The following is a 139,517-nucleotide window of genomic DNA, read 5'->3' as shown; positions in this document are numbered from 1 at the left end:
AGACTTTTTAAAAGTGGGGGTGAAAAGAAAGGAAAAAAAAAAAAGGGGGGGGGAATGGAGGGGGGACTCTGTGGCTCGGTCGCTGGAGGCGGTGCTGAAATTACCGGCTTTGAAGAACCTGTCTGCAAAGTTTCGTCCAATCGTTTCAGGCTTTCCGCTTATTCCCTGTTGTAACTAAATACCGCTGTAAGAACAGCTGAAGTCCTTTGTTGGAAATGTGTGATCGCAGTCTCTACAGATCTGGCTACGTTGGTTCTCTCTTGAATTTGCAATCTCCAGATTCCTTTTATTTTCCTAATTTGCGGGCTAATGGCAGTCAATTGGCGGCTCTGCCCACCATTTCCTACCCCCGGAGCTCGATCCCCTGGACTTGCTCAAGTTCGTGCGCAGCCCAGCCGCAGAGCCACGCGTTCGGCGGCGCGGCGCAGCCTTACCTCCCCGGCTCCGTTCCAATCAACATCAGCTCCAACGGCAACAAGGAATGCCTGGAAGACAACAATAAATATTACGCCCACGATACGAGCTCCAAACAAGAGGAGAGATGCAGGCAGAGGCAATCTTTTGCAAATGACCCAACTGTTACTCACACAGCCAACTTAAAGCCCGTAAAGTATGACCACTCGAGCCTGCAGAGAAGTTTGCATGGCTCGGCTACTCTTTTTGAAGTGAATTCCTGCAATTCAAGCTTAAAGGAGGACATCAAGAATCCCGTCAACTTGAACCTGACAGTTCAGCCCGCAGCAGTCCAGTCATGCCTCAGACCTTCAGTGCAGGATGGTATGCCTTAAATATCTCGCTTTAGTTAGAAGCGACCCAGCTATATGTTCTTTGTAAAAGATGCCTGTAATTACTTTGAACCCTCCCTGTAACTCTTTCGGAGCAAAAACCGCTTAATCTGACTCCGAGATTAGATAGAAATTGTGCTGTCAGTTGTGCTTTATCCAGTTTTCTGACCTAGTTTCGCTCTGATAGCTTGCGGGGATTTTTGGGTTGGTTTGGGGTTTGGGTTTTTGTATTTTATTTTTCTACATATTTCAATATTTGTATACTCAGACATGATCCACTAAATTATCGACGTGTTTGTTGTAGGTTTGCCTTGGTGTCCCACCCAGGGGAGATCAAGGAAGAAACGGAAACCATACACAAAACAACAAATTGCTGAATTGGAAAACGAGTTTCTCCTCAATGAGTTTATTAACCGACAGAAGAGGAAAGAACTATCGAACAGACTGAATTTAAGCGATCAGCAAGTTAAAATTTGGTTTCAGAACCGGAGGATGAAAAAGAAAAGAGTAGTAATGCGAGAGCAGGCTCTTTCTATGTACTAGAGCAGAGTCCGCCCGTTCCTGCATGAACTTGTGCCCGGAGTGTTCACCCCTAGAGTAGAGTGTACGCGGGGAGTGCGTCTTTTTACCATTTAAACCAAGTTCTCGAAACGCGTAGGATCCCTGCGTAAATAGGCAACGCTGAGTTCTTAGCCAAGATGAAGAAGACGAGCCGGACCAGCACGGAAACATGTATTATCAGCTTTTTACCTTTCTTTGTCCATTTATATAGATTTTCTCCTGCATCCTACCCTCTCTTTCCCCGGAGAACAAGCGGTGCTAAACTAAGATCGATTTCTTTTATCTGTATGTAAACACCATTTTGCAGCAAAATAAAGGAATAACTCCTAGTAAAGACGTCAGCTCTGTGAGTCCCGGCCGCTCCCTTCATCTGCTGCCCTGCACGCCAGGGCGAGCCTGCGGCGCCGGCTTGTTTTGTGGTTTGGAGTAACCTGCTCGAGCAGCCATGGGGAAAGTGGTTAGCAAATAAACCTTTTTCTTTAGTCTTTTTTTTTTTTTTTTTTTTTTTTCCCCTTTCCACCCTCCCCCCGCCAGTCCCCGGAGCCGCAGACCCGACCGCAGCCCGGCGGAGAGCGCACGTGACACCCGCGCAAGGCCCGCGCGTAACCTGAGCGCGGCTCCGCGGCCCGCCCCGACGGCACAGCGCGCCCGGGAGGCCCCGAGTGCCCGGGGCACGGCGGAGAGGTTCCTGTCCCGGGAAACGCGCCCCTCTGCCCCTCTGTCCCTCTGTCCCTCTGCCCCTCGCCTTGCACCAGCCGCCCCCGGGGAGTCCCGCGGCGGCGCAAAGGCCGCGGAGCCGGGCGCCGGTGCCTCCCCAGGTGGCCGGGCCGGGCCCTGCCCTTCCTGCGCTCCTGACTTTGGCCTTGTCCGAGCGCTGCCCCAGCAGGCGAAAGGCGGCGGGCGGTGCCGGGGCAGAGGCCCAGGCTCGGGGCGGCTGGGGGAGGCTGGGCCCCACGTCTCACCCCGAGGTGCTGCAGGCACAGGAGTCGGAACAACATGGAGGGTTTGCTGGGACTGGTTGTTTCACCAGTCAGTCTCCATGGCCGTTTCTGCATAGAATTGTATGAGGGAAAAGTGAGAACCGGTTCGGGGTTTTGCCCAGATATGAACCTCAGAGGATAACCCAACCAGAGGGGCTGGTGACAGTGTCTTGGCCGTTTGAGCACTGTTTTGGGGCGAGAATGAGATCGATTTTTCCCGCATCTTGATGAGAGGCTTTCTCTGCCGAGAGCTGCTGGCCTCTGCAACATCAGAGCAGTCAGACCGGCCTGAGGAAACTAAGCACTGCCCTTAGTCTGATACCTCAGAATATGAATTCTAAAAGAAAAATCTCACTGATTTTTAGGTCCGCATTAAAATGCCTTTTGGCTGCAATTTCCACCTAAGTCTTCGTTTCTCAACGAAGCGCATTTCCACGCCTCCCAACAGTAATAATAACTAGGCTGGCAGAGGCTGCCTTCTTTCTGGCATGTAAAATAGGCTCAGATATGGTTGTTCGTGGTGAATCCATAAAGTCTAAACAACCGCAAGGAACGGCACAAAGCTGCTACCTACTTACACAGCACTATAGCCTTCCCGAAGGCAAAAAACTCATTATTTCATAAAGAATCATATTTGAACTTCGCTCCTACTCACTCCTGTGCTTGCAAGTACTGCTCGAGCGGGCACGATAGTCCAGATGAATTTGTAGATAATTCCCGGATTCCTAGGCGGGCAGAGATGTAGCCATTTTCCCGAAAGCTTTCCAGAAAGCCCCAAAGGTAACGCTTGGGTGGTGTTTCGGGGGGAGAAGGAAAACCAGCCCAAAGCATTTGTCGCCACTCTTACCGCCCGCATTGCCCAATGCAGACAAAACCCTACCTCGTTCATGGCGGGGTGGCTGCCAGTAGGAAAGCAGGGACGAAGCCTCGCCGGGTGACAGCTCCCCGGGGCCAAGGGATGCACACCTAGCCATTCACAGCCTCAGGAACCACTCCTGGGTCCCTCCAAATCTTCGATACGTTCAGCCTCTGTGCTGGGAGTTGACGCATTGCGGACAATGGGGGTCTCTTCATCCAGTGGCATTCCCTAATTAAAAAAACTAGGAGCAACCCCAATGATGCAAGTCAGGAGAAAAGCAAAAACCAGATAAAGTCCCTTTTCTTACCCTGTCCTGGAATACTGCTCAGACGGTTCCAACCCATGGGAAATTGACCCATTGCGCTGCTCTTCCCTATCCTAGTCCTCCCCAGTGCAACCCGTCCCTTTATTGCATGGGTGATGTGAAATCCGAAGAGGAACCTCGGGTGAAAATATGTGAAAGGCAATATATTATTTATTAAACGCATCTGATCCACGATGATGGCTTATTGTGAAGCTCCTAGTCTAAATCGCCTACGGAAAGAGAAAAGACAGAGGAGGTAGGATATAAATTGCGATTTGTTGAGAGAGTCTGTGTATGATGTATCTTTATGTATCGCTGTATGTGCCTGTGTATCTATAGATGCACTCATTTCAGCAGTGCCCGTTGTGTCTGACCGTGTGTGCACACTCGGACGTACGTGTTTGTGGGCTCATGCTGCGCACAGACACATCGGCGGTAGAAAATGGTGCATGATTTCACGCGTGCCCATACCCCAGGTTTCATCCCTTCCTCTGAAGCAGTGGGCGAGGACAGTGGTTCTGGCGTGGGGGGGTCACACACGCGTGGCAGAGCTGCAGGCGCGGGGCGCGCCCTGCCTGTGCGCCTCTGCCTGTGCACACCCACCCGAGCTGTCCCCTGGGCACATGTGTGCACAAGCGTGTGCCACACGCCGGCTGGGTGCGCAGGAGATGCACCCGAGTGAGGTGGATGTGCTCCACGCCCTTGGACTGGATTATTTCGGGTGTTTTATCGGGTGCCCCCTGTACCAGCTTTGCGGGTGCATGCGGGGCGGGATGGAGCAGCGGGCACACGCCTGCTGCGCCCACGCCCGCGTCCCTCCGCAGCGTGCAGGGGACGGTTCATCCCTTTATTTACTCAAACACAAACATCTTTGCATTTCCACCGCAGCCTAAACGTGATAAAGCCCTTCGAGGAGGCTCTCCATTCCTCCTCTTTTGATAAGGCTGAAAACGCAACTTGGTTTGTTGGGAATGGCTCTGGATGCCTTTGTGCTTCCTAAAAGAGCATAAATAATTAAAGTTTGGCAGAGAGGAAAAGCTTTCTTGCAGAACTGTAGTGGCAATAAATGAAATGACTCAGAATCTCTTCTCCAGTCGGTTTTTACGAGAGCTGCCAGACAGTGTCTGTTCACGTTCTCCAGATACTAGGGGCGCCATAACAAAGTTAAGGTCAAGTTAGTGTCTTATCTTGGGTGGCACAAAAATACCGCATCTTCTCCAGCCGGACCGGGTATATTTTTAAGCCCAAACGTTACGCAAGTCGCTTTAATTTCCACGGAGAGCATTTGGAAATGTCTCTTGGACCTGAATACTTGGTGATTCCAGGCAACGATTGCAGATGTTTCAAGACGCCTAACGGTAAAGTATTCGCCTGACTGTGTACATGATGTGCATTTATGTTTCGATGCTATTTAATCTGCGTAAGGGAAAAAGAAAAGAAAGGGGGGAGTGCGTGTTGGGGGGTGTTATTGTAATGTTCAGAGCTGGGCTGGGACCGACCCCAGGGTGAAAAAGCTCTGGCAGGCGGGGACCCCCAGCTCTGCCTTATTCCAGCGGGGTCTCTGCTGTGATGTTGGTCTCACATTTTCCAATTTAGACGGTTTCTTAAAGGACTAAGAGGGCTTTCGTACTAACAAATCGTCGCCATGTCTTTGAACTTGAATTAGTGGAAACCGGTTGGCTCCTGCGCCAAAATTTAATCGATGCTAGTCTTGTTGCATCGAAAAGAAGGCGAAAGATTCTGGCTAAGGCGCTATTAGTTGTTCGAACGGTAAAGAAAATGAAGCTCCATAGGTTTCCAGAACCATCTCTCTTGACGAGATAGGCGATCAGAAACCTTGGGGGGAGCAAAATCCAAACGGAGCCCTGCCCTGCTTTGCTGCAAGGTCCAGGGTAATTAGTGACACAGGAGCCATTTTAACTGCGCAGACATCATTTTTGGGAGGTTGTTTTTCTGTTGCAGCAGAACCGAGAGGGCTCGAAAGCCGATGAAGGGAGGGAATGCTGGTTTGTGCTTTGATTTCTAGTGATAACTTGCAACTTGCAAGAGTCTATGTGCTGGGAGAAATACGTGGCGTTTGAGGTGTTTTGCGAGTGAGGCACCAAAGCAAAAAAAGACCCCAACTGTACAAAGAAAGGAGAAAAGGAGAGAAAGAAGCAGCGGTGGGAGGGTGTTAAGAATGAGCACCATAATATCTGCCTGGTTTTGGTCTTTTTATTTTTAGAAGGGGCTAGCTGGGCTGCGGCATGGAAGCCCGTTGGGTAGCCCTCGACTGCTCTGGGGAGCCAGGGGATGCAGGAGGGGCCGTGCCGGTGGCGGTGGTGGCGGCGGGGCGGGGGGCAGGGTGCGGGGCGCAGCCCGGGCTGCGGGGCTCCCGCCCCCGGAGCCTCTCCGCATCGCGTAGCCGGGGGCGAGCAGGAGGCTCCTGTAGCAGCGCAGCCGAGTCCTCGAGCGGGCACGGCCGCCTCGAGGAGCCGGGGAGCCCACGGGCCTTCTCCCCGCTTGCCCGGATCGCTGTGGGGCCGGTTCCCCACCTGCCGGGCTCTCCGCTTGCTATGAGACCTGGGGCTGCCTTTGTGGAGGTGATACGGGGCCTGGCCGGAGCCTCCGCCCGGGGATTGCTGGGCTGTCCGGAGGCGGCCGTGCTCGGCCTGGGGAGCTCGCCCAGATATCGGGTTTATTTGGAGAGCGACATGTGGTGGAGTTAACCTGGCTATGCTGTACGGTGGCAGAAAAAAACCCATTCCCATAGAGAGCTGGCAAATGTTTCTGGAATGAGGAATTGGTCGAGTATAGGGCTATTGCTGGCATGTATTCGTTATTCTCCTCTCTTTTCAGCCTTTGCGGCCCTGTTTGTGCTTGTCTGTATAAAATCATATTTCAAGGAAAAAAGGAAAATTGGCAAAAATGAGCCCTCGAAGGCAGGGCGGGAGCGGGGCTGGCGGCTGCTGTGCGTGTCGCCTGCTCCTGAGTCTTGCTTTTCCCTTCCAATGAAAATGAACATTTTGGTGGGAGTTGGAGGCAGGGGAACAGAGGTCACTTTGTCTGCTGTTCTGCTTCCCAAGGAAACCGTGCTTGGTGGACTTATTTTCCTGCCATAGCCCTCTGCCTTAGAGAGAGCCCGAAAGTATCTGCCTTTCGTAAATCCGGCTGCTGAGAGATGTTCTGTTTGCGTATTTCTCATTTCAGTTTGGCGCCCTGACACAAGTGCGCAGTGTTGGGGCTTATAAGCGAGGGAAAAAGAGGTGATCGAAACTCAGGCTTTGAATTTCGTGACCGGTTTTGATGCCAACTGTGGATTGCAGGAGCCGGGCGGGCAGATCCGGTCGTACACTCCAATGTGTGAATGGGACTTGGCTTTACTGAGTGAACCATCACCCACCCGCTCATCATCTGCTTGAGCGGCGGCCGGAGAGTATCGCTCCCTCTAAGGAGGAAGCGATCACGTTTCCGAGCCGGGGGTGCCCGTCCGTGAGCCCCCAACCCTCGCTCCGGGGGCTGCCTTTCCCCGCCGGTGGCAGCGCTCCCCCCTGGCTGCCCGGGGAGGCCGGGCGGAGATGCGGGCGGGGGGCAGCGCGCCGTGGGGCTCCGCGCCGGGCTCCGGCGGTGGGCAGGCGTCTGCCCGGGCGGCGCGGCCCCAGGTGATCCGCACCACCTACGTGCATCTCACATCGCCTGCTGAAAGGATGAGACTTAAAACCGGCTATATTTGTACAAACGGCGCGCTCGCCTCCCCGTGCTGGGAGGGCTCTTTGGAGAGATCTTAGGAGCCTTTCCGAGGGGCTGATATAGATATAAGGACATTTCTACATCGCGTCACGTGACATAATTACCACTAGAATCAATCAAGATGAATTGCACGTCAGCACACGGTGGGGATTTTTTCTTAGTTGATCCTGTCCAAACCCTCTTGTGCAATAGATGGATCTTGTTCAATGCATTGAAGCCTCCTGGTTGCTTGCAATCGCAAAAAGGAAGACATGACTGAGTTTGACGATTGCAGTCACGGCACATCCAATATGTATCTGCCAGGGTGCGCCTATTACGTCTCACCCTCAGATTTCTCGACGAAACCCTCTTTTTTGTCTCAATCGTCGTCCTGTCAAATGACTTTTCCTTATTCTTCTAATTTACCTCATGTTCAACCTGTGCGCGAAGTAGCATTCAGGGAATACGGATTAGAGCGCAGCAAATGGCAGTATAGGGGCAGTTATGCTCCTTATTACTCAGCTGAAGAGGTGATGCACAGAGACTTTCTGCAGCCTGCGAACAGGAGGACGGAAATGTTGTTCAAAACGGACCCTGTCTGCGGCCACCACGGACCGTCTCCCGCCGCCTCCAACTTCTACAGCTCGGTGGGGAGGAACGGCATCCTGCCGCAAGGCTTCGACCAGTTTTACGAGACAGCCCCCGGACCCCCGTACCAGCAGCACTCCGAGAGCGAGGGGGACGCGGAGAAGGGCGACTTGAAAGCCCAGAACAGCACTTGTAGTAAAACACCTTCCAACCAGGAGAAGAAAGTGACACCAGCAAACAGCGCCGATTCCCCTTCTGGTGAGGCTGTTGCAGAGAAGAGCAACAGTTCAGGTAGGTATCAGTAGTAAATTGGGGGCAAGAGTACAAGGCCAACACTTTGTCAAGCCGCATTTTATGTGCAATTTTATAAGCATCCAAAGGATTTTATATATCCTATAAGATTTCCTTTACCGTTGTAAAGCGTGTTTACGATAGGAAACCAATTTAGGTGGGCTTAAGGTATTCTTGGAAGAGGATATTAATTGTTATTAAATTGTTGATTCATCGGGGGGAGATGGAGAGATTTCACAGGTAGTGCTCAGAGCTGCCTTCGGTTTAGAGCTCAAGATCCTCGTTTGTTTGGGGCGGGGGGTGTGTGTGAGAGGAGTTTGAGAAACTTGGAATTTTTCCAGCCCATTTAAATATGTCTCTGTATTGCTCGAAGAGCTCTCTTTTAAGGAGAAGTTGGGAAATATTAGCTTTTTTTGCTAAGTCACCCGGAGATTATAAGCGTCAGGAATATTTTTTGAAGTGCTAGAGGGCTGCTTTCCAGGCAAGGGGATATTATCAAAGTCTCTGATCAAATCCTAGCTGAGCATGTTGGTAGCAACAGCGTAAACTAGTTTCTTCTCTCTTGAATTTCAGCAATTCCCCAGCGATCAAGGAAAAAGAGGTGCCCCTATACCAAATATCAGATCAGAGAACTGGAACGGGAATTTTTCTTCAACGTGTACATAAACAAAGAGAAGAGACTGCAGCTGTCCAGAATGCTCAACCTCACTGACCGGCAAGTTAAAATCTGGTTCCAGAATCGAAGGATGAAAGAAAAGAAACTGAACAGAGATCGACTCCAATATTTCACAGGGAATCCTTTGTTTTGAAAAAAAAAAAAAAAGGAAAAAAAAGAAAAGGAAAAAAAGAAAAGAAAAATAGAAAAAAATAAAAAAGAAAGAAAAAATAAAAATAAAAAGAAAGCAAGAGAACAAGAAGAAGGAAGAAAAACAAAGAATATATTGGTCTCTCTGACCTACCATCTGAATGCAAAAGTTAATTTGTTTACTTGACACATCCACCCTGCGGAACTCAAAGTTTCATTTTCATGTGCAACTCCCCACACTGAATGGCCACTGGAGATTTCGGGGCTTGGCGCAGCAGATTCCTGATAAGGGGAAACTAGGGTAAATCCAACTGTCCACTCTCGAGTGTTTTTCGCCAAAGGTGCTTTTTTTTCCTCTCCCACAGTACCAGCAATGGACCTGCAGTGTGTCTGGTAGTTGTTGCTTACAATTCATTGAGTTCGGGGGGGGCTCTGTCGTTGCTTTTGAGCTAGGGTAACACTTTCCTCCCTTTAAGTGAATGCGGTTTATTTAAGAGATGGTAAATGTACGCTCGCTATATATAAAGTATATATATATATGTTTCTATTGTCATCCAAAAGCATGGGCCACTGTCTTTTTCATGTGAATAAATGGTTTCTAGTAAAGTTAAGGTTATAACTTCCGTGCACTGTATGGATTTCCATCTCCGAAGGATCCTAGCGTTTTCCGGGTTAGAGCCAAGTTCAGTTAAATAATAACGTGAGGAAGCCTAGTCGGGTTATTTTAGAAGCATTTTAATGAAGTAATAGTTCAGATGCCTGGTGCTCCCTTTGTAGGTATGCGTACCTTCCCCGCTCGCTGTGAGACAGAGCCAACATGGCTGTCTGCAGACCATCACCTCTGATGGTGCTTCCATTACTGTAAACAACGAAAAAGGCTTTTCCTTTAACTGCTCAGGCTCCAAATGAGCCCAGAATCCCCAACGTCAATGAGTGTTTACTCGTTAGTGAAGAGCAAGGCAGAAAGACCGAGGGCTCCGAGCGAGTCAGACAAGAGGGAGCTATTAACAATTGGCACTAGCTGGGGGAAAAAAAAAAAAAAAAAAAAAAAAAAAAAAAAAAAAAAAAAAAAAAAAAAAAAAAAAGAAAAAAACCACCCCAAACCAAAACCACCCCCAACACTTTTGGGAGCAGAGGGGTGGTTCTCTGAAATGTGATTGCCGGGCAGGGCGAGCGGCGCGCGGCGCAGGCGGGAGCTGAGCTCAGCGCTGCCGGCCGAGGCGGGCCCCGCCGGGGGCCGGCACCCGGAGGAGATCCGCTCCGCTCCTCGCCGCTTTATCTTGCGTGACCTGGCTGGGCTGTTTACAAAACCTTGAACTGTCTAGACAACACCATAAAACCCGAGGTTCTAAACAGCTTAATTGGGTTATATTATACACCTTCTGGTGGGCGAAAAAGAGATTTCCGCAATGTGCAATAAAGGCGACGAGTGAGAAAAGAATTTGCCTTTTTTGAATAGGATGAGGTGGCTCTCGCTACGCTCGCAGGCAGGGAAGGCAAAAGTGCCAACTAAGTCAGGAAAAGACGGAGAATTCAAAAAATAGAGAAATAGAAGAGCAGGGAGGCATGACTAAAAAAAAATTTTTTTAAAACACTTTAGCAAGAAAAACATAAGTGTATGCCTTTGAACTTCCAAAATGTCAAGGTCATCACCTTTAACCTTTCTGAATAATTAGGCGCCTTAAGGTTCCTCTGTTATTTTCAACCACCACCCACTCTCTCTCTGTCTCACTCCCTCCCTCCCTCGCTCTCTCTCACACACACGCACAGCCACACACACACATTTTACCGCATAGCTGGCCATATTAGCAAATGCATCATAACGCAAAGAAAATCCCGGCTGGGTCGAGGTGAGCTCTCGGCGTCGTGCAGTGAGCGTGCCCTGCTCCAGTCCCTGCCAGCTGGGGCACAAGGGGCTCCTCACTTCCCTCTCTTTCTCTTCCGCGCCCTGGGAATTCGACCCGAAAATATTTTTCCTTTTTGTCTTTTTTTTTTCTTTCTTTCTTTACTTCATAAGAAAAAGAGGGGTTTGCTTAGAAAAACATTTTAAAATACTAGGAAATGTCTCGTAATTTAGGGAGAAAGACGATGTTTCTATGCGGTTTCCCCACAAAGCCCATTAATTAGAAATGCGCGAACTCTCGGGGAGCTCCTCACGGCATTTTGCCTGACCTTATAGCAAAATTCTCACGTGTCTCCCGATCCTTAATCCGCAGGGCGAGAAGGACTCGTTAGGTTTTCTGCTCCCTGCAGTGCTTTAACAGTGTGGCTCAGCGCATTAATACGCCTTCAAAATGCCGAAACACCGCAAAAGCGGCCGCGGAAACCGAAACACCGTGGCACTAATCTTGCATAAATGCTCAGTGATAGCGGGGTTAAGTTTCTATTTAAAAAGAAGGGAAGAAACCCATGACTGAGAGCAAATTGAGCTGAGGAGAAGGACCTGGAGAGGAGAAAATTCCCGGTGTTTGGCGGGCAGCGGCCACAGGAGGGCGCGCCCAGGCGCTGCAATGCCGCAGCCTCTGGTGCTCCAGTCTCTTTTCCCCCTAATAATAATTCCACTGCTAATAAAATATCTAATATATAAGTAACGATAAGATTTCAGGGCCTTCCAAATGAGAAAATAAAGCATCAAAAAGATTTATTAAACAAATAACCCATAACCGTGACGTGCTGGAGAAATATGCCACTTTAAAAGAATTTTTTTTTTTTTGGTCGTAATCTTTTATAATGCATCCGAGCTTTAAAAAAAATCCCATAATTTTAAGAAAGGAAAAAAATCAAACCCCAAAGATATTCAGAATTCGTTCCCTAGAACGAAAATCTATCTACTTCTTTAAGGACAGCCTTAACGCGAGTGGAACAAAAGTAATATAAAAAACATGCATTTCCACAATTTATCTTTGATTCGTACTCGAGAATTTTCTTAAATAAACCTCTAGGTACAGAAAACATAATGTTAAAAACGTACTTTATTTAAAGGAAAGATTAACATTAGCTCCTGAGACTGCTTATTTTTTTAAAAGAAAGAGGGAGAGATTAAAGAGAAAAGGAGATATTTTTAATATCCTAACATCACCTTGCCAAGGCATTGCTGAATGAAGTCCCTCTCTTTAAAAGTGCTATGGAGATCTATTAAAATGAAAGTAGAGCTTACAGAATTAAAGTGAATCTTATGAAATTTTTGGACGTTCTCCAGCAACCGAGTATGTTCTGTCTTTCTGAAATTTTTTGAAATTTTATCTATTTTTTCCTTCCAGTGCGCCCTTCTGGTCAGAACCTGGGGAAAAAAAGGGTTTCGCTGCTTTCTGCATATTTGCAGAATTCATCGAAATCTAGCTCATGTTGGTTTAGCCATATTCCGCATTTTTAAAAGCCCAATCTCTTGCGAACGCATTTGTTGGCACTTTGTCTGCTGGATTGTTGGTGTGTGGTTTATTTTTTTTTTCCCCCTCTTTTTTTTTTTTTTTCTTTCCAGAAGTTCATTGTTAACACTTTCCTAGAAATAGCCTTTCCGTCGGTAATAAAATGTCATTGTACAATCCAAAATCCTTAAGATCCCTGACGCCTGCCTGCCCTTGCAGGCAGAGCCGTATCCCGGAGGAAAATGTGGACATACACTTTCCTAGGGGAAAATGTTTAGCGAAGATTTTGTGTATGTTTATCTTGGCATGAGAGGGCTCCTTGCGAGAGCCCACACTAACCCCGAGCCCATTAGGCTTCATACGAGGTGCTTTAGCCCCTCGCAATTACAGTGAGGCCGAACTCAGAGAATGTGATCGGGTGATGGGAACCAGAGTGCGCTGTTAATTTTGGAAAATTGTATCTATACACCAGAACATGGAAATGCCGCTTTCTTCTCTTTTTTTGAACCATTGTGTAAATGTGATGATTCTGTGCGAGTCTGTAACCTCTTCTATTTTTCTTTTTTACCCCTTTCTCAGTGAAATTCCTCTAGATAGAAAAGATTGTGAGCTATTTCCAAATGACTTTGGGCTTGTCCTTCACGTAGAACTAAAAGGGCGTTTGTTTATTTTCTGATTAAAATATAAATGCGGCAGGAAAATGCCGAAAGATAAATGTGTAGCACAAATACCGAGGTTGAAGGCTGCCAATATACACGCTAAAAACTCATCACACTCAGTCACTTTTGTGTCCACAAAAATATGGAAATACAATAGGAGAAGGGTTGGGGCTTAGGGCGAAGCTGAGCGTATGGTCAGTGCTACTGTGCGATCCTTACGCTCAGAAATAAGACCTTGGAAGAAAAGACCAGTGTGCTATTTTGTTTATTTTATAGTCTTTGATATTTAGGAAAAAAGCATAATGTCATCAGTATGCCGTGTCTATCCCCTAACCTCGGTCAAAAAAATCTAGAGAATCTGAGCCCTCAGCCCAGACGCCGACTCTTTCTATGAAAATACGGCACATAGAAATCTGGGCAACGTGACAGTTGCTTTAATAAAAGAAGAAAGGGCATAATATCGTAGCCAAATTTTTTTCTTAAATAAAATTTTCTTCAATGTCCCTTCAATATAACAGCGTGGCAGAAAATATACACTCCGCGCGTTTAAGGACACCCTAAATAAAATGGTGAAATCAAATAAATCAAAGGAAATTTGCTAAAAGCTTCCTGGGTTCCGGTCTATTTTAAAAATAAGACATTTCTTGCAATATGTTTGTTACTGAAGGCATCTGCAAAATACCTAGCTTCTTTCGTACCCCTCTCCCATCCCCCTCACATAACGAGACACAAACACAGCAAATTGCAACTATGAGAATGCTCGGCACAGCCGAGACAAAAACATAATCATATCACCAGTAATAAGGTTCAGGGAGATAAGGCAGTGAAAATTAAGCCCTGCTGCCACGTCTGGTAACCTCCAGTTTTTAGTCCTGACATTTGCTAGAGGAGAAAACTGTAATGTCCACCTATGCTTTATTACAAACAGTAATTTACATCTGCATGGACCCATTGGTTGGGGCATTTTTTCACCCTCGTTCGGAAAAATATGGGGCTCTGAGAGCAAAACCTTTATATTAATGTAGATTGTATATCTCATTTATTGCACAATATTGATTTATTTATTAATGTTAATTACTTTATTCCATTTTAATATGATTTAAAACAATAGTGACATTAAATGCCCAGAGCCTAAGTCCCCAGTTCCCCAATGGCTCTCGCATGTTTATTCAACTTCTATTTACATCAAGCTTAAACTTTCTACTGTTCATTTTCAGTAAAAAATTGCTGCCCGTTTTTAAACCCCTCATGATTTACCGTGAGCGAAGGGTCTTACGGAGCCGTTTGCCAGTCCTGAACGCAATATTTAAATTATTATAATCACAACAGTCATCTGAGTTTCCGTGTAGTGACATGCATGAAATTAATATTTTCAATTACAAAAAATCAAAGAGCCCTCATGTCTAATCAGGCGCCCAGAATTCAGCTCCTCCAGCAGCAGCAGCAACAGCAGCAGCAGCAGCAGCAGCGAGGCCGGCGTGGAAAGCAGCTCAGCATTTGCTTATTGTTTTAACTTTACTGTTGGGCGAAACCCGCCGCAAACCTCTGGGCTGATACTTTCAGCTGGGATATTTCTGGGACCCCTTTTCTTACAGTGTAAATAAAGATTATGAAAGAACCATTTGATGGGCATAAAATTCCTGATTAGATTTAATAGTCAAGTCTTAAACTGCGTCAAGAAAAATAGTATTTTGTTTCTTTAAACTCCGTGGGTTGTCCAGGCTGTTGTTGAAGAGGAGGAAATTGCTAGAAGGCGAGGGGGGGGGGACGCGGCGCTCGGAGGGAGCGTCGTGGGCTCCGCCGCGGCTTCTTCCCCGGCGCAGGCGAGTCTTAGCCATGGCTCTGATCATGATCTTACGTGGCCACCGCGCCGCAGCGCCCGGCGCTCGGCTCAGCCCGCGGCGCCGGCCAAGCGTGCCCGGGGAGGGCAGGGGCTGCGCCAGGCGCAGGGGATGCTGCCGAAAGAGCCTGCGAGCTGCGAATATTACGAAGGTAATATTTAAACTCTCCGGCAACCCAGGAGCTGGAGACTGCGGCTATAAAAGACACTGGCTCTTAACCTGACAATGATGTTGTATTTGAACAGCTGCGATAAGGTTTTAAAAGGTCTGTCTCATTGCCACCGCGAAATTTTAAATAGGCTTATTGTTTCCAGCAGTCTAAAGTGTACGGTAAAGTACAAAAACATCCAAATACCAGGAAACAGAGGAAAATTCAAACCCACGCTGGTGGAAAACGCATGTTTGTCAGTGTGCGAAAGGCGCATTTAAATTTTTTAAAATCCTTTCACGTGCTGCCTGCTCTTGGGGATCTGAAAGGGTGTTTTGATGGTGGAAAGGCCCAAAATAAACAGGCGAATGAGTCCCAAACAAAAATTATCAACAAGTTCACTTTGTGTGGATGAGGGTCCTTGACAACATTAGTCCCACATAAGAAATACTCTAGTTAAAAAAAAAAAAAAAAAAAAAAAAAAAAAGAAAGAGAGAGAGAAAGGAAAGTAAACCGATAAAGAGTAATAAACAGTTTCTACCGCCACTATTTAAAATGTAGTAGCTGCGGGTGCAAATACGGGTAAGGAGTGGGAGGAAAAACAATAAAACACGTTTAAAATGTTGGGACGGAAAACTGTGATCTGCCATGTAGACAGTTACTGTTGCCTTCTGTTGGTTGCTTTCTTTGCTGTTTGTTTGTTTTACAATACAGATGCATTCATCATTCTTATAAAAAATAGACTGAAAAAGTTGCTTAAAGGAGTTAAAGGAGTTGCAGTGAGGATATGAGTTTCTGAGGTTATGAGTTTCATTTTTGATGAGCAATGCTACAGAAGGAGAAATTACCCTTTTGATGCTTTCGGTTTGCAGGGCAAGTGAAAAACCCACTTTTTTTTTTTTTTTTTTTTTTTTCCCCCTTCCCCAGGCGGTCGGGAGAGAGCATTGTAAAATAATTTTAGGAATGTAGCTTCCCTATAAAATTCGAGTTATGACAAAAGTCCACCTTTTAATATTTGACGATTTGTGTTAAAACAAAAATTGACCTTCTCGGTTAGCAGCTAGGAAAAAAATCAATAGTATAATTTTCAATAATTCATAACGCGAACGCCATTATGCTAAATCTTAACTATTAATCTTATCCTTTACAAAGTCTCGATTGATTTGTTAATAAAATATCTTCCCGTGCGCGGCAACAGAGGGTATAACTCTTGAAAAAGCTTCAGAAGCAAGAAAATTACCGAGTAGCCCGAGAATGTAGATGAGGGTTTTATTGATCGCCCCTGATTCTCCTTAATACGCATTAATAAATCCCGCAACCTTTTGTCCCCGCACTTGTCAGCGGCGGGGCCCTTACAGGAGCCATGGCGGGCGGGCGCGGTTTCGCGCCGCGCCGGGGGCTGCGCGGGCGGGCGCGGAGGTTGCGCGGGCGGGCGGGGGGCGCGGGCCGGGCCGGTGCCGCAGCGCGGGCGGCGGGCGCGGCGCGGTGCGGTGCCGGCGCGGCGGCGCAGGGGGCGCTGTTGACCGCGGCGGGGCGCGGCGGGGCGGCGCGGCGGGGCGCGTCAGCGGCGGGGCGGCGGCGCGCGGGGCGGCGGGCGCTGCCATTGGCCCGCCTGTCATGTGGTCGCGCGGAGGCATCCGCAATTACACGGGAATGTTTTCCTAGAGATGTCAGCCTACAAAGGACACAATCTCTCTTCCTCAAATTCCGCCCCAAAATGTCCTTTCCCAACAGCTCTCCTGCCGCTAATACTTTTTTAGTAGATTCTCTCATCAGTGCGTGCAGGAGTGACAGTTTCTACTCCAACAGCGCCAGCATGTATATGCCACCTAGCACAGACATTGGGACGTATGGGATGCAAACCTGTGGACTCCTTCCGTCTCTGGCTAAGAGAGAAGTTAATCACCAAAATATGGGTATGAATGTACATCCTTATATACCTCAAGTAGACACTTGGACAGACCCGAACAGATCTTGTCGAATAGAGCAACCTGTTACACAGCAGGTCCCCACTTGTTCCTTCACTACAAATATTAAAGAAGAAAGCAATTGCTGCATGTATTCCGATAAGAGATCCAAACTCATTTCTGCAGACGTCCCTTCATACCAGAGGCTGGTGTCTGAATCATGCCCCATTGAGAACCCCGAGGTTCCTGTCCCAGGATATTTTAGACTGAGCCAGACCTACGCCACTGGGAAAACCCAAGAGTACAATAATAGCCCTGAAACGAGTTCAACTGTAATGTTACAGTTAAACCCTCGCGGCAGCTCCAAACCGCAGATATCTGCTCAACTTCAGCTGGAAAAGAAAATGAATGAAAACCCGAACAACCAAGACAGCACCGCTAAAGTCTCTCAAGTGGAAAGTCCCGAGCCCAAGTCCACGTTGCAAGAGGAGCGGAGCTGTCTGCCCGAAGGCTCCGTGTCCAGCCCAGAAGTCCAGGAGAAGGAGAGTAAAGGTCTGTATTACCGAGTTTAAGCCGTGCCGTGGTGTAACTCCAACACGCCAGCACCATAAAGCACGCTCGAATATACTAACGAGCATCACAGCCATCACATTTAATGCTAAGGAGTATCGGGCTGCAGGTGCTGTCTCTCTGAAGATTTTGGCAGGCAAAAATGCTACACAAAACGGTCCAAAGATTTTCCGTAGAGATCTGCCTCTCCCGTGCACGCAGACAGCCTCTGTGATGCGGGGAATATAGCCGTGTGCTCCGTAATGCGCTGCAGCAGCCAAAAGCAGCCCCATACCTCTAAAAAAAAGCAGGTCTGGAGGTTGTAAAATACGAGCAGCTCAACTTTTCTCTCGTAGTATTTCGCTTTTTTTTTTTTTTTTTCCACTGAGCCTTACTGCGGTTTGATTGCATTTAAAGTTAATTACGATCCTCTTAAAATAGGTGAGGAATAGGTGCTAGCAGGCTGGGTAAAGTTGGAAAGAAATGCACAATGAAAGCAGCAGCCCGCTATCTGCCTGGTCCAAGGGTGGAATATTTCAATGTGGTGCTTTAGATAACCTTGGGTTGGTCTCCAAAAGTGCACCAGTATTTTGAAATGTTTTTGAAAGCTGAAAGTGGTGGCACTTTGATTTTATTTTCCCTTTTAAAGTGCACTAACGCCTTTCTTTCGAACGGCGTGTATCGAAGAATGCGAAAACGAGAAATTTTCTGCTATCAAAATGTACTTTGCAACCTCTAGGTCGATTTTTACCCTCTGTGTGCATTGAGAATTTCTTTATCTGAATTATATTTAGTAGCCCAAATCTAGCTTCATGTGGGGTAGATTTATTTCTCGTGGGGAAAAGAAAACCTAAAAGGGGAAAAAAAAAATCCAGCACAGGGGGTTAATTTCTTGTATATAATTTTGTCTGGGAAATGTCTATATCTGTTTATAGGTGTGCTTGCGTGTTTCAACTGATGTGTGTGGGGATGCTGCTTCAAAATACAGTGCGAAATTATTTTGTAATTGGAATATTTCCGTGGCAATTGTCGTGGGAGCCCGAGTCGGCCATGGCGAGGCTAGACCCGTTAGGATGTGTCCATGGGGCGGATGGCAGGTTAAATATTGTTGAAATGTTAAACGCCGGCCGAAAACTTGAGAGACCTTTACTGGCAGGAGTAGGAGAGCGGGGTGGCCGCAGGGCAGGGTGCCGTGCTGGGGACAGGCGAGCCCAGCCTGGCAGCAGGTCCCCTCACTGAGCCCACACCTCACCCGAGCGGTGTTTAATGCCCACATCCACCATATCTGCCAGACACTGCAGAGGAGGGGTCATGGCCAAGGGTACACTCTAACAGTCTGAGGAATTTTTGATTTTTTTTTTCTTCTTCTTTGATTTTGATAGAGGAAATCAAGTCTGATACTCCAACAAGCAATTGGCTAACTGCAAAGAGTGGCAGAAAGAAGAGGTGTCCTTATACTAAACACCAAACACTGGAATTAGAGAAAGAGTTCTTATTCAATATGTATCTCACTCGAGAGCGCCGTCTAGAGATCAGTAAGAGCGTAAACCTCACTGACAGGCAGGTCAAGATTTGGTTTCAAAACCGCAGAATGAAGCTCAAGAAGATGAGCAGGGAGAACCGAATCCGGGAACTGACCGCTAATCTGACCTTCTCTTAAACCCTAACCCCGGGGGGGGGCACCAGTGAGGAATGGGCACAGCACCACCACTTGATAAAGGCAGGAGAGACTCTGGCAAAACCCGGCATTTTCCAGTTTTGTTTTGTTTTGTTTTGTTTTCTGATAGAATGTGACTCTTCGTCCTTCTTTTAGCGCTGCAAGTGAATATGTATTACTATGATGAGTATATATAAAACCTAGCACGTGTAATTTATTTTTGTTCTCATCGTAATGCAGGGTAACTATTATTGAATATTATCATTTGGTCTTAACTTATTGGAACTGTCGAACATCCAAGCAATGTGACTTTTTCATGTTTTTACTAACAAAATGGTATTTATGTGGGGCTGTTACACGGGCCATAACATTTTGAGTACATTCAATACTTTCAGAAAAAGAGCGGGGGGAAACTGTGGGGGCGGGGGGAAAGAGAAGCACATTATAATGTAACTATCCTCTCAAATGAACTTAGAGATTGTCCTTCGTAAAATGGAATATCTCCTTCTTCTCCATTGTAGACATTTCCTTGTGGTGCATATGTGGAATAGTAGTCGTTCAGCAGCAAATTGTCCTTCTTGTGCATGTTCTGTTTGCATGTATAATGCAATAAACTCTGTAAACTACTGCGGTTCCTTTGGTTTTCTGCAAATGTTTAAAGCACAGATGCAGGTTGGTCTCCTGATCATTCTCTATCAACAACTTCTTGGACTGGTGTACCTTTTTTACCATATTCTGGTCTTTGTGTGTGTCTGCCTGGCATTCTTTCTTTCTTTTCCTCCATTTTTTCCCCTTCCTTTTTTTTTTTTTTTTTTTTTTTTTCCTAAGAGGTGGGGTGGAGACTGGGCCGGGAAATGATGTAAACCTAATTAATTTATAAATGTCTCTGTAAACAACTGATTAATTGATAAAATGTTGTGTGATGTTCGCAGTCTGACAAACTGAATGCAAAAAAAAAAAAAAAACCCAAACAAAAAACCAACAAAAAACCCAAACAAACAAAAAAGGGAAAAAAAGAAAAAAAAAGAAAAAAAAGGGTGTAACGGATTAAAAAAAAGAAAAAAATGCTGTAAAATATTATGACCTAAACTGGACATCCTCATCCAATCAACTCGTACAACTCGTAAATGGTAAGTGATAAAAATATCTTTCTACTACAAGCTGTCAGGAATATGTGTGTCATTTTATTTGATGTTCGTATGTTGATTTAAAAAATATCACTCACTGCGTGCTTTCAACGTGCAGACTTTGATTTCGTGTCTTTGCTCGAAAAAAAGGAAGGAAAGAACAACAAAACCCCTCCATAATAAATGCAAAGCTGAGCGTAACTAAATGTTAAGGAGCTCGGTTTTCGGTCGACTCAACAGCTTTCAGAAGACCGTGGATGGAAAAAAATATTCCCTCAAAATATTCCCAGCATCTGGCGAGGTTGGCTTTTTTTTGAGCAGAAACCCTCCTAGGCGTGCTTACAAAAGTACACCAGCCTCTTCAGACCCACTTTTGTCACCCTGCACCGTTTCTGTTTGCTCAGAGATCGTTTTATTTCGCGCAATTCCATTTTAGTAGCACACATCCAGCTAATGACGTTCACGACTCTTAACCCTTTCTGTACATAGCTGAAAAATGGCATTAGCGGGGCTCTGCTGAGGAAGGGCGTGTGTGCTGAGAGCGGATGAGTGCCCGTGCGAGCAGATATACTAAGTAGAACTGCAAATAACTTGCAAATGAACATGACTTCAAATTGAAGTGCAAATACTTGGGCATACTTTCACCTTCAAACGGGTACTGAAAAAGTAGCATGGCTACTGTTCGCGCTGGGAATCCAGCTTGCTCACAATCAACGCCCATTTCTCCCCTAAGCTGTTTCTAAATCAAGAAATTAAACTCAAGATAGTGCCAATATTGTGCGACTTGGTGACAGATACTGCTCATAATGCTGTTGGTGGCGTTCTGTTTGGTCTTTCGTCGCTGATATTTAATTTAAGCCAGTACTTCCTCATGTGCACATTTACTCATAGGGAAGAGGTTATATATTCCTCAAACCAAGGCATCATCATTTTGAAGCTGCGAGAGCCGCAAGCACCTAGGTACTTTGTGCTTGTTCCCATTTCAAAAACAAACAGCAAATTGTGCTTAAAAAAAAATAAACACCAAACCCCCAAACCAACAAAACAACCCCAACTCCTTAAATATTGAATACATTCACACGGCCTTTTATTTTCCTTTAAAGATACTCACTACACCACCAGAGAAGTTTCGGCAGTGGGAAGTAAATATCTTTTTAATCCATATCAAGAGTTTAACGTATGTAAAAAAGAGGTTCACCCTAACCTGCCTGCTTTACCAATTTATATCTGTTTGAAGTGAGGGGCAATTCTTCGCCATACCACAAACCCTGCTCCTAGAGAACAATGCAATAGAAATTATAAAATCGCAGAAGAAAATGCTTAAGTCAAATGACCTAAAAAAAAATTTAAAAGGTAAAAAAATGGTTAAAGGAAAAGGGAAAAAAAGAGGGGAAAAAGGAAGAAAACAACCTAGGAGAGCAATAAATCATTAAATAAACAGGAATTTCAGTCCCTTCCTCATAACGGCCCGCGAGTAGGAAGTGTTTTCCCAGCGCTGCTGTCCGTGCCCCCGGCGGGCTGTGCTGCGGGCTCGCCACTAACTCTCTGCGTTTCCTCCAGATCCCGACACAGCCACCGTCCCTCGCCCGGGGAAGCAGGCGTGGGCAGAAGACCATGGGTAATCCACTTTTCAATACTAACGGGGCATCGTTACGCTCGGGCAAGAAAAAACCAGGCCGGGAGGGAAGGGTGGGGAGGGAAGGCATGGAAAAGAAAGCAAAGCGGGCAAAAAAGATCTCACGTAGGCATTGAACGTGGCTCCCCCTGAACTAGGGGCGGAGGAGACAGCTCTGCTGGCGAGCTGGGGTCAGCGACAGCCCCGCGCCCTCGGCGGGCCGGAACCTGTGCGGGGACTGCGGGGCCAGGCCAGCTCCTCCGGCTGCCTTTGGCCGCGTCCCTCCCGGCCGCGCTGGGCACCTTCAGGGGGGCTGTGTTCAGGCTGTGGAGCCCCAAAGTCCCGCAGATAGAGGAGCGTGTGTTCAGCCACACGTCAGTTGTGCTCGGAGACACAGGCTTTGCTGTTTCCATCCGTCCATTTTATTAGGGACACATTAATCTATAATCAAATACACCTCATAAAATTTTTATTGAAAGGCATAAAATCATTACAGAGGTCTTCCACCTGTTTTAAAACAACACAATGGGCATCTCTTTTTAAAAGTGTATCCTTTCCATGGAAACTTTCTGTCCGGGGGTGTGGGGAGTGGATAATAATACCCGCACATGCTCTGAAATATGGAAGTACCGCAATGTGCTTTTACTGTAACATTTTCCTGTTTTATGAGAAGTCGTTACAGTCCCAGCTTGCGATGGTTTGTTTTTACAGGCAAGAATCCCCCTTTCCCAGCGGGTTCCCTCAGCAGCTTGGAGTGTGATTAGCAAGCCAAGGCTGTTGGATTTATTTAAACACCCTGCCTCTCATTGATTAAGAAATGAATGGCAGAAATCGCTCAAAGAAGGTGAAGAAATAGTCCGCACCCGCCGCGGAACGTGGGCTGCCAGCGCGGCCACGCCCGCCGCGCCCCGGGCAGGCAGGGCACACAGGCGGGCAGGGTGGCGGGCAAGTAGGGCAGGAAGGCAAGCGGGGAGGGTAGGACAGGACAGGGCAGGGCAGGGCAGGGCAGGGAGGGCAGGGCAGGGCAGGGCAGAGCGGGCAGGACGGGCAGCCGGGCACGCAGGGCAGGCAGGGCAGGCGGGCGGGCGGCCCCGGTGCGGTGCGGGGCGCAGGCGGTGCGGTGCCCTGTGCGGGGCCGTTGTTGATGATGATTTTTTTTTTAATCACAGCAGCCCCAGTTTAGCGGATTGATTTACTCGCAGTATTGGTAAATATGATCACGTGGGCTCCGCAACCAATGGTTGAGGGTTGCAGTCTGCAAAATACTACGATTGTTCTCCGGGAGGGTATCATATACAGTTAACAGTGTAACCTTTTATATGACTAAGAGGGGAGCCTAAAATGTCGTCTAGTGGCACCATAAGTAACTATTATGTCGATTCTCTCATAGGCCATGAAAGCGAAGAAGTTTATGGGAGTAGATTCGTCCAGGGAGGTCACAGTGCGACCTCCAGGCCATCAGGTGTTGCAGAGGGTTCAGATTTTTCCTCTTGTAGCTTTGCACCAAAATCCACCGTGTTTTCCACCTCCTGGTCCACTGTTCACCATCAGCCGTCTGCGGCAATGACCGGGATCTACCACCCCTACATGCACCAGCCCCACTTAGGGGCAGCCGACGCTGGCCGCTACGTGCGCTCCTGGATCGAGCCCTTCCCGGGCTTCCCGGGCGGCGGCGGCGGCAGCGGAGGCAGCGGAGGCAGCGGAGGCAGCAGCAGCGGCGGCTCCGCGTCCAGCTCCGGCTCCTCCAACGGGCGCCACTACGGGATAAAGCCGGAGACGGGAGCAGCCGCCTCCTCGTCTTCCTCCTCCTCTTCCTCCTCCTCCAAAAGGACTGAGTGCTCCTCGTCCCGGGAGTCCCAGGGGATCGGTGTGCCCGAGTACACGTGCAGCTCCTTCCTCCAGGAGTCCCGGGAGAAAGCGCCTGCCGCCAGCTCCAAGGACCCCGCCGCCTGCAGCCACAACCCCAGCCCGAGCAGCGATCTGAAAGAGGAGAAGCAGCAGCAACTTGACCCAAGTAAGTAAAAAAAAGAAGAAAAAAAAAAAAAAGAAAAGGGGGGAAAGAAAGGAGGAAAAAAGAAAGAAAGACAAGAGAAAGAAAATGAAATAAAAAGACAAAACAAAATAGGAAGTGTGAGAGACAGAGAGGAATAGAGATAGGAATAGATGCTGAGAGAGAGAGGGAGAAAAAGAAAGAAAGAGAGAAGGAGAGAAAGAAGGAAGGAAAGTAAGAAAGGAAGGAAGGAAGGAAGAAAGCGAGAGAGAAAGAAAGAAAGAAATTGCCTCTTTGATTTATTGCCGAAACCTGTAAGGCTCGAATGTGCAAAACTGATAGTTTTACTAACCTATAAAAACGTCTAGACGCCTACCCCAGCGCAAGCAGCAACAAGCACCCATAAAAGACTCCACATAACCACCTACCATCAAGACATCATTTGTACAGTAAACAGACTGGGGCATTAAGGCTTTTATGATAATTCCTCCAAAGTTGTGAAAACAGTCCATCCTTCGTTAAATTAATTTAACGACCTTTCTCTCCCCCCCCCAACTCCCCGTTCCCTATATACCTCCCTTCTTCCAGATAACCCTGCAGCAAACTGGATCCACGCTCGTTCAACGAGGAAAAAGCGTTGTCCCTACACAAAGTATCAAACTCTGGAACTGGAAAAGGAATTTCTGTTTAACATGTACCTCACCCGAGACCGCCGATACGAAGTAGCTAGGATTTTAAACCTCACAGAGAGACAGGTCAAAATCTGGTTTCAGAACCGAAGAATGAAAATGAAAAAGATGAACAAGGAGAAAGGCAATAAAGGAGACTAACGCTGGGGCAGAAATGTAGTTGGGGGACTATGATTTGCTTTTGAGTTCGGATTTTTATCGGGGGAGTGTGGGATTTTGGTTGTTAGTTTTTTTTCTTTTTAGTTTTTTTTGGGAGTTGTGGCTACTTTTTTGTTGTTTGTTTGGTTGTGTGGGGGTGTTTGTTTTTTGGTTTTTTTTTGGTGTGTGTTAGTTTGGTTTTATTCTTCTTCTGCACCCTTAGCCCCCCATTCATTTCTCCTCCTCCTGCTGCACTCCACCCCAGGGACTTTGCATCATTCTTTTTTTTGTCTTTTTTTTTTTTTTTTTTTTTTTTTGGTAGAAGTGAAACGTGGTCTGTGTCAGGTATTGCAGGAAATTTTGTCTTGCTCGACAACGTGTTTTTCAGAGTCTCTTGATACTCCCCTCCTCCCTCCCAGACCATTTAGATGACAATATTGTGAGTGCACGTTAGCTTTGGAAACTCTATCTGATGTTAATTGTTCGACATGTTTCTTAAAAGTGATGTAGACTAGATAGTTATTTTGCCAAAATAAAGGTAAGGAAATTAATCATAATTATGGTAATAAAATATATCTTAAATTACAGTCGCTTAAATCAATGGGGGTTGCTGTGCTGTCCACGACCTACTAAGAGGAAATCTTTCCCCAAACTTCTGCTTTCTAGGTCTGAATCCTTCGCAATAGATGCCACAGAGAGGCCACGAGCTACTTCCCCCCCTTTAGTGCACTGTTAGGAGGCTGTCTCATCCTCGGAGCCGCTCGCCATAGGCCTAGCGCCTCCCGGTCCCCCGGCTAGCTGCCGTCCCTGCCCCCGGTGACTGTTGTATTCATTACCCACTCCGTGTCTCGAGCTGCGGACCTGTTGTAATTGTTGTCAGTTATTCCACAATAAAGTCTGCCGTGACCGAACCACAGCGCTGCGGTGAGAGGAGAAATCTGTGCGCCCCTCGCGATGCGCCCTTCGCCGCCCGCCCTGCCGCGCATCCCCCGCGCATCTCCCGCGGGCCGAGCGGCTCCGGGCCGGGCCGTGCCGTGCCGTGCCGGGCCGTGCCGAGCTGCCGGGCTGCGGGGCAGGCCGTGCCGAGCTGCCGAGCTCCGGGCCGTGCAGTGCCGTACCGTGCCGAGCTGCGGGGCAGGCCGTGCCGTGCCGTGCCGTGCCGAGCTGCGGGGCTGCGGGACAGGCCGTGCCGAGCTGCGGGGCTGCGGGACAGGCCGTACCGAGTTACCGGCCAGCAGCACCTCTGGCACCTTCCCCCGCTCCCCGAGCCGCGTGTGCTGCCCGGGCTCAGCGCGGACAGGCCGGGGAGCTGCGCCCGCCGTGCGCGGGCCTCAGGTACCAGCGCTCTTTCAAACATCAGCCATCCCCTGGGATGGGTTAGGAAATGCTTCCACACACCGGCCCTCTGGGGCCAAGGAAACACAGTGATGCCTATTCGGTTAAACATGGTTTTTATTCTATTTTTTTCCCCGGTGGGTCGGTTCTAAGCTCTGCTTTCTTTAACTGCGAGGCTGGGAGCTCTGGAGCTGCTGCCAAACGTTCGGCTTTGTTGGCGAGAGCTCATTTAGCAACGCGCCTCATGCCTTCTGCATTTATAAACACACATGACTTTATCAAGATAATTGAGATGAAGTTCATTGTAAAAAATGCTTTGTTTAAAGAGCAACCATTAAAATGAAGGACCCGTAAATATTTACGAGCAGTTCGGTTAATTCAAGATTAAGGGGAGAGCTGAGAGACCTGGTGTTTAATGTTTTTTACCTCTGTTAAAAAAGAAAAAAAAAAAAAGAAAAAAAAAAAGAAAGCAAAAGCATGCACTGCCAGGAAAAGGTGTTGCATTGCTTCCCATCCATTGTCGAGAAGATACCTATAATTCTTTTAAAACAGGAAGAACCGTGGTATAATAAAACCATTGAGATGGCTAGACGTCTGGATCTAATGAGTTTACGATATGCTATGGCACTTTTCTTTGAAAGCACCTTATTTTGATGTTTATGTTTGTTAGGGGGGAAAAAGGCAAAAAAATGCAGACAAACTAGGTCTTAAAACCTTGGACTATAAATTTCAGTATGTCAGCGTTGGGCCAAGGCAACAGACTCAAAAAAGACCTGAAGGTCACGAAACAGAGATTTTACGAAGTCCGCTTATTTGTTGAAATGTATTTTATTGGATATTCTACTGCAATGAATCCTATGATGCCAGCCTCAATATTTTTGCAAATACCCGTGGGGGGAGGGGTTGGTCTGTAACAACACATAAACAAAACACAAAACTGCATTGTGCTCATTCCAGCAGAGATTCTGTTAAGAAATTTTCACCAAGCCCACATCATCTTTTTATTATTTTATATCAGGCAGATTAACACATTTTACCTTGTACATTTTTGTTTTGTTTACGTGTTTTTAATATTGCGTGCATTCGTTTCAAAATGGCAGAAAGTAAACCAAACATCTCGTTGGATGAAACGCAGTTCATCTGTGGAAATTACTTTTAGCGTCAAAACAGGATTATTTCATTCCTACCCGTCGCTTATGTTAATATATGTTTCCACATATGCACAGTCTCGTGCACACACATTATACCGAATAATTCACAGGCATGTGTGATGAAGGAGGGGGTGAACAAAGATTCATCTTTACTTTCGTTTACATAAATCAATCCATAAATACATAAAAGCACGGGCAAACAAAATAACATTTTGAATACAAAAACGTATAACTCTGAAACTACCACACATGGAGATTTCGTGGTGTAATATGTGGGGAAACATGATCGAAAACGCGATAGCAGTCGTCTTCAAAGCTCCGGCGTCCTTCCTGGCTGCCATGTGTAAACGAGGCGCATTCTTTGTATGCAGTTAATTATAGCTTTGGCAAAAAAATAAAAGAGGGTCACCGAAATGTGCTAAGAAAATGGCACTGTAAACTTAACGGGGGGCGTGGGGGGAGGGAAAAAAAAAAAAAAAAGGAAAAAAGAAAGAAAAAGGAAGAAACCCAACCAAAAGCAGAAAGAAAACGAAGAATCGGTCAGCACTGGCTCCGCCGGCGTTCCGCAGTTGGAGTTGGAGTTTCTGGCGAGGCGACGGCGGGGCCGAAGGGCCGCGGGCAGCGCGGGCAGCACGGGGCGGAGGCGCTGCCTGCCGCTGCCACAGCGTACCGCCAGAGGGCGCCCGCGCTCCACCCTTGCGCGGCCGCCGCGCCCCGCTCTGCGCGCCCGCGGCCGGGACCGCGCGGGGAGCGGGGAACGGCGCTGGGGAACGAACTGCGCTGGGGAACGAACGGCACTGGGGAACCGCGTTGGGGAACGAACGGTGCTGGGGAACCGCACTGACCCGCGGGGAACGGCGCTGGCCCGCGGAATTAACGCCCCGGCGCGATGTACAGGAGCAGGGGCGGGGGTGTCCGGCGCGGTGCGGGAAGCAGCCGCTGCCCCTCTGTGCCCCTCCACAGGGTGCGGCAGCGTCTCCGCGCTGCCGCTCACCCTCTGCCAGGCCTCCTGCCTTCCTGTTGGTCTCTGGCGAAGGGCTTTTGCTGCTGTCTGTCCGTGTGTGTGTTCCCGGGCATTGCCCTCCCCCCCCCACATTTCCTTGGGCTGCACGGGGGTCCCTAAACCTCCGCGAGTTCCTGAACGCGTGCGCCCCGGGGCCTCTGCCTGGGCGAGGGTGTCATTGCGGGCACAGGGCCCGTCGGGGTGCGCACACGCGGGGCAGCCGGACTGGCCAGCGAGACAAAGCGAGTTTATCGGCGTGGAGGCGTGGGGGTGGTGGAAGAGCGGGGTGTGATGGGGAAGGAGCTTGAGATGCCTTTTATGTAACCACAAGTATTTTTTTGTCAATTCGCATCAGACGGTCACACGTGGCTCTGGCTGGGCCCGTATTATATTTCACCTACATTTTTCGTCTCTCTCCAAAATAGGGTGGACTCCAGCTCCTGAGGGTGTCTCTCCGAAAAGCTGATTCCCACTGCAGGACGAAGCGGGAAAGAGAGGACTGGAGACGACGCTTCTTGGGGCACGGGGGCCAGCGGGGGTGGCCTGTCCGAGCGGGGGCAGCGCCGAGCCTGCTGGGCAGCGCTTTTCTTCCTTCCTTCCTCCCGGAGAACAGGGCTCACTTATTTCGGACCGAGTCCCCGAGCGGTGCTAACCGTTCACCCACACATTTTTATTCTTTTTCCCCCCTCTCTCTCTTTGCCTCGGTAATGACGTCCACCAAGGGTGAAATGATGGAAAGTATATTCATAGGCATGATTTCCATTAAGTATCAATTAACCTGGAGCCTCAGCCATGCGTGCAAGGCGTCAAGGGTAAATGTGCATCTCATTTCCCAGCGATCTGCTCGCCTGGAAGGAAATGACCCGGAGGGCCCGTTGGCAAGGGGGCCCGGCCGCTGCACACCGCCGCCCTACGGGCACCCCACTGCCCTCGCCTACCCCCCGGAGACCCTGCGGTGGGCATCGGCTCCCTGTGAGGGGCTCTGCCCTTGCCGGGCGGCGGAGCCTGGGTCAGCCGGGCGGCGTCGCCCCGGGCAGCGCGCCCGCGGTTATCGCGCGGGATCTGCGCGGCCGCCTCGCCCCTGCGCGGCGGGGCTTTCAGCGGCTCCTAGCGAGCGCACACCGGAGGGGGGAGCGGGGGTGCCGCGGCCGGGGTGGATCCGGGCAGGGCTGGGCCGAGTTTTTTTCTTGCCCGAGGAGCGGCACATGTAAACTGAAGCCAAAAGTCCCCCCTGAGCTCATGAGCGTGTGTGTGTGTGTGTGTGTGTGTGCGTGCGCGGGCTGCTGTGTGCCTAATAGGAAATAGTAAAAGCAGTGAGGCAGGTCATTTTGGGAGCGATTATAATCCAGTCCTGGTCACCACATACACGGAGAGCAGGAGCGGGGAGCGCACGGGCCAGCGACGGCGGCGGCGGCATGAGCGCGGCGTAGAGGCACCGGCGGCGGCGGCGGCGGCGTGAGCAGCGCTCCGTGCCCCCGCCCGCCGCTGCCCCCTCCCCGATGAGCTCCTACTTTGTCAACCCGCTGTACTCCAAGTACAAGGTGGCGGCGGCGGCGGCGGCGGCGGCGGCGGGGGAAGCCATCAATTCCCCGTACTACGACTGTCACTTCGCACCCGAGGTGAGCGGCCGACACGCCGCTGCCGCCGCCGCCGCTGCCGCCGCCGCTCTGCTCTACGGGAACGGCGGGGCCGCCGCCGGCTTCGCGCACCCCGCGCCCGGCGGGGCGGGGGGCGGCGGCGGAGCGGCCGCGGACTTTTACCACCCGGCCGGGGGGAGCCCCACGGCCGCCTACCAGCCGCCTCCTCCTCCCCCCGCCGCGCCTCCGCCTCCTGCCCCCTGCAGCGGGGTTACCTGTCACGGGGAGCCCGCTAAATTTTACGGATACGATAACTTACAGAGACAGCAGATTTTTACGACACAGCAAGAGGCCGAGCTGGTACAATATCCTGACTGTAAATCGTCCAGTGCTAATATTGGCGAGGAACCAGACCACTTAAATCAGAGCTCGTCTCCTGCTCAAATGTTTCCCTGGATGAGACCACAAGGTTGGACGCAGTCAAAAATTTGCTTCCATCTCACGTCTGAGTTTGAAACTTTATTTTCCTCCTCCTGCTTCTTTCTCGCTGACTCTCGCTCCCTGCCTGTGTCTCCCCCCACTCCCTACCTCTCTCACCGCGATTCCTATCACCGCGGTGGCTGGCGATAATAAAGGGATGCAGTGAGCAAGCAGAAACCTCTGCAGCAGCCAGCTACCAACCCAAGAGTAGCCTTTGGGACGCCTCTCGGACTCTAAGGCGCAGCTGACACGCTCGGCTGTCTCCCGTCGCCGCTGCCTGAACGGGAAGGGTGCCGGCTCGGGAAGGGGGTGGTGTGCAAGATGAGAAAGTGACCCCGCAGAGGGACAGCTCAGGCGCTTCGTGCATTTACTATCTCTGTGTCCCTCTCACTCTTGTGTAAAGCTCTAGACTCCTCTGTGCCCTCTACTTTCTCTCCCTCCGGTTCTGTGGGGCTTCTCTCGAGGGATTCCGGAGGGGCCGGAGTCCCCGCTGCCTGCCTGCGCCTTGTTTTGAAGGGCCACACCAACCTCCAAACCCCTATGTTTTTGTTTTAAACAGCAGCGCCGGGTAGGAGGAGAGGAAGACAAACATACAGCCGATTCCAGACTCTAGAGCTGGAAAAGGAGTTCCTATTTAACCCCTATCTGACCAGGAAGAGAAGGATCGAGGTGTCTCACGCTCTAGGACTCACCGAGAGGCAGGTAAAGATCTGGTTTCAGAACAGGAGGATGAAATGGAAAAAAGAGAACAACAAGGACAAATTCCCCGCTTCCAGACAGGAGGGAAAGGAAGGGGAGGCCAAAAAGGAAGCACATGATCTGGAAGAAGACAGAGCCGAAGGCCAGACGAATTAATTTTTCCCAAAATGTCTTTGTAAAAGTCAATCAAAAATAAGCAGGGCTGAAGCCCGACACCTCGGCTCATCCACCCCTCTACCTGGTCTTGTCGTGGGACGAGTGACCCCATGTCCCTCCGTTCGACATTCCCTTGCTTCGGGTGCTTCACTTGTTTGTGCTTTTACTTTGTTTATAAGCGTATCCAGAACGATCTCTAGATTTAACATTTCACCTACTTATTTTTTCAAATGTGATACAGAGTTTGTAGCAATAAATTTCTGGTGATATATAGATATATAAAAAAATATATATATATTTGCAATCTTAAAAGACAGTGATTGTTGGAAACGACATAAACTTCCTAATAATAAATATCAATAAGTAAGACATTTAACAACGCTTTATTAATCAAGATAAGTGCACTTATGCTATTTTAATTCTTGTTCTTATCTTATGTTGAATAAATTAAATAAATTTAATAATCTTGAAGAAAATAACATAGGAATATATTTAACCTTCTTCTATAATATTTGATTAAAATAAACCGAATTTATTCAATTATAAAATGTATCGAGCATCTTTATATCCCTTTTGTAATTCACCCCTCAAGAAGCCTTCAGAGTTCCCGCTGGTCCGAACTAACTCTCCCCTTCGCCCTCCCTCCGTCTCTCCTCCGATGCTGGGTGTTTCTCTGGGGTCTAGGAACGGCACATCGAGTACAAAACTTGCTTCTTGCTCCCTGCCACGAGCGCTGCGGGGCCGTGGGCCAAGCAGCGGCCAGCGGGGATCGCGGCCCCACCTGCGAGCGGAGCTCAGGCTGCGGGCCGGCCCGGGGAGCCCCCGGTGTGCGCTCCTGGGCCTTGCTTTCGCCTTCTCCAGCCCTCCACCCCGGCTGCGGGGCGGCTGTGCAGGGGACCGCTGCCGGCAAACACGGCCCTAACCCTACGGAGCCATTTGCTGCCAGCCCGGCTGGAGGGAGAGGAGCCCGGAGAGAATTCCGGCCCCACGCCATCCCCAAGGGCTGCTCCAACCGGTGCGGGGCGTCCAGCCCTGCCACGCAAACTACAGCCAAAGCGGGCCCGGCCTCCCCGAGGATGCTGACAAGCAAAGAAATATAAAGATTTTGCGACCTTGCGTGGGGGTTTCTCCAGGGCTGTAATTCTCAGGAGTCCCAAACCATGCGTAGGTCGAGAGAAAGACGTTTCTACCCCTAAATATTATCATATGATGCGTTTCCCAGCGGAGGCCGCAGCTGGTGAAGAAAGAGCCTGCCTCACGGTTCCCGCGAGCACGGGAGGAAAGGTCCCGTGATTAGCAAAGCAATTTCATTTCTCTCTCCCCTCCTTCCTCTTGCTCCCGCTCCGCGGCGGGGTCCCGCAGAGTGCGGTATCAAACGGGACGGCCAAGAGCCGTCCTTTTTAGGAGCAGCAGGCACAGGGTCGAGGGACGAGGTACAAATCCCTACCAAGATTTTTGGGTCATTTTTTCCCTACCGGCTGACGCTCCCCTGAGTAATGGCTCCGTGAAGGAAATCGAATGGACGCGCCAGAAACTGCGACAAACACGACATATAATTCTATTATCTGCCCAGAAATAAACGTGATCCCGACGAGGCCGGGGCTGAGCCGAGGCCTTGCTCGGAAAATCACAGCCAGGTTCCCGGGGAGCTGCCGCCCGCCGCTCTGCCCGCCCGCTGCTGGGCCCTTCTCCCGCATCCTCCGCTTCTCTCTCGGGAGCACTCCCGGCGCGGCGAGAACCGCCGTTCACGGGGATGGGACTCGCAGGACGGGTTTGGTTCATTTCGTTTCCCTTCCTCTTCCCCGCTCCCCACCACCGAGGCAGGCACGTTTCCACTGCTGCAAAGAGCCAGCTCTGGAGGGAGGCACGAGCAAGCGGAGCTATTGTTCTCGGGTTTATTTTAATCGCCTAGTTGGTTAAAGGTTGTAAACAAGGGGAAGCTGCAACAAAGCAGTGAAGTAAACATTTTTCTGCATGGATTTGCATAAATACACCGGTATCCCTAGTGTCAAGGGAGGATGTGGGGCGGGTGGCTACGCGTTTAAAGTAAACCGGTGGCTCGGCGAGCAAAACCCCTCGCTTTTCAAAACAATACTCGTGCTAGTGGCACCGACATATTTGGTCTCCGGGCAGGAAAAGCCTCTCGCTTTTGCTGCGCTAGCGGTGGAGGCTGGACGCAACACGGTCCCGGCGGCCCGGCTGCGGGGAAAGCCGTGCTGGTGCCCCCGCTGCCATCCCGGGCTGCCCGCCAGGCGAAGGCACGTCGCAGACCTTCACACACCAGCGGAGTACTCCTTAGGCTAGTATTTGTCCGGGAAAGAGCTTCTGCGCTGCTGCTGTAGTTGTTTTTAATTATCAGACAAAGAATAAAATTAAAATATTCCTGAAGAAGTTTCCGTTAGCGTCGCTCTCCTAGGACTGACTGGGAACGCAGCCACGCAGGCAGAAACTGCCTTCCCTGAGCGCACAAAATTGGCGAAGGCCTAGTGGTAACTGGAATCACCCCTGTCTTACTCATTAAGAAAAACAAAACATCGCCGTAGTTGTTAAGGTATTCACCCCCGCGGCCTGGCATCTGAATCTCTGCCTCGGTCTCACTTGGAAACTTGCTAAGAAAAAAGAAAACGGAGTCAGAGATTGACCCAGGCGGCCACCGAGTCCCCTGTAGAATCGGAGCCATCGGACTTTTGGCAAGGAAAAGCCGCAGCCGCGCGGGTTGCGGCGGGAGCAGCGGCGAGAGGCCGCAGAGTGGATGCACCGCGCCCTTGGTTTCAGCGGAATTTCTCCGTTCCCTTGAGGAGCGGCTCAGCGCGGCTGTGAGTGCTGCAGACACCACGAAAGTTGCCATAGCCTCAGCCGAGGCAATATTCAAAGGTGTGCAACTGCGTGAAGCAGTGTGTTAAAAAGATCCAACATCGATCCTACATCTTTAGGCGTGTTTACTTTTGTTAGCAGTTACAATCAGCACGGAGGTCATGGACTGAGGGGTCTGGCTATTCCCTGAAACAAAACTTGAGCGAGAAATATCCACAGTACTCCGTCTCCGAGCCGAGTATTCCTTGAGGACATAGGCCCATTTCAAATTTTTTTTTAGAATACTTTCTAGGAATCGGATTTTCCCTGTTGGTGCCTCGGGAAGGTTTTATCGGGGGCGGAGGCAGCGTGCACTGGGCGCGGTGACAGTGCCCGGCGCAACCTGCGGGAACCGCGCACTGCGGGGTGGGGAAGAGGCTCGGACTATTTTTATGTCGGCGACGGCTTCCGCTTCAGTAGTGGGCGCTAAAGCAGATGTGGTTTCTTTTAGTGCCCGGTGGAGAGGTGGGGAGGGGTGGGAGAAGAGGGTGGGGATGCGGATTAAGCCCCCTTTCGTTTGGCAAGAAACGGATCCTTCGGCACAGTGCCCTGCCCCTCTCCATGCGGTTCAGCGTCCGCTTGCCCCTCTCTCCGCGGCCCCGTGCGGATCTCCCGCGTCCCGGCCGTGCTCGCGGGGTTCCAACACCGCGCCCGTGCCGCGCAGGCCGGGGGCAGGCGGGACCGAAGCCTCAGTAAAAGTGCAGCGCGCAGGCGAAAGAAACATGGCGCTGGGAAGCAGTATGTGCAAAATCCGCAAGGAATTGCAGTAAATTCCTTTTTGTTTGAAGAAAATTTACAACTTGGTAATAGACCTTTTTATGACCTATTTGGGCTCGTCATTGGCTGCGGCTGGTCATGTGCAGGCAGCGAGCGCTTTCATGGCCTTTTCCTGATTTCCCTGGCGAATTTCCCCCTGCATTCTGCCTTCAGAGAGCCTCAGCCCCTCTTTTTCTAACCTTTGTCTAGGCTGAGGTGTATGGCAGTCGCCCTCATGTTTGTGCCCCGCTCCCCCAAAGCCGCGGCCGGTCCCGTCGCCGCTGCACTGACACTTGCCCGGCCCCGCGCCGCCTGCTCTCCCGCGCCCACGGAGGGATGCGCGGAGACCCGCGCCGCCTGCAGCCCCTCGCTCTTCTCCCATCGCTCGATGCCCCCGCTGCCGCTATCTCCTCCGGCACACGGATTGCTACGCGGGTGCAAAATGGATTACAGCGACCCTCCCGGGCTTCTCCGCAGGCGGGCAATGCCGAGAACTGGTAAGCACTCAGTTGCCCTCGGGCTGGTCGCCGGTACTCCGCGATATGCGGCACGGCACCGGCTCCCCGTCCTCCTGTCCCTCTTCGTCACCTGTCCCTCGAAAACCCTTCTTCTTCCTTTTAGTATTGCTATTACTATTTTTACCGCTATGATTGCTGTTGTTGTTACTGCTATTGTAATTTTCGGTGGTGTTATTATTATTATTATTAATAGTGGTTGTGGGAATGCCGCAGAGTGAAAGCAGCTGTTGCGCGCGGTCTCACGGAAACTGCGCCGCGGGCCGCGATGTCTCGGTGCTCCGCCGCGAGGGGCGGAAGGCTGGGGCGCAGTGCGCGCAGGCAGTGCCTCGCCTGCCCGTGGGGTTTCTTCCAGTATGTTCGCTCTGCTTTTGGGGTACTTTTTTCCCCAGCCAGCCTGAAGCGTGCTGTGGTGATGCTCTAGCTTTGTTTTCCCCATGGCGGAAGGGCGGTCGAGTAACTTTAAAGCCTAACAGGTGTTTTCACAGGAGAATCGGTGTCAGCGCTCCCGCGGGGGCGGAGGGCGCGGGGCGGCTCCGCCGAGCCGGTCGAGCCGGGGGCTGTGCCCGGGGCCAGCCCCGGGAGCCCTCGCCTGCCTCACCGGGACGTTTCTCACATCCTTGTCCTGCTGCAGTGCGGAGCCAGCAGGGCTGCGGCTCCGAACTGCTCGGTTGGCAGCGCAGGGGCCGGGCTCGGCAACCGCGGGGACACGGCCAGGAGCGCACGCCCGCAGTACGGCTCCTTCCCACGTGGAAATCACCTGAGCTAAATGGGGGACAAGTTCTCGAAAATAAACCCAACAACAAATCCTTGGTTTATTTTGAAATATATCGAGGAGATAGAATAGTTAAGTAAACTATTCCTGCGTTACCTACATGTGTATATACATCCACATTCACATTACCTATATTCATATGTATCGTATCTACATATCTACTTCTCTCTGTAGAACACATACTCTTTGGAACTACGTTGTTGCGGACGTATATATGCTTTACTCATCTCGTTTTTAGACTGTTGGTGCACGGCGGAAAGCTCGCCGTTGGGTATTTCGCGTTCACATCGATGGTCGGTATTTGCAGCGCTCCGTGCTGTTGCACTGCAGGAATTCACCCACTCGCCATTTACCCCGAAAGCAGCCAGTTAATTAACGGGAAAGCAGAACGCCTGACTACACAACACACAGTGAGGGTGGAAGGGTGCGAGTCATGCCCCGAGTACATATTCTGAACCCAGAGAAGAAATTGTTCTTTAATCCACCCCTGGGCACCCCTCAGCCTGCTAAGCCCGAGCCCCACTACAGTCAGCGATAAGATCCCTGTACCCCACGCTTTGCCTCTTTGCATTACCCGGCCGCCCTGCGCTCCTGCAGGTCTTGGGGTTTGTTTGGGGCGAATCGTTTTCAACATAGCACCAGTCTTCAAGAGTAACGTGGAAAATATGTGCTGCTTTAGATTTCACTCTCTGAATCCCTCCTAGGTGACACAGTAATTATAGCTACTTGACTATAAATCTCTGCAAAAACTTCAGAAAATCTCGTCCTTGAGCTGTTTTGAAATTATTTGTAGCCTGGGGAAAAAGAAGAAAACAAAAGCAGGATGTTCTAACGAATTGTAATTGTATGTGTGTGTCTGCGGGTCCATCTGCTGACACATAGGGATACACATATGCATTTATGATTTCACTGGTTTATGTGGGAGTTCGGCTTTTTTCTAAATGGCTTCCTTCCTGGCTTGCTTTTGCTCTTATTCTTTTTCTTATCGGATGTATGTATGCATTTATTTATTCATTGTTAACATTCAAGTACACATAGGTCTGTTTATGTTCTTAAACATACCTATGGAGTTGTAAGTACTCATAACAAATAAATAGGCTTTTATATCTACGGCACATTCATATATATTTATATATAGTGTTTATCTGTTTATCTATATATGACACGTATGAGGACTGTATTTTTACATCCTATAAAATGTGGTATGAGTATAGATGTGTTAGTCTGCTGAAATTTTTGGAGTACAAGATTCACAGTCAAATTTCTCTCACTTGTTTCGTTTCCCGACGTGTTGGGACAGAATTTATGACTTTTTTTTTTTTTCGGTGTGCGTGTGTGTTGAAAGGAAACAACCGATTCCCAGTGCACCTTTTACTGACGCACGGGCAGTATAAAAACACTATCACAAAGCAGCTGGCAGGAAACGGCAGCTTAGTGTCCCTGGCAGTGCGGGGGTATCGCTGGCACCGGCTGCCATTTGGGAAGTCAGGTTGGCTCCTGCTTAGCTGCTGCAGGTTGCCTGGAAAAAAGTACAGCCTCTGTTTCCCGAGTCTGGCAGGGCTTTGGTGCAAGGAGAGAGGGGCGATGCGAACTGCGGACCCGGGAGACCCGATAAGACTAGGAGAAGTCACGTTGGTTTTGCATTCTTAAGAACTGAAAGTCCCGCCGATTCATTTTCTCGTTCTCCCAAAAATTATAATCCCTAAGGGGTGTTTTATGAGCGCTTGGGACAGAAAAAGAAATCCGAACAAAGACTGTATTTCACCCCGCGGTTGGCAGGCAGCTGTTAAAGGTATTTACTGCTCTGCTGCAGTGCGGCACTCAATGCTGCTGGAGCGGGAGAGGAAAAAACAGGAAGCGAAAGGAAAAGATGAGGCACAATAAACATTGCAGCAGGTCGCGGAGGCCGGGCGGGGCGCGGAGGAAGGGTCTCTGCGAGAGACAAGAGGCAATAAAAGTGCATTCAGCGGCAGCAGGCTCTGCCCAAACTCAGCACTCGCCTCCCATCACCCGCGGGGGAGGGGGCGGCGAGAAGGGGAGGCAGTGCCTACCCAGTGCCCCAGGCCGGGAGCCAGCCGAGCCGGAGCTGTGAGGGTGCAGGGCGGCCGGGATCCCCTCAGCCGCCCCGCCGGCCCGGCCTGGCTCCGCCGCATCTGTCCGCGTGTGGGCGCACGCCCCGACGGACCGGGACGCGGTCACCTGCCCGCGGCTCCCGCCCTCGGGGCTCCGAGCCCGGCCGTGGAGCGACCGCCGGGGGCGCGACAGGCCCCGACCGCAGCCACCAGCCCTTATGTCTCCACGGCCTCTTCCAGGAGAAGGCGCTGTAGGACAAGCCTGGCCACTCTCCCCTCCGCGGGGCGAGGGGCCCACCGCCCCGCCGCCAGCCTCGGGACCCGCAGCCTGCCGCCCGCCGGCCCGCGGCAGAGGCCCACCGGCGGCCGGGGGACATGGCCGGGGGGCTCCACTGCCCTCCTCGGGCGTCTCAAGCCGACACCCGTGTGTTCCACTCCCTCCAGCGTCGCGATCTCCCATCTCCCCCGGGTCCACAGACCCTGCCTAACCCGCAGCGCCACGGGACTACCCTCGTGTGCCCCGCTGCCCTCCCGGTCACCAGCCCGCGCTTTGATGTCGGGCACCCGCCTCTTCCCTCCCTGTTCCTTTGATGCGGGTGCCAGAGCACCCTCCTTCCCCCGGCTCCCTTGCCTCGGGCAGTGCCCCCGGCCCCCGCACATCCTCCCTTGCCTCCTGCAAGCCGGGGCCCGGCAGAGTTCCCTGCCTCCGCCTCACCTGTTGCCTGCAGGCTTCACCTTCCCCAGCCGTGCCCGGACACGACCCTGGCGGCACCAACCCCCATGGGCCGTGCCTACCCCGGCGAGACGCTCCCACGGCCCCCGGCCTCCCCTCCCTGCCCCGCACTCCAAGCCCTCTTCCCCCGCGGACCCGAGGTGTCGCCGCCGCTGCCCCCGTTTGATGTTGAGGCGCGGCTCGACGCCGCCCTGCCCGCTCCGGGCCTCGGCTACCACCGGATCTGCCTGCGGGCATGGGGTGCTGCAGGCAGGGCCCTTTGCATGCCCACATCCTGCTCCGCGAGGGCATGGGCGACGAGGTGGCTGTTGAAAAGTCGGGGTTATGATAAAAGCAGAAGGGTAAAACGCGTTGGACGCTATCAAGGTGCTTAGTAGGTCTTCAAAGTCAGAGATGGAGCCTGTAATTTTCTGGTAGTGTGGTCCTGGAGGTAGGATGTCGGTCGTCATGTCTGTCAAGAATCACTGAGAGAGATGGCGGCATATACATGTGATTCAATTCCCCCAACCTCTTTATCACAATTACCAGAGGGAAACCAATTGTTACTGAGTTATTTCATTACACTTCTTATCTGTCTCCAGATCGTCAGCCCCAAATATGAAAACTTGCATAAAAGCTTAGAGAATGAACTGGCCAGAGCTTCAAAGTCAACTTTCACATCTGCATTTTAGAATAGGAAATGTGAAAATTGTTCTAATTCCCACTTCAAAAATCTCATGGCTGGAATTACTCAGTTATTGAAACATTTGTCTTGTCCTTAAATGAGAGGGAGCTGTATCTCAATCATCAATTCCTCTCTATCTCACAGCCTCACCTTTCACAACCCCAGTGTCCTGGATGCATGTGTCCAACACACATGCCCAGCCCAGGCCACCCCATTTGCCAGGGGCTGACACTTCTGCAGACTGACTGCTGTGCCACCTGCCTTGCTATGGCTCCTCTCCTCCTGTACACACTGGGTAGTCTCTCATCTCCAAACCTTGGACTTCTCTTGCCCAAGAAAGCTGAAATGATCACAGACACTCAGGGAGGGATGTGATGCTCCCTGTACAGGCACAGAGCCTGGAGCCCTCCCACGGGCCCTGCTGCCTGGGACCCGACCTTTGCTATACCCAGCACTCAGTGCCAGGTCTGGGGCAAACACACTCAACTTTGCATTGCTGTTCTTGTCTCAAACTATTTTCCTCACATTTTATTGCCCTTTCTCATTACAACCTATCCCTCATGTCCTAGTACAGAGCCTTTTCTTGCCCCTTCCCAGGTATGGCCGCTTTGGCTCCCTGCAGCTGCCTGCTGCTGAAGCGCTTCTCCCAGAGGCCAGTGAGGGTGGATGTGTTTGGGGAGAAGGGTAGCTGGAGTCCACCACAAAGCCTGATCTAGGGCCCACTGTGGCCAGGCCCAGGTGACTGAGCAAAGCTCAGGGAGCTCCAGGGATCTTGTCTCTCTGCCTGCCCAGCACTGGGAGCACAGAGCAGGCACCAGCTGAAAGAGACCCCGAAGCCAGCCCCGTGCAAGGCAGCCACACCTCTCTGGGATGGCTGGCTGGAGCTCCTGGGCCTGATAAAGTTCCTCAGACCATGCACTGTCCCTGCCAGCTGTCCTGGAGAGGGGAGGGGGAAAGGGCTATTCCACAGCTTAGGCCACTAAAATGCATTAAGGCAATGGCATGTGAGCAAGGTCTTGCAAAGACCAAGAAAAATAGTGGAATGCAGAGCCACTCTGGATCATAAAGAAGGAGCAGAGAAGGATCTCTGGATGCTTCTTGTTGTCTGAAGGAAAACGAATTGTTCAGCTGTGAGTGAAGCCATATGAAGATACAGCAAAAGCTGAGCTGGCCCTTTTGGGTGACTTCATACTTGTGTATCTAGATTCGTTAGGAAATGGCCGAGTAAAAGCAGACTCTGGTATTAAACAGGCACCACCCAATTGGTGCCACCACCCAGGAAGGAATCACATTTGGCTCGTTTTTCAGAGCTGAGCCCCCGGGCGGAGGCGCACTCTCACCCGCGGGCCGGGCGAGTGGCCGTGTCCCCTCTGCACGCGGCCGGTCCCCGGCGGGGCTGACACAGCTCCCCGCCCTCTGCCGAAGGTACGAACCCTTCCTGGGATGCACCAGGAGCTGCTGGCCGCTCCGACGTCCCCAGCCATGATAGATTGGGAGCTCATGCCCGGTGTTCTTCATGCTGTGTGACTGCCAGGGACATTTGACTTCCTGTGCTCGGGCTCCTTGAAATTCTCATTTGCTAACTCACACCCTGCTCCCTTCACACCAGGGCTCTTTTATTGCTTTATAACCGTTCTTAAACTTCCATTCCTCAAAGATCTCATTGTGGCGGGCTTCACACTTTCTCCCTTTCCGAAGCCCTGTGCCCTCACTGTTAGCAGCAGTTTGGTCACTTACAAAGATCCCTCGGGTGCCCGGCGAACCTGCAGCCCCTGGCAGGGCTCTCCCAAGTTTTGAGATGAATGACACAAAATCATTTTGCAGGAGAGCCTCACCAAAATGCCACAAACACCCAGGGAAGGGAGAAAAGGTTCCATCTTTCAACTGGTTTGGTTTTGGGGTTTTTTTTGTTTGTTTTGTTTTGGTGGGACTTTTTTTTTCTTCATCCTAAGGATGGGCTTCCTTGTACCCTACGAGCTATAAAGAAAGGTTTGAACGGGTATCCACAGAAAACACCCCCCGACTCCTTTCCCAAGAGCACTTTGGGAGTGCTAAGTCCCTTTGCAGCTTTTCCTAAAACACTCTCCTCAAAAAGGCCGGCATAAAGCCATGCAGCTGAACTTCCACCCATCCCCGCTATTTCGACCCGGTGCCGTTTCATAGGACAGATTCAGAGAACCTTTATTTAGCGAATAAAAGTTTAAAGCTGAAGGTTATTTATGGTTCCACAGAGATAAGTCCTGAGTGGCTATTTAGAAGCACGTGATTCCAATAAACTTTGTTTTATGGCTTGAGAGTTGACAAGCCAAAATATAATTCCCACCATAAATTAGTTTAAGAGCATACAAGTGCAGATGCTTTCGTTCCTGGAAGCAGTAATCGGGAAAGTGTTAGCAGGGAACCGTCGGCGGAATGCGACCGTGCAGGCACCTCTGCTCCCGGGTCCCCCAGGCCGCGGGGGGAGCGCACAGTAAGTCCGCGATCAGCCTCCCCTCCGCCGCCGCGCTCCGCTCCGCCACCGAGCACCTCCGGCAGCGCGGAACTGCTCTGCCGGGAGACGGGCAGGTACAGCTCAGGTGGCTGCGGCGGAGTGAGCCGGCTGCTCTCTGGCTGAGATTTCTGAATTAAATGGGCTTTCTTAAATGAAGATAAGCTTTTAAATTTTTTAATTAGTATTTTTAATTTTTATAATAAAAACGTTTCTTGCAATAAAGAAAAATGAAGATAAAAGGAAAGGCTCGGTAAGGGAGTGCTTAGTGCCAAAATGCTGATATTTATCCGCTCTTCTCACAGGCTAAGAAGGTTATCTAAACTGGGTAGAACTTAAAAAGAAATCAAGAAAGAAAAAAATTAACAAGAAAGGTCTTGGGAAGCTCTGTGCAGTGAACTATTGATATCGAGGCAATTGCTCTGTGTTTAGTACAAGAACTCGCCAAGATATCGTAGAAAGGCAATACAGGAGATGAAAAATCGCCTACAGAAAAGAACCCCTCAATATTATTTACTTTTAAATATATAACTCTTTTCAGGAGCATTAGACCAAGCGTGTGGATTTGTTTCCTTACGTGATCTTTGAATATATTTAATAAAATATTTGAAGGAAAGTTCAAGTCAAATCTATCCTTCTATAATGCAAACAAAGACGCATGTCTCGTGGTTACTAGGTAATTAGGTGATTTTAAAAGAGATCTATCTTGGAAGAATCCGATATTTATTCTAATAAAATGGTAGGTCTTTCTGTGTTTAGCACGGATATAATGCTGCATGGTGTATTTTGTGGGTGATGGTTTGGCAAAGGTGATCTGAATGTGACTGCATTCCCACAGAAGGAAAAAAAAAGGCCTTTGTTATTGCTTTCCATTAGTGAGAGGGAGGTCTGGCTCTTTATTTCTTTAGAAATTACCCGGTATAAAATTTAGACTACGAATATTAAAAGTGAAAGATCACACCCCAGGCACAGGGAAAGCGTGTATTCATAAAAAAACCTGCCTGAATGCAACGTGGTCCTCATTTGGAAGGGGCTTCCATCCCACCACTCCTCTGCTTGCAGGATTTACCACCAGCTCCTCTCTGCCTTCATCTATCAAACGTGGTTTGTAACTGTTCTCCAGAAATATCACCCGTATGTGGAATACAACAGTAACAAACGTTTTTATTGCAACAGGTTCTGCAGCATGGAAGAACATCCACAGTAAGTAACCTTTTATTTCTTGTAGAGTTGGCGTTATTTGAAAATGCTGGTTCTTCCATTCAGATTGAAAAAAACCCCAAACTATGATTCCTGATGAATATTTCTTCCCACCTCTCCCCCACCCCTACCTTCCCCCTAAAAAGGGGAAAGAAAAAAAAAAGGGCTATGTCAGCATATGAAGGTTCTCGTGGAGTCAGTTTGTGGTACCATGTGATAATCCTGGCTAGCATTAAAAGGAGAGGTGCAATCTCCTGAGGGTTTATTACAGGGCTGTACAGGTGTCGTCCTGCTTTTAAGCACTCCAAAGCAATTAGCAGTGTTTCCATTTTAACTCGGCGGGACTGTACAGCGCCTCCCCGTGCAGAATCCAGACGGATCACGTTGTATCCCAGCACCTCATAACCTTGGCTACTCCCACTCTTTTCTCCAGACGGGATCCCAAGCAGAGCTGTGCCTGCTTTCTGATGTTCCCCTCGTTTGGCACAGACTGGTGGCTGGGTGAAGGAGGCGGCAGGAGCTGGGGGCGGTGAGCTCTGGCCAGCCAAGGCAGCCCAGCTGCAGCCTGGTTCTGCGGGCAGTAGAGCTCATCTGCCCGTGCGAGAAGTCTCGTGGCAAGGGAGACTCTAACGTGGATTTAAATGCTGTGAAGGCACGGAGTGGGATGGGTATCAGAGCTTAGGAGGGCAATTTTTTACTGTAGGGGTTTTCGCATCCCAGATGGTCCTGCCTGAGCTGCGCCAGGGGGGACCGAGGGGAGGGCAGAAGATCAGTGTGCATCAGGAAATGCTGTAGAACCTTTGTGGCTCCAGTGAGGAGCTAAGTGCATTGGTCCTGGTCCTCCAGGCTGAGACCGGCTCGTCTCTCAAAGAGGGAAAGAAAGCTTGCGATATTTGGAGATTTTTTAGGTTGTACATTGCCCTTCCTGCTTCTGCCAGCCCTGCTCTGACCCGGAGCATGTAAAGGAGAGGAGTGTTCGCGTGTGTGTTTGTTTGCATTTCCTCGCTTCCTCTCCCGGTTTCCTGATAAACAATCTATTTCACTGTGTGTGCCAAGCTTCTCCTGGTCTTTTTGTCTTCCGTTGCAATATTGGTTTTCTAGTCCTATAAATACGAACTAAAGGATCGCCTCCAGCCTTGCGATTTTAAATGTGTTCCATAGGTAACTTTCCTCCCCCCATAGCTCAGTCCTTCGCTGCATAGATGCCCTTGGGATTTTATTACAGGGTCGGCCCTAAATGTATGGATTACTTGTTTTCTGCCAACGTACATTTAGCATACTGATTATGAACCAGAATACAAAAAGCCTGATAGATCAAAAGTATTTTGTATGGGCAGTTGAACAGGAGGTGAATATATAACGCTTTTGTTCATCAATAACTCTTTGGCTTTGACCTGTCTGAGCAAGTCGTGCAATAAGGTGAAACGCAGGTCACAGCGTCTAACAAATATGAAAATGTGTAGTATTAAGCAGAACGGGGAGCTGCTGCTTCCCCAGCTCCATCGCTGCTCCCTGGGCAGCCCTCGGCGGGCTGGTCCGCTCCCGGGGGCTGCCCCAAACGATAGCTGGCTTTGGGGGGCGGAGGGGAGTCAGCCTGCCACTTCAGCCGGGTGCTTAATAACCCCCGCGGGGGCGGGGGGTGCCCCTTCTCTCTTCAGAGAAAGGATGAGAAAGCGGGGAGAGATGCTGAAAATAGCTGGGTGGTGATTTGAAGAATCCGGGGAGAGATTAAGGAGATAAAGTCGTTTTGAGTTGCACTTGCAGTGAAGAAGGCACCACTGCAGTGGTAAGAAAGCAGGCGTTTAAAAATAGCATCTCCCAGCTCAGGCTGTTGGGAGCTGGAGCCAGCCAAACAACCCGGTACACATCGCTCGGATAAGCGCAACACCCCCAAATCTGCCCTCCGCAGTGGTTGGATGTATCACACCCGCACCATTATTTGTCCTTATGGTGCCTGTTTTAAATAGTGGAAGGAGAAGAGGTTGACCGCAGGACAGCAGTGAGGAGCTGGGTCAGACACAATTCATGAACTTTTGTACTCCTGTGTGCCGCTGTCGACAAAGTAAAAATAATGAAACTTTGTGATATGTTTGTAAATGATTTCGGCTGACCTCTCGCCCTGCCCTTCACCATAAACGCTACGGCGGGGAAAACCTGGGAGGGTGCGAGGCTGAGGCTCGCAGGCAGATCGCGAGGATAATAGCTAGACCAGCATAATAGGATGAAGGTAAATTTGGAAACTCTCTTTTTCCCGAGAGCAACTAACTCCAGCTTTTAATCTCATCTTTTCCACCAACCGCTGTTTCTGTTGTCGGCTGTTTTACTTCTGTTTCGATTTTTTAGAAATGATTTTTTATTTTGGGGGGATTTCTAATTATGGAGAATCTCTTCAGATTCGTGTTAGCCTAAATATTTAAAGACTCCTTACTAAATTACTTTAACCATTATTATTCTAAATAGCGCAATTTGACCGAGTACGTCCATTTTCCATTGCGAGGACGTAAATGGCAGAGAATTTAAAGAAAGCGGCAGGTCTTTCTGAGAATTTGGCAGGCGAAATTCGTCGCTATGAATTGGTAGAGGGTCGTATAGATCTATTTCAGGAATAATAACAAGCGTGAATCTTTTCTGAAATCCCACCTTCTTTCAAATCTGTATTTCAGAACTGAGTCCCAGCAGAATAGTTTGCATTCCTCAGAAGACAGTAAAAGACTAAGAGAATTGCAAAGACCTGCTATATTGTAGATGAAAACAGAATGTTATTACGTTGTCTATATATACCCTGTAGAACCGAATTTGTGTGATATTCATATAGTCACAGATTCGATTCTAGGGGAATATATGGTCGATGCAAAAACTTCACCTTTCTGCAAATGGTTAGAAGTTAAAATACTGGCGGAATCAAGAGGCATGTGAGTGCTGAACACCCAGAAATTATAAAACTTTCCTGCCTCTCTCCTATTCGCTAGGTTTTAGGACGTTTCTTAAAACTTCAGTTGTCGTTCAGTCCTAACTCTCACTGACTATCTGTGAATTTAAACAGTTAAACTCACCAGAAGTTACAAATTTTCTGGGGGGAAAAAAAAGTAGAAAAAGATATTATCTACCAATCAGTGAATGAGTCTTTTATAAGATACTCATAAATTAGCTAGCTATGCGAGACGTTAGCAAAATTTCCCTGTCAAGGGTCCAGATCGCATCAAAATATTTACGACAGCAGCAAAAGCAGCATTCGCCTCACTGGAATGTATTTACTTGTGCTCCAGGAATGATATTGATGAATGAAGACCGAATTTATCTCATTAAACCCGTGATATTTTTAACCTAATTAAATGACGTCTCCTGTTCAATTGATTGAACTTTAGTGGTTAAAAGTGAACTCTTTCTTGCCATCTATATGATTTTTAAGTACATACACGCATAAATTTATAATTATACGTTGGCGTTTGCGACTGTGTGCGCACTCGTATATATTGAGGCTTGAAAGTGAATGAGAAGTTACTGATTGCCTAATTTTATTCAGCAGAACTAAATTCTGGTAACTTTTGGATGACCTCTGCTAGACAAAGACAGGACAGATCTATTGTACATCATATTACCCTCTTCTTTGATGGCTTTTCTTTTCCTCGCCTGCTTATCAGTTTCTTCCCTTTTAACCCCGCTTCAGCTCATCGCTCTCTATATTCCTTTCGATTCTTTTTCTTATTTTATTTAAAGCGAGGTACCAAGCCCCGGTGGCGACCCTGGCTAGTAGATCAGACGGCAGAGCAGCATCCCCCGGGGCTGGGGGAAGCTGGCTCAGACAAAAGGCTGTGGGCAGGGCAGCGGCCGCCGCCCCGGGGTACCCCTACACCTCCGGTACCTGGTTTGCGGGTGCGGCCCGCCGGAGAGGGGGGTCACTCGGTTAGAGGGATGTTATTGAGTGGAATCGCTGGAAATGCGGGGAAATGCGGCGGTGGGCGCCCGGCTCCCCATTGGCCGGGCCGGTCACATGCCCGCCTAACTTTATTCAGTTGACAGCAAGTAGGAGGGCTCTATGGCAGGGGAAAAAAAGACAACACGAGAAAAATTAGTATTTTCTACCTTCAGAAATTAATGGCCATGAGTTCGTATATGGTGAACTCTAAGTATGTGGATCCCAAATTTCCTCCTTGTGAGGAATATTTGCAGAATAGCTACTTAGGCGAGCAGGGGGCCGAGTACTACAGTGCCTCGCAGGGCTCTGATTTCCAGCACCAGGGACTCTACCCACGGTCAAACTACAGCGAGCAGCCCTTTAGCTGTAGCAATGCCCAGGGCTCTGCCGGGCAGCCGCGGGGTCACGGACAGGAGCAATCCGGCCCGGCGAGCCACTTCCCCGGCCCAGCAGAGCATTGTCCACCGCCTCCAATGTCCAACTCGCGAGCCTGCAGCCAGCAGCCGGCCCTCAAACCCCCAAACGGCTCCGCAGTTAAGCAGCCAGCAGTAGTTTATCCCTGGATGAAGAAAGTCCATGTTAACTCGGGTAAGGATCCTCTTCTTACTTTGCTCTTCTACCCTGCTTCCGATCGTCCTCAGCGGCGCTCTCCCGAGTCCCCGCCAGGCTCGTGGCTGAGCTTTTTAAGCCGAGGTGGCCAATTACACTCGCCATAAATTTTTATTGCTGAGGAAATAGGCCGTGGGCCATGCGGGGCTTTGGCGTGCAGGATAAAACTCCATTTTAGGAGCCTTCTAGAGGCTCCCAGCCTACCTAGCTGCGTGTGCCCGTAGTGCCTGCCTCAAACGAGGGGGAAAGCGGCCCGGCCATTGTAAGGAACTGGGACGAATCCAGCTCGGCCACATGCTCGCAGCTCATAAGGTTTTCTTTTGTAAAGTCGGACCGGCAAGTCAAGATTAGCTTTGTAAAAGTTCTCCGTATTTTTTTCCCAGTGAATCCCAATTACAACGGAGGGGAACCTAAACGCTCCCGCACAGCTTACACCAGACAGCAAGTCCTAGAACTGGAAAAAGAATTTCATTTTAACAGGTACCTGACCAGGCGCCGCCGTATCGAGATAGCCCACACTTTGTGTCTCTCTGAGCGCCAGATCAAGATCTGGTTTCAGAACAGAAGAATGAAGTGGAAAAAAGATCACAAACTGCCCAACACGAAGGGCAGATCTTCTTCCTCTGGTTCAAACCCCCATTTACAAACTGGTTCCAAGGACCATCAGACTGACTTGACAACTTTGTAGAAGAGGTGAAATTTTCCATTTCATCCTTCGCTTCTGACCAGTACTGTACATAACTGACACTACCCAAGCAGAACCTGCATGTAGCAGCTAAGGACACGAGAAACTGTCATCTTTCTTTAAGGTACTGTTGTACAAAGGAGACAAAATGACGCTACTTTGGACTTTATTTTATTTGCCTCTGCTAGCACAACCTAAAAAAGGAAAGAAAAAAAAAAAAAAAAAAGGGGAAAGAAAGAGAGAGGGAAAAACAAACAAACAAACCATCATGCAGGCAGTGGGAATTGGGAAAATATTAAATGAGACCTTCTGTCCCTAAAAAATAATAAATCATTGAAAATGAAACTGTCCTGTGTTTCAGTTTTGAATTCTGAAGTGAAGATTTGATGCATTATTCTGGGATTTATACTTTTAATTGTCTTTTTATCCCATGCAATTTAGGAAGGATGCATTTTGGGCAAGTTGAGGACAGGAAATTCATAGCTTAGTCTTTTATTCGAACATAAAGACTAGTAATTGTGAATTTTTTTTTTCTTTTGTGCTGCTTTACCTTTCTCGGTGTAATGAAAATTCTTGCTCATTTCCATAACGTCTCAGAAAGTGTGCATAGAAATGAAGTGAAAACGGGTTATTTTATGTTCTGGTAATGTTAGTGTATTTATTTATTTGTTACATAGAAGAATGAAGACAAAAAGAAAAATAGTAAAACCAAAAACGAGGAAGGGGAGCTGAAATACAGTATTTTTCCTTCCCAGTCTCATGAACACATATGTAATGTTTACTTGTCTTGAACGTACACAACTTTCTTGTCCCCCCCACCTTTTTTTTTTTTTAATTTCCTTCTTTGTGTATAGGAAAAGCGTCCCTGCTTCTTACCGTGTGCCATCCAGAGCTAACAGGCTTGAAATCTGTTTCCAAAGTCTGCTCTGTTCAGCGCTGTGCTTTAAACCATCGATACCTCATTTAAAAATGGAAAGGAAAAAAATAAAAAAGAAAGAGAGGGGACCACAAAAAACAACCCCACAAAAAACAACAGCAACCCAGATTTAAATATTAACGTAATTTCTGATAGAAACTGAGCCATTCAAAGCTGAAAGCTGAGCACATTCTTTCAATCAGATTTTAAATTTCTTTTCTACTAGACAGAGATAGTCTATGTGGGTCGCTGCTTTGTTTTGTTTTGGATTTATTTTGGGGTTTTGTGGCTTTGGTTTGTATAGTTTTAGGTTTGGGTGGGTTTTTAAAGATTGGGAGGTTTATTTTTGGTTTTGGTGTTTGGGTTTTTTGGGGTTTTTTTGGGGTTTTTTTTGTTTTTTTATTTGAGCAGTGATTGTTTTTAAGCAAACCATGACACATGACTGCCATGGCTGGAAATCTCAGCAAGTTGCTTTCGGGAAAGGCGAAAGGCTTGGATGGGAGCAGAGTTGGTCTAATATCCACGAAATTGTCCCTGACTGCTGGTTGCCAAAGTTTTAGTGCGCTATAACTACGAAACCAAACCAAACCAGCTCCCTGAGCCACTTACACGTCCGCTCAGGCGGTTTTAAAGCTCAGCCCTTATCTCCTGTACCCTCAGGCAGCCTAGCAGAGGGACCACATAGCCAAAATTGTAACGAGGTGATCCCTTTATTAAAGAGAAAAGTGGCGAAGAAGGAAACTCATAGCAAACACTGAAGGGAGGTGGAAAGAGCAGGGGGTGAGTTAACGTGCCCTTCTCCAGGCTGGATGCTTCCCACTGAGAACTCATGGCTCTCTGGGCTCGCTCGGGAAAACGCTGGCCAAACTGGGCTTGAATTAATTCGAAAATAAAAGGCGAGCTTTTCAACAAGAGTGTATTCGGCAACGTTAACTGTGGCCAGCAGTTAATTTCTGCCCTTTTCTCATCGCTTGAAGTCCGCAAAGTGTCTTTAAGACTTGGTCTTTTGTTTTAGAGCCTGGAGAAAACTCTTTGTTCTTCTTTAGGGTTAGCCCAGTTCTCAGACTTGCACATGGCAATACTTGAATATCTCCACGTCGTGATATTAAAGATGGATATTCCCGCATTATTCGCATCATTGTTTCTATGACAAAAAGCACCGAGTTCATACATAGTAAAGACGTCTTTTTTCTGACGCCTTCACGTTGAGAAGCTGAAAAGGTATTTTACTGAAGTTCGGCTAAATTGCAGGAACAGGTTCACCCAGAGGACAAATTTTCTATTCGATTAGTTGTATTTCAGCCGGGAAGAGTGACCTCTAAACCCTTAACCTTTTGGACCCAAACTACCCTTCCCTTTCTCTGGCATGGAGAGCAGCTAGCAGCAGCGCTTGAGGAGGGAATTCCTGAGACAAGTTTTCAAGTTTTGTTACACCAGGTTCCTGCAGTAGTGGCCTTTCCTCTCCAAAGCCATCCTTTTGCTCTTCATACGTATCTATTAAAATAAAGAAGAAAAAAGGGTGTGGGGAAGTAAAACCCCTCTAGCTGTCCTTCTTGAAAATCTTGAAAATCCTCTGTCCGGACCCCCGCTGTTTTCTTAAAGTCTGATAAGTTGGCTGCGAGCAGGGCAAAAGTGTTAATCGAGAGAGAGATACCAACTTTGGCATCTGTGGTACAGTTCTGGAAAATGATGGCCTTGGATAAGAAAATCCTTGTTTTGTGCTTCTAATCAACCGAGATGGCTCCCGAAGTTAAAGGACCAACTTCTGCTCCCAGATTTCCTTCCCCCGCCCACTGAAGTCAAACAGGCATGTAGCTGCGAGCAGAATTTGTCTCATTGTCTTTTGAAATGTTAATAACTCCAGGACGAGTGTTGGCTTCGGCAGGCACAGCTCTTACAACCCCTTTTGCAAGTCCCCTTTGAGCGAGGCTGGAGCACTGTAGGTTTGCATAGGTGTAATTGCACCGTAAGATGGGAGAATATGTGAAGTGGAAGCAGAGAGCACCAAACAGAAACAGTTTCTAGTCGCCAATGCTCTGAATGGTCAGGAATATCTGTAATAATGACCAGGAGCACCCACTGGTCGTAATCTCCCGTGCAAAACGAACCTGAGTTTCTGTTTGTTTGGTTTTTTAAAATGGTTGTAACCCTCCTCCAGAGTTGTTTTTTGTATGAAGGGAAGCTGGTTATTTTTGTTTATCACGGGTGAACGTTGTGTATTTGAGCCTTTGTTAAACGGTCGCATTGTCCAGCACTGCTCTCATGTCTGTTAAAGTGTGATGCTTTTTATAGACTTTGCTGATGTTTTGCTGCCATTAATTAAAGCGTTATTTATACTAACTGTCGCCTGTAGTGTTGATGTAAGCCCTCCACATACTTTTGAAATAATAAAAGGTGTAGCGAAACAGATCCTGATTTGTACCTTGAACAAGCAGTCTTTACAAGGTGGGTCTCTCTCCTGTGAAAATGCTGGTCCCTCCCATCATTCCAGTGTTAAAAGATGAGTGACTCTGCATAGCATCCTTCCAAATGTCCCTTTGAACAGGTTTGCTGTTTGCCTCAGCCATAATGGTGTGACTCTAGGCCAAGCTGGAGTCTATATTTACTTTTGGGCTGCAGTTAAAAGTGCCTGTCATCCATTTGCTGCTGCTTTGCATTTAACAAGCCCTCCTAGAATGACTCCTGGATTTCTGCATGTGTGGTAGGAGGCAAGGAGCCACACCTGAAGTCACCTCGGTGCCCACACAGATGTGTGTCTTTTAGGTGAGTCCTGGAAAGAATCAATTAAATAAAGAAATGGAAATTCGAAATTGCAATGGAGAGAGTGGTTTTTCCTGAGCAGTAACTCTCACTTTGACAGCGGATACAAAAGAAAGATCACAAGAAAGCACAACTTGGAGACTTTAAACTTTGTCATGCACCTATGGCAAGCATATTCTTTTTCTTCCCAGCGTAAGCATCTCAGACAATAACACATACATCTAGCCAGGAGAAGTCGATTGCACTATTTTTGTCATAAGTGCTTGTCAGTGAGGGCTTGTCCTCTCCTGGAGCGTGGTCAAGGCACGAGTCCAAAAATACAGTGTCTGGCTCAGCTCGGGCGGGGAGCGGGGTGCCCAGCAGAAAGCGTGTGCCCTTACTGCCCAAGTGCACCGAGGGGAGGCTGGGGTTGCCTTTCTACGCACACACTCGCTAAGTTTAAATATCGAGGCATATCTTGTGATTATACTTCCTCTCTCTGCTGTTTAATGGCTCCTCCTGTTACTCCCGATACATCAATACAGTTCTGTATATTATATCACCACTAGTCGTTAAGGTAAGAATGAAGAGGAAAGGCAGAGTCAATAGCGAGCCCCACTCACTGTACAGTACAGTAAATAGGGACCTCTCGGTGCACAGCCACACCGCTTCCAACGGCCATGTTTGTTAGCCCTTTCCCCTGATTCTTTTTTTTCCTTTTTTTTTTTTTTTCCTTTTCCCCCTCCTTCCCCCCAAGCCTAGAGACCAAAATAATCTTGCTAGGAACAGTCATAACAGGCAGAATTTCAAAGTGCAAGGAAGATGATAAGAATAGATTTCTACAAGTCCTGACCACGTGATTTGCGAAATAATTAATTCAGCACGTCCCTTAAGAAACACGGAGTCGTCATTAATCTGCCAAGCAAAGGACTCTATCAGACTTGAAAACTGAAGAGATCCCAAGAATATAATATACAAAGGGTGCCGTCCCTCTCCCTGCACACCTAGCTCTTTGGTAGCTGCTGAAAAAGAGACGCCCGGTACGTAAATATTTTTTACTTTTATTCCTCTTTATTTAAGCCTTAATGAACTCAGCTGTCAAACACTTGACAAATAGGGCACGCTGCTTCCTGATTTCCAGCGCGGCAGCGGCCGGGAACCGGACCGGGCGCAAGCGATGACCTTTGCTTCCCAGGGAGCGGGGGAAGAGGACGGGCGCGGAGCGGCGCGGAGCAGCGCGGTGATGGCCAGAGCGCCTCCCGGAGCGGCGGCTCCGGCCGCGCCTGCCTGCGCGGGGAGGCGCGGAGAGGAGCGGAGCGGAGAGGAGCGGAGAGGAGCGGAGGGAACAATGCGGCTGTCAGGGCAGCCTCTGTCCGGTCCCAGCGGCGGGGAAAGGCCCTCAGCTCCTCCGCAAGCGGGGTCGTAAATTTTGCCGAGCGTCTTTGACAGCGGGGCCGGAGCCAGGGCCAGGCTCGCCTTTCCCCCGCCGCCCGCACAAAGGCCGGTCCCGGCCCCGCTGCCCCGGCCCCGCTGCCCCGGCCCCTCTGCCCGCTCCTGCCCCGGCCGCCAGAGCCCTCTGCCCGGCGCGGGGCTGCGGGGGAGTCCGGCCGCATCCAGCCCCCCGAGCGGGCATGCCGGCTTGCAAGCCCCCGATCAATAGCCCGGACTGAGGAAAAATAGCATTTTTGTTTTTATACAAAGCCACTCTCTATAAACTCCATAGAATACCGATGAGTCTGACATTTCTCTGTGAAATCCCAGTCAGCTGGAAATACCTTCTGCAAACAGGATATTCTTTATTATCCCTTGCTGGAGTAATTTCTAAAAACCTTAGATTGTAGCTTTTTATTGCTTCCGTTTCGGTGGCAGGACAGAGACAAAGTTTCCTATGTTATGAATTATACATTCAAACAATAACACATTAATTCAATTATTCAAAAATGACAAATGTTTATGTGCTGTGGTAGTGACTAAGGAACAGATTTGCTACTTCACGAGAACTCCTACATTTTTATCAATGAAGTTTTATATTATCCTATTGGGCCGGGAAAGAAACCAAACTCCACCAAGACACGCAGTAAAATGGACCTGAACATAAATCGCAACCCTTTCATAAGAGCGTTTACTCTCGCATATAGCCCGGGCTATTTTATCAGTTTGACAATTGCCGGAGTTGTTGTTATAAATCATCATAAGTAATTCCTGAAAGGGTGCGAGGCTGCTGGGGGGCGGGCGGAGACTGTAAATCTTTCTGTTTTATTGCTCTATGAACATATGCTGCGATTGAAGAAGTCTTAGATCCTTTACTGGAGACAAATTCGCGCAAAGCTGGAGTCCCACCAGCCAAAGGATTAACATTTCCTTAATACTTTTTCAGTCCCCTTTACGATATCTTAATTCTGGCAGTGGTGGCGAAGGTGCTCCTTTCTTTCAGCCGTCCTCCATTTTCACGTTAAATTTGCCTGCTCTTTTCTTTTTCTTTTTCTTTCTTTTTTTTTTCCCCGCGTGTTTTTCTTTTTCTTTTCTCTTTTCTCTTTTTTCTTTTTCTTTTTTTTTTTTTTTAAGCACTAGACTCTGAAAAGACACCAAAGGGCTGTGATGCTTTCTCCGGGGGGGTTCCAAGCTGCCCTCCAAAAAGGCATTTTCTTCTGAATCTTCTTCGTGTTCTTTGCTCGTGTCCAGCTTTCCCCCTCGCACTTTTGTGTAGGAAGCTAAAGACCTCTCCGTCATCCAAAATGTCTAAACAGCGGCCAGAATTATGTTCGGCTTTGTGTGTATGTACACAAGTATGCAGAACACGCTGTGCGTGTAGGGGTTGCTGTATGTACACACAGACACGCGAGCACGGGGGGCTCGGCAAAACTACCCAGACACCAAAATATATGGCTGACTGAAAAGGATATAAAGAACCATTACCTCTTACTTGAGGCGAGATTTAAGTGCATCATTTCGAAGAAATATAGGATTATAAATCCGAAGCCATACACAATAATTTACATTGAACTTATGTTTCCATCACTGGACTCCAATCTTTTTATAACTGGTTTGCAAAGTCAGGAAAAGCAATGTAATTTAGATAAATGTTACAATGCACTTACGGTTAGTATTGTAAGGTAATACGTTACTGTCACATCCCCATGCTTTGGATGGTAATGAAATCATAGCAGATGTTAGATTAGGTGTGGTGTATTTATAGCTACAGATATGTTGCAAAAAAATCAAACAGAGAAGCTAATACGTATATTTTTTTTCCCTTTTGCCTAACTGGTATTGTTGGGGAGCTTTGTGGGCACACATGACAGAGATACACAGGGTTTATTCCATGTCTCTTCATAGACACAGAGCAAGGAGGCAGGCTCAGGGCAGACACACACACGCACAAATGCCATGAGGGTTTTTCCCCCAAGGCTTGTTTAGCCTCCAGACAGGGGCAGTCCCCGCTGCCCAGCATCTTCCCGGTCCGGAGAAGGAGAAAGCAAAAAGTCGCGCACGCCAGCGGGCCCCAGCGCCTGTCCGCCAGAGCAGCGTTGATGCGGAGCTGCCCCCGGCACAGGCTCCCGGCCGCAGCCGCTTCCAAATACCTCCTCTGTCTCCGCTGGGAATTTCTGCGCGCTGGGATCATCCCGCGGAATTCACCTTTCCCCCTGCTCCTCCGGCCCCGCGGGGCGCGTAAGTGCGGGCCCGCGGTGGGAGCGGAGCGGGCAGCGCGGGCTGGGCAGCGCGGGCGGGCGCGCAGGGCGCGGGGTCCGCCCGCCCCACGGGCCCGGCGCGGCAGCCCCGCTGCGCAGGGGCGCGGGGAGCGCGCCAGCCTCGGCCCCGGCGCGCTGCTCTGCGATCACGTGGGCCAATATGCCTGTATTTTAAGGCAGTGCCTATATTTCTGATTATAAAGGGATTTCTCCTGCTCGCCCCCAAAATTCATCAATGGCCGCACGATTTAAAACCAAAACAAAACAAGAGCCGGCCAATTGCTGTCGTTGGTTCCAGGAGGCTGATGGCTAAAGGGTTCTGTGTTGATTTTTTTTTTTAAAGCCCAACAAATTCCGATTTCCACTCGCTCTCTTTTATTGGTAGTTGAGCCTGAGCCTGTTTTCGTTCTATCGGGAATTCTGGTATATGGAAATATTTGTAAAACCGCAAGATCAGGTTTAGGAGAGTATTGTCTGCAGACAAAGGGTGAAGGATGTGTTCTAAGAACTGCAAGCGCAGATCCTGAAAAGTGAGGAACCCAGGTTTATGATAAATTGATACACAGGTAAGCAACTGCATGACAAAATGGGACGTTTAACTGCAGGGGCTGTATTATCTCCTTTACTCAGAGGCGGTGTGTAATTTGTTTGCAATCTCTGACCATAGTGTCTGCAAATGTATGGAGTGGTCTCCACTTACTTGAGGGTTTTAAGCTGTATCTTCTTTTTATTATGTTCTTTAAATAAAAAGTGAACTCATTTCCAAAAGCTAGGGGAATACGTTTAACCCTATCCTATCCTTTCCCCAATTCTCGGTGGTTTCAGGAAGGGAGTTACAAATAAGCAAACAAACGAGGGAGAGAACTTTGCTAGATGCTCCCATTGCCAAAGTGAGATTGAGCATCACATTAATGCGTTGCCGTGGTTAGCCGGGCAGGGGGTAGCCGTGTTGATTTGTAAAGGGTGATTTAAAATAGGCTTATCGGTAATGTAGCCCCCACACAGGATCTCTCAAATGTTCGTGCCAAGTGTGCTCCTGAACCTTTTTCCCTGGCAGTGCATTCATGCACTCCTTAGTGGCTGTTGTTTTCCTTCCGCAGTTGTCTTAGTACTGCTGTTACCGGTATGCTCATGCCTTCGAGTTACACACGCTATTTGAAGCACGGCTTGATATTTATCTACCGAGAAGTTTCTTGCCCTGCATTTGTGTGGTTTGATCAATAAGGCGGTGGGAAGATGCCTGAGGGGGACCGGTGCCTCTCTGGGCGGACTGGGGGTCTGGAAGCGAACACACAACCTCCCCGCAAACATTTACAGCTCAGCTCCCACTTGGGCTGTTGCAACTAGCCCGACTCTCCCAGGAACGCCTGTTTCTGCTGACTGGTGGCTTGCCTGGAGCCGGGTGAACTCTCGGTTATGTCTATTGTAAAGCCCCTGCGTAAAGCCCAGCGTTGTGCTGTCGAGCAAGAGTGTGTGTAAGGTTGGAACGGACCCTGCCCTCCCCGAGTCACCCGGGCGCGTCCTCGGCGGGGGTCGGAGTGCCCCGAAGGAATAGGGTGGGAGGCCAGGGGAGAAGGAGAAAGTTAGGGTGTTTGTTTATTTATTTATTATTTTCTGTTGCGTGTTGCTCTGCTCGATCAGAAGTTAAAAGCACTGAACATTTTTCTTAGCTGTATGCCTCCAAGCTGCTGGCCTGCCAAGTTAGTCAGCTGAATCCAATTACTGCGAGCAGCATTTCATTTGGCTCGATGGAAGCACTCACTTATAACTTCACCTAAAATTTCAATAATACCTATATTGGTCCCACGCCTGAATAATTCTAAAGATTTCCCTGGGTTCAGCTCTGGCAACGTCTTCTCCGAGCGCTGGGAGACGAGCACAACCCCAGCGTGCCCAGGCTCCTCTCTCCGTGGTACAAACTTTGGGGGTTATTCCTGTGGCCGTGGAAGTCTTGGTATTTGGCCAAGCTCTGGCTAAATAAAGCATGTCTAGAGCTAGAAGGCTATCGCTTGTGAGGCTGAGAAGCTGCTTCGGAAAGGACTGAGAAGTCGATAATTAATTAGGCACAAAATGAAAACTTACCGTGTTAATCAACAGCGGCTAACAATGACTCGGTTTGCAATATTATGATCTCTCCGCTCAGGGGCTAAGGTGCAACCCACTTTAGGTTGCCTTCATACACCGTGTAAAGTGCTATTTCTAATGAATTCTCTTTAAAAAAATAAAGCACTTAAAGTTGACGTACGCCCACGTGAATACATTATATAAGACGTTACCGGGACAGGCCCGGGCCAGGAACCTGAGCGAGCATCATGTGTAATCATGAAGCTCCACTTCCTTAACTCCAGTTTGCCAGCATAAATTAAGGTGATTTGGAAGGGGAATGTAGCATCCTACTGAGTTTGGTTAGGGAGAGAGAAGACTTGGTGGAAAGTTGTAAGGTCTGTTGTGTTGTGAGCTATCGGAGGCGCTTCCGTTGGTTGTTCATTAAGTGGTGAGTTATTGCTATACGAGCCAAAGGTCATTTCAAAGGCTTATAGTGGCTAGATATCGTCTTTATAATGACCCGGGCTTCTTTGTAGGGGATTTTCTGGCACTCTTAAGTTCTTAAAGTCCTGAATCGACACATTGCACAGACAAAGGCTAAATACTAATTTCGCGACGCAAATGTTTGCAGCGCATTTTCAATGCTGGGACTTCTTCGCTTATCTTTCTTTCTGCCTTTCTTATTCGGTGTCTGGGGGGAGAAATGGAGAGAGCCCCGCGCTAGCTTGGTTTCCGCGGAACTCCTCGCGGGCCGTGGGTGCGGGAGGCGGCAGAGGTGCTTGTGACCCTCGGAGGTGCCCGCAGCTGCCCCGCAAAGGCGCTCCCTCAGCCCCGAGCGCTCCCCGCCCGCGGCCCGGCCCGGCCGGGCTGGACCGGCCGCTCGGGAAGGCAGGCGCGGTTCCGCGGCCGGTGCGCGGGGCCCGTCGGAGCGGCTGCCGCAGGCCGACCTGCCCGGCCCCGACCCACAACCGGAGTGTTTTGCACGTTTGTTCGCTCCCCGCCTCTCTCAAAGCGCTACAAATAAAGGAAGAGAAACATCTACCCTTTGTCTGGTAAAAGATCTGACGCGGATGGAGAGACACGGTGAGGGGCTGCGGACGAGATGTGCATTTATTAACAAAGTCCTAAGGAAGAAAGTCCAAAACAAAGCAGTTCCGCTGAGAGTTATCACTTCTGTTGCAGGTCCGTGCCCACGGATTATCCAAAGGAACCTGAAGATCCTACTCACACAGTTAAAGTCAAAAATCAAGAAAAAACCTAAGTTTGGTGAGTTCTCTAAATTTCCTTTTCCATCCATGTCTCGCTTTCCCTATCGCGACAGGCCCGTCGCAGGGAGCGGGGCCCGGCCCAGGCCCGCCGAGCGGGGAGCGCGGCCGCCCCACACGTCAGATAAAGAGCAGCCCGCTGAAAGCCCCGCTGAAAGCCCCGCTGAAAGCCGCCCCCGGCCCAGGGAAGCCGAGCCCGGCTGGGGAGCAGCCAAGGCCTGGACCCAGCCGCGGGGAGCTGCTGGACCCTGGGGGGCTCCGTAGCTGGTTTAAGAGGCCCCACGGCGGCCACCGCTCGGTGTCTCGCAGGGCCTCTTCGCGCTCCCCAGTGCTCTCAGTGCCCTCAAAGACGAGACATCCCGCGGCTCAGGCGCAGCCCCAGCTGCCCTGGTGGGTGCCCAGCTGCCCTGCTTGCGGCCGGGTCCGGCGGCGGCTCCAGCGCTTTCCTTATATACAGGGCTGCCCCGGGCCGGCGGCCGGGAAACGTGCCGAGCGGGGGATTCTTTTGCCGGGCTCCCTCCTACGCGCCGGCTGCTTTGCACTTCTGAAAGTGCCGGGGCTTGGGAAGTGTTTTCCTTTTCATTCCTGGCCGGAGCGTTTACTGCCACGGCGCTAGCAGTCATAAATTTTGCTACAACCGCAATGACAGGTGCATTGATATGCACCCTGAGAGCTCCGGCTGCTTTAATAACCGCTTCGCTGGCCGCTCTCACCGCCTCTTATTTATTCGGTATCATATTAGATATTGATCCGAAGCAGAATTAAGTGTAGTGGAAGTTTTAGTAGAGAACTGCTTAATATGAAAGTGTCGGGAGGAAAGCGCTTGGCAGCGGCGGGCCGGTGTCAGCCTGGGCCAGCCGGGCTCCGCGCACACGCGCGGGTGGATGCTTGGGCTCCCAGCTGCTCTCCAGGCACAGCCGGGAGAGGGTCGGCATCCCCCAAAAGCGCTGGAACCAGTGGTAGCACAAAAAGCCCCATTATCATGTACAACGCCTAACAGTTCAGATGAGGTTAACCTTTCTGGAGAGGAGGAAGGGAAATCTGAAACACAGACATGGATACTTTGCGGTTTCCTACCCTCGGTGCCTCTAAACCCACCTCCCACGGCTCGGCCTCAACATTTGGATGTCTCTTTTTTTATTTTTTTTTTTGTTTTTTTTTTTATTTTTTTTTTTTTTTTTTCCCTGGAGGCTGTTTCTGGCCAAACCAAGTGTTGAGCCCCCGCTTTGGTGTTACCTATAAAAACATCACCCCGGGCCTTTCACTCGTGGAAAATCAAACCCTGGATAGGTCTCGCTCTCCCTCTTTCTCTCCCTCTCTCTCTTTCTAAGATCTAAAGATGAGCCACCAAACAGTTGAGCATTGTCCATGTGATTTATGGCCCATAGCCTCCTTTTTAGGTTCAAGCAGAGTTCACAAGCAGTTGGTATTTCAGAAAAGAAATAAGGCTTTTAACAGCTTAACAGCAATATTCTTTCTTAAGATTCTGTGTATTCTTTTGGGAACTATATTTCACAAGGCATATAAAAGCCTACGCTTAAGGCAGTGTTGTGCTAACAAAAGTCCTCAGTCCAGACCGGTCCCGAAAATGTAGATGATAAAAGTGGGAAAAGAACGACAGAGTTATTTGGACAAAAATACTTCCAAGACTCGTCAAGATTATCACATCGTATTAAAACTCATCTGTGTTGCCACCGCCCATTCTGCAGATTTTTAAACTAAAATTTTCCAAGAGAGAAAAGCACTTCCCTTTCCATCAGCTCCACAGATCATCTCAAGCTTTTGTTCAGGAAAGAAAAGAACCCCGGCGGTCTGTGACACGGGATAAACCGCCGAGAGCGGCCGTGGATCGCAGCTCGCTGAGGTTATTTTGATTTACAGAGTTGTGTTTCCCGGTGAATTTTAGAGAACAGACCCACGGTATTTGGCAGGACCAACAGTACTTGCGAGAGAAAGAAGAGTGCTCTCCTAGTATTGCATAAGTACAGGCAGGAGAACTGTAATTGTCGGACCCCTTTCAAAGATTTCCATCTACTTTTCTCTGGTGTATTAGTAGGCTTAAATCCTGCAGAAATGCAAGAAAGTCTTATGATATGTTGATTTACAGACTTAGATTGTCAGGTGGAGTATGTGCTAGTTTACAAAACTACCAAAAATGTCAAAGAAACCCCTATCCCATCAGAAAAATAAGAGCAGGGAATATTAAAAAGCCGCACCAAAACTGCAGAACAGTTTCCATCTTGTACTAAGCGCAGAGAAGTTTTGGGAGCAGCATGGAGGAAGGTAACAGCACCCTGCCTCAAAACATCTGCCCTAAGGGGACCGTGAGTTTTCGGTGGGAGCAGCCTCATGTGGGAGCCGGGGGGTGGGGAGGGGAGAGCCATAAGTTTGCAGGCTGAAAAAAAAGAAAAGAACCCTCTAAAAATTATCTCAGATGTCTCAGGTTCTTTCTACTGGGTGCAAATAAAAGGGACGAGAAACGTAGAGAGAGGGAATTTAATTCATCACAGAATTAAAATAGGGGAGCTGACCTGCGACTTCCTTTATAGTGCAAAGTGAAGGGAGTGAATGGCGCCGGTTATACTTTAACTCTGGAGGAATCCGGGGAAAGAAGAAGGGCGGGTTTACAAAGGGGACGGGATTTTTCTGCCTCTGCCCGGCCGCAGCCCGGGCTCCATCCATCATGTCAACCGTGCACGGCCGTGCGCACGCGTGCCGGGCGGGGGGCGCGGATGCTCTCGGCCGAAATGGGCCAGTGGGTCTTTGGGGACACCAGCCAGCACAGTTGCTCACTCAGAGCCGTTGCCTACAACCGCGGGGTCCTATCCAGCCAAACTCGAGTGGGAAGGGTCCAAAGGCAAAACTAAGCAAATAAAACATCCCCCAAAATGCTTCAAAAGGTGGCCTGTAGGAAGTCACGCCAATGTGTTCCTGTTTCCCCCCTGCATCATCCCTCTCGGGTGGCTATTTCCCTGCAGTGCCCCGGGTCCCTCCCTGGTGTACTCTGCTCTCTCCCTGGTGTGGCCCAGTTTGCCCTGACTCCTGCCTCGTGACCCTGCTCCTTCCCTTTTGTCCCTTGGTCCTTCTTTGGGTCCCCTGCTCCTTCCTTGATGTCTCCCAGCCCTCCCCTGGACGGGAGGCCGAGGGTGCTGGGGTGCGGAGGGTGCTGGGACCTGCTCGTGCCAGCCGCTACCAGCCCGTGTCCCCCTCTGAAAGTCTCGTTTGTGTCCCTGCTGTTTCCCTCCCCAGGTGGCTGCGGGTGGCCCGGGCCGACGACGTGAGGCGCGGGGCGGCGGTCAATGTTATTTGAGCGGGGGCCGCGGGCCTCGGCGATCGCAGAGCAGAGGATGCAGAAAGCCGCCTACTACGACAACGCGGGGCTCTTCGGGGGCTACACCTACAGCAAGGCCGACGCCTACCCCTACGGCGCGGCCCACCAGCCCTACGGCCAGGCCGGCTTGGACGGCGAGTACCCCGGCTCCGCCTGCTCCGTCCAGGGCTCGGCGCCCGGCCGTGCTCCGGCCCACAAGGGCAGCGAGCTGAGCGGGAGCTGCATGCGGCCGGGCGGGGGCGGCCCCGGGGGCAGTCAGCCCCCGGGGATCGGCGAGCATCAGCCCCCGGCCCTGCCGCCCTCCTCCCCGCCCAACCCCCCTCCCAGTGTGCCCCCTCCGAAAAAAACCAAGGGGGGCCCCAACTCCTCGGGCTCGGCCAGCGCCACCCTCAGCAAGCAGATATTTCCTTGGATGAAGGAGTCCCGGCAGAACTCCAAGCAGAAAAGCACCTGCGCCCCCCCAGGTAGCCCAACATCCCCGCCCCGACCCACTGCTCGCCCGGGGAGCCGGGCTGAGTGTCTCGGGCTAAACCCCTCGGCCTGAGCCCCCTGTCTCCTCGCCTTGTGTCCTACTCCTCTGGCTGCCGTCCCCCCACTCCGCTGAGGGGTCCCAGCCCTGCCGGGCGCTGCAGGTGGGACAGGCTGGGGGCGGGTCCCGGGCACGCCTGGACGGGTGGCCGCTGGTGGTCCCTGGGGAGAGGCAGCTGCGGGACGGTGGGTACGTCGGGCAGGGAGGAGCGGGAGGCCGCCCCCGGGCCCTCCGCACCCCCTCTCCGGGCGCCGACAGAGCGAGAGGGTATAGCAGGTTTCCGAGGGAGCCCGGGAGGAAGGGGGGGCTGTCTTTCGTGGGGGGAACCAATGTCTCTTTGTGCCTCTTCCCTGCAGGAGAGAGCTGCGAGGACAAGAGCCCCCCCGGGCCGGCCTCCAAGAGGGTGCGCACAGCCTACACCAGCGCGCAGCTGGTGGAGCTGGAGAAGGAATTTCACTTCAACCGCTACCTGTGCCGGCCGCGCCGCGTGGAGATGGCCAACCTACTCAACCTGACCGAGCGGCAGATCAAGATCTGGTTCCAGAACCGCCGGATGAAGTACAAAAAGGACCAAAAAGCCAAAGGCATCATGCACTCCCCCGTCGGACAGTCCCCGGACCGCAGCCCCCCGTTAAGCGGCCCAAACCACGTCGGCTATTCCAGCCAGCTCCCTGGCGTCAACAGCCTCAGCTACGACGCGCCCTCGCCCACCTCCTTCGCCAAGTCCCAGCAGAGCATGTACGGGCTGGCCGCCTACACGGCGCCGCTGAGCAGCTGCCTGCCGCAGCAGAAGCGCTACGCGGGCGCGGAGTACGACCCCCACCCCATGCAGAGCGGCGGCGGCGGCTTCGCCAACCCCAGCCTGCAGGGCAGCCCCGTCTACGTGGGGGGCAACTTCGTGGACTCGATGCCGGCCTCAGGCCCCATGTTCAACCTGGGGCACCTGCAGCACCCCTCCTCCGCCAGCGTGGACTACAGCTGCGCCGCCCAGATCCCCGGCGGCCACCACCACGGACCTTGCGACCCCCACCCTACCTACACGGACCTTTCCTCTCACCACACCTCTCAGGGACGGATGCAGGAGGCGCCCAAGCTCACGCATCTGTAGCGGGGCGGCGGCCAGCGGGCCCCGCTCCCCTCTCCATTACCTCACTTTTCTGACGGGACAGTGTTACTGTGCTCTCGAGTGCCAACAGTATTAGTGGATTTGTCTCCCTTAGCAGCTCCCTTCTCTTTTCCGCAGCCCCGAGTAGGTCCGTGAGCAGGAGCCTTTCTCTTAGAGCTGTTTTAAGCATGACAGTGCAATATACTGCCAACCGAGGGACTGATAAGCTGGTAATGATGTACTTGAAGGTAAGTCTTAGAGATGCTGTAGAGTTAGCAGCGCGTCATGCTGAGGTGTTTTAGACCAGTCGTGAGCCGTCGGAACTCGCCCGCGCGTAAGCTTATTTCAGAGAAGTTAATTTATGAGTTCTTCCGTAACGTAAGGATCGCATTGGACTAAATGATATGTATTTATTATTTTAAGCGAGACATTTTTTGTATCACTGATTATTTATCCTCGTCTTAATGTATTTATGTGGGTATTTGTAGAGTTTCTTCACCAATACTTCGGGAGAGGGATTCAGGTCCGTGGTGACTTACATTTCACCTATTTAGTATAATCGGTCTGAGCTAGTTGAGAGAGTAGTCTTGAACAGTTGTAACAGTGGCTGGTGTTTGTAGTTTATGTAAGGATTAATTAAGACAGCAAGTCGTAAATCATTAATAGAGTAAAACAAACTGTGGCGTCACACAAAGAGCCGTTACACTTAAAAAAATATTGAAAGTATTTTTAAAGTATTTATTTCTAATCGGCTGGCCCCACTCGAGCGCCTCGGTGGCTTGGCTGGCAGCTGGCTCGGCCGGGTGAAGCCACCTTTAGTTGGAAGCGCAGCCGCTTTGAGGAGGCGATCTACAAAGAGGAGCTCTTGGCCATCTTGTTTCAGATCAAATCCTGCATATAAAAACCTCGGTGAGGTTAACATTTATTTATTGGCTGGGTATCTATCGCGCATAATATTTCGGTGGGCTACTTCCTTTTTTTTTTCTTTTTTTTTTTTAATTTTATTTTAAATTACACTCTGGCTATCCGAAATAGAAATGAAATTAGAAGCTTAGAAGGCAAAAAAAATTAGAAACCCTCTGATAGTGCTAATTTCATTAGGGTCTCCATAGCAATCCGCGCAGCAGCTGCCGCCTCCTTTGTTATTTTTATACTGTTGTCTTTATACTAATCCTAAATCAATTTTTAAGATATCTTTGGAAGCCCGAGCTTCTCCTCTTTTTTTTTCTTTCTTTTTTTTTTTTTTTTCTCATAAGTATAAACTTTGAAAGAGAATTGACAATCAGATACACACAGCCGAAGGGAGACGCTGAGCCAGGGTGCGGGCAGTGGCTGGGCGGTGCCGCCGCGCTCCCCCGGTGCCCGCAAGGACAGTCCCACCCCGCCCGACCGCGGCAGAGGGGCACCGCCACCCCTCCCTGCCACAAACAGGACACTTAGCACGGGGAAGGAAAAAATAAAGTAACAAGAAGATTAAAAAATAGGAAAAAGAAAGGGAACGATGCTCTGAACCCTCGTGTATCCTCCTCTCTAGTTACACGGCTGTATTGAACTCCTCGCTGGATTTACAGAAATACTTCTTTTGTAAACGCTGTGATTAAAGTCTCTTCCTGACAGTACATATCGCTCTGAGAAGACTATTCTTATCTCTTTCTAAAAATGTCGAGTTAAATATTAATTCAAACTTCTGTATTCCCCACCAAAGCGTTTGATGCATCACTTTCCAGTTTGACAAACACAGCAGCTCCTACTCCATCCTCTAATGACAGACCTGGCATTCCTATTGTGAGAAATATTTTACCACCTCCCATCCTGGTCAACACGTTTTCTTTTATTTATTCTTCTTTTCTTTGCCATCCCTGCTTTCTTCCTCGCCATTCGGTATTTATGTTCAGCTGAGCACTAATGGTTCAAAATATTACTTAGGGTTTTGTTCTCCCCTCTGTGAGATTTCTACAATGCTGTGTTACAGTGAAAAGTGTATCTTCTGTTAAATTTCACTTTTAATCAAGCGAATTTGGATATATGTGTTACAGATCTGTAAACAATACAGAACAGAATAAACTGCTTTGTTTGGAGACATATTTTAACCCTTTTAAGCCCTACAATTGTATTCTGCGGAAGTTTTCACACAAATTGTTTCTTAGAAGCACCACCCAGGAGTAAACAAAACATACAAGCACCACATAAAGTAATGCTAGACACCACTTGTGATTTATACTTTTGTAATATGCCATAAATACATACATATGTTTGTCCCTCCCAAAACTTTCTGCAATCAATGTGCCCCCAAACAACACGTAGGTTTTTTTGTGTGTTCTTGAGACAATGTATTTTGCATCACCTGCTTCTATCTGTGAAACAGCAAGGCACCACCATTTCTGCAGGACGTTCAGTGTCCTTTTCCCTCTTGCTTTGTGCTCTGTAGGCTGTTAGTCAAACAGTGCCCTTACTTACACTATTAGTCCTTCATCAAATCCATTAAGAGAGAAAAGGTTGTTAAGAGATCTAGGGAAGGAAGGGAGTTCAGAGGAACCCTGATCACAAACACAGTGTTACTGAGGCCCACTGCCCTGAATTACTTTCATATTGCAAAAAGACTGGGCCAGCAGACACGGTTTCCAGTGGGGGAGGAGGAGGAGCATGCGTGAGGGAGAATCTTCTTGTAAATAAATTCACTTTCTTCTCCGTGACTCTGTCAGAGGCGTCTTGTTTGTAATGCAATAGAAGTCCATGATGATAACCCAATTATTAGAAGTAATGTAACTTTAGCAAGATTGCTGGCATTTTTACAATGTTTGTACAAGCATCAGCAATCCAGAGCAGAGATACGCTTTGGCACAAGCCAGACTTCAGCTTTTTCTTTGAGAAAAAAATAAAAGATGTGATGAACTCCAGTCACCTATTTAAAGCACAACTAGTAAGGCAAGCCCAGGCCTGGGGCTGATCTTATCCTTGCCTTTCTTTAGAAATAGGAGGCATAGCACCCCTTCGTCTCCTTCCCTGCTCCCTCCATCTGCTCCAGACCCATAAAAGGGTCGGTGAGCCAGGGTCTCTAAATGCCAGCAGTGATGTTGCACTATTTGGGATAGGGAGCTGCTGACAGTACTGGCTGAGAAGTGTCAGGGGTGCATTGAGCTTCAGTGGCACCATGCAAGTTCTTCTGTTCAGATCAGTGGGGTTTGGGTCTCCACTTTCTGGTTTGGCCATTACAGTAACACAGCATTTAATGGTTTTCCAGCAGTTTCCCCGGTGCAAAAAGGAGCTGAGGCTTTGTTTTATCTCCATGTAGTCAGTGCAGGGCTGAGCTACCATTTTGCATCCTTTTTCTTTTTGAGGGGGGGGGCCCATCAGTGTCCCACTGTGTATGCCCTGGTTAGCAGCACCAGCGCAGGGGAACCTAGACAAGCACAGCCAGGGGCTTCCAGGGATGCCACAGTTTTGTTGGTGCCACTTGTGTTTGGCTGGAAAAACAAAGCCAAATGCCTCTTGCTCCATTAGCAAGTACTTCTTGAGCAGACACTGGAGGCCAGGGAGGACTCAGGGGCACCCCCATGGCTTCCACTATGAGACCACACCAGGGTCATCTGGGGTGCAGACAACCTCGTCCAAAGATGAAGAGGAGGCAGCTGGCTGCACACCCAGGAGGCAAGGGCACGCAGGGAAGAGGCTGGCTGTTAATGAGGGAGCCCATCACATCACCTAAAAGTCCGCTGACTTTCTTGAGGGTTAGCTGGGTCTTTTGGACTCCATGGCAAAAAGTCTGAAGGCAGGATCCACCACTGGGGTGTCTGCACCCCTCCAGCCCCATGGGAAGCCCTTTGAAACACCCTGTGGGGAGGTTCAGGCACTAAAAGGACTACTTGACCAGGGGAAAAAATAGGGTGAAGGGGATGGGGCTGGTGGTTTACCACTGGAAGGGTAAAGGGTGCCTTGCTGACAGCTGTCAGCTGAGGGGAGAGGAAAGGAGCTGCAGGTTGTGGTGCCATCCGTCTATATGCCAGCCTGCTGTGGGTGTCCAGTGGCCACACACAGTGGCAGCCTGGCAAAGGCACAGTGTGCTGCATGGTGGACAGGCCCAGATGTCCAGCACTCCACTGCAGACCTGCCTGGGAACAAAAGCTGGAGCTGGGTGGGCAGTGCAAGGCGGCTGGTGATGTCAGGGCGATTAGGGCTGTGGCGGTTGGTTGGGTGTCACGCCATGTTACACACTGATGAACAAGAGACTTCCACATTTAAAAGGTGCAAGAACTGGACCAGAGCTCTGCTAGCTGCAGCCACTTTTCCAGGGATTGGATGGCAAGTCAATCCCTGAACAGGCAATGTCTCTGTTCCCACGTGAGAGGCAGCAGTGGGTGCCCCGTGGCCCTTGCCTGCAGTGGGGCTGCCAGGGCAGTGAGAGGGCTGGCTCTATTAAGGGTCATCAATCACACAAAGAGCACTTTTTACTCGACAGTGGTTCCTCCTACTTCAGCTTGGACCTGAGCCAGCTGGGACCCAAGCAGAAACACCATCCAGCAGAAGTGGAACACAGTCCCAGAGCCTGAGAGCCATGGATAACAGGGCAGGACTGAGCCCCTTTGGTCACATAGGCTGAGATATAAAATGGGACACAGTGAGATACCTGTGCCTGACCATCTCTAGGCCTCTGCAGATACTGCTCAGGAGCAGAGGTGAGTTTTTGTCTCTCCTTTTGGAGTCCAGGGTCCTGAAGTCTTCTGAACTTTATGGGATGAATTACAGAAAGGCTCAGCTGCAATGACAATATGCACAAAGCAGAGCAAAAACAGCAAGGAATTTGTACTAGACAGGATGGACATCTTCTGGGTAAAAATACTCATGAATGCAGAATTTGAACACGAGAGTTCATTTTTTAATTTGCTGACATACATTTTTTCTAGCAACAGCTGAAGTTTTGGGAATGGTAGGCAATCCCATGCTGAGTGAGGTGCATAGCCTTGATCTTTCCTCCAAGAAACGTGGTCCACATTTCACAATCTTTGGGAGCCAAGACAGAAATCTTGCCTGCAAACTCACTGACACCTCTGTTTTGCACACTGCAGCACGGTTTACCTTGACACCTCTGGTTTATCAGTATGTGTAATATTTCTGTCCCACCAAATTCACAACCATGGGAATTTCCACAGGGACAGGAAATATGGCTTTACATGGCAAGGAGCCAATGTGGAATCACTCTTCAGAGCAAACTTTCAGAGCAAGACTCTTCTCTTCTCTGCGTCCATATAGAGGATCTTTGTCGTTAATCCCACATTCTGGGAGAACAGAAATTCCTGCCCCAGGGGTCATCTGGGAAAGGGGAACTCGTGGCAGGGAAATATTGATGGCAGAGGGAATTCCCCTTCCTGAGGATTGCTGTGACTGCCTGAAAGGGCTGTGCTATTGCAGGAGCTGAGGATGGCTTCCCTGGAGTGCCAGAACAACTCTCCCCGAAGTCTCTGTTCATCCCTGGTTTTATTCACATTTTACAAAATAAACCAAGAGCTTCCCCTCTTTCTGTAACAGCCTTTCTCCCAGGAGCCTTTGGTGACTTGTTTGTGTTATCAGGGCCACTGCTTAAACACCCAGTGTTTGCTTACCTCCCTTCAGGATGGCCACCCACACCCATGGACGCACATCCCCAGTTACCACGTACCCAGAACCAGCTTTGCCCAGCTGGCAGTGTTGTAGTAGCAGAGGGGTAAGGACCAGGTGATGCTTTAATCACGCATTCCAGATATGGGGGCTGGGGAGGGACCTGTTGTATCTCCTGTGTGTTAGTTACTGAGACAAGCACAGAGGGTGGACGCTTGTCCTAAGGAGAAAGGCCCCGTGTCCCAGTCTGAAAGCAGTGCCTGTGGCTCAGGGCTGCCTTTGCCTTCAACACACACACTGCTCAAGCAGCCTCCCTAAGGTGAGCTGCTGCTGTCTGCAGCCAATGGGACTCAGGGCTTTTTGGCTGAGCTTTTTCCTACATCATATCTCAGTTCCACAGTGGCTTTCTCAGACTTTGTAGAGACCCACATATTTCCAGAAACGTGGTGACACAAGGACTCATTTAGTCCATTATTCTCACAGAGATTTTTGCCTCAGTAGCTCCCGGTCTTGCCATCACTTGACTACTTACACAGGCATCCCTAAACCTCCCATTCTCAAATTGTCTCTGACACATCGTGTTCTTCACATTCTTTTTTCCCCTACTTTTCTTCTTCCTTCTTTTGGCTTCCAAGGAGTCCTTCATTTATTCCTATTAGACTCCTTGTGAAAAAACAGCTGCAGTCACTCTACTCTCTATCACTGAAACTTAACTAAGTCTGAACACTGAAATTCCTGCGTGTAGAAAAAGCCCTCCCTCAAAAGCCAGAGCATCAACAAGAGATGTTTGGCCTGTATTTAGCCACTGATTTCTGCTTTTGTCACCCTTGAACAGCCCTGCCAAAACAAATAGGTAATGAACAGGAAACTCGTAACAGCATCCAGCTGGGTAAATGGAAAGATCGTATGTTGGTGTGAACACGGACAGCTTTTCTAGCATTTAAAACAGTCTTAGGTGTAATTAAACCCGTTGCATTCTGCAAACACAAGCCTCAAGTAAAGCAGCAGTCCTGCTCTGAAGCCAATTTTCTTTCCTTCACTGCAGGCAGGAATTTTTACAGCAGGGGAGACTGAAGAGCACAGATGCTCTCCTGCATGGACAACCATTCTCTGCTAAAGAGAAAACCTGGTGTTCCCAGGCTTCTGATTTTTCAGATGACAATATTTTCCAAAGTACTCTGATTGCCATGGGAATGCTGAGAAAGTTTGCACCATCCAGAATTTAACCCCTTCCTCAATATGTATGTTTCCTGACAAAATATATTTGATCTAAACCGTTCCTCTAGTTTTTACCCGCACCCCCTGAAAATAGAGATTTAGGTGATACTCCATTATTAGTGTATCAGGGCAGCACAGCCCATCAGACTGAACAAGTCTGTGCCAGGAGAACACTGAGCTTCAGGGCTCTGAGATTTCAGTGACTGCTGTGTCTGTAGCCTTGAAGTTCAAGCACCCTTAAGACACAATCCATACAGCCAGCCTTTGCTTTGTAACAGCTGTTTTATAGTAGATGAACTATATCTGGGGAGAAAGTGGGGCTGGATAGGAGGCCATGTCACAGATCAGAACCCCTGTGCAGGGAAACGCTCCTGAACCTTTGCAGGTTGTGTATGCTTGTCCCAGCAATGTGTCCTCTCAGGGCCCCTGCAGGAAAAAAACCAAACAGATCTGGTCTGGTATAATGGTGGAGCTGAGCTGCAGAGCACAAATCTCCATGGGAAAGAGTTGATACTGAGCCAGTGAAATGGTCTGGTTATGTCTCCCCATTATATCCTTTTTCTGTCACCAGTCCAGCTCCCTGAAATCCACAGGAGACTCAGTGGAACGTTTCCTTCTCTGGGGATTCTGGTTGCCTTCGTAAGGCTGGCACTGTGCTTGGTCCTTGCAAAATTTGTGGCCTCTTCCTGACTACAGCAAATAGCACTATGGCCAAGAGCTTGTAGAGCTCCTTGAACCATTGAGTGGAAGGTATTGGATGATGGATGAAAGTATATAAATGTCGTGCTTTTATTTAGAAATAAAATAGATTTTAAATAGATTTTTAAAAGAAATACAACCCTTGCATTTCCTTGCTGACTACACATCCACCTACTAAGAATTAGAAAGTTGCAAGTCTAATTTGAAGAAGCATGATGTAGCCCGTCTTCGTGATCCTTTTATGTCCAGTCCCAAGTCACCAAAGCCCAGGTGTACTCTGCTCAGCACACACTTCTGCTGCTCTGAACTGCACTGACACGTGGTTATCAGCTGAGGCATTGGCTCAAACCCGTCATCATCCAAATCAAACATCAGCGTGGCTCACACTGGATGGCCAAGTGTCACTTGGAGATATTCAGGGAAAGATGATCACTTGGGGAGTCCAGATTTCACCTCCTTCACCTTGTTGCTGTTTCCTGCCATTCTGAGGGATTGAAAACCAAGAGAGAGTTGGACGATTTGGTTGGGTAAAGCAACTTGGTGCTTTCTGCCAGCTCCAAACACTCAGTAAACAATGCCGAATCGACAAGGGAAAGATAAAAGTCCATTAACCGTGTGAGCCTGTTAACGGCGAGGGGATTCATTTTGAGAGGCTGCAGAGCACTTATCTGATGGAACGAGACCATTAAGTGCCATGAGGTGCAGTAGCAACCCGCCCCTCGCCCCAGCCACCGGTGTGGAGACCTGGGTGTGCCGCGTGGGCTCCCGTGGGAGCCTCCAGGAGCCTGGCCGGCTGCGGGGCAGGGGAGAGCGCAGACCCGTATCCAGACAGGAGCCCGGAGAGCGGAAAGCGCCAGCTCACTCTCCTTCCAAACTCCCGGCGAGCACCCCAAGCGTGCGACGACTCCGTCGAGTGCAGAGGGCAGGGCCTGTGCCGGGGGCATCCCGGTGGGTGGGACTGCCCACCTGGGCAGTGGAAGGGGAGCTGGCGGTGCCCGGGACCCCCGGCGGGGGCTCCCCGCTCCGGGCTGCCATTGGCCGTGGGGCGGGCCGTGCCGCCCCGCTCCAGGGCCTATATTAGGGCAATATTGCCCCGGCGGGGCGCGGTGGTGCCCCGTGGGTCATGGACCTGGGGTACTTTGCTCTCGCCTTTCCGCCGGGGCTGTGCCCGCAGGTCCCGTGCCCCCAACGAGGGGACGACGCGTTCCTGGCGCTGGGCACCCCGGGCGGCGCCGCGCCCGCCCCGCCGGCGCTGGGCCCCGGCTGCCGGCCGTCCCGGGCAACCGGACCGCCGGGCTCCGCTCCGTCCGTCCTCCCCGGGAGCGGCCGCCCGCCGGCGCCGGACCCCGCCCGCCGCTGCCCCTGCCTCGGCGCTGGGGCCGGGGGGCAGCGGCACCTCTCGCCCTGCCCCGGGGCCGCCCCCGGCTCCCCGGCTCCCGCAGCGGCCCCGACGGCGCCCCGCACCTTCGAGTGGATGCGAGCGAAGCGGAGCCCGTCCGGGACAAGTGAGTGGGGCAGCGGGGAGCGGGCGGGGGCTGCTCCCATCCCGGCTCCCCTCTGCCCTTCTCCTGCCTCGACCCCTGCCCCGCTTCCTCCTCCTGCCTTTGCCCCCGCTGAAACGCGCTGTTTTTCGGCGTTGCAGGCGGTGCGGCGCCGTGCGGGGCAGAACCTTCCGCCTGCTCCGCACGCACCAGCTTCAGCACCCGGCAGCTCACGGAGCTGGAGAAGGAGTTTCACTTCAGCCGGTACCTGTCGCGGGCCCGCCGCCTCGAGGTGGCCCGTTCGCTGCGCCTCCGCGACGCCCAGGTCAAGGTCTGGTTCCAGAACCGCCGCATGAAGCAGAAGAAGCGGGAGCGGGACGCGCTGGCCGCCGCCGCGCCCGCGGGGGTCCCGGGGGGCCCCGCCTGAGGCTCCGCCGCCCCCACGGAGGGGCCCGCGGGGACATCGGAGCTGGGCTGGGCTGGGCTGGGCTGGGCTGGGCTGGGCTGTTGGCTGCGGCCGCCGGGGCACCCGGGTGTGCTTTTACGCGGGACCGCGGCCGTGCAGTTCCACTGCTTTTTCTGTTGCGACTTTACGTACAGTTTTATTTCTGAGGATTCACCGCTGCTCGGTGTCGGAGCGGGCCGAGGCAGCGGGCGGGTGCAGCCAGGCGTTAGCCCAAGGCAACTCCTGCTAGCGGCTCCGCCAACTCCCCGGGGCTCGGGGGAAGATGGGTGCGTGGAGGGGCTGCCCCATGCTCCCGACACTGGCTGCGTTTTGCATTTAAAAAGACAGATCCATTGCCCCAGGCAGAATTGGTGCAAAAGGGGAGAAACCCCGAGAGGGAAGAGCAGGGAAACTTCCTCTTGCAGAAAGGGTCAGAGATGGTCATGGCATGAGTCCAAGAACCCCTTTTGAAAGAAGTGTCCTTGTCTTTTGCCCTGCCCTTCACAAAATTGCTGCAAAAAAGAGGCTAGTTTTGTTTGTATCCATTCATTCATTCATTCATTCATTCATTCATTCATTCATTCATTCATTCATTCCTCCATTCCCATCTTTTTCCTGATGTGGCTGATTCTGTCAAAAATCGATTTTTGACAGAAAAAAACTGCAAGGCAAAATTCAAAAAGAAGTAAAGTCTTAAGAAGAGCATCTCTTCCCTTTTGAACTGCAGAGGTGCTGGGATTTCCCGTGTAGAGGCTGTGCGCAATCCAGGACTGGCCAGCAGCCACTCTGCTGACTCCCAGCTCCCCTCACATGTCTGTAGACAATATAAAGCCCCTTACAGCACCAAAAGCCAGACTCAGTTCATCTAGCTCTCTCAGTCCTCATTGTATCATATGGGTTAAAAATTGCATCACTATAAATCCGTTTGCAGCAAATTTCACCAGGTGCAAAACCTCAAGACCTGCTGAAGCTCAGAAAGATGTTTGGGTTTGACCAAAGACAAAAGGACAAGAGGATTCCTGGGTCTTTTACTTGGATACTTGTACGAAAAAGACTGGCAGTGTTCCCACAGATAAAATAATGGTATGAAAGTACAAAAAGGAACCAAGTTTAGACTTTTTTTCCATTTGTGCCTGGGGAAGCATAACAGCAATATGGAGAGGAATGACATCTGGATTTATGTGAAGATGATTTTATTTGTTTGTGGACAGGGCTTTTATTTTGGACAAGTCTCTTTCTGCCCTGGATTTCTGCTGAGTGTTGGACTTTGGGGTGAAGAACCAATTATGAGAGAAGGGGAGATAGACCTCAAGGGGGCCTGTGAAATGTGCTGGGTCTCTGTCAGGAAGCCAGCCTCAGACACCAACAACAGTTTGTCTTTGCTGGATGCTTGCTTGGTAAAATGAACACAGAGAGAAGATGAAGATAGATGTCTCAAGTCAAGAAGTCTGCAGTGAAGAAGATCCTTACTCTCTGTAATACTTTCCATCCCCCTGGGTGCCCTTCTGCTTAAGGCTTTCTTCTGAAGACTTCTGCTGAGGGACTGGGAACCACTGCTGATGGAAGCTTCAGCAGAGGTTGGGAACCCTGGGAAACTACTCCCAAAAGCTGGGCAGGCAAGTTGTGATGATGTTGTGGCAACGAGTCCACAGCTAAACAGGGTCAGGAGCCTCCTTAGCAAGGAGATGGGTGTTCCCCCCAGTGAACATCTGAAGGAAGGGACTTCCCAAGACAGAAGGGTTCGGTCACACATCGTAGCTGGAGGCTCACGGCTGTGCATGCACACAGGCACATTTTTATTCTGTATATAGAGTTACAGTTCATGTCCCTTGGGCTGGTTCACTTCATGGGATAGCCCTAAAAATTCCCAGGACTGAAGTACTCGTGTGAAACTAGCTGTAGCCAAAATATGTGGTTTGCAGTTCTTCATTAAAGTAATGACACTAAACAAGTGTTTATACTTCAGGCTGATCATTCATTAAAACCAGGAAATAATACTTCTGCCACCTTTTTTTTTTTTTTTTTTTTTTTTTTTTTTTTAGGTGCTATTTATTTAAAGTGGAATAAAGCAAAATCTGGTCAAATTAATGAAAATCTGAATAAATCAACTTTATTTATGCAAGTAAAATACCAACCAGCTCTTTTCTGCAGCTGTTTTTAATGTCTATTTTTATGATCTCCTCTGTTACTACTCTCTCATTTGTTTTTTTTTTAATACTACAAATGAGCATAGACATACAGCTAGAATAACCTTTCTCAGAACATATGTTTCACATACAAACTTCAGAAAACAGCTGTATTTTCAGTTGCCTCCAAATTTGATGCATGTCTATGGGGCTTGCTTGTTTGTCAGCCTTTTATTTTCCTAATGATTTTGACATTTGTGCCAGGCACTTCAGGCCAGAGGAATGCTTTCTGTAGTGCTGGCACACTCCTGCACTACCATGATGGAAAGGAAGATTCTCATTGATTTCAGTGGTGTTGGATCAGATCATCAGAGCACACTCTTTTGCAATGAATGTTTTTGTGACATACATTATCCCAAATAAATAAATAAATAAATAAATAAATAAATAAATAAATAAATAAATAAATAAATACATGTCCCGGCCTTGTAGCAGTGCACAGTTCTGTATCCATCAAAATGACACAGACTGAATGCACAGAGATTTACTCTGAAATTAAGATGAAACCTTACGTCTCTTTTATGGCAGTCTGAATCAATTTGGTGGTATGAGCACAACTATATTCTGTGTTAAGAACCAGTACTTAATATTAAGTGTAATTTCTGTTCACATGACAGAGCCAGTTTAGTAGGATCTTTCTCTTCACAAACATTTCTAGCTGTATGAGGGTTAGATATTGCTCCTTTGCACTATTCTGTCAGCAAGATACCCAAAGGAAGGAGCTAATGCAAGTCACATGCCAATTCTTAAATAATTAAATAAAAATGCCTGTGATATCCATGGGTGCACACATGAGACAAATAAATGATAGGTAAGGTCTGAGATTCACATTCACTCATTTAACATTAATCCCAAGAGTTGTGTCTCACACATGCTCAATTTGATGCCAGGAAGTTGGAAACAGGTTTTAGTTTTGGCAGCTAGAGGTAAGAGCACAACCTGCAGTTTTCACTGCAATAAGAACAAAATATTCCAGGCTGGATTCAGTGACACCCACCACCATATAATTTATCACAAATTATGAAACTACTATTTCCTGGCCTTATTTTTCCTCAGCCACCATCAGGAACCACAGAAAGATCATTCTCTTTCAGTCATATATTAATTTTTGCCTACTGACTGTTGCTCAAAGGGCCCCAGGCTACAAAGGGATATGAACAAAGTAATTTTTAATGTGTTCCCATTTTGCCCGAAACAGAACAAAAATATTGATTTGGAAGGCTTCCAAGAAGAAAAAAAAGTAGTAAAATTACTGTTCCTAAGTGGTATACTTGAATGAAGAGATTTAATATCTTCTGGATAGGTAAATGATAACAGAAGATCATACCTCTGAAAACTAAGCTTAGGCAAGAACCCAGGCTTGCCTGGGTATTCGTCTTCCCAAGTGGACCAGATTTAGTGTGTAACTGCTTGGAATTACAGCACAGGGAACACATTGCTGAGGGTCAAACCAATGACTCTGTTTTATGGTACGAGCTGCATATCCAGGTTTATTTTGACCATGCAAGTAGCCAGCAGTAAGCTAGAAAACAAAAGCCCCACATTTTGATCTCCTTTTAAAAGTGTCCCTCTCCGTTATTTATCGGTACAACCCTGAACTGTGGTTTATGCAAATAATGGTACAGATTTCTAGCACAGGAGAACAGACTATTACTCTTCTAAGAAAAATCTTTGCAGACAAGAATTACAAATTGCAAATACCTCCTTGGAATTCCAAGAACTTGTCTCTAGCAACTAAGAGTTCATGCTCATGATTTGTCCTGCACCACTCTGTTAGCCTAAGTACCAAGGAACCCCCAAGAACAATTGCAAATCCCTGATGACTGAAGAGAAATAGGTATGGAGAGAAACCCAGATGAGACATGGCTGTTACCAGCTTATCATTAAGACGTGACTGAAGTTTAGGGGACACATATTCTTTTCTGTTTGCAATATATGGCTACAGACAACTATATGTTTATGTGATTCACTCAGCCTTTTTTTTTTCCTAATGTCAGTGAACTAAGGAATCTTTGGCCAAGGAAAGTCACCCTGATAAAGAAAGGCAAACCACATGGCAAATCATTCTTATCCCTATCATAACAATATCTGTTATTCCCACGTCTACTTAACCACATCTCTAAAATGCCCCCCAGATAATTCTGGGAAATATATAGGGAAAAGATGCTTCACAGAGCCAATGTCTTACTGTGGTTCAGCTTTATCTGGAAGTCTTTTGCTGTTCTTGATCACCAGCCAAGTGAACAAAGTAACCCTCAGCTGTAAATCTTCCTTGGCTGTTTAAGCCAATTTACTGTTACATGGAGTGTTAAAATCTCAGCTGGAGATACAGTCCTGAGCCCTTTTTGTAAACTGGACAAGACTTCCTTTATCCTGAAAAAATTTAGATCACTAGTCCACAAAAGAGCTTTTCATAAACAATTTTGGTACTCTTGTGTTTTTGTTTCTTCAAAAGACAACAGCCACTGGTGATTAGCAGATTGAAAACCAGCAGTTTAAGTAAACAAACAAACACAGGAACAAATCCAGTCAGTTTCTTTTCTACTAGCCTAGCAGACTTCCCACCACCTGGAAAATAGATCTTTTTTACTATGCTTCTTCAGAAAGCATAGCATTGCAAATAATAACTCAAAAAAATTAATTTTATTCTGAAAAATGTGTCATTTTTTAACCAGGATGGCATATCATGTCTTATGGAAGTGTTTAACGGGTGTAACCCAATCAGTCTGGCCATGGCCCTGACCTAAGCTGGGGGACACACCTAAGCTGGGTGCTTGAGCCCTTGCACAGAGAACAAAGACCTTTGCAATGCATCAATTCCTGCTGCTGTGGGTGAGCATAAAGTACCACCCATGTGTGAATTCAGTAGATCAGAGACCTGCTTCTGTGGGGCAAAAAGAACCATTCCTTCCACCCATGCAGCCAATGAAAAACGCCCATAACCCAGCAATATGATTTTGGTGACATTAGTATAGCAGGAGAACCCGAGAGCTAAAGCTTTCCTGCCATTACTCTTCATCTTAATGGCTGTGCTACACTAAATCTACATTCCTAATGCCTCTTTTTATGTTCCTTTAACAAGTAAGCTAGATTAAACACTATAAGGTTTAGAGTGGTATTTGAAAATAGATAAAAATATCACTAAATTTTTTAATGACTACTCAGATCCGATTTTGCCCAGTTACTGTTCAGATAATGGAAACAGTTTCTAATGCTGGCAACCTCTAGTAATCGATCCATATCTTAAGCATAGATATTGGTACAATTATTTTTAATATACAGACATTTATAGACTTATAAATTACACAATTTATGTGGAGTGACATTTTCTTCAACATCCAAGTGTATCAAATCCAATGATAATTATCAAATAGTGTTAAAAGCCTATCAATAAAATAATCTATCTTTCCCTTTGGAAATCCAGCTGAGTAAACATGTAGTAGGTACATGACACCAATGAGCTATCAAACCCATTTTCTTGTGCTGGAGAGACTAGACCCCCAACAGTGCACATAACAGGGCGACATCTTCTAATAGGTCCAAGATTTTGTAAAATTTTGTAATTGTAACCAGCACTGTGAGTACAGTGACTTTCATTTCAATGTGACTAGGCAGAAAGTTGAAAAAACCAGGAAGGACTGGCTGAACACTCTTAATGTCACGTCTCACTTAAGAAATGGACCACCTGGTGCTTCTGGTTGCTGTTCAAATGTAGTACTAAATCAAATAGATTTGTTAATCTGATTTGGGACTTTACACGTGTGAATTGTTGCAGCAAGAGTTATACTAGAAAATGGCTCTCACATATCTGGTATAAGAACAATTTTGAAAGAAAAAATAAAGATACACCCAAACAAGAATACAAACATTACATTCCATCTGCAGGTTGTCAGTGTCATTCATCTGTGATGCTGTTGTGTCCATCACCAGTGATGCAAGGCCTGCAACAGAGCTCACCCAGAGCAGATGGCCATGCTTTCAAGAATTGGAAGAACATGGCGTTGGACTGTTTTTCTGAAGAAAAATTTCCTAAATTTGAATTGCATTTGTATTTAATAAAACGATGATGGTGTGCTGGCATGTAGATGTTGTCGGCATCAGTCACATCCAGACAGGGACACCCAGACCTGTGCTCACAGATCAGTCAGTAATTTGTGTCCTAAAGTCTTCATCAGCTGCAGCCTGAGCCCCACCAGCGGCCACATGATGTACAAGCAGTGTCACCAATTGCTCACATTTGCTGGACTTGTCAGTCAGGGCGTGTTCTGCACTGGTCCTCTTTGCATCCAACTCTGATGACAGTTCAGGCAGACTGGTCATCTGAATCATCATTGTAAGTCTTCCACACCAACATTCATTTAACTAAACACATTTAGTTCGAAACATCTGACTAAGAAGGTTTTAGATCCAGCAACATTACTCTTGTAACTTTTGCCAGCCTCCAGGGAATCAAGAGGAAGTGAAGGATTTGGAACATCACGCATACACATGGCTGCTAGCTGGACTAGGCTGGAATTTAGCTGGATTAAGTTGAAATTTAGCTAGCCTGTGCTCTCTGCAGACTTAAATAAACTGAATATGGCTCATAGGACTCAAAATATTTTTCAACCAGGCATTCCTTTTCCATGTCCCAGTGTTCAAAAAGATTAAAAGTGCATCTTATTTGCAAAATGTTCAGCAATCATTGCTGCATAACTTTTTATTTCTGTCTCTACAAAGACCAAAGAAAACACCTGGTGCTTTTCTCACATCCTTCTCCTGGTGCCAGGAAAAGGATCAATCTGATCTGCCACAATCTGATCTCACAAATCTCAGGAGGTATCCAGCCTCACCAATTCATACCTACAACCAAAAAGACCATGTGTTTTCAATGTATATACATTCAAGTTATTTCAGTCAGCATAAGTTTTTGCCTTACCACAGTTGTACCCTGGGGAGAAACTATGTCAAGTATGAACTTCTACAGCTGTAATGAAGATATGGCAAAGCTTTTCTTGTTCCTTTTATGGAACAAGACAATGATTTTAGATGGAATAGATTCAACTTCTGAAGTTTCTGCTGTGTTGCATTTACTGAATCAGTTCTCAGCCTCCCTTAAAAATATAGAATGCACTTTGATGAGCAGGCTGTGTGCCTAACTGGAGGTGTTGGGAAAAAGAACCAAACCAGCTACAGATAACTTCTTATTTGTGAGATACATGGGGGAAATGATTCAGAAAATAAAGTCACTTACATGTAAGCTTTTTAAAAGAGCAGATTTACTATCTAGAGGTAAAAAATTTATAAAAGATCATTCAGCTCTGCAGCCTTTAGCTGTAAAAATGGAAAAGTCAGTATAAACAATGTGTTGCTTCTAAGAGGACTAAGTAATCAGGCAGAACCAGACACAACTCTTTTGTTGAAGTGAAATGAACAGCATGAAAAGCCAAGACCTAAGCTCCATCCAGGCACAGCAGAGATGGCATTCATGCAAGATCAACATGTCCCTGCTCCTGCATGTTGGCCTCCCCAAGGCACTCCCCAGGGATGTGGAGGTTGAATGGGATGGCTTGGATCCGATGATTTCTCTACCAAACTTTCTTCTCAAGTGTTCTAAGGGTTCTACACATATGACTGATGAGAGAGTTTTGTAGATGGGTTCTTGCACCCTCTCCCTTTCTTAGAACTTGTAAAGAGTTTTGGTTTTATCCTGGTGTGGAATAGCAACACATTCTTAATCTCAAAAATCTTTTGCGGCTAGGCATCCATTTCCTGCCCAGCTCTACAATAATTCACAGCACATCCCTCTTACAGTGTGTTGCAGATAAATAATTCATTACAGTTACCTCTTTCTTCCATGCAGGGTAGGCAGTTTTGATCATTTCTACAGGAAGAAGGAGAAAGTACTTTCTTTCTATGCTGGCCTCCAGAAAAGGATTTAGACCCTCTCACAAGGAGCTTTGATGAATTAATAAACCTCCTCAGTATTTACCATGCTTGTCCAGAAACTGAATTCAATTGCAGCTCCTTAATTTTCCAGATAACATCTGTAGAGTTTGAGAAGACTTGCCTAACCAGTGCCTACAGTCAAACAGTGAATAATTATTCTTATTTTCATTAACAAGATGGATCTGGATTTTGCTGCAGTATGAGCTACACAAATATCAGGATGAACCTTTACAGACATTGCTACTGCAAGCTGCAGTCATGATTGTTGCTTTGACATTTGTGCCATTTTGAGTCCAGATCCATGCTTTAAAAAAAAGACTTGGCGGTGTCTGGTCAACTAGGGATTAAAAAACAAGATAGACAAGTATTGAAACAGACTGTTAACACAGGATGGATCCAAGGAAACCAAAGGCAGAGTTTGGCAGGAGGAGTAGAGGAAGGCAGTGTGGACTGTGCAGCAGCACAGGCAGGGAAACCAGGACAAAGCTGTTGTTTCTCTTCTGGAAGTTCCTGCTTGCAGGTCCCTCTGATCTGAGGTTTTTTTAAAAGCCAAATCCTGATCCCATAAAGCACAAGATGTCTGAAACCTGTTGCTCTAAATCCACCACCTGCATGGATAAATAAGCTCCATGGGCATCTGAGACACTGTCATGGTCCTGGGCCCCAGCTGGGACACCATCCAGTGGCCCAGGAGATCTATTCGAAGCTCAGTCCAAGTCATTGCTCTCTTTGCCTACCCATGGCTCCTCCGTATTTGGACTCTGACCTATGAGGTGATGTCCCTGTCCCCGTGGAGGTGCCTGATGTACTGGGCTGGGAACACTAGGATGGGCTGTAGAGGCTGTGCCCTGCCCACCCACAGAGTTCTTCTGGGACACCTCAGGTAAAGCTGGAAAGATCAAGGTCTGACTTCAAGATCTTAGCTATTTCAGAGCACAGAGCAAGCTTCCTCAGCAGCTGCTGGGAATGACAGGGATATGCAAGAGCCTGGGGGCTGGTAACACCTTCAGTAAATAAAATAGTGAAGTTTGGGTTTCTGCACAGCTGCTTTGATGTCTGCTCAGTGCAGCTGCAGAGATGACAGATGTGTTACAGTAGGCCTGGCAACCTGAAAATCACATCCTGCTGAAAAAAATAATGCAGAAAAGGAGGTGAGAAAAGGATAAGAAATTAATCTAATGGCTTTAATATAGTTTGTGATTTCATTTGCTTTCAGAAACACTATTCTTGTATCTCTTGAAACTCCAACAAACCTTTTCTGTCTTCATGTGGGTTGCTGGAAAATGCATCAGTGTTATTTTGTTTGTCAATTAAGTATGCAGCATCTTCCTTACGTGTGAAGTGATTAATGTTAACACTCTGACTATGGCATTTTTATAGACATATGTTCCTAGAAATCATACCTTATCTTGTTTACACAACAATTAGACCCTTTTGAGCCTACCTGATTATGAAAATAAGAGAATGCTATCAGCAGCATGCAATTAATTTTATTAGTATGAAAATCTATTGTAAGGTACACCTGAACTTTCATAAACCCAACTTTATTTCTTACTTCATCAGGGACACTACCACAAAACACGCCAGCTTCCCAAGGAAGTGCATTGGAGCTACAGAGATGAGTTTGGCTTCAATTTTGAATTCAGGTTCCATATAAAATGGTATCCTCTTAGTAAACTCACAGGACTGTGAGTGTAACTGAAAAATTTGCAACTTGGCTCATGCTTGAGTAGTTTTGGCACCATTCCTCATGCTGAACAATGGATTGCATTAAATGACTGATAGGCAAACACTTGCCTCAAAAAGTATACCAAATACCCTCTTAGATCCATTTGATCATGCTAGTCCAGATTCATCTGTTTCTGTTGGTCTGTGTACTTTGCCAGGCTGTTTAGTGTACAGAGAACCTCTGGCATGAAGTCATGCTAAAAACACCCTCCTGCTGCTGCTTGGCACTGCATGTGCTGGCAGGGAAGGACTTACTCAAGTCTTCCTTCATTGTAGAGATTTCCAGCAGCCATAATAGCTCTTTAAAGACACTGACAGGCAGCATAATGCTGAGCAACCCCCAGGATGCTCTCAGTTACACCAGAGGGGCAGCCTGGCTGTGGGCCAGGCAAGGAGAAGGCATTTCAGTGCTGTTTTATTTCCCCCATGTCTCTCTACTTCTTGGCCTTTTCTCAAAACTCCAGCTGCACCACACAAGCAGTCTTCAGACACTTCACCCATACACAAAATTTCTGCACAGTTCTCTTTGAGAGAACCATTGCTAATTGAATCTATGACTGTCAGCACTCCTCCTGTGTCTTGGAAAGGCCTGACTTGTTAGAGACCTGCTCCGTGGAAATGCAGAGCAGTGTTTTGGGCAGACGTCCTCAGTTGTGCACTGAGAAAGCACTCTGATGAGATCTGTTGAGCAGCATGTGGCCTGAGCTTGTTGTCTTGGGATGAAGAAAGGTTATACTGCAACACAGATCAACTCTGCAGTGTCATCTACCACCTCAACAGTTCTCTGAAGAGCAATATTTGCTATCAGTGTTGGGCTGATACAACACTCTTGTATCCACCTTAAACTGGACTTAGCCCATGATGTGCTTCATGAACTTGAGAACTGCATGTGACACCCAGCAGCGTTCTCAGTTTGGAGAAACCAATTTAAATGCCTTCATTTTCCGGTGATTTGTTTAATCTTATCTACTGTCAGCCATATAGCTAGCTAGACTGTAATTTGTATGGCAAACAATAGTGTTATAAAGCAAACAGATTGAAAAAATGCACAAGTCCAACAGTCTTTTGCTGCCATCTCACAATTCCTTTTGTAAAATATTCCTAACAACGTATCTGCCAAGGACTCATACTGTAGATAAAGGTATGCACTATTGTTAGCCATATAATTTGTAAAATATTAACAGAGAACAAGAGATGTTAAAAGTTGTCTAAATAATATTAAGGGTACTAATAAGAACAGTTGCTTTTTTCTAGGCAGAATATTAATCCTATTCAAGTTCCATTCAATTTAAAATGTGAGGTATGTATATGTGTCCTAGTCCTGTTTCACCCACAGACAGTTTAACCCTAGCAATTAATAGCTTACAGGGTAAAGGCAGCCTAGTGGAAAGATGGGCTATGAGAAAACTGAACTCCATCTTTTTGGTGTGCCTGTATAAGCACCCCTCATTAAGGGCTGCCTTTCTGAAATGCAAAGCCCAAGGCCCAGCGTAATTCTGCTTTTAGTTTCCCTTGAAAACCCATCTGAAAGCATATCCTTCTCTGCACTGAAATCAGAGGGACTAGCACCTTGAGATCTGCCATGAAGCCTCTAAAATCTGTGGAAGCTGGGGAGGTTTCCATGGCATGGAGGAAGGACTACCAGAAAGAAGTTTGTTAATGGTGAGGCCATCTGAAGAAAGAATTCACATGCAGATTGTGCAGGAAGCCAAGCTCATGAGAATGATGCATTTCCTTGAGAATGATGCATTTCCTTGGAAAGCTGGAGGAGAGAGGAGTACTGAGTCAAGTTGAAGGCGGGGATGCAGTAAGTTACACTGCTCCCATCTATTGTCCCTGGTGACCTCCCTGGAGGATTTCCTGCAAGGTACTCTGCTAAAACAGTCCTTTCAGTGAGAGCAGGGAGGACTGGGAATGCAGAAACAAAACTACCGCCTCAATCTCCTGTCCCAGAGACAGAAGCCTGAACATTTGTGTTCTGCCACTTGTTGGAGGCATGGCCTGAGCACCACTCAGTTTTCCTCCTGTTTTGGCTAATTGTTTGGATTTGGCAGCAGATTTCTGTTGGTATTTGTTTGTTCATACTTGCTAGATTACTTCCTGATTTTTGTTCCCTGATTTAGTTTGCATCATCCACCTCCATTTCTGCAGATGACTTCTTTGTATCAAACTCAGCTCTACAAAGAAACATTATTTTTTAATTGGCTGCTAATATATGGATTTGGCCTAGCTTATCCCTAGTTCAAGCTTGGCCTTTTGCCCTATGGCTTGTATTTTTAGCCTTCTAAGTACTGTTGATGATGAAAGGACTCAAATAGCCCAAACCAGCTTAATTTAGACTCTTGCAATCTCTTAATGCAAAGCCACTCAGCTTCTCAAGACTGCTCAGAGTTTCTGTAATTGCAATGCTATTCAACTTAGAGCTGTAATTAGAAATGAAACTTTCATCAGCATTTAAAAATAATCAGTTCTCTTCCACATCACTGTTTTAAGTCCTCAGTCCATTGTTCCAATGTATCTACTGGTTCTTCTGCTTTTGCTACTGCTCTAATAGCATGCTTCCACTACCATGTGAAGAATATATTCAACAGATTCATGTGAAGAATAAGTGTCACCAGAAGAGTTTCACATACTTTACAAACATTAACACGTTTATATCCCATGTCTTTACAAGACTTAAATGTTTTGCTATCTGTCCTTCAGAGTAGAGTAAGCCATACTTGATAAAATGAGATATTCTAATCCTTATTAAAGTGTGGCTAAAGAAATGAAGATCAAGAGAGACTGCAAGATAATGGAACAAGTAATTCACACATCCTTTATCTTTTCTGCAATCAGCATACCGGGTATGTAATTTTATAGCATTTTCCAACAATTAAGTAGTCTTTGTATTACAGAATTAAGATCAAGAAATTTATGGTTGCTTAAAGGCAAGGTGTGCATTCCAAAAAGCAGAGTTTGTCTTCTGGAATTAAGACTCCCAACTTGAGAGGAAGAAAAGACAGCTATTCCCTGTAGTTGCAGCCCACTGTCCCCGAGACGCTTCGGGCAGCATTTTGGAGTCCCGTTCCCGTGTGTCTGTCCTTCCAAGTGGAGCGGGCAGTGCCCCGCGGGGAGTTCCCGGGGGCTTGCCCTCAGGCTGGGATAACGGAGAGGAGCGACAGCCGCTCCCCGGCCGGGTGCTCGGGAACTGCCCCGCGAGCCTGGCCGCCCGCCCCGCGCGGCACCGCCCGGCACCGCGGCCGGCAGGCCCGAGCGCAGCGCCCGCGGGCGGGGGAGCCGCGGGCCCCGCCCCGGCCCCGGATGCAGTCGCTGCCCCACCGGCGGCGCGGCGCCCAGTTCCTGTGCGTGCCCTCGGCCCGCCCGCCCGCCGCGACATGTCGCTGGTGGCCGAGGCCTTCGTGACTCAGCTGGCCGGTGAGGGGCGGGGGCGGGCGGGACGCCGAGGCCGTGCCGGGCGCTGCGCTCCGAGCCGCGGGCCGAGGGCGGCGGCGGCGCCGAGCTCCCGAGGCCTCGGTCCCCGGGGTGACCCCTCGGGATGGGGCCGCGGCGCCGCGGGGAGGGGCTCGGTGGGCTGAGGGGCCGCGGTGCCGCACGGAGCCCGGCCCCGGGGCACGGGGACAGGTCACTCCGCACGGCTCCTCAGCGAGCGCGGCCGTGCGCGGCCAGCAGGCCCCGTCCTCTATGGGCTCCATTACCCCGGCTGTGCCGGGGCGTATCGTTACTTTCATTTAATAACTTCTTTGAAACGACTTAATTTTCTCCAGTGGTGCAAAAGACCGCGTCGTGTTTCTAATAGTGGCAGTTGGCGCTGAGCCCCGCTGCGTGGGACAGGCTCGGGGCGGGTGCCCTGGGCGCGGGCCGCGGTGCGTGCCCCGTGTCCCCGCGGGCAGGCTCGGACGTGTGGCAGCGCCTCACCTCTGCTCGCTGCCAGCCGCTGGACGTGACCTTGGGGTGAAACAGCGGTGTGCGTCACGGTGGAGTTATTTAGCAAAAAATTATAATAATACGCTCTTAAGGAAAAAACATGAACCTTAGATAATGCCTGGTAGGAAGTTCCAAACACGGTTAGTGTGTTGCACGCTTAAAATAAGTGCCTTGGTCAGTTTCTCCTTTCTTCCTATTCCCTGTTCTTGATTTTGTGCTGCTGTGAGAACTCCCAGACAATAAATACTGCAAGGGAACAGCATGTTGATTAATACTGGCCTGTGGAGGAGGATGCTGGAGTTTTGTCTTAGGAGCTGGGTGTTCTGCCACTTTGGTAGAGGCCTCAACATAAGAATCTGAGTTGGATTCTCTGTTATGGATGTACCCTGACTTGTAGGTCATGTGAAGGGGTGGGTCTTAGTCTGGGTCTGTAGAGGTACCCATAGATAAGCTTGAAAGTGGTGCTGCCTCTTGAGTTGGCGATTGCTGATACACAGATGTTAGCACAGGCTGTGCTTATGTTCTGAGGGCCGGCCCCTGGATCCTTGGGATGTGTAGAATATGGTGCTATTTACTTGCCTCTGTGATTTCTTTGGTATATTTTATTTATATTGTGAAATATAAGGATGATGACATACATGACTGGATTGTCCTGTCTGCTCTGTAACCTTTATGAATATTCTAAGTAACAGCTTGCTAATACTTATTTTTTTCTGGAATTCCAAATACAAACTCAAGACTGCACTGTATGTAGGTATCTCATTGGTCTCTTGTTCAAAAAGCTGTTGTTTCACTGTTTCAAAAGCAGTTATCTGCCTTAAAAATTAAACAGACCTTTGCCAGCAGGTCATGACCTTTGTAGCTTGTCTGTATTAAGCACCAGGTCCAGATTCCAAATAAATAATGGAAAAATTGCTCAATTTCTTCATATGGAAAATTTTTAAATTAGAAGAAGGTTAACCAGGATCTTGGCCAATATGGCCAATACTCATCACACATCTGGATTTCCTGAAAAGTTAATACAGACATAGGGAGTACTTCATTCTGGTACTAAGAAGATATAAATATCCCCCAAATCTAGGAATATTTGTGGGGAAGAAAAATGGTGTATCTGCAAGAAAACAATACTGCTTAACAATGGCGCTTGTTTTAGTAACATCTTATCCCACATCTCTGACTGTGAATGATTGAGAATTTTTTCCACGTTCCTAAAAATGAAATTTCATTTGCTTTTCATTGGGGGTTGTGTTCCTTTTGTCATAGCAGTTGCAATAAGCTGCTACTGCTCATAACATGTAACAGATATAATGCTGTTGGGTCCTTACATACAAGTATTTAAGACAATCAGCTCAGTATAATTAGTTTTCTAGAAATGTTTTAAAAGCTGAGGAGAGAGTTTTAGTAGAGAAGATCCTGACTTTCTTTTACACATCAACTTTTTGTATATTTGAATATTTTTTAAAAAGTTTTACCTTCTCTTCAACTTGTCTGTGCTTTGTGCATTGACTTTCACCGTCTCAGCACACAGAAAACACCATCTGAATGTAAGAAAAACTTGTTTTAATGGGCAGGTTGCTCAGTGCAGTTGTGGAGTCCCCATCCCTGGAGGTGAGTGGAGAAGGATAACCGGCTGCAGCTTACCCTGGCCATCCCAGCAGTGCCTTCCAACCTCGGTGCTTCTGTGCCCATCAGTTCGCAGCCTACTTGCAGTGCTGAGTAATTCAGCATCCTCTCTGAGCAATGTGCATTCACCTGAGCATGCTGGGCACAGCCTGCTACTCTAAGGCATTAATGATTAAATACAAAGTGATGACTGAATCACCTGTGTGGAGTGTAATGCTTGCATTAGTGGCATTCAGCCATTTGCTCATTCAGAAATATAAAAAGGTTGATATTATGTCTCAAGGAATAATAAATATTTCCATCGCTTCATGAGTTGCAAGCATTAATGAAAAAGAAGCATCACAGTTTAAATCATCCATTTCTAAACTGTAGAAAATATTAATTGAATAATATGGTAGAGAATTTATTTAGGGTAGCTCAGCATCAATCACATATTAACAGGATAGGAAATGAATGTTTATACTGTAAGAAGAATTAGAGTGCCAACTTTCAAGTGGTCTACAACATTAATCTTTCTAACTGGTAGTTTTGAGAAGCTGACTGCTCAAATAATCTCTAAACGATTGTTAAAAATACATTTAATTGATCACTAAATTACTCAATAGGCTTTATTTTTTCCTCCTAAAATACATTAGTTTTAGGTGAGTGACCAAAAGAGAGAAAATAATAATTATTGTTTGTCCTTTGATCTCTGGAAAATGACTTCTGTTTATTGCAGTTATGTCCAAGGGTCTTAGGCTGGTTTTTATGCTGAGGGAAATGAATGCAGTGTGAAAAGCAGGTGCCCTTCTGCCTTCAGGTGTTTTATGTTCATAGTGAAGCTACTCCAGTGTGGCATGCCAGAGTACAAATAAATCTTTGACATGCATGTTTTATGTATTGAGACGAGCTTCAATCTGGCTGAGAACAAATTCATGGGGAACAAAACCTGACCAACCTAAATTGTTCCCACACATAAAGACACGATATTTAAACTGAGTATGCATTTTGTGCATCAAAATGTGTGTAGGTACATGTTAGCACTTCATGTGTAAGGTGGAAAAATTAGTTATTCTTGCTTGAAATAGGTTCTTGGCAACAGAGATTGTTTAAGTCTGCTGCAGAGATTCTTGTAATGAAAAATTTCGAGTTTATTTGAAAATACCAAATTTGTCAGGCTACACAATTTTATCTTAGAGTGTTTTCTACATGTGTGCTGTTCATTTGGTAATCAAGCTGAAAGGAATCCCTTTTAACTCCTGTTCAGTTTCAATAAGCAAGTTTCTTATGTTGCTCCTGCCAATTTATGCTCAGGCATGTTTCATTACTTGATTTGGACCAGTCCTTTGAGTGGGTTGCTTATCCAATGTGTTTTTTTAGGCCGGAGAAAACATTACTTTCACAATTATTGTAGTATAGTACATATTTCATTTTGAAATATTGTTATTTCTTGTTTTTAATCAGCAGCATAATTACAGTTTATAATAGAGCATGCTTCTGTAATTGTTTCTGTCTCCATTAAGACTAAGCAGTCTTTCTCTAATCAGCATTTTATTGTTACATGTTTTCTGCTAAAGTGTTGTCTTCTCATTGCAGAAATGAGATTGTTCTAGAAATAATGGTAACAAAATTAGTAAACCAAATGTAGTACCTATTTTGATATTGTCCATTTTGAATTTCAAGTAAACTTCCATTGACTGATGAGACCATGGCAAGTGGTTTGGATGAAAGTGCTGTTTTGGAGCCTCAGCTCAAGAGGTCATAGAAGAAAATAGCAAATCATGAGAACGACTTTGGAGAGGAATCAGATTTTTCCTTCTCTTTCTCACTCCTATTTTCTCTCTGGTCCTTGGATGCTCTGTTCTCTGACTGTCCTCAGGCTTTAACCTGGTCTGTTGCTGTAGGTTTGGACCAGGTGAGTCACATTTTCAAAACGCGAATAAATGAAAGAGCGTGGTTGCTGTTCGTTGCTCTAGTTGAACAGGCATCGCATGTACACTGCTGGGCATTTTCAGTTGTCTCCTTTGGAAGTGGATGAGAAACTGCAGCTTCATGCAAGCCATGGTGAGGACAGAGAGGAAGTACACACCATGCTCTCAGATTTTTATTATTATTACTTTTAAATTCTGATCTTTAGTTATTAAGATTACATAGATATCACATGGACATGGATATTTTAATACAAACTTGAAGAAGTTATATGTAGTAATAAACCCCATGAAATTCTCAGGAAGTATTTGAAATATCAAAGAAAAAAAATCCAGTGATGCTGCAAAGAATACAGGAAAAGTCTCATTGGGGAGAATGGGAACTCAACTAAAATACTGGTTTGTACATACTGAATTAGAAAGTAAAAAATGCTGAGAGATGGGAATTTTTGACAGTTCTGCCTTCCAGCTGTGGTATAATGACAGTGAAACCAATGTAATGTTTGCATTCCTAGCAAGAGCTTTCCAAGCTCAACTGCACGTGTGTTTCTTTTTGCATTTGAATGCCATATTGGAGAAACTCTGGATGTATTGGACTGTTCTCACTGAAAGCTTTGGAAAAGAAATGAAGGAGACTGTGAGGGTATGATTAAGAGAACAGGGTAAATGTTTTGAAGCAGGGAGTCTGCAGTGTTTCCCAGAGGCGAGGGAGAGCGTGAGAGGTGCTGTGGCAAATGCCACAGTCTGGTTTGGGCTGACTTAAAGGCAGGGAGCCCTAAAGCAGCATCTTCCCCCTTGCTAGCAGCAACACTTGGCTGGCTGCACCAGTGCTGTCTGCATTTCTGCCCTGCAGAGCTCTCCTGCCTGCAGACCTCAGCTCATCTTGCACCTTTGCAAGAATGGTGCTGCTGTGCTTAGGGCTGTGGGCAGAATAGGGAATGAGACAGTGAAGGGGGCATTAATGAAAGGCCAGAGGAGCCAGGGCTGGGTGAGCCAGAATTGTGTGTGGGAAGCAGCTTTTGGAGCAGGTATGGGATACTGAGGTCCTGTCTGGTGGGGCAGATGTGTAGGATCTCTGTTGTGGACCACAGCAGGGTGCTGTGGATGAGAAAGCAGGGAGCTCCTTGGGGCACTCTACAGAAGTGGTCAGACTGCCTGCCAAACATCTTCAGGGGAGGGGGAGTTCAGACTACCACAGAAAAGAGGTGTCCCAATCTAGGGGAGCTTTCAAAGGACTAATTAAAAAATGTACATATCTACAAATGTAGATATTATGGCTAAGAAATGTCTCAGTCCAATAAGGCATTAATAAATATCATACCTCCACTGTCCTGCTCTTCACAGCTTCTGTGCTTGAAGTTTGACTTCTTGGATCAGGGCCAAAGAGGAGCAAAGGAGTTAAGTAGCACAAAGGGAAGGGATTGATTTAGAGATCTGTAAAAAGCTAATGTTAAGAATTAAAGAACTTCTAAGAATTAAAGAACTTCTTTGAGATGGAGCATTTACGCTGAATATCAGAAATAAGTAAAATAAGTCCAACTTGTCAAGACTTTATAAATAAATCTTTTGAGATCATTTAGCTGGCATGCTCTGATTTCTCTGAAGAAATCCAGATGTTGATTTAGGAACAACTTTTATTTATGGATTTGATTTTGTTGAGTTTTTTTTGGCCTCGTCTCCTGACAGGATCTCCCTCCTGTGACCTGCCCTAGCAGCAAGAGTACTAAGCACCCTAGAGGATTGAATCATGGCTGTGTGCACTCTTGAAAGTCAACTCAAAGACAGTAACAGAATTGGAGTAATGTTTAAATACATGCAATTAATAGCTTTCTTGGAGGGTAACGAAGCTGATTATGTCACGTTAAATAGCTGCTGTGGTAATGTCACATGCTGACTGTCATAGTGGTACAGCTGCAGGAAACTCAAGTTTGAGAATTGCTGCTAAGATTGAGTCTTTACATTGACTATTTGCTCAATCAATAATTACTGAACAGTCATGTTTTATCTGAATTGTAATATCTCTACAAAGGAGGCCAGGGACAGATTTAAGCAAATGATGTAATTATTTGATTCATGATTTAATGCACAGTGTTTAACTTGTGAGAAAGTTGGTTTTCATTTGACAAGGCACTATGAAACATGTTTTGGTCCTTTGTCAGCAGAGCCAGGGAGTTGCTGATGCTTTCATTATTTCTTGGCCCTTGTTAGTTTACAGGATCAGGCAATTACATGAAATTGATGTGTACTCAGTGTGGGTGGGTTGAACTGGTGTGTCTTAAGGAAGCTAATTCACAACTTTCTCATACTTCCTTTATTGATCACTCTTAATATATGAGATGTAGACATTTAACTGCTTTGGTTCCAAAGTGGCTGCAGCTTCACTGTATTAGTCAAAATTTATCCCTCCACTTATTTCCTGAATACTAGAAACACATCAGTTCCTGGCATTTTCTTTTTAAACAATGTATTGCCACTTGAAAATGCAGACTTGTGTTAAAAGAGTATAAACTGCTTATTTATGATGCATTATTAATGCATTATTTATGATGCTTATTAATAATGCATTTTAACATATAAGGTGTCTTATAATCCTCCTTCCTTCTGCAGCCTGGGGAATAGCTTTCCATGTGTTTTTCTTTTGGTTACTTCATTTAGGACATTGTGGTCCCTTCCAACACAGAATATTCGGTGATTCTTTGATATTGAGCAGCAGGTCCCCAGCGTAGCACCAGTCTTTGGAAACCAAAAAGGGTAACTTTTCCTGCTGATTGTTGTGATGTTTGCTTCATGAAGTGTCGAGACTTGTAAGTAATATTGTTAGATATAGATGTTGCCCAGATGTAAGACTGAATTTCTTTTTAGTGTTTACTCTTGTGAAGCAACAGTCTTGAGAATCCTCATTATATTTTAATCAAATCGGTACCTAGGGAGAGGCTTAAGGAAACTATGTGAAAATAATGTGTAAGTTAATCTCTCCAGCTGTAATACTGCAATACAGTGATTCAGATAAATGCCAAGTATTTTTGTTTGCTTGTTTTTAATAGAGGATATCTTGCCTCTTGGCTCTTATAGCAGGCCTTTGATGCCATGTGAACCAAACTGGTAAATACAGATTTTTAAACTTTTCTCCTTTTTTAATATAAGTTTAATATCAAAGTGTTTAAGAAAAATGTAATAAAAAGGAAAGTGATCCATACAAATCTGGGGATTTTAGAGAAGGAGTAGTCTTAATTTTTATATGATCCATAACAACTTCATAACATTTCATGAAATTGCTGTATCAGAGAGGGTCAGATATTCTGAGGCCAGGTTCTAGCCTTGCCTACACAACAGCATGCAGCGAACTGTATGGAAGAGATTGTTAGTCAACTGAATACTGCATTTACAGAAAAAGAAGGTATCAAAGAATAAATTGGTGGCAAACTGAGAGTATAGTAAATTTTAGTTTAGAGGAGATTTGGGGCAGAAATTATCTTGATTTTCTGTTTATTAGCCTTGATTCCTATTAGGCATAGGCTACTTTTATAACAGAAAAATATTTCTATCTGCATGGCCTTCCAAAAATATTCTTGTCCCAACAGAATTCTATGGTATTGCTGAGAACAACCTAATTTCAGGTTGAGTGTTTTCCTAAAAAACTTTCACCTTGTTGATAATTTCGTTTCTCATTTAGGAGGGAACAACTTGGTGTCTGGATCTAGAGGTCTCTGGCTTTTGTCTGTGGCAGGTATTCAAGAATGCCAGTTTGCCAGCAAGCTAAATTAATGGCAGACTACAGGGCAAATCACACTGCCTACTTGCTGCTGAAACTGGCTGTTCATACCAAGCCACTGAAATAGCTAAATTAACATATTCCACAATTTAGCATGCAAAGTATTTTGTCTTCTCATTTTCACAGTCAGAGACTTATTTTTTAAGTGAGAGGATTAAAGGCATAACTGTAAACCATTTATTTCATTACTTCTCTTTCATCATCATGGAGCTTCTTGGGGAAGGTGGATAAAAATATTTGTTTCCCCTGTACATCCTGGCAAAACTGACACAGAATGAAGAGTTTCCCAGTAATTCAGAGTGTAGACGTTGAAACCAAGTTTTGTACACTCATAAATAGATCCTGAACAGCCCAGACAAGGAATTGGTAGGGCTGAGGCACTGTAGAGTGTCTTAGTGATGTGGTGCTTCCTCTTGAAGAGACTTCATTGGGGGAATGTCAGTGCAGCTGCTCATTCTTTGAATAAAAATTCACCAATGTGCAAGTGTAGTATGTCCTGTTTTGAGAGCTTTGGTTGGAGCTGAGATGTGTAGGCTTCAAGTGAGCTGCTGATCCCCTGCTGATAGTGGAGTTCCATGCTCTTGCATGTGTCTTCTTACAGCATATATTTGTTCTTTTCTCTTACTGTCCCAAAAGCGTTTGGGTAGATAAAGTCTTATTATTGAAATGTCAGTCTGAAACATCTGGAAACATTGAAATCAAATTGCTATTTGAATGTCTCTCTCTGGTCTTAATGTTGCTCAAGTAAAACATCCCACACAATGTGAAAATCTGAAAAATGAACCTAATGCAATACACCTTTAGTGGCAAAGAATTTGATGTGACTGCCACGACTCGTTCTGTGCTTTGGAAGTTTTTTTTAAAGAGCAAAAATTCTGTTTTTTTCTAAGTCATTCTCTGATATGACAGGTGAGGAGTTAGGAATCTGTTTCAATAGTTAGAAACCTGAGTACTTAAAACTGCTCTGGGAACATGCAAGACACCAGTTCAGAGAATTTTCTTCTAATTTGACAACTGAGAACCCTCTTATCACTTTGAAATCTTTAGCATTTTCTATGCTAAACTGTTAATAAGTAAAACACTTAGACTAACAAATACATTTAGCTTAGTGAAATTTTCATGCATTTTTAGTATCCACAAAACCAAAGAAGATTTGGTGTAGGTTTGCTTGCTGTTTGGCTTCCCCACTTGTTGGCATGCTATATATGCTGAGTTCTCAGCACCCAGGATAACAAGGCTTATGTAGTGATGTTTTCTGTGTCCATGTCCTTTTAATTTTCATTTCCCTGTTACTTTTTAGCTCGAGCCCTTTTCAGGTGATGTTAATGAAAGGGGGGGAATAATCCCACTGATTGTTTCCCATAGGCTGTTTCCTATAACTGGCATTATTGTTTTAACAAGCAGTGTGGTAGAGGAGAAGTAGGGAAAGACAATAGTATGAGATTTGATTGTCCTGAACAGCAGACAATCCACATGAAAGACTAAATATTTGAATTTGTTAATCATGGGAAAAGTTTCGGTAGAGTGGGAAAACAATTTTTACTAAAGACTGCAAGCCTGAGAGACAGACCCATTGAAAACCACACAATAGTAATTCCTCTGATTATGGAGGCAGAAGGAAAAACGAAATAGTTCCTTATTCCTAAGAAATGTAGAGAAGCTATTCCTGTAAGGCGTGCTTCCAGGCAGTTATTTCATCCTGCGAGCAACTAATGATAAAAATGTCTGTTGCGTAGGATCTAACACGTAAATGTGATTCTCTGTTGAAGGCTTCTGAAGCTGAATTGACATTACATTTGTTAATTTTCTCTTTATATACCGGGTGCCACAGTAGCTGTGGTTAGCAGGGAAATGAACATCTACAGACCAGAAGATTATAGTTGCCGAAGGATAAACTGGATTTGACTTCATTAGTGCACAAATGATAAGTTTGTGAGGAGTTATTATAGCATTAATCAACTTGATGGATTGGAAATATGACAGAACTGAAGCAGCGTGTAATATTAGTGCCTATTATTCTACAAATTATGTCTTCACCTACATTCATAAGGCAAGAGTCACTGCCGCACATTAAAGATGTTACACACTTTCTCCTCTTGTGGAGGCATGTGACAGCCCTTCAGTGATTCCTCCTCCTCTCTTCCCCAGTAGGGCTCTGGTCTCCCTTAGCTGCATGTTTGCACTTTGGAACTAATTGAAGGCAACATGGGACAACATGGGAGTTCCTGAATTTAACTTGTACCGTGTGAACCTGGACCTCTTATGTAGCAGTGTGTATTTAACTTCTTGCTTCATCAGAAATAAATGTTTCGTATTCTAGACGTCTTGGAAGAGGGAGAATGAGTAGAAATTGTAAGGTATGGGACAGATAATGAATGGGTACTCAATTATTTGGTTTCCAGAGTATTGCACCTGGAAGTATTTGTATTTGTACCTCTGGTATTGCCAAACATGATCTGCATGCAATTCTGAATGTGTACTGTAGAATTTGTTTATTTTCTAAGATATGGGTAATAATGCGAATCTTAATGTGAAACTCATAATTTTAAAATCCAGTCTGTATAAAAATAGTGAAATCAGTTACTTTTGATCTGCTTTGCATACAAAGAACTGAAGAATTGGTTCGAGGCTTGTGAACATGTGTCTACCTCATCCAAACATGGTCAGAATTGTGACCTCTCTCTGTGACTGCCAGGTGCCAAGTGCAGGGTGTATTGTTCATTTTCTTACAACTCTGAAATTTGGTCTTTAAGGTGTGCTCATAATGAAGACTGAGATTTTCATTTGGTTGTTTGTCCTTGTTTCATTTACTTGTCAAAAACGTATATTAGTACACAAGTAAAGTGTGAATGAGTGAATGCAAAGGCTTTAAACTACGCTTGTCCCTTACTTCCCTCGAGTTGGGTGTCTGCTCTTGTGTGCTGAGACTGTGGGATAAACACTTAGTATCATCACTAATAAAATTAGGTCAGCAGATACGGTTCATGAAAATATGTATGTGATCAGTAGATTGTGGAAGTAAGATTTAAGCTGAAAAAGGAAAAAAAGATATAAACAATCTACTTGTATTTTAGTTTATAGCATGAATATCGCATGCCTTAGCAGCAGTATGGTTTTGAATTCTGTGTGCCAAGAAGCTGGGATGTGTGTGTGTTTGTGTGTGTGTGTATATTATATCTCTGTGTCTCCATCACTGCATATAGCTTAGTGCCAAAATCAGACTGGAATTAGAATCTGAATTTCTTGAAATGTACCTAACTCTTTTGTTGGAGATGGAGAAGTTTGCTTGATTTTTGTGGTCCAGAAATATTACAGCCATCTGCTTGTGTGAAAAATAGGTGAATTCCAGTTTAGTCTGGAATCCAAGAATTAGTTATAAATCTGCCATATCAGTCAGAAGAGCATCAGGCAAAAAGTTTCAGTAAGAATGGACCCATGCAGTTGAAGCTGACTGTACCCGTTTGAGCATGTAAAAAGGATGTTTTCACTGTTTGGCCGGAGCATTTACAAGATCATTGTAACTTTGTCACTTACTTAATTCTGTGAGTATCTCAGAGTCCAGAATTGATAAGTTTGCTAGAATATAGTAATAACATTCTTAATTTCCTCATTCCATTTGCTCCTACAAGACTTCTGTGGACTTGAAGAAATGTATATTAGATAAATTAAGGTTGTAGTACTGCAGACACTATCTTAGTTTCGTTTTATTTAAAGATGTAAATGTACTTCCACCTCAAGAATTTTTACTCTAGGGCAAAACTTTAATGGTGGGATGTAAAACCAATAGCTGCTACAATAAAACATAAAACATTTTTTCATGACACTTAAATGTGATTAGTTGCTTTCTCATGCCCATACTAGTATCACTCTGATAGGCTCTTAATGCCTTAATGTTAGAGACAGTGACCTTCACAAAACTGTGTACAGTGTTGTAAGCTTTACATTCTGTGTGACTTCCATGAAAGTTAATACTTACGAGTACCCAAAAAGAATGATAGTTAGAAAATTGCGCAATTTTAAAATTTGAGTTCTAAAGGCAAAGATGCAAAGCCTTACTTAAACCAGTGACATATTTATGCTTGATCCATACATAGCTAGCTATAGACGTTATTGCTTTTAAAAATAATTTGCAGGATTAGAGCATAAATTTTATTTACAAATGGCTATTTTGGGTAGAATGCAAGGTTTGAACTGATACTTAAAAACAGATTTTTAATCAGACATTAACAAGGAATGTAGTGGATACAAAAAATGTGATGAACTGTTACCTTAATGCTACCATTAGCAGTAAATTGGTACTGATTATTATTTTTGCCTTCCCTTACATTCAAATGGTGTATGATTGATTGCATGCAATGGTTCTCAGTTGGAGGATGTGATTGTTTTTTATTTCCTTGCCTCATTTTTTTAACAACGGCTCAACTGTTTTGAACTGATGATTCAGTTTCTTGAATGTGTATTGACATTCCCATTTTAGGGTTGAGCAGTACATAAAGCAATAGGCAGCTCTGGTCATCCTGGTGGGCAGAGCTCTGACATGCCTGGGCTCTTGGCTCTGTGGGTATCACATAGGACTGTGAGGACACAACTTTAAAAGGCAGAAAGCTTTTCCATTTCCATTCCTTTTCCATTTCCATTTCCCCAAAACTTTCTTCACACATTGGAGGTTTGTGCCTCTCTCCTCTGTTCTGTTCTCTCCGGAATTCTTCATTTAGTACCTTAATAAATAGTTGCTCTTGGGAGTGGCCAGAATTAGGATGGGAATGTGCACAAGGATGTCTTTATGGTGAAAGGAAAATAGCTGCATCAGTTGCTTCAGAATTACAAGGCCATTCTGTAACATAGCTTGAATTTTAGCTGTTCTTGCAGCATTACATTCTGAGACTTTTCTGCGATGTCCCGGTATGAGCAGGGGAGAAATACAGGAGGAGAGAGTGTCAGTGGGACATTTTTAGGGCAGGTTAAATATTACATCAGCATCTTTGCAGTCTAAATTCTTGCTCTGAATAACATTTGTGTTCAGTTAACATTTGCAAGCACCTTGCTGTTCAGCTGGCTTAATTAATTTCTTCTCTTTCCACAGCCGCAGAGCCTTGGCCTGAAAATGCTGCGTTGTATCAGCAACTGAAGGGTAGGTACACTGGTTTTGGCAATTAATAATTACTTTATTTTTAGAAAACACATTAAATATGCACTAAGATAATTAACTGCAAGAAGCACAGAAACTGTTAAAATAGTCCTTTGTGTTTTTTGTTTGGTCAGAGGTTTTAGTTATGCTTGCATCTGCCAATATAAACCAGCTATTCATGGCCTATAAGGTCCTTGGTTTATTATTGACTCATTATATTGGCTGCTGTAGCCAGTGTAAAATGATGTGGTTGCAGGCACAGTTGGCAGATTTACTGCACCAATAGCTGAGGCAGCAGATTTTTGAAGTCTTGTGGTAAAGTGGGCTCTCAGTAAAAAGGAACTGTTAAAATGTATAGGCTAGGATGGTTCACTCTCCCTTTAGCAGCTCTTCATATATCATCAGATCACATTATGGCCCCCATTTGGGGCTCAGCAGCCTGCTACAGTTGTCAGAAGACTGCAAAGTAATGAAGACTAATAGGTAGCAGCTCTAGTCTTCTAAGCATGGAATTTTTATTGCAGTGAACTTGTCATCTTTCTTTTGTGTGACAGACCTAGACACAGTGTGCAATATTAGCTGCAAGCTGCTTTTATAGGTTTCTGAATACTTTTACTTTTTAGCCAGAGGAGGTATGAAGATGCGGTTTTATTTAACTTTGATTAGAAGGAGAGTAATTGGCATAAAATTCAGTCTTTTTTTTTTTCTTGTAGTGTTTTTATTGAACTTTGGTGGTAATATATGATAAGTGCAATTGCATTTGCGGGAGAAAAATTCCTGGTATTTTTTCCCCATTTTTTAATATTCATATTATAGATTTTCTAGTTCAGCTGCATAATAATTACATATGTGCTCCTTGTTTTATGCGTAAGAAATGCAACCCAGCATGGTTTATAGTTACAGGTTTGTAGCTAAATGAGCACTGTTTTTTTGTAATTGTGTGGTTTATTTTTTTCTTCTTTTTTTTCCCTTTCAACAGAGGAACAAATTTTGCTTTCTGACAATGCATCTTCCCTTGCTGTTCAGGTAAATGATCATATTTTCTAAACTAAAGATGTTAACACAATTTTATTTTTTGAATTGTTATCTAGCTAACGTAACTATATTTAGTGAAAAGATTAATTTCAGAATTATTCCTGCCAAAACCGATGACTTACTTCCTGCTTCTGATTTGGTTTAGATTGTTATTGAAGTGCCAGAACCTAAAGGATTTGAGGGTTTTGAAAGTCTTATGTAGAACGCTGATCCTTGTATTCCTGTTTATGTTGGTCTGTGTACAGTATCTGCTTGCCTACCTACTCTGGGAGCTGTGCATGGTTCATACCTTTTGTCACTTGCTATGCATGTTTGTCTTGCAGCACCTTGCATGAGGTTTGCCAGCCATTAATTCTCATAGCTAATACTGCCCCAAACTCAGGGCATATGTGCTTCATGCTGTGAGCATCACCTCTTTCTGTGTCTCTGGTAGGTTTTTTTGTATTTCATCACATGTACAGACTGGAGCTTCAATGTGGTTTTTAGAAATAGTCCATATAATTGACAAACTTGCACCTCTAATTGACTTAATAGCACCTCTGTGGCTGTGAAGTCCATGTAATCTCCATTAACCTGTTAGGTTCAGTAACCCCAAATCTCAAGGGGACGTTTTCCTTATTAGTAGCGAAGGCCTGGCTGTCAGAGTGGTGGGGAGCAGGATGTCTGTAAGGTTCTTGTCCTTCAAAGCAATTTTGTGGCTACTTTTCTTGGCAGGGAGTTGCACTCTTCTCCTGCTTCTTGCTTTTTGTGTGTGGTCTAGCTCAGAGAAGCTTCAGCAAGCAGTCTTTGAGGGTTGTCCAAAGAGGTCACATCTCATTTACCAAAAATGGGACACTTGGAGATTGTAACTGATGTTACTGGGAAAAAGGTTAGGATCATTTGATCATGGTAGCTACTTCCAGGATCTCTTAACTTTTTTCATTCCAGTCTGGAATTCGAGGAGGTAGCTCTAAGAGTAAATTTGATCACAGCAAGAAGATAGCTTTGTCCTTTGCTGGAAAGAGGAATCATCTGTGATACACCTAATAAATGGGCCAGTGTTTATTTGTTTGAGTAATACAGTTTATATTGTGCTTCACAGTAATAATTTCTTCTATTTTGTTTATTTGATCTCAGTGCTCCTTTTTACCCCAGCAACTGTATTTTTGGGGGTTCTCATGAATTTTCTTCCTGTCTAACAATACATGTATGTGTGGCTTGTATTTAAAACACAAGCCCCCCTCCAACTCACCAACAAAACAACCCTAAAATTTCCTTTTCTAATGCATCATTTTTCTTTACTGTTTCTAGTACATTGTTATCCTACACATGTCACTTAGATGATAAATTAACTATAATATATTAAAAATCCTTGTTTTTCTTCAATATTCTCTAGCTGGACAGCTGATAGTAGCCATGACTATAAATATGGCTCTGGTTGATATCTGATCTTAAACTTTATAGAATAATTCTGTATTGAGGAATTGTATCAATTTTGAAGAATCTGTATAACATGGTTGTGACAGTGAAAGAATAACTATTCTTGGTGTCTTTGATCCATTTTGAAATGACACTAGGATATGTAGTGATCAGAGAGGTTTAAATACATCAGTGTGTTTTGCATAAGGAATTTGCTTTTTATTTTGATGAGAACCTGTTTGTCTGTTTATTGGTTTAGGGTTTTTGTTTTTTTTTTAAGGGGATGATGGGTGTTGGGGGATGTGCGTCTTTCTCAAAGGAAAATTTGGAAATGAGGGATAGGAGGAAAAATAGGAGCTGGTACCTGGGACTTTTTTCCTACTACTGTCATTTTTTCCCTGTTACTGATTTGGGGCACATCAATATCGCCAGAGCAGATACATAGCTTGTTTGTGGTCGTTGAACTTCATGTGGTGAAAACACCAGAAATTTGAGTCAAAAGAGCATGTGGAATCAACCACCATCAAATCTTTAAGAAACATGGTTTAACAGCAAGACTCTGAATGTGCTGCAGCCAGTCTTTCAGGTATTTTATAAAATCTCCTTGTAGTACCTCTTAGTAAAGCTGCTCTCAGGTCTCAGAGGGACATACGTGCCGATGTCTACACATAAAATAACGCATACAATCCAGTGCCATAGTAAGTAATTAGTCAGAGTAAAACTTGGCTGTTTTAAAGTTGCCAACCCTGCAACACAGATGGCATCTCATGTACTTCTTGTTAACGGAGCAGATCAAGCAGACAGCCGGGCAAGCTACTCTCACTGCAGATGTAATTAATGAGTAGAGAGCAGGTTAAATATAGGAAGTTGGTTGAGTCTTGCGGTTTTAATAATGATTGGACTTACAACTTCTCATTGTGCAATAAAATCGGGACTCTTAATAGCTGCATGTCAGATGAGAGAAGGGACAACAGAGTTTTCTGGGAATTGCTGAGTAACTGTGGTGGTGCCTTTAGTCGTTAAAAACTAACCAAACTCAAAAATATTCCTCATCTTGTGGAACTTCTCTGTTGATTCTGGTAGGGTTGTTTATTTTTGTTTGTTTTTAATTCCTCTTCTGCTCATTGTTTGTTTTGGAAACAGACCAATTTAGTAATTTTTTTGTCTTTTACTGGATTCAGATTCTTTGGATTTTCTGAAAATACAACATAACTTCAAGTAGCAAGTGCATTATCTCTGGTACATCTTGGTGTTTGCACTCCTTATTTGTTAACTTGAAGTAGTGTGTTATACAGGCTAGTCTACTTGATCTTGGCCTGCAAAGCCTTGGTATTGAATGAAATTTTATTTTCACTGCAAATTAATTAAAATAAGGGGAAAATACTGATCAGTAATGATTATCCAGCTATTGAAAGGCGATTGTAATGGAATGATGGCTCTGTTCTTGTGAGACACTCTGCCCTCTTCCCACCAATATTAGTGAAAACACACCTCCTGGGTAACATGACTCATGTTTAAAACCATTCTCCATGTATTTATTGTACAGCTGCCCTTATACAGCATTCCTGCTTATCAGGCTTATCACAGTACAACATAAGCCACCCAAACTGATACACAAATATATCTTAATAGCAAAGCAATGCCACAACGTTAAGGAGGGAAAAATGGAGTTTGAAGTAGAGTAAAACTGAATTACCATAGGAGAGTATATTTCAGTCTGAAGCAGAGGGCCTGTCCAGACTCTGTCTCCTTATTGATGCCTGATGTGGGTAAAGCCATTTTGTTTAGTGCCTGGGTGTAAGTAGTGTGGTCGAGTAGGAGGGAGGGGGTTAATACAGCTGCACTCTGCCAGGCCTCTTGCCTCAAATGGCAGCTCAAAGCATCTCTTGCACTGTTCCAACTTGTCAGGAAGAGGAATGTGGATGTTGAGACTGCCTCTTTTATTACAGGTTCTTCTGGAATCTTTATGCAGTTAGTCTCACAGTCTTGCTCAAAAGGCTGTCTGAAATGTTCACTATTCTGGAAATTGTGACAGCTGTCCTGAGGTTAGAGAGCCTGCATCTCATTTTGCTAAGATATGTATTAATTGCTTGTGTGGTCGATGTCCTTGTAAGTGGTCTTAACATATTCCAGGGAAATGCTTTTAGAATTGTCTGTTCTTAGCCCTGAATGACAGAAGGAAGTTTGGATAATTTAAAATTGTGTTACACAGACCAATTGCTTATTTACTTCAACAAGTAATCAAATAAATGTGTAAATCATACATGATTAATTGCCCTTGACAGATTTGTGATTTTTTTTTTCTCTCTGTGTGTGTGTGTATGAATTGAGGTTTGTTTTTTCTCTAGAGAAACATTAGCAGAAATTTTAACTTGTTGCTGAGTCTTAAACAAAAGCTTGGTACTGAAATGAAAATCTGCCAATGCCTTTTTTTTAAAGAGAATAAAAACTGGAATTCTTCATGATGAGAAATGCAGTATCAACATAATCAATCTAGCAGCATTGTGTTGTTGCTGAAAACATGCTTAAATCCCAAGCTATACAGGTACAGTTTGTGAGTGAAACATCTTTCATATAGTTCTAAGATGAAATTACCTCTGAATGAATAGAATCTTCATTTATCTTCAAAACCTCTGTGCTACCAGTGAATCCACTCTTTCTACATTCTGCAACAAGAATTACATTATACCATTAGAGCAGTGCCATGATGCAGTATAAAATAGATTGTTTTGGAGAATGAACGTGGCTTTGCTATAAATTACATTCACAGGTACAGAGGAATTTGTTATTTTGTTTAAAATAGTCACAAATATAATTAAGATCTTAATTTATGTTAAACTACACATGTGGCCATTACCATAACTGGATTAGGAATTTAATCTGTCACTCAAGCAATGATACTGAACAGTTTTCATTTATAACCTTAGACACACTATTTCACTTACAGGGACTGCAGCTGTTTGATATGAAAACTGAATTATTCTGTAGATTTGTTCATGGGTTTTAATTTTAAAATGTGTTCCTGCAATAAAGTAGAGAATAACTCTCTAGTTGTCATCACATACTGTCCATTGTATGCTCATGAAATAACGTAAAAATGAAAACAGAAAATGCATTTCACTCTTTCTTCCTAACGGTATGTTTTGTGAGTGCCTTTAGAAGTGCTCCTGAATAAGAGATGGCTTGGAATGGCTCGTTCTTTATTAAAAACTAATCATGAATATATCTTCTTCAAATGAAGCCTGGACTGTGCCATCTGAAAATAGTGTTCCTCATGTGGCGACGTAAATTGTGAACTATTTGAGTCTTGGCATAAGTAATTTCATTCTTGCCTCTGATCTCAGAAACTGCAATCTGGATATGATTTACTTCAAGTTGTAACTCATTTTTAATGAGTGTATGTGTTTGCTCATATGTGTTTTTCTGGGAGGAAACTGTAGGGGAAGAGGAGAGCATTGTGATGGAGCTCTGGCAGGGTGATTTGCTGCCCAGTGCATGTGGTGTGTCTGACAGTGTCCTTAGCTGGGCAGGGCAAAGAGGAAGGGAGAGCAAGAGTAAAAATCACACCTAAACAAATTAACTCTAGGAACAAATAAAAACCTCCCCCATTCCTTCTCCTAACCTTCCCGTAACATTTCATGCACAGTCACTTTCCACACTTGCCATCAGAGGAAGACACAATGGCACCCCTTTCTTGCATTGTTCTGGGGGTGGCAGCAGCGGAGATGGGAACATCAGTTGTGTGAGAAGAGGAGGGTGGGGAGGGAGGAGGAAGGGAAGGGTGGGGTGAGTTGTCCTGTGTCTGGCTGTGGTTTCTGTGCTCTGGGCTTTTGAACTATGCCAAATCAACACAAAGGTGAGTCTCTGTTTTTTTGGATAATTGAAATCCACCATCCTACTTATATTTTGCGTTTTAAATTGGGTGGTCTGTAAGAAGCAGCAGGCCTTATGTGGATTGTGTCCTTTAAGCAATACTGTTGTAAATATACTCCATAATTCTGGCAGGAGGTGTCACCTGCCGTGATTGAAATGAATGATAGGCATAAGATACTTGATTAATTTTGAAACAAGTGTCACCTCAAAGCTTCTTATCAGCCCTGTTCACATAGCTATACCAATACCTCATTCTCTCAAAGCAAAAATATGAACTTGCTTGTTCCACCTGATTCTGAAAACAGAGGGGCTCATGCTGTTCTCTGTGAGTATAAGGCAGTGCAATACAAACCATAGTCCTGTGTGGATCAGTGTGCAGTGGGACAGGAAAGGCACTGGGAGGCTTCCCCATACATTTCTTCAATTCATTGTCCACAACTCCTTCTTTCCTGTTCTGTAACAGTAAATATTGGGAGGGTAGTGAAGGACAGACGTTATTCATCTGGTTTCATCTGTTTGCCTCCTGCTTATCCCTTTCTCCTCATGGTGCAGAAATCTTCCATCTCTGTCTACAGCAAAGTCTCCCATTAAAAGCAAGGTGCACAGAGGCAGTAGCAGCACTATAGACTCAATGGTTTCCGTCTGGAAGAAGAGGGGTATCATTGCTAAAAATGTATTTTTCACATTTCCTCCTTCCCTTTCTGTTAGGTAATGCTGCAGCTAGAGATGCTGGAAGGGTATGAGAGAGGAGACTGTTAGACTTCAGGAAGGAGGCAGAGAGCATGTGTGGGAGAGAAGCTGACAGACCCTATTAAGTCAAATCTTTATTTTTTAATGCCTTTATCTGTTTCTTACATTAACCTCATCCAAAGAAAGGACACACTTTGTTCCTCCAGTGCTGGAGGAGATCCAGGTTGAGGCCTGTAGTGTCGTCCTCTTCGTTCTTTGGTGGTACACTTTTTTTTTTCCAGAGGAGATGAGAGCTGGAAATTTAATGCTGTTACGTGGAACTACAGGCATCTTTGTGAAGTAGGACAGGCTGTGCTCAGTTAAATGTTTTGTTTCTAGTTTGCTGTTACTGTCCTGCTTGCCATATTTTGGTGAATTTTCACAAGGGTGTCATTAACTAGCTTGTGTGTTACTCAGAATTCAGTTGGCCCCTTTCAGTCCTTTTTTAAGTTGATCAGCCAAATTTATGATGTTAACAGTAATCTCAGATGTACTAGAATAAGCCTGGGCCCTTGATCTTTCAGATTGCTCAGCTTTTGATGCCGTGTCTTTGAAGGAGTGTTGATATCTTCATAAATCTCAGCAAAAGTGCACTGGGGTGGTTTCAGCCTTCAATCTCTTGCCCAAAAGCACTCAGAGGAGCTGAGCACACTCCCATTTGCTCACAGAAAATTATTTCTTTCATAAGAAAAGCAAGGGTAACTTGCCTGCTCTAACTGTGTATGTGAGGTACCCAAAGGGAAACAAGATGTTCTGAGCTGAAGTAATCAGTGTTCCATGGCATCTTTTATCAGAGTTGGAAGCCATGGTGGTCTCATACCATCTGCACACCAAATGTGCTGGTTCTTGACATTCTGCGTGAGTGGTCAAAAAGGGAACAAATCCTCCCTTGATCGCTGGGCTAAAGCGTGTAATGAGATAAAGACTCAGAGAAATTGCTGCTTTGTCCTATATTCTCTCTCTAGGATTTCTTTGATCTGTTCCAGTTTCAACTATTTTGGTAATAGTTCATGCCACTTACTGTCTAATATCAGTTATTGTCTAATATCTAGCATACCTAGTTGAATGCATCAGAAAAAAATGTCAAGATTTTCTGGCAGTGGTTATTTATAGGAATGCATTGGTCATGATCCTTGTCCATGTTTTTTTCTAAAAGAAACTATAATTTCCATAAATATGGAATACATTCACTGTGCTTGACAAGTCAAAACCACCTGTCTTGTTAATGCTAATAATTTCCAAAGCCTGTCAGTTGCATCAATGAAAGAATGTAAGTACTCATAGTAATGCAAATTGCAAGACTTATTTATTAGGCTGGGCCCTGCTAATTTGGGATAATATTCTCTTCTTTTACTGATTAACATGAATTTTCTAGTTGACTTGAAGTGTGTCCAGTGGACCATTAGTTTAAGCTGAAGCAAGTAGATACTGGCCTACTTCTCTAGTTAATGATTAGTTAAGCAATGTAGATTCAGTAAGGATTACATTTGTCTTATCCTGTGGATCTTCCCTTCATTTTGCTGCAGAATTTTTTGTAAGGAGCACTTAAAGTTGAGCAGGTCATGCTTTGGATACAAGTTGCAGCTCATAATAGACAGGCGTACTGGTCTTTTTATTCCCTGGGCTTCTGACTTTTTAAAGACATAATAACAGGGTTTTTAAAAAAATTCTTTTCTTAGATTGATTGTATTTTATATTTAGGTTATACTATTAATATTACATACTATATTACATATTTAGGTTTATTTCATCACTTATCTTGTAACCAATCCTAAATACAGAAAAATACTGAAGTGGAACAGGTCTTGGCATGGGGATGCTGAAGGGCTTGCTGGAAGAAGCCTTGTAAAGCTGCTGAAGGGGCAGCTCCAGTAGTCAGTGGTCACTGTTTCAGAACCTCACAGGAAGAGTGATGTAGTAAATTCAGTTTACTATGGATGGGTTAATCCCATTTTAAGCCTGCATCATTCTTCTCAGTGTCAGTCCTGGTCTCACTTTTAATGAAGCATTCATCAGAACTGAAGATGAGTATTACAAGGAAGTTTTCTCAGGTTTTTGATTTGGTGTTTATTTTAGAGTCTTCTTATTTTTTTTTCATTTTGTTTTTTTAACTGAGGGTAAACGAGATGATTTTTAACATTACTAGAATCTGTGCTCTGTTATGAAGAGTAGCAAACAGAGTACAAAGAGGCACATTTGCAGTTTATTTGCATTTTTGAAATTACAAAATGTCAGTGTGTTCTCAATTCCCTTTGTACTAGGCCAGAGATGAGGTGGAATTTCCCCTCCAGTGTAATAAGAGTTGATATTCCTTGGTCGGTGGATGTTTATTGAAGATAAAGAGAGAAAGAAAGGTCAGATGTGATGAAAACTAGTGTAAACTCTAAACTGAAAAGATTCTTGGAGTCACAGACTATTTTTGTAGGAACCTTTGCTGCATAGGAGCCTATATACAATACAGTATACAGTGGGCAATAATCTGAAACAACTTGTGTGACCTAAGTGTTCTGTTGCAAGTGTGTCTCATTTTTGATATGCTGATGTGAAAAAGTAGTTCTCTGATTCACCTCCCGTTGCTTAAATGTGTCTCTTGAAAACCTTTCACTTATTCATGTGTTGTCCTAACTCCAGTGCAATTCAGACTTTCTTCTAAACTTGCAGCCTGAATAGTACATGGCAGTTACAAAATTCATCTCTGCAGAATTGCAGAGTTAATTTAGTGCCTTACTGTGAAAGAAATTAATTCAGTAAGCCTAGGCCAGTGATGAATTTCTTTGGAGCTGTTGTTTGGTGCCATCTGTTCCACTGCAGCACAATACTGTTGAGAATATGGTGTTAGCTACTGGTAGAGCTGTCAGAAGAATGAAGGCTGTGTACCAGTTTTGTTGGTGTATATTTTTGGTGTCCAGCAGTGGTGTAGGAGCTTGTATGTGATCTAAACCAAAGTCTGTGTTCTTGTCTCTGAACTCTTTCTGAAGAAGGTGCATTTAAGCCCCAGTTTGGGTAGAAGACATTACACATGTAACAGCAGCTGGAGCAGCATGGACATTGCCAAGTCCTGGAGAGCCAGCAGGCAAAGGAGGAGATCTAGGACTGAGACACACCAATGCCTTAAATTGCTTGAATTACTGATGAATTAGTCCTTTGGGTATTCTTACTGTTTGCAAGGAATTTGTGGTGCCAAGATAGCAAGATAATCAATTTTTGATGTATTCTGATGGGAGTACTGATTTGGTAAGTGATGCACTGTCAAATGTGGCCAGTGTCTTGTAATTTCTTTGTGATGGCTGCATCCTTAAGCAGTAATAGAGGTTCTGTTTGGGATGAAACACTCTGGAGACCAATTTCTTGTTTAATAGTGGAGGTCCTGAATTATTTGGCTGATGTTAACCATGACTACTACCCTCTCCTTATGTATGTCTGTGTCTCTGTATGTGTATATATAGTAATTGACTCCCTAACAGAGCTTTAAGTTAGTAAGGCTTAGTCAAAAGATGTAGAAATCCATGTTTCTGATGTATTTTGTAGATCCATCACAATTCTGAGGTGGGCTCTTGTCACCTGTAATGAATGTCTTGTCTTCTTTGGATTTGAGTCAGTTCATCTAAACATGCAAGAGCCAAATATCATAATGGACTGTGCAGTTCTTCAGTTTGGTGAGAAAAAGACCAAAGTGTTGTTGTTTTTTTTTTTCCTAGATTGGTTTAGCATTTGGAAATAAAAGCCTTAAAGAGGACAGGTGAGAGGAGCTGTTAGGGTTATTTTTGTTTCCTTGATACTACAGAAACCACAAAGTTAGGAACAGGGCTGATGACAGTGTCAGTTCATGACTTAAGGTTTCCTCTGATGCAGAGATGAGCAAATTCTAAGGTTAAGGCTTAGGTTGTGTGATTAGAGTCTGAGCAGCTAAAGCTGTGAGAGTGGTTAACTGCTGGATCCTGCAATCTGAAGAGCAGGGAGGAGGCTTGTGTAGAAAGTGCTGTGTTACAGCAGCATGTTTCTTCATTTTGGGAGCCTTGTTGCTGTAGGCCTTTTTTACCTCAAGTCGTGTTATATAAATAGGCAATAGAATAATTATGGAATCTGGAATTGAGATATGTCTAATTGCAGAGACAAAATGAATGATAAGACTGATCTGAGTAGTGAGTCTCTAGAGATTAAGAGATTCCTTATTTGCCATATTCTGTCCAAACTGCAAATACTTTTCTTGACATTTTGGTATTTCAACAGAAGCAGCCTATGGATTTTGTGGTAGTGGCAGGTGCTGACAGAAATTGTTATCCTTCTGAGAAAGCTTCGAATATAAGAACACAGATAGAAGGGAAAGGTGAATTCATCACTTATGCTCTCCATGAATCCCATAAATAAAAACAATACTTTGTCCCAAAGCAGACTTGTGCTTTGACAGTATCATAGAGCAAAATTTCTGGCAGCTGTTGTAATTATAATGTGGGAAGGTGCCATATGTGTTTGCCATGTTACACAACATTACCTTGACTAGCCAGCTTTAGCCAGGAGAAATGACTACTGTGGTTGTCAGAAGGGGCAAAATGTCACTCAATTTTGTACAGCCACAGCACTAATTATGTTTGTCAGATACTGCTTCTTTGCCCATCTTGAAAAAACAGTAAAAATAGATGAAACTGCATTAGAAGAATTCCAGTCAATGTTTGAATGATAAGCAATTGTCTAATGAAGGTAAAACACCTTTGTTTTTCTTTTACTAACCCTTCTTCTTTCTTCATAATAACAGTATGCAAGGAACCATACTTCATAAGTGTGTGCTAGGGACCAGCTAACACAGTCAAATGTATTGAGAACACCACATTTGTTTGCCACTGGTGTATTAATGCTTTTCAAATGCAACTCTTTTGTTTGCAGGCCTTTTTGCAAATGTGCAATCTGCCAATCCGGGTGATTTGCAGGGCAAATGCCGAGTACATGTCCCCATCTGGTAAGTGTGGCCTTCATTTAGATTACTGTGTTATACCTCCATTTTGGTGCCATGGCAACTAGCCTTGTCTTGCTGATAACAGTCAGGCAGTGCTACTGTGTGTGGGTTGCCTTTCCCCCTCCTTCCAGAGCAGCTTCTCCTCTGCAAACAATCAAAACAGTGAAATGCAAGGTAACATTGGCACAATGTGCAACAGTACCTGTGTAAAGTGTTAACACAGTTCAGTGCCTGCTGGAAACCTTCTCTCAAATGTCCTGAAGCAGAAAGATGTATGTGTCCAAAAGTGGCTTTATTTCTGTGTCCAGGGAATATTCCAGGAAATGCTGTTATATTTTCCTATTTGCTGAAGCAAAACAATACTGGAGAAAGGTTCTCTTTTGTTACTCTGTGTGGGAGTTGATTGCCAGGATACAGGAGACCTAAGGGTGTATTGTCAGTATTAAGGGTGACAGGTGATTTTAAATCTTCCTCAGATCCATGAGACTGTCTGGAAAAAAATCCAAACCCACCACCAAAAAGTTAAGTATTAGAAGGGTACACAGCTTATTTTTTGTTGGAGGTCACTGCCTAAAAATGCCCAGACTCCAACTTCACAATATTGCTTAAAAATCAGAAAGAATTACAGAATGCAGGGTGCTGAAGTCTGGCGATCCTTGCACTCTGTCCCAGATATTTTTGTTGCATGGGGAAGTCCATATTTACTGATTACCTGGCTCTGGCTGATGACTGCCATATGGAAGTGCCTGTCACTATGTCTGCCAGCTATCTGGCTTCTACTGCTGCTTCTGATACTTTTGGTTAAAGCAGTGAAATGAGGCTATTTAAAAAATACCCCTAACCAACAGTAGCTTGGCAGGAGTGAAAAACAGCAAAATATGCAGGAATATTAATTATTTGTTAGTAAGTATAGTTTGGAAATGCTGAATCCAGGCACACAGTTACATCTTGCATGTGTAGGACTAGGGCTGGTGACAATTACAGGCCATGGCTTCTCTGCTACTTACACATCATGTCCACACTTGCTGGCATCTAATGTTGTAATTAAGGTCTGAACACTTCCTCCTTCTTCTAAAAACAAGGGGCACAAAAGGGAAAAGGATACTGCTTCAATTTTAAATATAGGCAGAATTACATGTATTGTTTTTGCCCTTACTCCTGGAATCCTTTACTGTTTTTACTCGCTTTTACTCACCTAGTTTCCTTTTGGAACACTGGTTTATGGTTTAAATATTGGTTTAATGATAATTCAAAGAAGGTTTGCATTTGTTCCCTTCTCTCTCCTCATCACCCTTTGTCTCATTGCTACAATACATTTCTCCTTTTATAGGCAAAGTACCCTTTATTCATGTGGGAAATCAAGTAGTATCTGAACTTGGGCCCATAGTCCAGTTTGTAAAAGCCAAGGTAATAGTACATTGTTTTCATTAATAAGTGAATGTTAATCTTGCTTAGAATTATGCTGATTTAGTGTGCTTTTCTGGAACGTTACTGAATTTGTTAAAACAATATAGGAATCTAGTGCTGTTTTGAAAGAAAGATATAGTGGAACAGTAGTTCATGAGGTGAAAATGTTTTTTTCTTTGTAATTTTCTCAAATTCTACAAGTAAGTTCTATGCAGGATAGCTGCATACCAGTGCCAGTTTCTGAGGCTGTTTTTCTAATGCTTTGTCTCTGGGTCTTAGAGGTCTTAGGCCCAGAATTTACTGTTTTAAATCCTGAAATGTCAGATACTATTCAAATTTGCCTTTATTTTCCCAGCCCCCTCCCCTGTTTTAAAAAATGCCATGTTTTCACTGGAAAGTTGAACCTGTATCACTGATGTGAATTTGTGTTTACTTCCTGCCATAGGGATACACTAACTAGGAGTGTGCTCAAAGTGTGTTCATCTGTAACTGATAATAGTCTAAATTTCTTGTAGATTAGCTTAAATATTTTATAGATTAGATTAGTTACATTATGATGATTTGATTTTAATCGTGAAGGATGCTGTAGGTAAAAATTTAATACGTAATTTGTTATTAATCTATGTAAGAGATTAGGATCTGAGCCAAAGCTCATTGATGTTAAAGGTCCTTGGGTCATATGTTGCTGAATTTTCTAATACCTGTTCTTACATGTGTGTCTTTTCTCTTTTCCCCATTAGGGCCATTCCCTCAGCGATGGATTGGATGAAGTCCAAAAAGCTGAGATGAAAGCTTACATGGAATTGGTCAATAATATGCTCTTGACAGCAGAGGTACAGCAAACCCTAGAAACTCCACACACTTACATAAGTGACTGTAGGCAAGAAAGCTTTAGGATTTTTCCCTGTAGTGGAAATAGTGCTGTTCTTTGATTAGGTCATCAGCTTTGGAGGTGAAAGGAGACAGGAATAAATTCTACACTGTGGATTGCTTGCACGTGTGACTCCCCTCACCTATGTCAAGGGTGTCACAACAGCTGTAGAAGTACCTGACCAGAAAATGCCAGTGGTTCCTGGGGTCCTACTGCACGTGCTGGCTGGCCAGGCACCCTGCTGTCACTGTCCCCATGCTGTGTGTGCTGGGAGCATAGGATCCTCTGTGCTGCGTGTCTATGACCAGTTCAGGTGACTCAGTCCTGGCATGGGAGCAGTGTTGGAAGTGCTGGGAAGATGGAGGTGACTGAGGAGCTGAGGTCTGTGCTTTCAGTTGGGTGTGGTGTGGGCAACAGGACCAGGCTTTTTGTCTCAGATTGGTTTTGGTGCTGGTGAAGTAAGAACTAGAAACAGGGCTTTTGGCTTCCAGTTGTAATTTCTTTTGTACATCAAAGGTCTAAGAGAAGAAATGAAATGGAAATTTTAATCTAATTTAATTTAGAAAAGAAAATTCTACTAGTGAAAAATGATTGTCTCTGTATTCTTCTTTATTAGGAAGTTTTAGTAAGTGTTCTTTCTTTTCCTAGCTCTATCTCCAGTGGTGTGATGATGTTACAGTAGAGGAGGTGAGTGGTTCCACAGCATTTATCTTAATTAAAATTTAATGAGAAAACACTTTTGTTCACAACTGCAAGTCCCTAGTCATAAATGAAACATGGGGGTTTATACCATTAATGATAAAATTTCACTTGCATACGCATTTTAGGGAAGCTGTGTTACTGGAGGGAGCTGACTGCAGAATAGATACAGGTTTTGTTTATGTGTCTGAGATAATAGCTTTAAATAGTTATGCTGAAAACAATGGATTCTGTGCGAATAGTTACAAGATACACACAACTGCTTTTCTCTTCTACAGCTCCTTTTCTGAGAGAAATGTTTGAATATTAGCTGTTTAGTTGGAGAGGTATCTGTATTTTCTTGTATTATAACACAGTACATTTCTGTTTTTCAACAAAGATTACTTACCCAAGGTATGGCTCTCCTTATCCGTGGCCTCTTAACCGCATTTTGTCCTATCAGAAGCAGTGGGAAGTTAGGCGAAAGATGAAAGCCATCGGATGGGCTGGAAAGACACTTGAACAGGTAAGTATGAACACTGAACCTGATTTCTTTACCCTGTTTTCCATTTTATTTTATTTTTTTTAACAGGCATTGGAGAGTAGCATGTTCCTGTAACAGATGTAGTGAAATATATATTCTGTACTTTAAACATTATCAGGAGTTTGCCTTCAGCAGCAATAAATCTTAAATTATGTGCAGCCTGATGAGGTGAGAGGAAGAATGTTTTGCCATGAGTGTACAGCTCTGTCAGTGGTTGTTTAGGCCATAGTACTGAAAATAGGTTGTAAGTTCTGTGCTCTGCTTCCTATATGATGCTGGTATGCACTCTTTGTGGGATTGTGGCAGGCTATGCGGTTTAAGTCAGTACCTTTCATTAAACTTAGTTGTAAATGTTATGGGAAGCACTTAATCAGAATCACCTTAACATCAAATATTAGATTAAGTAACACTTTGCTACCTGCCTGCTGTGTAGGTTTGACTGATTTTAACAGCTTTTGATATTCCACCATGTTATATTCCTTGTTCCCACTGTTGGTGCAGATAGAATAAGGAGGTTATTTCTTGCAATGGTGTTACTTGCTGACAATATGGATATTTTTTTCTCCTGTGTTTTGATAGGTGCTTGAAGATGTAGATCAGTGCTGTCATGCTCTCTCCCAGAGATTAGGAACACAACCATATTTCTTCAATAAGCAGTAAGTTACTCTTCATTGAAATATTGCATCCAGCAATATGAGATATAGGTATATACCCACATACATACAAATGTATTTATATAAAACTCCTATTTTATTTTAATGCTGTGTGATTAGTTGCAAAAATACAAATGTGTCACTCTGATCTAAACATGAAATTTCAGGAGTAAGTATTTAAAGGTTTTAAAGGGAAAGCTTCTGTAAGTTTATTGTATTTATGATTTAATTTTTCTCCTGCTTGTCTTCTCTACAGATTCTACCACAGCTTATGTAGGCTAAAAATATACATTTTTATATATTTAGTTTCTTATTAAAAATGATACATTTAAAGCTCTGTTTTTATTTCTTCGGTAACATTCACCGCTAGAGGAGTGGATGTATGTTGTGCCAACCTGATCAGGACAGCTTGTCTTGACACCAGAAGCAGTTCTAAATGAACTGAATTAGCATGAGGGTGCCTGTGAGTTCTAAGAACTGGGGAAGAAGCTAGCTGGTCCACAAAGAACTAAATGCAAAGTGAAAACCAAGATGCACATTGCCAGGAGAAAAAAAAAAGAAATTACCTGACCTCCATGGAATGTCATCTGCTCTCACTCGTTTCTTTCAATTGCAATGTGCTCTTTTAAATTTTTTTTCTCTCTAATAATTCACTGTTTTTGAAACGTTACAGACTTAAATAACATCATATTAGCTCCCTCTTGTCTCCTGTGTATAGATAGTCTAGAAATGGTCATGTCTGGGTTTCAGTTTACTACATTTGAACAGGGGGATGTCTTGAAATGGCAGCATTTGGTTACTTTTCTGCATTGTGTCTTTGCCCCTTAATCTGATCCAAGCTGAGACTAGCTGGGTAGTCTTAATTCAGAAGATACAGAAATAGTGCCTTATGGAAGATGATTTTAGATTGCATCCTCTCCTTCGATTATTAAACATGTATCTCTTAATTTTTTGCAGTTTCAACCTTTAATTTTTTTCACTGTCTGAAGTATTACTAAGAAAGTATGTGTTTTTAGTCCAGTAGTTTTTGGTCTGTGACTTCTGTGAGTCTTTGGGAGGTAAATAAGAAAAGCAGCCTGTTTCTGACAGATTGAAGTTTGTTATGCAGGGATCCTTATCTCCACTGGAGAGTGCTTAGAAATCCACAAATAAAGAGGTGAAAATTTTGTCACTTAGGAAAGTTTCATGCTGCTTACACTGAACATTAGTAAAGGGGGATTCTTAAATTCTTAATATATTTGAAAAAAAAATTTTACATGGACTGCTTATATACATGGACTACTTAAAGGTCCAAGGTGACAATTCAAAAGGGTCATACATAAAACATTCCAAAAATACCCGTTTTCTTCTGTGTAATCCGCTTTCAGAAAAGAGATATTTCCAGCTGCTGCTACCCTGGCACTCCCTTTCTTGTTGGGTAAATAGTTCTGAACTGTTGCAGAGCACAAAAAAAGGAATGGGACTTGAAAGCTTGCACTTGTCTCCTTTTTTTTCCCCTGCTTGTGAGATAATAGTTGGAATTTTTTAATACACATCTGCAGAAGAAAAAGAAGAGCTACAAAACACCTCATAAGCATTTGCCCTTGTTACAGGACTCAAAGGTGGAGCATGGTTTGAAACTAGATCAGTAAGTCTGTCTGATCTAAGAGATGTTTCCACATTTCCAAGCTCCCTAAAGCAAGGAAAAAGCCATCCTGAGAACCAGCAGGATTCTTAATATGCCCTTAAAATACACAGATTTAATACATTTGGTTTAGCCTTGCTAGATTTCATCCCAATTCTTAGACTGCATGGCTATCTAAAGGTTACTCAGAACAGCACAGTTTTCTTGGTCAGGACTTGTCTTCCAACATACCTGTTTGTTTTGGTTTTTTTTTTTTTTTATTATTTTACAGACCAACTGAATTAGATGCTCTGGTGTTTGGACATCTGTTCACAATCCTTACAACTCAACTAATTACCGATGAACTCTCTGAAAAAGTGAAGAACTACAGTAATCTCACAGCGTTTTGTCGGCGAATAGAGCAGCAGTACTTTGAAGGTCATGAGAAAGACAGCTCTACAATTGCAGCCCCATCTTCCAAGAGGTCCTTGCTGAGATAAGCTTGGTGCTTGGGGAGTGGATCATGCTGCAGTTTTGGGTTCATCACTGTTCAATACACTGATTTTGAAAATGGAAATGTGTGTTAGCTTTTTGAAGCTGCCAAATTATTCCGGAACGAGAAAAAAAGTTAAGTACAGTTTTTGTGTTGTAGAATATACTGTGCACATATAAGCTGAAATGTCTGTATGAGCACTTCCATTTTAATAGCCCGTATGCCACTACTGTAAAGTGACCTTGGAAAAATATTGTATCTATTTCAAAAAAATAAAACACTGAAAGTTGATCTCTGATCTTTCTAAACGCCTTTTTAGCTAAATTTAATGTCTGTGTAGTTCCTGAGTAGGATCCTTTTGACAGGACACTTGGAAGAAAGTTGTAAACTAGTTAAAATTATTATCGTTTGGGAATGAAAGTATGAATTAGAGATCTTAAAGTTTGTCTGCCTCAGCTAAAACTTATTTAGAAATTGGGTGAAAAAAAGTCTTGGATCATTCCAAGATCACAATTCATGTGATCTTATTCAGTCAGTTCCTATTTTTGTATCAAAGTAGCTTCTGGCTGTCAGTCCTTCATCTTGTGTCTGTCTTGCCTCTGCTTTTATCTCTCATTCACCTTTGGTTTTTTGATTATAATTTTTTTTCTTCTTGTAGTTTCTCAATTTTAATCCCCAGCTTGTCCTGCTATTTATTTAAGAAACTAATTTGCTAGGTAAGTATCTGCCTCACTGTTTCCACTTCCAGTATATTAACATTGCTTCGGAACTTTGATCTACAAGATGGTGTTCTCGTAGAAAAAGGACTCACTGTGAAGCTGTGGCTGGCATGTCTTGATTCTGCCTCTGCATTATTCTTGGTATATGTAGCCACAATGATACAGAAGTAAATAAAGAAATACCACTCTGGTGCTCCAAAAACCCTGGCAACATTGAACTTTTTAAGGGAGATTTCTCATGTGTAGGCAAAGACTGATCTGATTAGTGTGATTTCAGGTGCATTAAATGGTACTGCTCTGTTCTGCTGTGTCAGTTGCACTTGATGCTTTTCCAGAAGCACCACCAGGAACATGCTGGTAGCAGCAACAAACCTTGTGCACTCAGGAGTCGTGGGCACAACTGGGAACCAGCTCAGGCTGTTTGGCTTGTTGGAACCATTGTGTTCTTGCTTTGAAAGAAGTTCTGTTGACTACATGCTTCAGTGTCAGAACACTTAATGGCTTAAACGGGTTATACAATGGTCATGAGGTTTTGGCTGCCATTTCCTTCTCTCTTAAAACTGAGCAGAAAGCAGCTGCATGCCTTGGACTGGCTGCATCTCCCATGACAGGTTCATGAACCACTCCTGCTTACTCACTGCTTTTGTGGGGACCACTCTTGCCAGCTGGACTGGAAAACAGCTGAATTCTTACTGACTGTTTTTTTTATATAATAGTGCTAAGTCCTACTGCAATCAAATTCTTAGTGTGTAGGGGTGTCTTGGTCTTTCATCAAACCACTCTTGCTAGGAGAGGTAAATTACACTTGTCCTGCATTTCAGTCTTAAAATTTCACATGTCTCTCTGAATACTTCTTAAAACTAGACCCCATTAGCTCTTGACTGCTTAGTGACCATTTCTACTGTCAAAGCCGTTGTTAGCTGAGAACTCAGATATTTCTTTCAAACTTGCTTTTCTGCTTTAATTCAACCTCTGAAAAAAACTGAAAAAGAATTTTTTGTGGGTTTTTTTGTTTATTTTAAAGTTTGGAGAGAACATTGTGATACATGCTACTTTGACCACTCACAGACTAAAATTAGTGTGCCACGGTGGTGGGGAAATCCTGTGTGAAAACTCAAGTATCTTAATCCAGAACTGGTCTTTTACCTTCTCACTATTTGCAGAGCACCATTCATGAGGAAAGATTTTAAGCTAGCTTCTGTTGTTTTAGTAGTTCTGCTACCAGTGAACTACAGGAGTAATTTACTTAATGGATTTCTAGACCTACCTATTAATTTTTATGCAGTCTGAAAAAAGTGCAGGTGGGATGTGTTCCTCCTGTTCAAGGCTGCAGTGGCCATCAGCCACCTTGTAACGAAATTTCAGCAATTGCTTTGAAACAGCATTGAATGAAACTTTCTGTATTTTGGCAAGGTGAGGCAGAGCAAGTTCTGGTAATAAGCCACCTTGAATGCTAAACAGCAAGTTATTGCAAATTTTGTGCAGTAACATAGAGCGAGCTTTATAACTTCAGAGTAGTAGGAAAAAAACCCCACAGAGTGATATGCATTAACCTGCTTTGAATGTTTCATCTAGAAAATAAATGCTGTGGAAGTGGTTGGGCAAAAGATACTGATCTCTTGCAAACAAAGTTTGTGTAAATCCACCTGAGCTACTCAGACTCCACTTAAGGATACAGAGACAGGCAAATCACATTGAGTTTTCAATATTGAAGTGAGAGGACAAGCAGAGACTGAGCTCGCGAGTTGTACTGAAGTTTCTGAAAGTTTAACCTCTTGTCATTCCTCGTGTGTGACTTTGATAATTTCATTTAAATGGAAAATAGCATTCCTTACTTCCTTGACTGAAGTATGGTATGTTTGCTACAGGGCTGATTTGTAGTTCAGGCTGCACCTCATTCTAGATAATACTTAAACTTAGAAGGAAAATCTTGGCTTTGTGTTGAAAACAGCTATTAAAATCCTAGCCAAAAGACCCACTTAGTACTTCATAATTTCAGAAATACAAGACACCATTATGCTTTTTAAAGTGGCATTGGTAGCACGACTGGTGCTGTGGAGCTCACGGGGCTGAGCTCCAAGCACCAATGCTTGCTTGGCAAGCTGTGCTTTAACTCAGTGCAGTCCTACAAAGGACACTTAGACTGATTGCTCCTGAAATGCTGGGCGCAGTTCAGGAAAAGGAATAAAAAGTTTTAACAACACCAGCAATAAAACAAATAAAGGGTGGAAAAAGCCCCAAACCAACCCAAACCCAATAGCCTTTGTCACAAAGGGATTGTGCAAGCACACTGACCTCCCTTCTCCAAGGTGAACTGGCAAGGGCTTTCTGCAGGTCTGAGTGCAGTCTGTGAGAATTTTAGTCTTGACTTGTGGGTGTTTCTAGAAGATCTCCCATGACTGAAGCATGGCTGCTGCACCAGAGACAGGGATCAGGCCTGTAGTTTGTCTCACATAGCAGGATGTGATGATTTCCTTTCTTAGCTCTTCAGGCTCAAAAAGACGAAGTTCCTACAGGCTATTTTGAGTGAAGAGAGATAGCTGGAACTTCTAAAGTTTCCCTAAATTAAGACAAAATTTAGGTTTCTAACAGAAAAAATGTCAGAAGCAACTGTACCATGGATTATCATTCACCTTCTGAATATGCCCCACCAGGAAATGCACGAGTTACCCAACCAAAACAGCAGACAAAGTTACAGAAGCTCTCAGAGCTACAAGTGAATTGACATAAGTGAGTGTCAAATCACTTGACCATTGTGGTTTGCTTCTGGTAGTCTTTTCATTCCACAAGTAATTAGCTTCAGAGGCAGGTGCTTAAGTCCCAAAGTAGCAGATACTTTCTTCACTGATGGAGCTAAAACTATTAGCAAAGTCCTGGTGAAAACAGGATTGCTTCTCCATTCCTAAGGTGCTTCTTTGGGATTGTGGAATGGACTAATCTTGCTCAGCACAGACCCCATTCAGCACACCTGCTCATATCCTTGCTGGACTTTGGTGTCTGCTCCTATCAGAAATATGTATGGTGCCAGTTCCAGATATGAAAGTCTTGTTTGCCTGACCAGCACAGCACTGTATGCACAGCTGGACTGTGGATCCTGTGTGCCCTGTGCCACTCTTAAGTACAGCACAGGAAAAGGAGCAACCACCTTTCACCACCACAGGCTGTAGCAAACCAGCTGGTGATTTGAAAGTGCCCAGGATCTCAGCCACAGGCTGATTTATAATATTGGATCATTGTTTCCAGCTGACAGTCCTTCCTCGTCTTCTGGTTTTCCTGTCCCTCTCTGAAGCAAGTTCTCCTTGACTGGGTAGCCTCTTGATGCTGCCACTTATGGTGTGATGAGATTTCAAGGGAGACATGTGAAGGGGCTTTGGTGGGAGCAGCTTTTGCTCTATCACTTTTCACATATCAGTTATAAAAATTTTAGTATTGCCTGGTGTTAATGAGACATTAAACTGCTGTTTTCTCTGCCTTTTGTTTTATTTTTCCTTTTCCTCTCCAGGGAAAGAAAAATAACCTGGCAATCTCCTGCCTCTCAAATGTACTTAAAGCTCAGTGTTGTGGAAAAAAAGAGGCTAGCATAGCTGTACACATGGAGAATGCTGCTGAGCTGCACTTAATGATGCCTCTTAGGATCAGCTGGGCTGCTAGAAAACACTTCATTTCCTGTGGCTTTCTTTCTTTATAAGCAGAGTGCAGCTCCAATGGCTCTCACAACAATTAGCACCCACTTGTTCTGCAGGTTTGAAGTTTTTTGCATTAGTCAGGTTGAGAAATTCATGGTATTAATCATGAGTGAAGTTGTTATTTATCACCTGCTGGGTGAGAAATAATAATTTTGGCACTACTGGGGCAGCAGGCCAGAAGTACCAAATTAAGTAAAACATCTAAACACCAGCAAGGATCATTTCTCTGATTAATGAATTGTTACAAAGAAAAACTGCTACTCGTTATCTGATCTTAGGATAAAAGTAGGAGTAGGAAGTAGAAAGCATTAGCAAAGTCAGGCTCTAGCCTGATGCAGTTTGAAACTTCCTGGCTGATCTCCTGTGTCATTCACTGACGAACACGCACTCATCTGCTTCACAGGCTTGCAATACTTGGCTCACATCCCCAGTGCCAACTTTGTGAAAAACCAGCATTTGGCAGGGAGCTTGAGGCCTGTTGTGCAACTGCCTCGAAAGAAATGAGAGGCTTTAAGCTTCTAGGGCTTGTCTAGGCTGGAAGGTTTTGCCACAGGAACAACTACCAGCCTGGCAAAATACTACTGTGTGAAGGCGTGCAGGAAACAAAATTGGTGACATCAGTAGAGTGAAGTTCACACCCAGGTAGCTGTATCCATACTGGGGCCATTAGGCACCTATGGGATTAAAAGGGCCCACAAATTACAGCTGCCTGATCAAATGTATTTCACATGTATCTCACATCTAGAAAGGGTTGTCCTACACAGAAGGTTGCAATGAAATGAGGTCTGTGTGTGCTGCTACAGCCCCAAGCCACCAAATCACAGTGACACCACGTCCCCTCCCTGACAGGCTGTTGTGGGGAGCTGAGGAGCTACTGTGCAGCAGTGCCTACAGAAGTGCTTATTCCTGAGTTCATACATGAGAGTAAAAAATTGAGTGTTAGCCTTGACTATGGTCAAAAAACCCAGCCTGGGAGAGATGCCTCACCTCTGAACACACTGATTCTTGATTCTTTGCTTGTTGAGATTTACCAGAAAAAAATTGAACAGTGAGAGCTTTAGAGGCCCCTTTGGGCTCCAAGTAATTCATTATCTAGAAAGAAAGGACAGGCTTTTTCCATAGAGAGTATCAACCATTCCCATCTATTGCTGCAGACCTCAAATTTGGTGCTTGTTGAGTAAAAGAACTTCTCACTGTTGACACAGATGGACTGCTATCCATGCCACACATGACATCTGTGGCAGGCAGAGTAACTCCTGTACACAAGCTGGTATGCTCAGAAGCTGACTTGAAACAATGAGCTGACATGAGAGGTCAACATGAACTTGCCCCTCTCCTGACAGTAGCCCTGCTTGACAGTACTGGGTTGACAGTAACCCAGTTTGTCAATAAAGATGTTTTTTGTAAGTAAGCTTTGTGTCATGTATATGTTTTCTCATCCAGATTTTGTATACCTAAAAGTTTATTCTGCATTTAAGAAGAAAACTCAAGAGCTTAGGAATGTAGGGCATAATGGTCACACTGCTCAAATCATCAGTCTTCCGGGGTTTGTGTTCTCAGTTTACTTAGAAAGATTTGAAACAAGAATGAAAAGGATGATCATTCATAGAAAATAAAAGCAGCAATAAATGGCTTGATGCAAACAAAAGACCATCTTCTGAGGCTAAGCAGGAAGTCCCCAGAGTGTATCTGAATGAACCTTGCTGTAGGTGCCGTGGGGAGGAACCAGTGAAGCTTAGTCATGACAAAATCTGTATACCAGGGAAGAAGAGCAATCATCACCCAGCTGGTCTGGCCAAACTGTGGCATCATCCAGTCCCCCGAGCATCTATCTCTTCCAAGGCTGTCTTCTCTCAGCATGAATTTACATTTTCTATCACTTCTTCCTGCCAAAAATTTGTCAACAGCAAGTCCACCTCCCTAGTCATACATCTCAGGTTGCCCCTGCCATACTCCCATGGCTGGTGACATCTCTTTTGACTTTTGGCAGCAAAGTACAGTTTTGTCCAGCTTTCTTGACTTTGAAGGCATCTGTTTCTGGTTACACCATTCTCTCACTGCTGAGATCAACAAGTTTTTTCACCAACACACAGGATTATAACATGAGATTATTTTATGGAAATTATGCTCCATCTTTCAGTTGTTATCACTCGGACTGCTAGAAAACAGCTAGCCACTTTCTTTTCTTGATAAGACAAAAATGAAAAGAGTGAAAACTTCTGTTTAGGTCCACTGCTGTTTCTAACTTAGTGTAAATTCCTCCCTAAAGTTCCTCTGCAGTTTTTACTGGCTCCTTCCCTCACAAGTGTGTAGAACCTTGATCTACGATGCCTCCTAGCAAAGAAGTGTATAACTGAGATTACTGACTATCACCATGATCTCTTTCATTTGCAGCTTTAAGTCTGTGTTGTGGCATGTTTAAGGAACCAGTTGATGAAGATCAGTAGTTTGGGGGCATTATGGGAAGGGTAAGTTTTTATCTACTTAAATGAACTTTCCAGCATATTTTGTCGTAGGTTATAACATTTTGCAGAAGACAGGTAGGTTTCTGTGTGTGTGTGTAAAGACCACAGACCTGACCATGACCTGTGTATTACATGCAAGTGTGAGTGCAAAGGTCTTGCTGTTGTGCCAAAGCACATTTGAGGCAAAAGCCCAAAATCACTGCTGTGGAAAAAGCTGCCCTTCATCTGATGGAAATGCTTTTGACACACACAGGACAGCTCCTGCAGACCTGTTTCTATGGAGGCGCTTTCATTTGGTTCAGTGCATCTTCCTGGGGCCCATCCTGCTGCCCCTTCTCCCTGATAGCCTTTGTGATTCCCCTGCCCTTTCTGAGGCTTCAGGGTTTTCCTGCACTGAGAAAGGGAAAGGGTCTCATTCCTGGGAGAGGTTTTCACACCTGTGGACTCTTCCTCCCTCTGCTTCAAAAGAGATTTCTTGTGCCAGTAAAATCCCTTTAGCACGAAACAAGAGAAACAAGAATGCTTTCAAGGATTTGTTTAGGTAGAGTCATCCTACAAGCTTACACCCTTCTGCTCTGTGTATCTATAGGAAGTCCAAAAGCTGCTGCCACAGAAAACACATTGTGTTTCCAAAAAATTAAAATGCCTAAAATTTACTTTCTAACCCAGTAATCACAAATGTTTCCAATAACAAGGTAATTGCTGTTAACTGGGATTTTTTTAAGGTTGAAAAAATTCAACATTGGAAGGATGGGAAGTCAGATTAAATGCAGTTCTCTCAAATTTCATTGCCATTTATGTCTTACAACACTAAAAAATTATCAATGCAGTCATAAACTGATTTACTGAGAAGCAGGCTGAGAAAAGCTTGGAAGGGCAAGAAGAGTCTTCACTCCTGAGGGGGTTAAAAGTGCAAAATGCTTAAATGAGGCATCCAAAAGAGGAAAAACTAGTAGCAGCAAGAGAATGGAGCTCCCTTCCAGCCCTTAGCTCAGTGAGTTTGTCAGTGCATTGTCCTTCTCACCGCAGTGATTTGGAGCCATCTCTTGCACTGAAGCCAACAGAAACTATTTGATGCGTCTTCTTTGAAATGTCACTGATCTGCAATCAAACGAGTGATTTCTAGCTGAAGATTATGAAATACTTGGTGAATTTAACCAGCTGGATGAGTCACACAGAAAAACCTGCCTGACATAAGAGTAAGTCAAGCCACAGCAGTTGCGAGTAATTTGTCCCAAATGTGAGCAGAGCAAAATCTAGAGCAGGAGGCTGAAGGCTGGTTTCCCAGCTCCACGCTCCAACCACCACACTGCATTCTTTGCTGCTTTTTTAACCACAACAGCCTCTGAAAATCACCCTTCAAAGGCATTTCTTGGTAGTAATAAATGAACCATCAAAACCTAAACAAAGAACCCGGCAGTTGAGATGATGCAACTTAACAAACAGAAATGACTAAGATTGCCTTGTCCTCTGCTTATTTCCAAAAGAATAAAGCCTAGGTCATTTATAAAGCCCTCCCCCTTCCCCTCTCCTTTACAGCCCCTTGGGAGTCACCCAGGAGACAGCACCACTTTCTTCTGCTTCCCCATCTTTAAAATATATTCATTCCAGTTTTCAAATTGCTATTTTGTAGTGCTAAATCTCTACCCACACTAATTTCTCCAGGTCAGAATCTGACCCTGATTTGAACAAAATCTGGAGTCAAATATTCACACCAGAATGCTTTTGCCTTGCTGCATGTCAGATGCCATCTCCCTGCAAATGTTTCACACACCTTGGAGTGCAGCTTGTGGAACTGATGAGGTGAAGAGCACTGCAGAGCAGCTCTGTGCTGGTAATCACAGGACTGAAGAAACACATACATCATCTGCCACATAGGTTGGCATTTCAAGTAAAAAACCTTCACAATGTGTAAGATGTTGGACAAATGATGGCCATATGCATGTTTGTCTCTGTGCAGATGTCTTTGCATTCTCAGCTAGCAAAGGGCTGAGCTAGGCTTTTTTTTGCAGACAGTTTAATATTAGTGACACAGTTTATGTCCTCTGCAAAAACAATAATGGAGGATAAGGTGACATAAATTATTTGCAAATCGTTTGACATATGCAGGGCATTGTCCTTGCAATAATCACCATCAGTCTGTCAGTTTAAGATATGAACCGTGCCACTGCCATTTTATATCATTGTGTTAAGCTTTCACATGTTGTAATTTTACAGATTTGTTCTTTGGAGAACACTGCAACACAAATCAAATTGTATTATGTTTAGTTATATGCTGTGTGGAGCACCTCCCTGCAATTAGAGGTGGGGGGAGATGAGAAGCAAGCAAACAGTCCTAGATAAGAGGCAGCTCCTCAAAAGTTCGGATATTTCCTAGATACCATTACTCAACTTTCATGGTCATTATTCAAAGCAAGAAGAATTATTTAAATTCATGCTAACATCAGTTGCTGGCTGCATGAACAAAGTGAGCACTGGAAAGCACCATACTGACAGATTAATTTAAAACACCCTTGTCTGTTTTGTTTTGCTATAACAGTCAGGCTCAACATTTGATTCTTATGAATAATGTGGGCTTTTCTAAAGTAAATAAAATGATTTCAACTCACAAAAGATCCCTTCGAGACGCAGTAGGTACTGGTAGTATTAACTCTGCTTTCCACAGACGTGTAGAATGGTTCTGGAATAGCAATGAACTCAGCATTGTCTCTTTTATTCCTGGCAAATTAATTCCTGTGGTATAGTTTAAAAAAAGACCTAAAGCTGACCACTTATTTTATTTTTAGTATTTTTTTTTTTTTTTAAATTTGAACTGCAGATTACTGTGGGAGTTCACAAGTGTATTCTAAACATATTCAGTGCCAGACACCTTTGATTAACCATTTGAGAACTCTAAGTGTGCTTAATTGGTAAAGGACTCAGTAGGAAATACTGTAATATACATTCTGGAGTATCACATTTCAGTGATTTTTTTACTATATTTTGAATGGAGAAATGTGATTTGTTTTCCCCTGGGAAAATTCCCCACATTCAGTTGTCAGCAGAACAGAATCTTTCTGCTTCCAGTGAGCCCTTAAAGCAGAAAGATTTATTGCACTTACACCCTTGAAAGAACATATCTTTTTCTTTGAAGGCAGCCATTATCACCATCCCATTTTATATCTTTTCTGATAAGTGCAGGCAGTAAAGCAGATAAACTCCTTGCATACCAATTACAGACACATGCACACTAAGACACTGTATACTATCAGAGATGCTCACAGTAATATTCTTCCTAGCACAGTAGATATATCTAAGGAGTTTGACTTTTATTATTCTCAGCTTTGCACCTCTGACATTTCTAAAACCATGGAGGAAATTAATGAATTCTCACTCAAGGCTCCATTGTCTAATCTTGCCCCAGTGCTCATGAATTATGGAAAATGACATATCAACTGATGACGTACAACAGGCTATTTTAAAACTACCCTTTTTAGCATAACCTGGACCACGAAGGTTCATCACTGAATTTCATGCAGTCACCTGATAAAACATGGTGTCATGTTAATTGATACCTTAATTGATACCTTGCCTCACTTCAGAGCATCAAAAACACTGTGACCAGTTTTATGCAAAAAACATTTGAAAACCAGACTGCTGAACCTCAGGAAACATTTTTTTTTTTCTTTCCTAATTCTCTGAGAGGATACTGAACCTGCAGCCCTAACTCTTGGCAACCTGCCTTGGAGTTTTCTGTTTTGAAATCTCCCTGGGGAAACAAGGGCTCAATAATATTTTAAAGTTCTTATGCACGAACTCCCCCACCTATCTGTGCAACTGCTGCTTCTTCAAGTGCCTTTTCCCAGGCAGAGAGAAAGGCCTCTGCTCCCCCTGAGCAGTGAGTCCCAGGGGATTTGTGTGAGACTCTCCCCATGAGCTGAGACACTGGGACACCAAGCTGTAAGGACTGGGAGCAGCTCCCCAGGGCTGGCTGGTAAATTTGCACTTGGCAGTCAGAAGCCATTCTGTCCCTGATGCCCCTGGCTAGGACATGTCCCACAGCTTCTGTCCCAGCTGGGGCAGGAGCACTCCCCTGGGTTTCTTTCCAAGCATCTTAAAGCCCCCAAACGTTTCCACAGGCCAGCAGTGCCAGTGTGCCTGGAGGAGTGGTTTGGGCAGCCTGCAGGGTTGGAAAACCATCCAGCAAGGACTGCTCCATGCTCCTCCTACAGCTGGGACTGCTGCGAGCTCCAGGCTGCTCCCCAGGCACCACACAACCAAGGAGCCCCACACCCTCAGCTTCCTTCTCCTTCTGTGCTTCAGTTTAAAACTACATATTTACTCTGGACAATTTTGTTGGATAGAAAATGATCTGTCTGCATTGTTACCTGTGAACTTATTTTTACCTCTCCAAGAATCTCACCAGGGTTTTCCCCAAAGAACTGTTCTCAGCACAATCACTTCCTTGTGCATACTGGCTAGACACCAGTTTTCTGCCAGGGCTCCCTTTAGATAAGAAACTATGGAAAGCAATACATCTCATTCAAAAGATCTGAAAGAGCTGAAGATACAGAAAGCACTAATCAGTAATTAATACAAATAAAAGAAACAATCTTTCATGTATGTGGTAATAATAACACTCTGAAGTTTGTTCTAATCCATCTTTTTGTCAAATGAAGCACCAGGGATTTTGTCTGCAACAATGGGTATTTTCAGAGTTTCTGCTTTGATTTGCAATATGGGGTTTAAGTCCTGTGTTAACACAGGGCTCAGAATAAATAATCAAAGAGAATGGTTTTAAAATCAATAATCAAGATTTTAATATGCAGAGGAATTCTGCTATACTTTTATAACCTGCTTACAAGTCAATTTTCCAAATTAAGAAGTCTTTTCTTTTAAACTTCATATAGACATTGCAAAAGCATGACAATATCCCATTGCACAAATCCCGACAGTGCCCTTTCTTCCATATTAAACCACTGAGAACAGCTGGAATAAGGGACTTCTACCTTTTCTCTCCAGAGAAACAGTGTCTTCCAGAACATCAGACAGTCTTGAAATTCTTTAAATAGCCCTGTATTCGTTATATTTAATGACAATTACACAAGTGACTTCGTGAGTGCAAATATGATTCATTACTCTGCAGCAGAAGTAATACCTCTAATAGACTATGCATTGAGCTAACCCAAAATAGCTGCTGAAGAACAGTTTTTGCTGAACTACTCCATGGATAGATTTTAAAATTATTCTACTCTTATATAAAAAGAACAGATTATCCTGCCGTGTAATTACTTAGCACTACTCCTAAATCTTCATGTAAACTAAATTTCAAATGTGGACAGCCATAAGCAATTAGGAGGCTTTAGGAATGATTTTTCTGGAACTTGCCAGGAGTTATAAAGCCCTATTTTAAATAAAACAATTTGCATTCAATATTTGGTCACCCTTCAGGTCCATTATTGCAACCACTCTTCAAGTTAAAAAACAAGAAAAAGACAAAGAGAAAAAGAGAAATTTAAAAACAATTTTTCCTCCTGGGTAAAGTAAGTTGAAATTAGGTATTTTCAACCCTGCTAGCCCTGAGGACACAGCTCCAGCTCCCTCCCCAGTCTGGAGTAATGCAGAAACCATAACCCCACTGAGGAGAGCACTGTTCCAGGGTCTGCAAGCCCATCTTTAACAGAATGAGCTGCCCTGCTATTGATTTTGATGCCTACACAGTGCCAAACATCAGTTCTTCACTGCAGGGTTTCCTTTCTAGGAAGCCCAGAAATGATCTCAAAGGATGTGTCCTTTTCCCCGCATGAAGACATCACAATTTCACTTGTGCACCATCACTGTCCTCCCAGGAATGGATTGCTCTCAGGCCTTCTTCAGGCCATCCTCAGCATTCCAAGCAGCTTTCAAAGAGGGATATTTGACAGCCAGATCCCTGCCCTTCCTCTCAGGACAGGCAGGAAGTAAAGATTAGGGAAAAATCTGAGACTCACTCCCTCCCTTTCACTGATGCCCACTGCAGTTTATCTGCAAACTTCAGAGAGCCCAAAATTTTATCTGTATTGTTCAGGATTTCTGCAAGCAAGGCAGCCAGGTATGCTCTAGGGAGAAACTCAACCCTACCAGCTTTCAAAGCAAGCCACAGAAATACCCCATTGCCTTCACACAGATGGTACTAAACACATGTGCACTAATCTTTCAGTTTCTTTTATCCCTTTTTGTAGCAGATACTCCGTGCAACCTTCCAGACAGAAGCTGCTGCCAAAGAGGAAGGTTGGGACGCCTGAGCTGTGCTCACTACAAAATTATCCAGGTGGGTGCTCTCAGCTCAGCTTTAAAATTTTTATAATTTTTTCAGCTTCCTGTCCAAGTGTTGTCCCTGCTTGCTTGATTAGAGCAATAGCAATTTAAACCAAACCTCACAGCATGCAATGGCTGTTGCCACTGCTGAAAAACCTCATTGAGGCAGTCTCAAAGCAATCCCAGTGCCTCAGATTATTGTGCATCTCTCTATTCCGGCTTGTAAAATGGCATTCGACAATACTGGTATGTAATCTAAAACCCATCATAAGCAATAATTAAAGATTAAATCAGATTAATTCCAGGCTTGTTTGCCCTTGATAATAATACTATTAATTCTCCAGAGGCAAAAATAAGATAATCTCAGGAAAACAAAGCACAAATAAAGTCCATAAAATGCAGAGGAAATATTTCCAATATTAATTTTGTAATATGGAGTATTCATTTTGCAATACAGTGGTGACATAAAATATGCAGCCGCAACAGAGGAAAGCTGATGGACTGCCAAAGCTGTTTCTCCTTAAAATGCACATTGCTCTGGAGCTGCTGGGCTTGGTCAGGCATTTTCAAAGGGCTCTTTCAAGGCTGATGTGCCACTCTCAGCTCAGTGATCAAAATTAAGAAAACCACGAAAACCCAGGCAGGCAGTGGCCCAGCCTTGGAGAGGAGGGCTGTATGAGATGTGTTTGTGGTCTCGTGGGGTGCTGCCATGCCTGCTGCCTTCATGTCAGTATGTAGACAGCAATCTGTTAATGCCAGGCAGTGACGGCGGTGTGATTTGAGGGTGAGGAGGCACTGGAACTGTTTGCCAAGAGAAACTATGGATGCCCCATTCCTGGAAGTGTTCAAGGTCGGGTTGGATGGGACTTTGAGTAACCTGGTCTAGTGGAAGGTGCTCCTGCCTGTGGCAAGGGGTTAGAACTCATCTTTAAGGTCCCTTCTGACGCAAACCATTGTGTGATACATGTCTGTTGGCAAAAGGAGCCTGCCCTGGGTTACCACGGGCTCTGAGTGAAGGAAGATGAACTGCTGAGTCCAGGTGACTTTCAGGGGAGCTGAGAGGAGAGCAATCTGCACAAGAGCTGCAAAGGCAGACAGATTCATTGGACTGATTGCATGATGTTCGAATTAATGGGCAGGAAAAGAGCTGTTCTGATGTCCTCACTCACAGGCTGCTTCAGGGAACTTTAGCTGTGCTATCTGCCCCATTGTGGAGCAAAAGCAATGCACTCCTCAACACACAGCCAGCAAGGCAGGAGCACAGCTGGTGCAGCAAACCTCTCCTGGATCAATTTTACAAGGCCAAGTACCTGATGCATCATGAATGTTCAATGAGCTCAAATACAAATACTTTGCAAGGAGGAGGCTGTTAGTCAAACCAAGACTGTTCTAACTTTTGAAACAGGTTTTTTTTGTTTGTTTTTTGTTTGTTTTTTTTTTAAATTTTAAATTTGCAATGCAGGCAGCAGAGACAAAGCTAAGCAGGGTGCAGTATGAATTACAGCACCAAGAAACTTTGGCTCCAGTCTACTTTGTGTCTCCTGGTTTCTGAGGCTGGGAAAAACTCACTAATTAAATCCTTGTAGCTCCTGGGAGGAAAGGGGTGGGGAATGATTGCTATCAAATAGCAAGGGTCCAGCATGTGTTTGACACGCGGGAAAACCTGGCTCAGGCTCTTGGTGCTGGGGGGCATGGCACTGTTTTTGGGGGAGGAGGGTCTTAATTCTTGAGAAAATATTGTCATGCTATTCTTGGTGCATGTAAGAAATCTGGCTTCTTTCAGGTTTTCAGTAACCTTACAAAACTGGAGCAAGTTCCAGAGCTAAAATTAAATCACAAGCTGTAGCAGGCATGCAAGCTGGAACAAACCTGCAAGCAACAACCTGCTTCCAACATCCCATTTGAATGTAATGCTTACATTTCTAAGCATTTCAGGATCAAAACAGACTTCTAGCTAAATGGAGCTCCACACCAGAATCTGCCCTACATGCCTTACATCATCCCTCTCCAGGTTTGCTTTTGTGGGAAACTTCTTTGCTCTTCAGACATTTCCACTAGTTAGTGGAAAAAGTCTCAGAAAAGACAAAACAAAGGCAAGAAAAATTACAAGCCAGCCTAGTCCTAGTTGCCAATTTCTGACCCCAGTGGTCACCTCCTACCAGAAGTTATGAAACTGTGACTCTGTTGGTCCTTGTTTGCTTCAGCTATCTGGAAATTCAGATTACAAATCCCTTGGTCACACATCTCTTAAGAAATTCTCCCTAGAATATAAATGCATTTCCACATTTCCCCATGAAGAAACAGCCACGTGGGCAATAAAGGAAACTACTCATTGAGATCTTGTTTCCAGGAGTTCAGTCAATACTCTTTGTGTTTGTGAGAGCTGATACAAATACCTACAACTGAGCAACCAAATCACATTATATTTGTGTGATCAAGACAACCTGCATTAAACTGTTAGCAGCCATTTAAATATTTAAATCAGTAGTAGATCACACAAAGAATAAGAAAAGATAACGTTGAATCAGATGGCCCAGTTGTACTGAATGTACATGTGGTGTTTCTAATGATATGTGAATGGAAAAGCATTTAGTTACTAAATAGTTTCTCACTTATAGTCATCATAGGCACCACAAGCTTAGGAGCCAGTGATTTGTATGGTGCAAAGCTGCAGATAATCTGCTGGACTGTGAAACACACAAAGAATACACACAAAGAATACACACAAAGAATCTCAACTGCCCAGAAGTTTCTCAAGTTGCTGTTATGGATAATTGCAGAAATGGCACACATATATAACATTAAAGCATTTTTTTTGCTTGTGTTTAAGGGAATGCAAGTGAACTTGACTCCTTGCATGCCTAGTCAAATTTGGCAAAATGTTCAAAGTACACTTCTTAAAATTAGCCTTAAGTTCCACGGAAGTTACTTAAATTAGGAATACACCATAGTGCTCTGCTAGTTGAAGGTGATACATATGCACAGTTTTGAGTACTATTTATAGAGGACTAAAACATAATGAGTATGATAACCTGCTCATCAGTTATGAGAATAAGAATTATTAAAAATACCGAAATTATTGCAACAAAAACAACTGCTTCTTAAAACACATACTTTTCTAAATAATTTATAGGTTGTATAAAATGCAGCTACACCATGGGGCCTGGGTCCCATGGCCACTGTGCAGGAGATCCTCACTTGTGTACTGGAGATGATGTTTTTGCCAGGCTCTGTGAGTGGCTAGTGGCATCTGCAGAGATTGCATTACCACAGAGTACTGAAGCTCCAAGCTCAAATAAACTAGTTTATTTTACTGGTAAAAAAACAGGTTTTGCTGGCTTACTTGGAGTTTGTTTTTTACCCTGTTGTTGGAGGCTTTACTGATTGCAATACATTTTTTCACTGGAATAGGAACAGACACAGTAGCAGAATAGCAGCACAGGTACCCTCACAACTTCCTGGAACAATGCATGCAAAAGTTTTGCAGCATCTGTTTAATTTTTTTAAACAGGAACAAACCAGCCCATTTTTCTCTCAGCTACTTATCATGGTAAAACATTTTCATTTGATTAAGAAAATAATTTTGAGCCACAGCAAATGCCAGCCATTCTGATTAAGATTTCAGAAGACTATAAGCAGTTCAAACAACACTCTCATAGCTACAAATCACAGGTGATTTTAAACCTTCCAATCCCTATATGAGAAAAGCAGAAATAAGATGATGGATATCTTTGTCTATTAGAAACAGTATGGAAACACTCTAATTTTACTACACTCATTTCTGAAATGTCCCATCTTATGAACTTCCTAGAAGAATCCAGAACTACTAAACACATTTGGAAATATTCCATAAGTAACCTTCTCTGTTTTTATAGTGTGGCTTTACTGAGACTTACCAAGCACTCCTGGGGCACTTATTCAAAGTTATTCAAAACAGCTTAAAGAGAGTTTGTGTGTACATGCATATTTGTACACAGACTCAGAGGAATCCACACAAGTGTAATAGACAGGAATAGCAAGAAGAAAACACAATGAACTCTCTTCCAGAGAAAGAGAGAAATATATTGGAAGGAATTGTAAATATGTAATGCGCTACAAAAGGTATTTCCCACTGTGCTGATTCATTCTCATTAAATGGTAAAATTAGCTTTGATATCACTACTCAAAACCTGTGTAGTATTGTAGCTAAATGCTACTTTAGCACTAATCTGTTTTTATAAAATGAACTTTTACTGGAATATTCAATCCTTTGGAATAACTGCATATTGATTTTGTTTTCCCATGAACACAAATGCCTTCCTAGCAAGTGGGAAAATCATGTTACAGTGAAGAAATATTTACAACTCTTCATTTACAACCCCACATATGTAAAAAGCCACCATTAGGACATGGAATTTATTTTCTCTGTGCAAATTTAAGCCTTCCCCCCCACCTTTTTATATGTCATAGCTGCAGGGCTCTTCACAGCAAGGCTCTCCAGAGCCAGAAACAAATCATCCTTTGCAGTCAGTATATTCAGAGGTCTGTTCCTATTAAGTCTGACTTCAGAGCAGGGTCCAAGTCCAAAACTGTGTTTTGACCATCTTCCTCTTCAGCTGGCACTCCAGGACCATCTGAGAGTCCCTGCAATCCCCACATATTCCCTGACTTACACTGTTAATATCCATAGCCACACAGAGCTGGGGCTGACCCGCTTTTCATTCCCAGACGCCCTTATTACATGCTCCCCTGGCTACAAATAAATTCCTGCATACTTTAAAGCAATCTAGGGCTGATTTATTCAGTGCACCTGCACGAGACTTGAGGGAACACGCTGCAGCGCCCAGTGCCTCCGAGGCGCTCGCATTCCCTCTCAGACTTCTTGGTCACGACCTGCTCCTTCTCTCCCAGCTCTGCACTGCATATCTGAGATGCCTCTCAGGGAAACACGTCCCAGGGTGTTGGCTGAGCAGTGGGGAGATGGGGGCAGGACAGCTGTGCTGGCTCTGGTGACATCTGCTGCCCTTTGCGTTGCCTGACCCTTGGTGTGCCTGCCTGGCCACAGGAAGTGCCTCATGGCTTTCCCAGCACATCAGGAGATGGCAACTGGGATACATGTTCAGCAAGAAGGCATGAAACTGGCAGCTTGGGAGAGAAGCAGGAGTATGGCAGGCATTATGGTTTTCTGAAATGGAAGCTGGTCTTTCCATGATACCTTCAAAGCAGAAGTGTCCTGGAAATCTTACAGGTCCAGCATCTGGATCTTCCTTTCCTACATTGGGACTTTTGTCTGCATGAGTCAGAGAGGAATTCCCCTTGAGTTACACAGAAAACCAGATGGAATGAGAGGCCAGTATCTCCCTGTACAGACAGCACTTGAGTAACACGCACATGCACAAGGGCACTGCTCCAACAAAGGAAGCAGGAGGATCTGTCAGGCCTTCTTTGGACAACCCAGATGATTTTGAGGACTAATCATATCAGTGTTTGCTCCACAAGGCTGTGTACATTTCAGGCACTGCTCTCTTCTCCAACTCTTTAAGCAAGGAAACACTGATTTCCTAAGATTCCAGGGTCAAGTTTGGTCCCTTTCTGACACCTCAAATCCTCTCAATGAGCCTGCTGTTGCTAAGTTAAATGGTGACATGAGGTAATTTATTTGGGATCAGGGTTAAGTGTTAATGAGAATACCACATTTCTCTGAAGCTCTGCAGAACTGAGAGCAGCATTCTCAGCTGAGAGAAAGAAAAAAACAAATTCTCAGCGCATACTGGAGCCAAGAAGCATATGGAGCCATTTTAGTCCATGGTTGCATAGCTTCTTCTCAGGTTTCAGTGGAGTAAATCTGAAGGGCAGTTTGAATCCTAACATATGTGCAGGAAGTCCTGCATTCAGGATTACTATTAAAGTAGGTTAATTGGAGCCCTTCTCCAGTGAGGTGCTGAGAGCCCTCGGCTCTGCTTGGAGTTTAGAGCACTGGTATGTTTAACACCTTGAAGGATTAGGCTTCTAAATGTTTCTTCTGCTGATAGCACACTTGCTAGGAGGATTGATTTGACAAGGGTAGCAATGTATGGCCATTAAATTGTTTGCAGATTTGACCTATCTGTCCATAATAAGAAATAATATCTGAAGTGCCATAACTCTGTCAAACATTTCAAAGGAATACTTGTTTAAAGACTGAATGCATTATGTAATCTCATAATGTCAGATTAGGACATAAAACTATGGAACATGACACAGAGCAGCATTACAAGACATACTATGTCAGAAATTGTATAAACAATTTCTTCTGGACTTCTCACATGTTATCAGTTTGAGAAGTGATTATGATGCACTTCAAATTTCTTCTGGCAGCTGGAGACAAAATGATGTGGCAAAAAAGTGACTGGAAATATCATCCAGGGGCTCTTGAAAAATAATTTTTCTATGGAATAACAGTACAGACCTGCAGATTTCGTCCTGATGTGAGAACCAATGGGGAAAATGGGAAGCGAGAAAGAAGAGCAGAACGATCAAAAAAAGTAACAGAGCTTAGTCCTGTGTGCAAGTAACTGAACCATAGTTCCCAGTTAACAGCCCCAAACCAATTAATAACAAACTAAATGTAAAAATCTGTTACCTATAACCAGTACACAGGCTCAAGAGTTACCTAACACTTATGCCTATGATTTCATAAGCATCCATTTTCTCCATTTGGATTTATTTTTATTATATGCTATTTGCCTGGGTATGAGACACCTAGGCAAGATAAATATCTTTCACTTTGAAAGATGTATTTGGTTTCTTTTAAGTATAAAGCACTTTGGAATTTGGGGAAATAGAAAAGCAAAATAAATTCCCACAAACTAAATCTAAAATTGAGACAGATATACAAAAAGCAGAGCGGAGAGGAGAAAAGGAAATAAACCAGAAATGAAATAAAGAGTGATCATTTTTCATGAGACTCATATAATAAAGAAAAATTATTTTAACTTTCCTTAAGTGACAACTAGTAGAAAAATAGGTAGCAGTTAAAAAAGTAACACGGAGCATGCTAGGCTGGTGAGCATTAGTAGTTGCTTTTTTCTGTGATTTTCTTTTATGTTTAATTTTCACAATTTTTATGACCTTATTCAATTCAAAGTGTGTATAAATGTATATATGTATATAAAAGTACATATGAATGTCATATGCAGCATTTACGTGAATTAACATTTAATCAAGCAGAAGCATATGGGGGGCAGCTTCAGCAACACCTGCCTTGGCCAGTGCAGAATAACAGAGCCCACAAACCAGCGACTGAGAAAGTCATGATTTCCACTCCCAGACCCCACCTCCACCAACACAAGCTGCTGAGAACAGAAGAGGGGTTACAGTGAAGCTGTACCAGGGTGCAGAGCAGCTTCCACTCAGCTCTTGCTTTCCCTCCGCAAAACAGTGAGTGGTGAAGGAACTGCAGCTCTCTAAAAGACCTCAGAAATGAAGAGTTCAGGCCTGTCAAGGCAGCACTAAGGTGACACCCCTTCTTGAAGGAGGCTGGAGCACAGCAGGAAAGGGGCACCCAGACAGTGCCTCTCTGGTCCTGCCATGATGCTGTGCCTTGGGGAAAGGGTGACAGAAGATGGATGCCACGACATGGCTCTGATGGGGACCAGCTGAGCAGACTCCGGGGTTTTGTCTTGCTTGCCTTGGCACAGCTAGTGCCAAGCTGGTCCTGCACCCTGGGAGCCAGAGTCTGAGAGAGAAACGTGCAAGTGCTGCTCTGCTTGGCACAGCGGATTGGGAATGAGCTTGTCTCCCTCTGTGAGCCACGAGGACCTGTGAAGCAGGGGCACACTCCACACATGAGGACTCAGGAGCTGTGAGCTCTCTGCTCTAGCCCCAGCAGGCTGTCCTTGCCCCAGCAGGCTGTCCTTGCCCCAGCAGGCTGCCCAGCTGTGCCCTGGCTCTTTGCACAGCTGACATCTCACAGGCTGGACTCGGCTTCTGCCGCAGGACAAGCTGCCAACAGCATCACTGCAAGCCTCGGACCCACACTTCTCTCAAGGGACAGGTGATGCCTTCCACCTCCCTCTCTCTCTGTGTCCCTCCAGGCAGGAACTGGTTGGGAAGCTGGACCAAGCTGTGCTCAGCCTTGGCAGCAGCCTGTGCAGGACACAGCACACACCACACACGCTGGTGGTCAGTGCCGAGTCCCCATGGATGGCAGCTCTCTGAAACCTGTCAGCCAGCACCTCCACACGAGCAGATGCTAACTGGGTCAGCATTATGTTGCATTAGATGTAATAATGCTTTGTTCACTCCTTTTTCTTGCTAATAACTAGCTGCTTCCTTACATCCCTTCTGGTCAGCCCTGTCTGTCAAATGACAAGTCTGTCAAAATACACATTATTCACAAATGGACCTGTTGCCAGCTCTGTGAGACTGGGGGATGGGTTCCTGTATCATATCACTCTTCCCTTCCATACATCTCAATTTCCTGCTTTCTGCATGATTAATGCACATTTGCTTCCCTCTACATAATGTAGACAGCAAAGAATGAATTATGCTGCTTCATTACATTAACAGGTAACATGTCTTTCCATACCTATATACACTAATCACCGCTTTCTTGTGCCTTATGTTTGTAAATGAACTAGATAGAAAGAGTAAATACAGAATAATGGCATGTTATGCTCCTGTAATGTA

At 45.4% G+C, this 139,517-nt stretch overlaps 10 protein-coding genes across 15 annotated transcripts; 9 read left to right on the top strand and 1 right to left on the bottom strand.

Annotated features, from left to right (window-relative positions):
• The first annotated feature begins 140 nt into the window (after window positions 1–140).
• On the top strand, window positions 141–1,833 carry HOXD12 (homeobox D12). The gene is made up of 2 exons (XM_033065267.1): window positions 141–777; window positions 1,090–1,833. The coding sequence occupies exons 1-2, from the start codon at window positions 216–218 to the stop codon at window positions 1,326–1,328; spliced, it is 801 nt and encodes a 266-aa protein (XP_032921158.1). The 5' UTR covers window positions 141–215; the 3' UTR covers window positions 1,329–1,833.
• A 5,558-nt stretch (window positions 1,834–7,391) lies between these two features.
• On the top strand, window positions 7,392–8,945 carry HOXD11 (homeobox D11). Its single transcript, XM_033065135.1, has 2 exons — window positions 7,392–8,076; window positions 8,650–8,945. Exons 1-2 carry the CDS (start codon window positions 7,470–7,472, stop codon window positions 8,883–8,885), a joined length of 843 nt encoding a protein of 280 aa, XP_032921026.1. The 5' UTR covers window positions 7,392–7,469; the 3' UTR covers window positions 8,886–8,945.
• A 7,666-nt stretch (window positions 8,946–16,611) lies between these two features.
• HOXD10 (homeobox D10) lies at window positions 16,612–19,010 on the top strand. Its single transcript, XM_033065167.1, has 2 exons — window positions 16,612–17,353; window positions 18,733–19,010. The coding sequence occupies exons 1-2, from the start codon at window positions 16,612–16,614 to the stop codon at window positions 19,008–19,010; spliced, it is 1,020 nt and encodes a 339-aa protein (XP_032921058.1).
• A 4,080-nt stretch (window positions 19,011–23,090) lies between these two features.
• On the top strand, window positions 23,091–24,569 carry HOXD9 (homeobox D9). Its single transcript, XM_033065145.1, has 2 exons — window positions 23,091–23,763; window positions 24,328–24,569. Exons 1-2 carry the CDS (start codon window positions 23,091–23,093, stop codon window positions 24,567–24,569), a joined length of 915 nt encoding a protein of 304 aa, XP_032921036.1.
• Window positions 24,570–29,554: 4,985 nt separating this feature from the next.
• LOC116998911 (homeobox protein Hox-D8) lies at window positions 29,555–30,967 on the top strand. Of its 2 annotated transcripts, XM_033065083.1 has the most exons (3): window positions 29,555–29,674; window positions 29,954–30,101; window positions 30,672–30,967. In XM_033065083.1, the coding sequence occupies exons 1-3, from the start codon at window positions 29,555–29,557 to the stop codon at window positions 30,965–30,967; spliced, it is 564 nt and encodes a 187-aa protein (XP_032920974.1). The 2 variants fall into 2 exon arrangements, with proteins under 2 accessions (XP_032920974.1, XP_032920972.1); XM_033065081.1 differs by having other exon boundaries at window positions 29,555–30,101.
• A 2,157-nt stretch (window positions 30,968–33,124) lies between these two features.
• On the bottom strand, window positions 33,125–38,398 carry LOC116998700 (collagen alpha-2(I) chain-like). Its single transcript, XM_033064710.1, has 5 exons — window positions 37,918–38,398; window positions 34,777–34,983; window positions 34,404–34,548; window positions 33,501–33,576; window positions 33,125–33,238 (listed from the first exon to the last, which is right to left on the bottom strand). The coding sequence occupies exons 1-5, from the start codon at window positions 38,396–38,398 to the stop codon at window positions 33,125–33,127; spliced, it is 1,023 nt and encodes a 340-aa protein (XP_032920601.1).
• Window positions 38,399–47,109: 8,711 nt separating this feature from the next.
• LOC116998906 (homeobox protein Hox-D4) lies at window positions 47,110–48,365 on the top strand. Its single transcript, XM_033065072.2, has 2 exons — window positions 47,110–47,527; window positions 47,932–48,365. The coding sequence occupies exons 1-2, from the start codon at window positions 47,119–47,121 to the stop codon at window positions 48,234–48,236; spliced, it is 714 nt and encodes a 237-aa protein (XP_032920963.1). The 5' UTR covers window positions 47,110–47,118; the 3' UTR covers window positions 48,237–48,365.
• A 13,822-nt stretch (window positions 48,366–62,187) lies between these two features.
• HOXD3 (homeobox D3) lies at window positions 62,188–64,286 on the top strand. 5 transcript variants are annotated; one of them, XM_033065015.1, is made up of 3 exons: window positions 62,199–62,508; window positions 62,572–62,683; window positions 63,105–64,286. In XM_033065015.1, the coding sequence occupies exons 1-3, from the start codon at window positions 62,236–62,238 to the stop codon at window positions 63,854–63,856; spliced, it is 1,137 nt and encodes a 378-aa protein (XP_032920906.1). In that variant the 5' UTR covers window positions 62,199–62,235; the 3' UTR covers window positions 63,857–64,286. The 5 variants fall into 5 exon arrangements, with proteins under 5 accessions (XP_032920902.1, XP_032920906.1, XP_032920904.1 ...); XM_033065011.1 differs by having other exon boundaries at window positions 62,188–62,683; XM_033065013.1 differs by having other exon boundaries at window positions 62,199–62,675; window positions 63,082–64,286.
• Window positions 64,287–72,485: 8,199 nt separating this feature from the next.
• Window positions 72,486–73,270, top strand: LOC116998699 (homeobox protein Hox-D1-like). Its single transcript, XM_033064709.1, has 2 exons — window positions 72,486–72,867; window positions 73,005–73,270. Exons 1-2 carry the CDS (start codon window positions 72,486–72,488, stop codon window positions 73,268–73,270), a joined length of 648 nt encoding a protein of 215 aa, XP_032920600.1.
• A 13,165-nt stretch (window positions 73,271–86,435) lies between these two features.
• MTX2 (metaxin 2) lies at window positions 86,436–118,013 on the top strand. The gene is made up of 10 exons (XM_033064748.2): window positions 86,436–86,547; window positions 99,443–99,490; window positions 100,467–100,513; window positions 111,404–111,476; window positions 112,804–112,880; window positions 113,621–113,713; window positions 114,400–114,438; window positions 114,830–114,955; window positions 115,553–115,629; window positions 117,522–118,013. The coding sequence occupies exons 1-10, from the start codon at window positions 86,508–86,510 to the stop codon at window positions 117,727–117,729; spliced, it is 828 nt and encodes a 275-aa protein (XP_032920639.1). The 5' UTR covers window positions 86,436–86,507; the 3' UTR covers window positions 117,730–118,013.
• Window positions 118,014–139,517: the final 21,504 nt, after the last annotated feature.

This window comes from Catharus ustulatus, chromosome 7, assembly GCF_009819885.2.
Source record: "Catharus ustulatus isolate bCatUst1 chromosome 7, bCatUst1.pri.v2, whole genome shotgun sequence".
NCBI lineage: Eukaryota > Metazoa > Chordata > Aves > Passeriformes > Turdidae > Catharus > Catharus ustulatus.
Note: the sequence above shows the minus strand (reverse complement) of the source record. Positions and strands in the feature narration are given on the sequence as shown.

What these genes read in the sequence shown, in the direction of transcription:
- HOXD12 (XM_033065267.1), top strand. Translation starts at nt 216, where the DNA reads ATGTGTGATCGCAGTCTCTACAGATCTGGCTACGTTGGTTCTCTCTTG. An exon ending in CAGACCTTCAGTGCAGGATG is followed by an intron (nt 778 to 1,089) that starts GTATGCCTTAAA and finishes TGTTTGTTGTAG; the next exon opens with GTTTGCCTTGGTGTCCCACC.
- LOC116998700 (XM_033064710.1), bottom strand. Translation starts at nt 38,398, where the DNA reads ATGGGAGATCGCGACGCTGGAGGGAGTGGAACACACGGGTGTCGGCTT. An exon ending in ACACCTCAGCCTAGACAAAG is followed by an intron (nt 34,549 to 34,776) that starts GTTAGAAAAAGA and finishes ACTGCTTCCCAG; the next exon opens with CGCCATGTTTCTTTCGCCTG. An exon ending in ACCTTAACAACTACGGCGAT is followed by an intron (nt 33,239 to 33,500) that starts GTTTTGTTTTTC and finishes TGGTGTGTGAAG; the next exon opens with GTCTGCGACGTGCCTTCGCC.
- LOC116998906 (XM_033065072.2), top strand. Translation starts at nt 47,119, where the DNA reads ATGGCCATGAGTTCGTATATGGTGAACTCTAAGTATGTGGATCCCAAA. An exon ending in GAAAGTCCATGTTAACTCGG is followed by an intron (nt 47,528 to 47,931) that starts GTAAGGATCCTC and finishes TTTTTTTCCCAG; the next exon opens with TGAATCCCAATTACAACGGA.
- HOXD11 (XM_033065135.1), top strand. Translation starts at nt 7,470, where the DNA reads ATGACTGAGTTTGACGATTGCAGTCACGGCACATCCAATATGTATCTG. An exon ending in AGAGAAGAGCAACAGTTCAG is followed by an intron (nt 8,077 to 8,649) that starts GTAGGTATCAGT and finishes CTTGAATTTCAG; the next exon opens with CAATTCCCCAGCGATCAAGG.
- LOC116998699 (XM_033064709.1), top strand. Translation starts at nt 72,486, where the DNA reads ATGGACCTGGGGTACTTTGCTCTCGCCTTTCCGCCGGGGCTGTGCCCG. An exon ending in GCGGAGCCCGTCCGGGACAA is followed by an intron (nt 72,868 to 73,004) that starts GTGAGTGGGGCA and finishes TCGGCGTTGCAG; the next exon opens with GCGGTGCGGCGCCGTGCGGG.
- HOXD9 (XM_033065145.1), top strand. Translation starts at nt 23,091, where the DNA reads ATGTCGTCTAGTGGCACCATAAGTAACTATTATGTCGATTCTCTCATA. An exon ending in GCAGCAGCAACTTGACCCAA is followed by an intron (nt 23,764 to 24,327) that starts GTAAGTAAAAAA and finishes CCCTTCTTCCAG; the next exon opens with ATAACCCTGCAGCAAACTGG.
- LOC116998911 (XM_033065081.1), top strand. Translation starts at nt 29,555, where the DNA reads ATGAGCTCCTACTTTGTCAACCCGCTGTACTCCAAGTACAAGGTGGCG. An exon ending in TCCCTGGATGAGACCACAAG is followed by an intron (nt 30,102 to 30,671) that starts GTTGGACGCAGT and finishes TGTTTTAAACAG; the next exon opens with CAGCGCCGGGTAGGAGGAGA.
- HOXD10 (XM_033065167.1), top strand. Translation starts at nt 16,612, where the DNA reads ATGTCCTTTCCCAACAGCTCTCCTGCCGCTAATACTTTTTTAGTAGAT. An exon ending in CCAGGAGAAGGAGAGTAAAG is followed by an intron (nt 17,354 to 18,732) that starts GTCTGTATTACC and finishes TGATTTTGATAG; the next exon opens with AGGAAATCAAGTCTGATACT.
- HOXD3 (XM_033065011.1), top strand. Translation starts at nt 62,188, where the DNA reads ATGTTATTTGAGCGGGGGCCGCGGGCCTCGGCGATCGCAGAGCAGAGG. An exon ending in AAGCACCTGCGCCCCCCCAG is followed by an intron (nt 62,684 to 63,104) that starts GTAGCCCAACAT and finishes TCTTCCCTGCAG; the next exon opens with GAGAGAGCTGCGAGGACAAG.
- MTX2 (XM_033064748.2), top strand. Translation starts at nt 86,508, where the DNA reads ATGTCGCTGGTGGCCGAGGCCTTCGTGACTCAGCTGGCCG. An exon ending in CGAGTACATGTCCCCATCTG is followed by an intron (nt 111,477 to 112,803) that starts GTAAGTGTGGCC and finishes CTCCTTTTATAG; the next exon opens with GCAAAGTACCCTTTATTCAT. An exon ending in ATGATGTTACAGTAGAGGAG is followed by an intron (nt 114,439 to 114,829) that starts GTGAGTGGTTCC and finishes TTTTCAACAAAG; the next exon opens with ATTACTTACCCAAGGTATGG.